General features: G+C 53.0%; 2 protein-coding genes and 1 non-coding gene across 5 annotated transcripts; all 3 read right to left on the bottom strand.

The window, feature by feature from the left end:
* Window positions 1-2,029: 2,029 nt before the first annotated feature.
* GTPBP6 (GTP binding protein 6) lies at window positions 2,030-11,955 on the bottom strand. Its single transcript, XM_077146050.1, has 10 exons — window positions 11,574-11,955; window positions 9,890-10,027; window positions 8,983-9,053; window positions 8,649-8,779; window positions 7,642-7,712; window positions 6,669-6,827; window positions 4,638-4,846; window positions 3,551-3,699; window positions 2,931-3,083; window positions 2,030-2,283 (listed from the first exon to the last, which is right to left on the bottom strand). The coding sequence occupies exons 1-10, from the start codon at window positions 11,953-11,955 to the stop codon at window positions 2,160-2,162; spliced, it is 1,587 nt and encodes a 528-aa protein (XP_077002165.1). The 3' UTR covers window positions 2,030-2,159.
* Window positions 11,956-44,367: 32,412 nt separating this feature from the next.
* Window positions 44,368-44,483, bottom strand: LOC143672406 (U5 spliceosomal RNA). Its single transcript, XR_013169855.1, has one exon. It is a non-coding gene; the product is annotated as a U5 spliceosomal RNA (small nuclear RNA).
* A 6,582-nt stretch (window positions 44,484-51,065) lies between these two features.
* On the bottom strand, window positions 51,066-107,511 carry LOC143671336 (serine/threonine-protein phosphatase 2A regulatory subunit B'' subunit beta-like). 3 transcript variants are annotated; one of them, XM_077146459.1, is made up of 13 exons: window positions 107,197-107,511; window positions 87,217-87,402; window positions 72,316-72,419; window positions 71,977-72,079; window positions 71,404-71,478; window positions 61,572-61,658; window positions 60,836-60,992; window positions 56,980-57,028; window positions 56,530-56,619; window positions 55,925-56,100; window positions 54,789-54,907; window positions 54,567-54,673; window positions 51,066-51,571 (listed from the first exon to the last, which is right to left on the bottom strand). In XM_077146459.1, the coding sequence occupies exons 1-13, from the start codon at window positions 107,509-107,511 to the stop codon at window positions 51,439-51,441; spliced, it is 1,701 nt and encodes a 566-aa protein (XP_077002574.1). In that variant the 3' UTR covers window positions 51,066-51,438. The 3 variants fall into 3 exon arrangements, with proteins under 3 accessions (XP_077002574.1, XP_077002575.1, XP_077002576.1); XM_077146460.1 differs by lacking the exon at window positions 107,197-107,511 and adding an exon at window positions 97,412-97,559; XM_077146461.1 differs by lacking the exon at window positions 107,197-107,511 and adding an exon at window positions 97,412-97,523 and having other exon boundaries at window positions 87,217-87,331.
* Window positions 107,512-141,922: the final 34,411 nt, after the last annotated feature.

Genomic DNA, 141,922 nt, shown 5'->3' with positions numbered 1-141,922 from the left:
GCATCTGCCCAGCTCACGCCCCCTTGCTCTGAGTATGCCCCCCCACCCCCCCTCATGATGCGGGGTTCCTCTGCGCGGGTTCTGATCCTGGAGCGGGGGGGTAAAGAAGCTGGTCTGTGGGGAAAGAGGGGGTACTAGGCCCCCCATGGGACCACCCCCTCGCAGGGACTGGACCCCCTCCTCGGTGACGCCCCCACCCCAAGTAAGCTCCCCAGTGTGGCCCTGGCCCTGTGGCCAAGCAGGCTGTGCCTGGGGGTGTCCTCTCCCTGCTCCTCCAGGCCGCTGGGAGCCGGGAGGGGATGCTGGGCAGTGGGAGGGGTGACCTGAGGGGGGCCCGGAAGCCTGAGAGTCCTGCCCCAGGGCCAGGAGGAAAAGGGAGGCCAGGCAGGCCCCAGGGGCGGGCTGGGCACATGCAGGAGGGGGACTGGGATGAGGCGCAGCTTCTGGAGCCGGGGGCCCCGCAGCCCCTCCTCTGCACCCCTCTCCTCTCCTCCCCGGATCCTTAGGGCTGGGTTGTGACCAGGGGCAGCACCCAGAGGTCCCAGACCCCAGGCACCCCCCCATATCCTTGTCCTCCCCCATCCTATCATATCCTTCCCACTGCCCCCCCCCCCCAGCCCGTTCTCCTCCCCATAAAGTGTGGGCATCAGAGACTGCTGCACCCGAAGGCATAGGCAAGGGGCCTTCCCTCGGGGCCACTCAGAGGGTAGAGGTAGGGGCAGCTCAGTCCAGGCCAGAGGCAGCTTTGCAAAGACTCGGCTGGGTCCGAGGAAACCGCCCAGTCAGCCTGTGGGCAACAGTGTGGGCAACCACCCTCCCAGGGCATGGCAGGAGCCTCAAGACCCCAGGTATGAGTCATCGTCTGCTGCAACAAAGCACCACACACTGGACCGCTTCAGCCGGTACCCCGTCCTCTCGCAGTTCAGGGATGAAGGGTGATGGGTCAAGGTGTGGGTGGGGGAGCCGAGCCAGGCTGGGGCCCAGGGGCACGCATCCCCTCCCTCTCCCAGCTGCTCCACGTCCCCAACCCCCAGCTTGCAGCCTCATCCTCGGCTCCTGCCTCTGCTTGGCCTCCCTCTTACAGGACCTGTCATGAAACTGTCCCCCAGGCCAGCCAGCTCATCGTCCACCTCAGGGGCCTTCCCTCGCAGCTGCAAAGGGCCTGGGCCGGGGTGGGTAAGATGCCCTGGGGACCAGGACCCACACGGCCGCCTTTCCTGGGACAGGACCTCCGTGGAGCTTCCCAAGGGATGGTAAAATCAAGGTTTCAGACCTCGTGCACGGTTGGGAGGGGGCCGCCCAGGGAAGGGGCCTGAGCTAGGAGGTCTCTCTGCACGCGGGGCCTTGTGTGTGCCACCTCGAGGACAGCATTCACCTTCTCAGGCCTTCCAGAAAGTTCCCACTGCATTCTAATGTGCGGTAGAGACGGACCTTGGTTTCTTCCGAATTATCCCTGAAGGCTGAAACTCTGGGGCCACTCAAAAACGGTTATTGAAGGGTAAATACTAACCTAAAAAATCCAGATATTCTATTAAAATTCTTCCTTGTGCCAAATGGGAAGGGGCCCTACCCCCCCACATACACCTCTTCAGTACTTCCCCAGAAAGCCTGAGCTGGCCCGAGCACTCCCTGTCTTCGGAGACGCGTGGAAATCTCTGCAGAAGCTGAATCCAGCACCTTCGCACCCAGGTCGCCCCGAGAACGTGAACCCACGAGGAGGGTCTCCCGTGCCCCTGTTCACCCAGAAACCAGGGCTTAAGGGCTGATTCTAATGACTGGATCATATTCCTTTTTGCTTTCTGGGGTCTTGCATTCGTCCCGCGTCTAGGTCCGGGGGTCTGTCCCCGCTTTAATTCTGTCCGGGGCTACCCGGGAGAAAAGCCCCCGCGGGACCCACTGCCCGCTGGACCAATGGAGGGCCAGGAGCTCGCCGAGCTGGAAACTGGTTTACTGGTCACGCCTGTGGTCCACCCCACGGCCGTTTCTGTCCCCAGGAGCGCCGAGGGCTTCAGGACACAGTGCTGCGCAGGGCTCGCGGCCGAGGGGCGGGGGACGCAGGGCGGGATCGCCCACTGCCTGCGGCCAGGAGGACACAGGGCGGCCGGACGTGGGGCGGGGCAAGGCCAGCTTCCCGCAAAGGCCACGGTCTGCGGCCACCATCACTCGGGAAAGAGCTTCCTGAACTTGCCGTAGGCGGAGCTGCTCATGATGACCTTCACGCGGGCCGTGCCGTCTTCGGGGACCACGGCCACGTCCTGCACTGCGGCCTCGCGGTACAGCCACCTGGGGAAAGGTGCACAGGACACGTCGGGGGCGGAGGCTGCGGACATCGGCGGGGGAGAGGCGGATGTGGGGGGCGGGGACTGCGGACGTCGGCGGGGGAGGTGCGGACGTGGGGGAGAGAGGTGAGGACATGGGGGGACGAGTGGACGTCGGAGGCGGGGACTGCAGACGTCAGGGGAGGAGGGGCGGACGTTGGGGGGACGGGTGAGGGCATCGAGGGGACAGGTGAGGACGTCGGGGGGAGGAGGTACTGACATCACGGTGGGGGATAGGTGTGGACGGCAGGAGGGAGGTGCGGACGCCTGGGGGGAAGGTGCGAACGTGGGGGGGGTTGGGAGATGCAGACGTCAGGGGCGGGGATGCGGACGTCGGAGGTGGGTATGGATCTCACGGCCGCGAACTGGCTGCAGAGGCCTTCAAGAAATAGCCCGGAACATCTGCCCACCCTAAGCTCCTACCCAGGGCATAGTGCTTGCTGCTGCCCACCCACTCAGAAGGCCTATCAGGGGGGCCACCCACCATCGGCACCGTGGACCCTGCTTCACCCCCCACCCCTGCCCCATGGAGCCGCCCATCACCCCCCCCCCCCCTGCAGACCCCCACCCCTGCAGACCAGCCATGGAGCCCTGGGCCCATCCCCGACTCACCTCAGCTGGGATCCCGCCAGCCTGATTCTGAGGGTGAGAACCTGCCTTCCCGTGGCTCTCAGGACGGCAGCCTCCAGCTCTGCCTTGAGCTGCTCCAGCCCCTGCCCGAGAAGGGCAGAGACGGCCAGGGCCTTGGGTTCTGGGGGGCTGTAGCTGTGTGGGGACAGCACCAAGACCCCGTGCTCAGCCAGAATATCACCCCGGGGTGGTGAGGTGCCACCTACCGCAGGTGTAGGAGGACGTCTGCCCTCCCACCCGACGGCCTCTGACCTCCCACCACTGGGCCTGCCCTGCCTCAGACGAGGGCCCTGCCCTACCTAGGCACCCAGGGAGCAAGAAAGGCTGGAAAGCATTCGCGTGATACCCCCATGTGGGCAGTGAGGCCAGAGAAGTTTCCACCGAGGGGAGTGAGGTGAGCTCCACCTGGCAGCATTCAGCCAGGTAGGAGCAGAAGTGCTAGAGCAGTGCAGGCAGCTGTGAGGGGTGCAATCTCCAGAGGTGGGGAGATTGGACAGAGAACTTTCCGTTAAGGGGAGAGACAGAGGTGCACTCCACCTGGTTCACGCCGCCAGGTAAATTCGGGATCCCAGGCAGGGGTCAGGTGTGGGGACCCCACTCACCCTGGCACTAAGTCCACCTTGTTGTGAACCTCTACAATGGAGTCCAGCAGGGCGGCGGGCAGCTGCAGGCTGCGCAGAGTGGACAGAACACTGGCCTTCTGGAGCTCAGTCTCAGGGTGGCTGACGTCCCTCACGTGCACAATCAGGTCCTGCAGGACACGAGTGAGATGGGCAGGCCTGGGCTCTGACAACCAAAGGGAAGGTGAGATGCCTTGGGGAGGAGGTGGGACATCGGAACCTCGCGGCAGGACTGGGAGAACGTAAAATGGTGCAGCTGCTGGTTCCTCAGAAAGTGACAGTGTGTTCACGGATAAGAAAACTCAATATTGTTAGGACTCGGTACTAGCCAAGGCAACCTACAGAATCAATTCCCATCAACTCCAGGAGCTTTTTCTGCAGAAATGGAAAAGCTGACTCTCCAATTCACATGATGCCCTGAAGAGCCAAAACTATTTTGCAAAGGAAGAACAAAGCTGGGGGACTCACATGTCCCATTTCAAAACTTACTACAAAACCAGAGTAATCAAAATAGTCCGGTACCAGATAGGGAAGGCAGTCAGGCTGAGTTCACACATAGACCTTCACATCTACAGTTATCTGATTTTCTATAAAAAAAAAAGCAAGATGGTGGTTCCTTAAAGAGTGAAACAACCCAGGGCCTGGGGGACCGACTGCCCTCAGTACAGGGCCTCCTACTGGGTGGTGGGAAGCTTCTGGAACCAGACAGTGATGGCTGCGTAACGTAGTGAACGTACCAAAAACCCCTGAATTGTTCACTTTAAAATGGTTACTTGTAGTTATGTGAATTTCACCCCAAGAGGAAACAGATGTGCCATGTGGTTAGCTACAGGCTGCACCTGACCCAGAAAAAAAGCCAACACGAGAGTTTTCATCTAATGTCTGCTCCCAAACTCATGGTGAGCCGAGGCCCACACCCGGGCTTCAGGGGGTGCAGGGACCCCTCCGGGGGCCAATGAGGAAGCCCTGTCTGTGCTTTAACCTGCTGGGAGCCTCAGGGACAGGGCAGCAGCAGGGGAGGGCCTCCGGGTGTGCTCTGGACGGGCCTGCGGCCTCTTCAGGCACTTACGGAGCACGCCACGTCCTCTAGGGTGGCGGAGAAGGACCCGATCAGGCTGTGCGGCAGCTGGGAGAGGAAGCCGATGGTGTCCACGTACAGGACCGGCATGCGGGAGGGCAGCAAGCCCCCGTGCGCAGTCACGTCCAGAGTGGCAAACAGCTGGTCCCGCGGCTGAAGGGCGGCCTCTCCGGTCAGTGCCTTGATCAGAGTGGTTTTGCCTGGAAAGGGGGTCACAGGAGAACAGGTGGCCTTCACGGGTCACTCACGTTTCCTGGGTTGTGCCCGTGTCCCCACATCCAGCCTGACGCCTTGGGAACCCCAAGGGGGGCCACTCTGACAAGGGGCGGGCTGGGTGAGGTGCTTTTTTAACATTTCTGTTCTCACAGGGACCCCCGGGCTCAGCTGTCATCTACTTTAAGTGGATTTTTACATGCTAAGCACACAGTTTTCTCCCTATTCTGAGTTTGGAAAACATAGAAAGAGATGTACCCAGTTGTGGTGGTTTGGGGTCTATAAACCCAGGGAAACATGCTCTTAAATCTAACCCACTCCTCACACTGGGCCCACTGGGGGTGAGGCTGTTGTCAGAGGACCTTTAGGTGGGACTCCTGCAGTGACGGTGGGGCCAGCCTGAGGACTGCCTTAGTCCTATGACCGCAGGCCTCAAAGTGGGACAGAATTCACACCCAGAGAGGGAGCAGCAGAGGCTGAGGGTCAGCAGGCCGGGAGGGATGGGGAGATGGCATGTGCACTGCCAGGGGGACAGGAGAGGGACAGGAGAGACCCACGGCCTGGAGGGGCAGGGGAGACGGCATGTGCAGTGCAGGGAAGGACAGGAGAGGGACAGGAAAGACCCAGGAGCCTGGAGGGGCAGGGGATATGGCATGTGCAGTGCCAGGAGGGAAAAGAGAGACCCTGGGACCTGGGAGCACCAAGGAGACGGCGTGTGCAGTGCCAGGGGGAACATGAGGGACCCAGGGACCTGGAAGGGCTGAGGAGATGGCATGTGCAGTGCCAGGGGGGACATGAGGGACCCAGGGACCTGGAAGGGCTGAGGAGATGGCATGTGCAGTGCCAGGGGGGACATGAGGGACCCAGGGACTGGGAGGACCAAGGAGACGGCATATGCAGTGCCAGGAGGGACAGGAGAGACCCAGGGACCTGGGAGGGCCGAGGAGACAGCATGTGCAGTGCCAGGAGGGAAAGGAGAGACCCAGTGACCTGGACGGGCCTGGCAGACGGCGTGTGCAGTGCAGGGAAGGACAGGAGAGGGACAGGAAAGACCCAGGAGCCTGGAGGGGCAGGGGATATGGCATGTGTAGTGCCAGGAAGGAAAGGAGAATCTTTCCCTGGGACCTGGGAGGGCTAAGGGGGGACATGAGGGACCCAGGGACCTGGAACGGCCGAGGAGACGGCGTGTGCAGTGCCAGGAGGGACAGGAGAGACCCAGGGACCTGGAGGGGCCGCGCAGATGGCGTGTGCAGTGCCAGGGGGGACAGGAGAGACCCAGGGTCAAGCCTGAATCCAGTCTTCGGGAAAACTGAGGCCTTAATGGCGCCTTAATTTGGACCCTTTCCTGCCCTCAAATCGTGAGCTAATAAATCCTGACTGTTTAACCCAACCCATGTCACGGAATTTCCCTGAGCAGCGCAGGAAACTGAAGTGCCAGGCCGATGCCAGCTGTTCAACTAAGAAGCATTGCAGCCTGAGAGCCGCTGGTTCCACCCCGAGACGTTGGAGGGTTCACCCAGCTCCCTCCTGACCCGCTGGCCCTCGACAAGCAGCAGTGCCTGCAGGGACCCGGGTCTGGACATAGTGTGTGAAGGCCACGTTTCCCCGGAGGGATGGCGCCTCACCAGGCCGTGTGCCCCACCTCGTTTCCGCGGCGGGATGGCACCTCACCAGGCTGTGTACCCCACCTCGTTTCTGTGGAGGGATGGCGCCTCACCAGGCCGTGTACCCCACCTCATTTCCGCGGAGGGATGGCACCTCACCAGGCCGTGTACCCCACCTCGTTTCCCCGGAGGGATGGCGCCTCACCACAGTTCGTGTACCCCACCACGGAGATCACCGGAAACTCTCGCCTCCTGCGCTGCCTCCTGAGGAGGTGTCGCTTCTTCTTCAGTTTCTCCAGCGCCTTCTTAATCTTCATTTCCTTCTCTCTTAAGAGGCGCTGTTGCAGTTGCATGAAAGATTCTCCTACGACACCCAGGACGCACAGCTGTGAACAGCCGGGCGGCCGGGCTGTAAGAGGGCCACTCCGCAGCTGGGGGCAGCAGCTTCCCGAGAGCCCGGGTTCAACCCTCCCGACCCAGGGAGGGCGTCCTGCCCCAAGGTGCTGGCCTTGCCACTGTGTCCCTGCGAGGGCAGCCGAGCCCTTCAGGGGTGGGGGGAGCAGGACTGAGGATGGCCACAGTGTCTCGTAGCCTCACTCCAAACCCCTGCCTGCCACCTTCTGTGAGAAAACTCTTTGTGGGTGTGACCAGGCTGTAGCCCCAGCATGGGGCGGTCCAGGACCATCGGGGGCCATGGCCCAGCACAGGTATCCCCATAACAGAGATGTCCTTAGAGGGGAGACATCCCCCCACCTTGAGTGTCCTTAGAGAGATGACCCCCCACCTCGGGTGTCCTTAGAGGGGAGATGCCCCCCCACCTCGGGTATCCCTATAAAAGGGAGGGGAGAAGACAGAGGGGCCTGTGCAGCCCAGCAGATGCCGAGTGGTCTACGAGGCAGAGCACGCAGGGGTCCCCGGGAGCTGGAAGAGGCAGGACGTCCCCTGTTGGCCTGAGGCCCCGATTCAGGCCCCCAGATGCGAGAAGGAAGACGCCTGTGTTTTCCACATTGCGTGGTTTCGGGGCTCGCCACAGCCGCCTGGGATTCTCACTCCTGTGTTAACGCACCCACCCAGGCCCAGGTGCTGCTCTGGGTCTGTGCATGTTGTGGGGGGCTGCCGTCAGAACCCCTCTGGGTATGCCAGGGACAGCCTGCGATGCACGGCAGGGCCCCACCTACCTGAGCCCATGATATAGCGCGAGCCCCCTCCTCCACGGTGTAGGTGAGGGGCCCCGGGTCTCAGGTTCGACCTGTGGACACAGTAGGCTGGTGAGCTGCAGACACGCATCCAGCAAGACCAAGGCATGGGCAGAGAGATCAGCGTGCAGGAGGGGCTGGCCATGGCGTGGCAGCCGGGCAGGCTGAGCAGGCCTTACGACCTCACACTCCTGGGGGGCTCCTTAGGGGCAGTAGGAGTAGCCCCTGCAAGGGGACATCCCTAAGGAGGCAAGTCCCCAGGACCTGGGCTCGCGGCCCACGTGGCAGACTGGACACTGCCAGGCAACACCGCAGGCTTCTAGGGCAGACACGGCTTAGATTCCCTTAAGCAGTCAGGGCGGGCAGAGACCAGAACACAGAAGGGGCGGCCTCAGTGTGAGAGGGCAGGAGGCCAGCCAGACCACTGGGAAGGGATCCCACGAGACCATCCGGGAGGGGATCCCACGAGACCATGTGAGAGGGGATCCCACGAGACCATGTGAGAGGGGATCCCATGAGACCACCCGGGAGGGGATCCCACAAGACCACCGGGAAGGGATCCCACGAGACTACCCAGGAGGGGATCCCACAAGACCACCCGGGAGGGGATCCCATAAGACCCCCCGGGAGGGGATCCCACAAGACCACTCGGGAAGGGATCCCATAAGACCACCCGGGAGGGATCCCACGAGACCACATGGGAGGGGATCCCATGAGACCACCCAGGAGGGGATAGAATGAGACCACCGGGAAGGGATCCCACGAGACCACCCGGGAGGGGAACCCATGACACCACGTGGGAGGGGATCCCACGACACCACGTGGGAAGGGATCCCACCAGACCACATGGGAGAGGATCCCACAAGACCACCGGGAAGGGATCCCACAAGACCATGTGGGAGGAGATCCTACGAGACACCCAGGGGGGGATCCCACAAGACACCCGGGAGGGGATCCCATGAGACCATCCGGGGATCCAATGAGACTACCTGAGCAGGGGGATTTCAGCCAGCGCGAGCTGCAGTCTGGCCTCTCTGGTTCGGGCATTGCAGCGGAAAATGTGAAGGACGATTGTGAACCGGTCAAAAACCTCCACACCCCAGGCAGCTTCCAGTTCTTTCTAGAAGAGAAAGGAAAGGCAGGAGGACCCTCAGTGGATCTCCAGCCCGTCACCAGGGGCCCTGCTGAAGGGAACAGATGCTCAGACTCACTGTCCACCCCAGCCTGCTCGTCCCTGGGTGGGAAGCTCCGACCTGAGCCATTCGACACAACGTCATGTGGCGTCTGGAGTCAAAACGACAGCACAGACCCTGTGCTCCTTACCTTTGTCAGTGGGGCCATTCTCTCCACGTTCAGAAAGATGGATGTGACTTCTGGTGATCCTCTGATTCTCTCTAATGCAAAGAGAAGCCACAGCAGGGATTTACAGTTTCTCCTCCATCTGCCATGGAAACGTCCCAGCACTGACGCGGGCACTATGAACTTCCGCTGGTGTGTTCACATGATACCCGCTGCAGGTCACTGGGCCCAGGGATGGGGGTCAGAGGAAGGGGACAGGTTCCAGCGTGGGTGTGAGTGACACAACCCCACTGTGTGAAGGACCGGCTCGCGAGTCAGCTAAGACAACCACCACCCCAGCCAGATACCTGGAAAGGGGCCTCCGGGGACCCATTCTCAGTGGCGGGTGGACGGGGAGGGGGGCACAGTTGGGTGTCAGAACCGGGAGATGGCAGAAGATCCCACCCAGGGCGGTTCCGAGAGCAGGCTGAGGCAGGGCAGCCCAGGGCTGAGTAAAGGAGCCCTGCCATCCACTTAGGGCCACTTCTGTGCTCTCCCTGTCCTGGGCATTGCCGTGTCCAAGGCCCACATGTTCCCCACGGAGAAAACGCACATCAGCTGAGCCTCACTGGGCCCAAACTGTGGCCAGCGCCTGGGTTCAGGGACCCGACCACGTGCATCACCTCCGGAGTCGGTCACGGGAACATGGGGAGACCGGCCTGTGCTGATGGTGTCCAAAGGGGCCCCAGGGACAGGGGCTCAGGACCCCTGTGGTGCTGCACATGGCCCAGGGAGGCCTGGACTTCTGTGCTGGGCTCTCCTCAGGGGACGTCCACTTCTCGACTGCTGACAGCTCTCACGTGCTGGGGCGAGTGGCTGACCCTGACCCTGAGCCCCCAGCCCAACCCCCATCTCTGCATCCTTTCTCTGGAGGCAGGCAAGGACAGCTCACCTGTCAGATGCTCAAAGTTGCCCTTGCCAAAGACAAGCCTGCTGTCGGGCGTCCTGGTGGGCAGCACAACAGTGTCCACCACGCTCCAGCCATCCAGCGTGTGCACCAGTGCCTTCGCCTCGGCCACCTGCCACTCGGCTGTGGGGAGAGGCCACCGTGAGGCACCGCCCACCCTCCATGGCCCCCCCCCTCTGCATCTGCACCCTACATTTCGGATTGTCTCCCAGCGTGCAGGAGGCTGTTGCTTAGGAGGGCACAGGCCAGTGTGGGGGTGGGAGCAACCCGAGTCCACTGGGCCCCCAGCTGTGCCCTGTGGGGGTTTAGAGCCCTGAGGGCATTCCCAGTCATCACCCACACATGCAGCTGCTCCACTCATCCCCCCACTGCAGGAGTGTCCTGCTCCCCGTGGGGACCCCCATTCTCTGGGCAGTGGCGGGGAGGGGGTTGCTAAAGGAAGGAGGATCTCTTCCTCGCCACCCTATGTGCTGAGACCTGAAGACCCCAGGCTGAGGATAGGGGACCCAGTCCCGAAGGCCAGGTACAGTGGGGCTGCACTGTGAATGCACTGAAACGGTAATCTGTGGACACACAAAGCAGACTGGTGGCTGCCAGGTGCTGGGGCAAGGAGGTGGGGAATGACAGCTCACGGGGGCTTTAGTTTTGGGGAGAGGGAAATGTTTTGGACCTAGGCAGAGGTGACGGGCACACACTCGGCCAAGTCAATAAACGCCGTTGAACTGCACACTTTCAGTGGGTGAATTACACCTCAATAACACAGCTACCCAACCCCACAGGAGGAAAACAAGACACATCAGGTCACTCCTGTGCTGGGACCCTCTTCCTGGTTCCCTGGCCCCTGCCCTCTCTGGAGCCCCTGGTACCGCTACACCTGCGCCAGCTCTCCGGACACCTGCGCCAGCTCTCCGGACGGGCGGCAGCTCGGCCCTCCAGCTTCCCAGGGTTTGCTGCCTGGGGGTCGGGGACGAGGGTCCGCCCTGTTCCCTCCATTTCCTCACTCCGGAAGGGGGTCTGGGTGGAACTGCCCAGGGAGGACCTGGTGCGAGGGGTGGCGCCCCGAGGGCTTCTCCTGGCAGCCGAGGCCGCGTACCTTCTGCCCCGACGTGCAGCCCCTGCGCAGACTCCGAGGCCCCTACTTGGGAGCTCCCGGCCATTGGGGAAGGCGCCGCAGCCGAGGACAATGAGATGCTTCCCTCCACCCTGCAGACTGGCGGCTCGCACCCGGTTTAGGGCCGCAGGGAGAGGGCGCATCCCACACCCCGAGGCCCGGCCAGGGAGCGCCCACTGCCCCCCCGGCTCGCGGGCGAACTCAACGCTTGGAAACACTCCAGTGAAAGGAAATCTGGTCAGCCTCAGGGGTTCGCGAGGAAGGGTTGAACCTCTCGAGTACCTCGCCCTCACTGACTTGTCCTTCCCACGTCCCCCGCAGGGGCTTTCCTCCATCCGCTCCACCTGCTTCCACCCACCCTCAACAGGTGAGGACGGCGATCAGCGCCCCGCCCCTTCCAGTCGGCCCCGCCCCGAAGACCCTTCTCGGCCCCGCCCCCAGGACATTCTAGTGCCTGTAATCGGCGTCCCGGTCCCCAGAGACTTCCGGCCCCACCCCCTAGCACGCCCCTCCCCTTCGACAGGCCCCGCCCCTCTGCGCAGGCCCCGCCCCCGTCACCTCGGGTCAGCTGTGGGCTCCTCGCGCCCCCCTTGACCTCTGGGTGGACCACGCACACGCGTTGGGAGCCCCCGGGCAGCAAAGGCTCCCTCGGCAGCAGCTCCTCCTCCTCGTCCTCCTCTTCTTCCTCGTTCTCTTCGTCCGCATCGCTTTGCTCCTCCTCCGCCTCCTCCACTCCCGCTCGGGTCCTGAGACTCTCCACACGAGGGCTCCGCGCCCCGCCCTCCGACCCCTTCTGGCCCGGGCCCCTGGGACCGAGGGCGGAGAGCGCGCGCGCGAGGCAGGGCGGAGGCGGCGGCGGCCGGGATCCCGGCGCGGGGCGGCCGCGGGGTACACGAGGAGGCCGGAGCCCCGGGCGGACGGCGGCCCGGAGGGCCCACATCGCCTCTGCGCGCCCAACGCAATGGGGTGGGGCCTCGGCGCTCGGCGAGGCCTAAGACGGCGCCGGCTCCCATGGGTCGCCCGGTGTCACGTGGGCGCCGCTTGCCGCCGTCTGATTGGCCGGCGCGATGGGGGCGAGTCCTGCCGTGGCTGCTCTAAGCCGCGAGCCTGCAGCCGCGTTGTGTCTGGGCGGGTTCGGGGCTCCACCCGGGTCTTTGGGTGCAAATCGGTCCTAGGGTCTGATCTCGTCTAGGGGGTCCTTTTTTTTTTTTTTTTTTTTTTATTAATTAAAAAAAGAATTAACAAAACAATTAGAAATCATTCCAATCTACATGTACAATCAGTAATTCTTAATAACATCACATAGTTGCATATTCATCATTTCTTAGTACATTTGCATCGATTTAGAAAAAGAAATAAAAAGACAACAGAATAAGAATTAAAACAATAATAGAAAGAAAAAAAAACAAAAAAAACAAAAACAAAAAACCTATACCTCACATGCAGCTTCATTCAGTGTTTTAACATAATTGCATTACAATTGGGTAGTATTGTGCTGTCCATTTCTGAGTTTTTATATCCAGTCCCGTTGTACAGTCTGTATCCCTTCATCTCCAATTATCCCTTCTCTTTTTTTTTTTTTTTAATTAACGGAAAAAAAGAAATTAACCCAACATTTAGAGATCATACCATTCTACACATGCAATCATTAATTCTTAACATCATCACATAGATGCATGATCATCATTTCTTAGTACATTTGCATTGGTTTAGAAGAACTAGCAACATAACCGAAAAAGATATAGAATGTTAATATAGAGAAAAAAATAAAAGTAATAATAGTAAAATCAAAACAAAACAAAACAAAACAAAACCAAAACCTATAGCTCAGATGCAGCTTCATTCAGTGTTTTAACATGATTACTTTACAATTAGGTATTATTGTGCTGTCCATTTTTGAGTTTTTGTATCTAGTCCTGTTGCACAGTCTGTATCCCTTCAGCTTCAATTACCCATTGTCTTACCCTGTTTCTAACTCCTGCTGAACTCTGTTACCAATGACATATTTCAAGTTTATTCTCGAATGTCCGTTCACATCAGTGGGACCATACAGTATTTGTCCTTTAGTTTTTGGCTGGATTCACTCAGCATAATATTCTCTAGGTCCATCCATGTTATTACATGGTTCATAAGTTTATTTTGTCTTAAAGCTGCATAATATTCCATCGTATGTATATACCACAGTTTGTTTAGCCACTCTTCTGTTGATGGAGATTTCGGCTGTTTCCATCTCTTTGCAATTGTAAATAATGCTGCTATAAACATTGGTGTGCAAATGTCCGTTTGTGTCTTTGCCCTTAAATCCTTTGAATAGATACCTAGCAATGGTATTGCTGGGTCGTATGGCAATTCTATATTCAGCTTTTTGAGGAACCGCCAAACTGCCTTCCACAGTGGTTGCACCCTTTGACATTCCCACCAACAGTGGATAAGTGTGCCTCTTTCTCCGCATCCTCTCCAGCACTTGTCATTTTCTGTTTTGTTGATAATGGCCATTCTGGTGGGTGTGAGATGATATCTCATTGTGGTTTTGATTTGCATTTCTCTAATGGCCAGGGACATTGAGCATCTCTTCATGTGCCTCTTGGCCATCCGTATTTCCTCTTCTGAGAGGTGTCTGTTCGAGTCTTTTTCCCATTTTGTAATTGGGTTGGCTGTCTTTTTGTTGTTGAGATGAACAATCTCTTTATAAATTCTGGATACTAGACCTTTATCTGATATATCATTTCCAAATATTGTCTCCCATTGTGTAGGCTGTCTTTCTACTTTCTTGATGAAGTTCTTTGATGCACAAAAGTGTTTAATTTTGAGGAGTTCCCATTTATTTATTTCCTTCTTCAGTGCTCTTGCTTTAGGTTTAAGGTCCATAAAACCGCCTCCAGTTGTAAGATCCATAAGATATCTCCCAACATTTTCCTCTAACTGTTTTATGGTCTTAGACCTAATGTTTAGATCTTTGATCCATTTTGAGTTAACTTTTGTATAGGGTGTGAGAGATGGGTCTTCTTTCATTCTTTTGCATATGGATATCCAGTTCTCTAGGCACCATTTATTAAAGAGACTGCTCTGTCCCAGGTGAGTTGGCTTGACTGCCTTATCAAAGATCAAATGTCCATAGATGAGAGGGTCTATATCTGAGCACTCTATTCGATTCCATTGGTCGATATATCTATCTTTATGCCAATACCATGCTGTTTTGACCACTGTGGCTTCATAATATGCCTTAAAGTCAGGCAGCGCGAGACCTCCAGCTTCGTTTTTTTTTCCTCAAGATGTTTTTAGCAATTTGGGGCACCCTGCCCTTCCAGATAAATTTGCTTATTGGTTTTTCTATTTCTGAAAAATAAGTTGTTGGGATTTTGATTGGTATTGCATTGAATCTGCAAATCAATTTAGGTAGGATTGACATCTTAACTATATTTAGTCTTCCAATCCATGAACACGGTATGCCCTTCCATCTATTTAGGTCTTCTGTGATTTCTTTTAGCAGTTTTTTGTAGTTTTCTTTATATAGGTTTTTTGTCTCTTTAGTTAAATTTATTCCTAGGTATTTTATTCTTTTAGTTGCAATTGTAAATGGGATTCGTTTCTTGATTTCCCCCTCAGCTTGTTCATTACTAGTGTATAGAAATGCTACAGATTTTTGAATGTTGATCTTGTAACCTGCTACTTTGCTGTACTCATTTATTAGCTCTAGTAGTTTTGTTGTGGATTTTTCCAGGTTTTCGACGTATACTATCATATCGTCTGCAAACAGTGACAGTTTTACTTCTTCCTTTCCAATTTTGATGGCTTGTATTTCTTTTTCTTGTCTAATTGCTCTGGCTAGAACCTCCAACACAATGTTGAATAATAGTGGTGATAGTGGACATCCTTGTTTTGTTCCTGATCTTAGGGGGAAAGTTTTCAATTTTTCCCCATTGAGGATGATATTAGCTGTGGGTTTTTCATATATTCCCTCTATCATTTTAAGGAAGTTCCCTTGTATTCCTATCTTTTGAAGTGTTTTCAACAGGAAAGGATGTTGAATCTTGTCGAATGCCTTCTCTGCATCAATTGAGATGATCATGTGATTTTTCTGCTTTGATTTGTTGATATGGTGTATTACATTAATTGATTTTCTTATGTTGAACCATCCTTGCATACCTGGGATGAATCCTACTTGGTCATGATGTATAATTCTTTTAATGTGTTGTTGGATACGATTTGCTAGAATTTTATTGAGGATTTTTGCATCTGTATTCATTAGAGAGATTGGTCTGTAGTTTTCTTTTTTTGTAATATCTTTGCCTGGTTTTGGTATGAGGGTGATGTTGGCTTCATAGAATGAATTAGGTAGTTTTCCCTCCACTTCGATTTTTTTGAAGAGTTTGAAGAGAATTGGTACTAATTCTTTCTGGAACGTTTGATAGAATTCACATGTGAAGCCATCTGGTCCTGGACTTTTCTTTTTAGGAAGCTTTTGAATGACTAATTCAATTTCTTTACTTGTGATTGGTTTGTTGAGGTCATCTATGTCTTCTTGAGTCAAAGTTGGTTGTTCATGTCTTTCCAGGAACCCGTCCATTTCCTCTAAATTGTTGTATTTATTAGCGTAAAGTTGTTCATAGTATCCTGTTATTACCTCCTTTATTTCTGTGAGGTCAGTAGTTATGTCTCCTCTTCCATTTCTGATCTTATTTATTTGCATCCTCTCTCTTCTTCTTTTTGTCAATCTTGCTAAGGGCCCATCAATCTTATTGATTTTCTCATAGAACCAACTTCTGGCCTTATTGATTTTCTCTATTGTTTTCATGTTTTCAATTTCATTTATTTGTGCTCTAATCTTTGTTATTTCTTTCCTTTTGCTTGCTTTGGGGTTAGCTTGCTGTTCTTTCTCCAGTTCTTCCAAATGGATAGTTAATTCCTGAATTTTTGCCTTTTCTTCTTTTCTGATAAAGGCATTTAGGGCAATAAATTTCCCTCTTAGCACTGCCTTTGCTGCGTCCCATAAGTTTTGATATGTTGTGTTTTCATTTTCATTCGCCTCGAGGTATTTGCTAATTTCTCTAGCAATTTCTTCTTTGACCCAGTCGTTGTTTAGGAGTGTGTTGTTGAGCCTCCACGTATTTGTGAATTTTCTGGCACTCTGCCTATTATTGATTTCCAACATCATTCCTTTATGGTCCGAGAAAGTGTTGTGTAAGATTTCAATCTTTTTAAATTTGTTAAGACTTGCTTTGTGACCCAGCATATGGTCTATCTTTGAGAATGATCCATGAGCACTTGAGAAAAAGGTGTATCCTGCTGTTGTGGGATGTAATGTCCTATAAATGTCTATTAAGTCTAGTTCATTTATAGTAATATTCAGATTCTCTATTTCTTTGTTGATCCTCTGTCTAGATGTTCTGTCCATTGATGAGAGTGGTGAGTTGAAGTCTCCAACTATTATGGTATATGAGTCTATTTCCCTTTTCAGTGTTTGCAGTATATTCCTCACGTATTTTGGGGCATTCTGATTCGGTGCGTAAATATTTATGATTGTTATGTCTTCTTGTTTAATTGTTCCTTTTATTAGTATATAGTGTCCTTCTTTGTCTCTTTTAACTGTTTTACATTTGAAGTCTAATTTGTTTGATATTAGTATAGCCACTCCTGCTCTTTTCTGGTTGTTATTTGCATGAAATATCTTTTCCCAACCTTTCACTTTCAACCTATGTTTATCTTTGGGTCTAAGATGTGTTTCCTGTAGACAGCATATCGAAGGATCCTGTTTTTTAATCCATTCTGCCAATCTATGTCTTTTGATTGGGGAATTCAGTCCATTGACATTTAGTGTTATTACTGTTTGGATAATATTTTCCTCTAACATTTTGCCTTTTGTATTATATATATCATATCTGATTTTCCTTCTTTCTACACTCTTTTCCATATCTCTCTCTTCTGTCTTTTTGTATCTGACTCTAGTGCTCCCTTTAGTATTTCTTGCAGAGCTGGTCTCTTGGTCACAAATTCTTTCAGTGACTTTTTGTCTGAGAATGTTTTAATTTCTCCCTCATTTTTGAAGGATAATTTTGCTGGATATAGGAGTCTTGGTTGGCAGTTTTTCTCTTTTAGTATTTTAAATATATCATCCCACTGTCTTCTAGCTTCCATGGTTTCTGCTGAGAAATCTACACAAAGTCTTATTGGGTTTCCCTTGTATGTAATGGATTGTTTTTCTCTTGCTGCTTTCAAGATCTTCTCTTTCTCTTTGACCTCTGACATTCTAACTAGTAAGTGTCTTGGAGAACGCCTATTTGGGTCTAATCTCTTTGGGGTGCGCTGCACTACTTGGATCTGTAATTTTAGGTCTTTCATAAGAGTTGGGAAATTTTCAGTGATAATTTCTTCCATTAGTTTTTCTCCTCCTTTTCCCTTCTCTTCTCCTTCTGGGACACCCACAACACGTATATTTGTGCGGTTCATATTGTCCTTGAGTTCCCTGATACCCTGTTCAAATTTTTCCATTCTTTTCCCTATAGTTTCTGTTTCTTTTTGGAATTCAGATGTTCCATCCTCCAAATCACTAATTCTATCTTCTGTCTCTTTAAATCTATCATTGTAGCTATCCATTATTTTTTCTATGTTTGCTACTTTATCCTTCACTTCCATAAGTTCTGCGATTTGTTTTTTCAGTTTTTCTATTTCTTCTTTATGTTCAGCCCATGTCCTCTTCATGTCCTCCCTCAATTTATCGATTTCATTTTTGAAGAGGTTTTCCATTTCTGTTCGTATATTCAGCATTAGTTGTCTCAGCTCTTGTGTCTCATTTGAGCTATTGGTTTGTTCCTTTGACTGAGCCATATTCTCAATCTTTTGAGCGTGGACAGTTATCTTCTGCTGCTGGCGTCTGGGCATTTATTCAGATTTCTCTTGGTGTTGGACCCAGCAAGGTTGTAATATTTTTCTGTGAAATCTCTGGGTTCTGTTTTTCTTATCCTGCCCAGTAGGTGGCGCTCGTGGCACACGTTTGTCTGCGGGTCCCACCAGTAAAAGGTGCTGTGGGACCTTAAACTTTGGAAAACTCTCGCCGTCCTGGGGGTTCGCTAGCCGAAGCGGCTTGAGCCGGCCCAGGGTCCGAACGCAGGGAGGGTGTCCGAACGCAGGGAGGGTTGCTGGTCGCCGCAGCCAGGGAAAGAGCCCGTCCGAATTTCCTAGTCGGCCCTGGGCAACAAGCGTGGCGGGAGGGCGCCAGCGGCAGCGGCCCGCCCGAGAGAGTGCACGTTCCCCGGGAGTCACGGGGTCACCGTTCTCCGCGGCCTGGGGGTTTCCGATCCAATTCTCTCAGTTGGTCCGGGGGCTGCGCGTGGTGTGGGCGCCAGTCGCCTTGGTTTCAGGGGACCACCTCTCCAATTCTCCCAGCCGGCCCGGGAAGGGGAAAGGGAGTAACTCCGGCCGCTTGCCACCCCGCCCGGTAAGGCCCGCGCGCCTCGGCGATCTCACCCGAGCTGCTTCTCTCAGCCAGCCAGCCGTTCCAGGATGGGGTACGCTGTCTTTTTTTCGTCTAGGGGGTCCTTGATAGCAGCCCTGGGGCTCCGGATCCAGCTTTGGGGTCCTGCTCAGCGCGGGGGTCCCGGCCGCCCCAGCCCTTCCCCTTCCCCTTCCTGCCCCTCCCCACCCCCGGCCGGGGTCCGTGGCCGGGCCTGCGCGCCTCATGCTGACCCCCGCCCGCGCGTCTTCTCAGGCCCCGCGGCAGGAGGCCCGTGGGCTCGGGCTGCCCAAACGGCGGATGCTAAAGGCGCGCGGCGGGCGGGAAGGAAGGGGGGGGCACTGTTGGGGGTCCGACGGAGTCCCTGGCTGGATTTCCCACCGGGATTTGGCTCTGGACGAAGTGACCCTTTAAGTGTCTGCCCTGAGAGCGCACGGTGCGGCCGGGTGCTGGGGCTGGGTGGGGTCAGCTGCCGGGGGTGGTAGGGCCTGGGTGGGGTCAGCCGCGGGGGGTTGGAGGGCCTGAGTGGGGTCAGGCGCTCGGGCTGGGTGGGGTCAGCCGCCGGGGGTTGGAGGGCCTGAGTGGGGTCATGCGCTGGGGCTGGGTAAGGTCAGCTGCCGGGGCTTGCTCCCTGGTCCTGGAGCGCCTCCAGTTCAGGGCAGCCCGAGGTCAGGTGCTGCCTGGTTGGCGGAATGGTTCCTCCCTTTCAATTGCGCACCAGGAACAGGGCCGCTTGAACGGAGCCCTTTCTGAGCGCTCCCCCGCGGGCGCGCGGTTTGGCGTTCGGGTTTCGGGCCGTTGCGCTGACGCGGTGGGTTCAAAGTGAGAACGAGGGAGGGCTCAGGGGCGCTGGGGAGACGTGGCCCTCGCCCACCTGCTGCTTGAGGGAGGGGCTGCAGCTCGGGGGACCCCGGTTCCGGCCCTTGGGGGGGGGGGTCTCTCCTCCCCGGCCGGGGCCGAGCTGACGGGGTTTCTGCCGCCTCGGGGAGAGCGCGGGTTGCGTGGGGTCTGCGCTGACCCTCGTGGGTCTGCTGGGCGCCCCCACCTCGCCGTCTGCTGCTCCGTGGTGGCCGACCCCCTGCGCCCAGCATCGTGTCGGGGCTGGGAGGGCCTGGGTCAGGGAGGTGGGAGGCCACGGATGTGGGAAGGTGTTGCTGCGCTGGGGTGGGCTGCAGGAGCCGCCAGGCACCCCAATAGTGGGGGGGAGCCGGGGAACCCAGTCCTCGTGCAGCGCCCACTGCCTGCCGTTCCTTCACGGGAAGGTGCAGTGGGGGTGGGGGTGGGAGGCCGGCTGACCTCGAGCGGGTGTGTGTGTGGGGGGTCCCAGGTACCTGGGTGCAGCTCCCACCTGCTGCCATTTGCCAGGTGCCTCTAGGTGAACGGACTGCTACTAGAATTGTCATCTGGTGGTGCAGTTGCTTTGGGGGCTAGAAAAGACACTACTGGGTCCTCAGTGGAGCTTATCCTGGGCGGGGCTCTGCACTGCCCCTCCCCCTTGGGTTCCAGAACTGAGCCCTGGGGTCTGTACCCCGGGGGCCTGCCCTCCTAGCAGTGGTGGGTCCTTTGAGGGTGGGGATAGGGGAGGAATGGCTCTCATTTGTTGGGTAATGGTTGTTTTCTGGCCTTGACAGGGATGGAGGCCTCTGGGAGACACAGAATCCTGAAAACTTTAGCAAAGCTCCGAGGGCTTCTTCAGCAGGTTTTCCTTGCAGTCTCACCTGTCATGAGAAAGGGCATCAGCCCTCTGACCCCAGGATGATGGGGAGCCCCAGAAGGAGCCGGGAGAGAAGTGACCCCGGTCCACCTCAGTGCTGGGAAGGGGGGACTCAGGATATGGGGACCGCAGACAGGCTACTTGGCAAGGAGCACTCCAACATGTGGTTTGGTTGTAAAAATGCTTTATTTTCCTGATACTCAAATACCCGTGATTTTTGAGATATGTTGTTGGTTTAATTATTTATTCATATATTTATTTTGGCCAAAACATAAACCAAACTCTTAAGTACCTGCTCCGGCCGCTCATGGGGATGTGCCTCTGAGAATTGGGGCCCTTGGTTTACTCCGTTGATGCCTTCCACCATCTTCTCAGCATTTCCATGGCTCTCCACTGTCTGGCTTTGGTAACTCTGTTTCCTCCCGGAGCAAACTGCAAGTGCCTAATTGTTGTGCCCTCTGCACGACCTAGAGGGCTGACCTTGCCCACGGCGTGCTGTTTCCATGTGGTTTAGAGATCTGCGGCCCCGAATATCACTGAAAAAAATAAAAATCTACTTCTTTGAAAGTATCAAGAGAATTGATAAACCTATAGTACACTCATCAGAAAAAAGAGAAGCAGCACAATTTCCAATTTCATGGTAAGAGAAGGGATACTATTATAGATCCTTGAAATACTGTAAGTATCATAAGAGAATATTATGAACTTAGGTTAATAAATTGAACAACTTCAGTGAAATGGGGAAACACCTTGAAAGACACAGCTACCAAAGCTCACGCAAGAAGAAAGAAGAAATCAATCACCTGGGTTGCCCTATATGTATTAAGGAGATCGAATTTAAAGTTAAGAATCTTCCCTGAAAGAAAACTCCAGAACCAGGTAGCTCAATGAACAATTTCTACCAAAACTTTTGAGAAGAAATTCTACATAAATTCTTCAAAAACCAGAAAAAGTAAAAACACTTTTCAACTCTTGTTATGTGGCCAGCATTATCCTGATGCAAAAGCAGGCAAGAACATTATAAGACAAACTAGAGAGCACTATACCTCGTCACACGGATATGAAAATCATTCAAATATTAGTGACTAAATGTAGAAATATAAAAGAAGGGTAATATTCCACCCTTCTCCTCTCCGCCCCTCCCCGCAGCTCCCTCTCCCACTGCACTGAGGCAGCTGAATTTGGGGTTTTGCCACCTGTCCTGCACATGTGTTGACTCTGCCACCACTGCGTGTGTTTAGTGCCCAGGTTGTCAGGTGTGCACCCACCCTCGTCCCACCCCAGCTGACGAGTTGGTCCCATCTACAAAGGGTTCCCCTGGCCCTTGGGGTCCCTCTCGCCGCCCCCAGGTGTTTCTCCCCCCCCCCCCACAGGCAGCACTGACCACTACGGCACTTGGGTGGGTTTCACGCGGCAGACCTCATGGATGGCTGCTGGGGAAGGGTTCGCTTTTCGTTTGGTCGTGGGGGGCGTGGCAGCGTCTTTCCCTCGCTGTTGCATGCACTGATCAGCGCATCAGCCCCTCGTTCTGGTCATCACCCGGTGGCAGTTCTGTAGGGTCACGGCCCGTCCTTCTCCCCTTCACCCATTGACAGACATTTGAGTGTCTCCAGCTTGTGGCCGTTAGGGAAGCTGGCCTTTGCCGGTCACAGGCTTCAGCCGTGCGGTAGGACCGGAGAGGCTGGGTTACGTGGGAGGTAAAGGTTTAACTTTCCAACCCACTGCCGGGCTGTTGGCCGAGGCGGCTGTGCCGTGTCACTCCTGCGGGCTGCAGGGGGGCCCCAGGTACTGGTCTTCCCCAGCGCCGGGTGTTGGCCGTCCCCTGACTGCGCCGCTCTGGGCGGGACTTGCAGCCCACCAGGGGCCCCTTGGTTTCAGGTGCTGCTGTCTGATGTCAGCTCAATGGTGTGACAATTCAGATCTTCCCTGCCCCTTCCTGGGAGCTGCTGCCTGCTCTTGTGTGGCCCACTGAGTCCCCTGATTAGGGAGGGAGCAGCAGGCGCTGAGGGGGCCTGAAGACTGATCCATCTCTCCTGCTGAGGCGCCGAGGGGGCGTCCCCAGGGCTGGGGCCTGAAGACTAATCCATCTCTCCTGCTGCCACCTGCAGCAGGTTCACGGCCCCTGGCCCCTCGCCTCCCTTTTAGGAAGAGACTTGGGTGAAAGTTGGCACAGAAGGTATTTTCTGGAGCATTAAATACACTAGCAAGAGCGCTGCCAGCGGAGTGTCCCACAGTCAATAGCGGGTTAGGAAGCCCCTCTGTGCTGGCACGCAGCGGATAGCAAAGCCATGCTTTTGTTGAATCTTGAAACTTTATTTTTAAATCATTTGAGGCTTAGAGGAAGTTGACAAACACAGGACACAAGGTGACAGGGGGTCCTGCACCCAGATGGAGGAAATGTCTGTTTCACCGCTAGTGCTGCAGCCACGCATGGCAGGTGCTCTGGCCGGGTTGGGGAGCGGGAGGGTCTGTGTGAGGGCTGTCCTGGGGTCCACGGCCTGGGAGATGCAGGGGGGCGAGTCTCTGTCCAATCCCTGAGCCTCCCTCCTCTGGCATCACTGGGCCTGTCTCAGGTGTGTCCTTGTTTGGGGGATTTGGGGCACCCCTGGCGTAACCTCCAGGTTTGATCTCTGCTTGTTCTCTGAGCCTGCATTCCAGCGAGCCAAGGCAGGTCTGCTGGTGCTGGGCAGGCTGCACACAGAAGGGACAAGGCGTGGGCTGGGTGTCGGGGCCCCTGAGCCATGGGGGGCCGTGGGTGGGGGCAGGGGAAGGAACGGCTGTCCGCTGTGCCGCCTCCCAGATTCCCAGTCAACCATCCCCAGAAGTCCCCTCGCAGGATGCTGACCAGCTGGCCTGAGCCCGAGTGCTGCTGGGAAACTGTTCTGTGTCCCCAAATTCACGATTTCTTTCCTAACCCAATCTGTGGAGCTAGACCTTTGGCTTGTGGTGTGTGCTGGTTTGAGTCTGTGGTGGACCCCAGAAAAGCCATGTCCTTTAATCCTCATTCAGTATTGCTGGGTGGGAGCATTTTGATGGTTTCCATGGACATGTGACCCACGCAATTGTGGGTGGTAACTTTTGATTAGGTGATTTCCATGGAGGTGCGTTTCCACCCATTGAAGGTGGAGTTGGTTACTGGAATTCTTTAAAAGAGGAAACATTTTGGAGAGAGTCCCATTTTGGTAGAGCCACGAAAAAGCCAGCAGACGCCACCATGTTTGCCATGTGCCCTGCAAGCTGAAAGAGAAATGTTGAATGTCATTGGCCTTCTTGAACAAAGGTATCTTTCCCTGGATGTCTTAAATTGGACATTTCTATAGACATTTATATAAATTTTGGTACCAAAATCTGTTCTAGTTTGCGAGCTGCCAGAATGCAATATACCAGAAGCTGAATGGCTTTTAAAAAGGGAATTTGATAGGTTGCTAGTTTATAGTTCTAAGGCTGAGGAAATGTCCCAATGAAAACAAGTCTATAGAAATGTCCAATCAAAGGCATCCAGGGAAAGATACCTTGGTTCAAGAAGGCCAAGGAAGTTCAGGGTTCCTCTCTCAAGTGAGAAGGCACATGGCGAACACAGTCAGGGTTTCTCTCTCAGTTGGAAGGGCACATGGCGAACACGACATCATCTGCTAGCTTTCTCTCCTGGCTTCCTGTTTCATGAAGCTCCCTGGGAGGCATTTTCCTTCTTCATCTCCAAAGGTTGCTGGCTGGTGGACTCTGCTTCTCGTGGCTATGTCATTCTCTGCTTTCTCTGAATCTCCTGTTCTCCAAAATGTTTCTCTTTTATAGGACTTCAGAAACTAATCAAGACCCACCCGAATGGGTGGAGACATGTTGTCACCTTATCCAGCTTAACAACCACTCTCGATTGCATCACATCTCCAGGGAGACGATCTAATTACAGTTTCAAACATACAATACTGAATAGGGATTAGAAGAAATGGCTGCTTTTACAAAATGGAATTAGGATGAAAACATGGCTTTTATAGGGGACACACATCCTTTCAAACCAGCACATTCCACCCTCTGGACCCTAAAAAAGACATGTTTTCCCCATATACAAAATACATTAATTTCATAAAAATATCAGAGAACCTTAAACCATTCCAGTAACATTTCAAATACAAGATTAATACAAAATTAAAATCAGTACTAAGTCTCATCAAGTTTGTTAAAGGCATGAACAGTCCTAAGGTAAAATTTTCTCCATTTGCTCTGGACCTTTGAAAACTCATAACAAATTAGTTGCTGCAAACATACAAAGGAGGACCAGTCATGGGATATATATACCCATTTCCATAGGGAGGAAGAAACACAGGGGTCACTGGACCCACACGGTTTCGAAAACCCTCAGGGCAAAATCCATTAGATTTCAAAATCTGAGAGTTATGTATCCTTGGGGCTTCTGAAATTGGCAGTCACACCCTTTCCAAGGCCCTGTGCAGAGGCCTGCCTCTCTCTGAATGCAGCCTTGGGGAACACTGAGGAGACCACCTTTTTCTCGGCTCCACCCTCTCCAAGCATCGGGGCTGCACCCAGGCTCTCTGCCATCTCTGGGGCACACGCTCAACCCCTCCATGTGGTGGCAACCAGGCTCTCCCCAAACCCCAAGGAATGTGCTTCACCCTTTCTAAGGCCTGAGGCGGCATGACTCCTCCACTGCAATGAGGTGGCAGCCCCATCCTCTGCCTTTGGGGCAAACTCACCCTCTCCAAGGGCTTGGGTGGGTTCGCTCTCCTGGCCCGAGGATTCTTGACTTCAGACCTCAGCCTCCATGGTTCTGCCTCTGAAGTTATTTTTCCTTCAGCCTGTCAGCGGCCCTGTTTATACAGGTCCCACAGCACTCTCGTTGGCTTTCTAGGCAGTAGCCTTGGATCATGCCCATCAGATGTAAGGCGTTTCCACAGATCCTTCCTGGATAACTCCATGTCCGATCCTGACTTTCTCTGGAATGGCTAGCTGGTGCCACATTTGGTTAAGTCCTCACACAAACGGATTGCATTGTTTCCATGGAGATGGACACACCCACCTGTCCATGTGGTCTTTGATTAGGTGGAGATGGGACTCTGCCCTTTCAAGGTGGTCTCGATTAGTTCATTGGGGTCTTTAGTAGAGCTCAGGGAAGGGGAAAGAGCTCAGAACACGCAGACATGTGGAGACACTTGGAATGCCGACAGGGCAGATGCCTGGACATGGATGTTTGGAGATGCAGAGCCCAGCAGACGTGACCATGTGCCTCCCATGAGATGCTGACGAGCCAGAACCCAGAGTTGTGTCCTGGAGGAGCTGAGTGAGCCCCACAGATGCTCACGGAGGAAACCACTGGCATCAGAAGCTGGAAGCAACAGAACCAGGAGCAAGGACCTGCAGCACCAGCCATGTGCTTTCCCGTGGGACAGACACCGGCCTTCCTTGAGTCATGCATCTTTCTCTAGATGCCTTTTGGATACTTTTATGGCCTTAGAACTATAAACTTGTAGACCAATAAATTCCCTTTTTAAAGGCTGCTCCATTTCTGACACATCGTATTCTGCAGCTTGAGCAAACCATAACAGCCTGGAGCGCTGGGTGCACTTGTCCAGCCCTGCTGGACTAGCCCTGGGGTCCTGGCCCATGTCACCCCTTAGGGGTCCCCACTTGGGTAGCACCAGTAGCGGCCATGTGCACAGGTCCTACTGCATGCTGACTGTGGTCAGACACCTCTGGGCCGCCCCTGGGGTGTGATGGGGTCTGCGGGTGGCCGGGGCCTGCCTCTGAAAGGCCCAGGGATTTAGAGGGGTCATCCAGGGACCATGTCTCAGGGGATTCCGCACCATGGTGTTCCTGAGAAGTGTTGGTGACTGAGAGGTGTGGCCAGGTGAGGTGTGTGTGCACATGTGAGTGTATTGCATCTGTGTGCACATGTGGGCATTTCTGCCACCACCTGCAGGGTTGTGTCACAGGTGTGTCAGGGTTTGTGCTGCCAGCACCTCTGACACAGGGACGGAAGACACACAAGAACTCACACGGTGTCTCCTTCCTCGTTGGGGCACGAGGGACCCTGTAGCGCCCTGGAGACCCCCTAGGCTGTCACCGGTCGTCATCCTCTAGACGGGTGCCCCGGGAAGACGGGTGCCCTAGGCCTCTCTCTGCATCTCTGAGGTTTCTGCTGACCCCTGCATGTGGCCATCACGAGGCGGTCAGGGCTGGGAGACTCTTTCCTTTCTGTTTTTTATGTGTCCAAAGATATGGGTTTTGTTTGTCCCCCACCCTGACAGGCCTTTAGGATCCGCCCTCACCTGCTGGTCCCCCGGTGTGTGGGATCCATCCTCACCTACCAGGTGGGCCCAGGGTCAAGGCTCTCGGGTCAGTTTTACGTTTCGTACAGGGCCTCTTCCAAAAATCAAGTGTGGTCCTGGACCCAGAGTGCAGGCCGGGTGTGTGCATTTGGGTGTGCATGCTCAGGTGTATATTCAGTGTGTGCTTGGGTGTGCATTGGGTTTCCATGGTTTGGTGTGCATGCTCAGTTGTGCACGCTCAGGTGCGTATGCTGAGGTGTGCATTCAGGAGTGCGTGCTTGGGTGAGCATGCTCAGGTGTGCATGGTCGGGTGTGCACACTGAGGTGGGCATTCAATGTGTGCTTGGATGCACATCAGGTTTGCATAGTTGGGTGTGCGTGCTCGGGTGTGCATTTGGGTGTGCGTGGTTGGGTGTGCATTCGGGGGTGTGCGTTTGGATGTACCTGGTCGGGTGTGTGCACTTGGGTGTGTATTTGGGTGTGCGTGCTCAGATGTGCCCGGTCGGGTGTGCACGCTCAGGTGGTCATTTGGGTGTACGCATCGGGTGTGCATGGTTGGGTGTGCATTTGGGTGTGCATGCTCAGATGTGCCCGGTTGGGTGTGTGTACTTGAGTGTGCATTCAGGTATGTGCGCTCGGGTGTGCATTTGCGTGTGCACTCAGCCTCTGGCTGCATAGCCCTAGACAGGCCCCAGGTCTCTCCCTCCTGAGGGGCCCCTGAGTGCCACAGCATGCCCTGCACACGGGGTCTGGGGGCTGCCCCGGGACGTACCCAAGGGCTGCCCTGCCTGGCGGGGGCGACCTCCCTCACTGGCATCTGTGTGGCCACGACTTCCCTGATCCCCAGGGCTGACAGTTGCCAAGCAGCAGTTGAGCCACTGCTGACCTAATACTGTCACGGTCCTCGGGTGGGTGACCCGGGATGGGCTCTGGGGTCGTCTCAGGCACAGCCTTCTGCTCCCTGGCCAGTGTCCAGCCAGGTGGATGTGGGGCTGGAGCTGTGGTCCTTGGCGGGGAGAGGGGACTCTGGGTCAGGGGGTCATTGGGCACTGAGACACCCAGGCTCCCGGAGGGCGCCCATCCCCGCCGGGAGACTCCTCGCAGTTAAGCCACCTCTAGCCACGCTGATGCCGTGGGCAGGCACATCCCCGAGGCAGGAGCCCTGCGTCCTGCTGGGCGGAGACGGAGACGCCCCGTCAAGGCGCCCCTCCCTGTGGGCTCCTGGGGGCTGGCCTCGCACCACGGGAGACGGGGCGTGGGGCAGGGTCTCCTGCCCGTGGTAGGTGGTGTGGGATCTGAACCTGGATTCCCCAGAAGTTATTTCCAAAAGTGTGGTGTGCTGTCCCAAAAAGCATGGTGTACTGCCGGGCTCTGATTCCCGAACTATCTCTGGGCCTGCTGAAGGGACCTGAGAAGATGCTGAAAAGAATGGGCCGGTGCTGGTGCTGGAGGCGCCTCCTCCCCTCCTCCTCTGTGCTCCAGGACCCCGTCTCCCTCCTCCCCTCCTCCTCTGTCTCAGGGACCCCGTCTCCCTCCTCCCCTCCTCCTCTGTGCTCTAGGACCCCGTTTCCCTCCTCCCCTCCTCCTCTGTGCTCCAGGACCCGGTCTCCCTCCTCCCCTCCTCCTCTGTGCTCCGGGACCCCATCTCCCTCCTCCCCTCCTCCCCTCCTCCTCTGTGCTCTGGGACCCCGTCTCCCTCCTCCCCTCCTGCTCTGTGCTCCGGGACCCCGTCTCCCTCCTCCCCTCCTCCTCTGTCTCCGGGACCCCATCTCCCTCCTCCCCTCCTCCCGTCCTCCTCTGTGCTCTGGGACCCCGTCTCCCTCCTCCCCTCCTCCCCTCCTCCTCTGTGCTCCGGGACCCCGTCTCCCTCCTCCCCTCCTCCTCTGTGCTCCAGGGCCCCGTCTCCCTCCTCCCCTCCTCCTCTGTGCTCCAGGACCCCGTCTCCCTCCTCCCCTCCTCCTCTGTGCTCTGGGACCCCGTCTCCCTCCTCCCCTCCTCCCCTCCTCCTCTGTGCTCTGGGACCCCGTCTCCCTCCTCCCCTCCTCCTCTCCTCCTCTGTGCTCTGGGACCCCGTCTCCCTCCTCCCCTCCTCCCCTCCTCCTCTGTGCTCCGGGACCCTGTCTCCCTCCTCCTCTGTGCTCTGGGACCCCGTCACCTTCCTCCCCTCCTGCTCTGTGCTCCCTGTGCCTCTGAATCCTGTCCCCTGTTCTCAGCCCCATTGTGGGGAGCATGCAGGAAAGCTATACTCACCCCAGCCCCGAGTTGCCACTGACCCACTGACCACTCGCAAAAGCTTCCTCCTCGACCTGGCCTAACACAGACCCATTCCCCCCTTCCGGCCCGCAGTGAGTCGTGTCTCGGTGGAGCTGCAAGGCGTCTCTGCTCCTCCGTTGTCCCCAGTGATTTAGAGCCCAGTCCCAGATGTCTGTCCCCCATCTCTACAGGCCTCCACTGTGTGTCTATAAGTTACGCAGCATGCAGACGGCTCCACTCTTTATTTTGCATGTGCGCTGTATCTGTTTAAGGTGCCAGAAATGCAACTCCTTTTTAAAAGGGAATTTATTAAAAGCAAGTTTACAGTTCTAACGCCATCACCATGTCCAAACCTCATTCACCATCAGTGAGGGAAGGCCGATGGGGTCAGGGACGCCTCTGTCAGCCGGGAAGGCACGTGGCGTCGGCTGGTCCTTTGGCTTCTGGTGTCACTTTGCTTCCCCAGGGGCGTTTTCTTTCTGCATCTCCCAGCGTCTTTGTGTCAGCACTGAAGCAACTCTGTTGTCTCCCAAATGTTTCTTCTTTTAAAGGACTCCAGTCAACTAATCAAGCCCCACTTTGGATGGGTGGAGTCACGTCTCCAGGGACGTCATCTCACCAAGAGGCCACACCCACAATTGAGGTGGTCAGTCTCCATGCAAACAACCCAGTCAAAGGTTTCCACCCTAAACAACAGGTCTGGCCCAACGAGACTGGGTCAGGATTAAAACATGGGTTTCCTGGGGTGTGTAGTCGTTTCAAACCAGCACATTGCCCGCAGAGTGAGTGGCATCGTTTCTGTGTCCACCGAGGGTGCCCAGCCCCTTCCCAGACTTTTCTTTAATGTTCCAGGGACAGCTGCAGCTTCTCCTGAACCCCGATCAAGAAGAGGTGCTGGCAGAACCGGCCCGCATCAAGTGCCAGGAGGGTCCCCTCCACGGGAGAAAGTGGCTTTCAAAGGGGCGAGGCCAAGTCGGATGGTTTTCAATACTTTATTTGGACACAGGGTAACCCTCTTACTCCTTCCTCATTGTTTTGTTTTTAAATGCAGGAAAATGACTTTTACCCAATTGTCCGGCTGGGGGTGTGGGCCCCGCCTCCCTCCCCCCCACTGACCAGCGTCCGGGGCTGGGTGGGGAATCTGCTCTCCACCCTGAGATGTGGGCCCACCTTTCCTGCCTGGGATCCTGTGGTGGCTTCTCGGGCAGGGTGAGGCCCAGCCTGGGGTCTGCAGGACGTCTATGCTTAGGACGGGCTGGTCGGGGCACGTGAGGAAGTTACCCAGCCACGGGCGGGTCCAGGGACCCGGAAACCTGGGGCTCTAACAGGAACCCAGAGGGTGGTGGGAATTGGTGGGGGGCTGGGGGCAGCTGTGGGGGACAGAGCCAAGGCAGTGGGAGAGGGGACGCCTGGAGGGTGGAGAAGCAGGACCCAGGGGGAGGGTCCCAGCGGGGAGGGTCCCAGGGGGGCCTCTGTAGGCCTTGGTGGGAAACCATTTCTAGGTTCTAGAAATAGGCACTGGTGGACACGTGTGTGAACAGGGACGCACCGGTGGCTGGAGCTCAGCCCTATCTTCTGACCCCTGAGAGTCCACTTCAAGCTGCCCCCTGGCATGTCCCATTCCCCCCTCCCCGGCGTGTCCAGTCCCCTCTGTCCCTCTGAGCCCCGTGAGGCCCTTTGGGGTACCCCTGGGTGTTTCCCTTTGTGAAGCCTGCACTGCCCAGAAGCCCCCTTTCCCGCAAACCCCAGCTGGCTCATGCTGGCAGGCTATGGCCAGTCCTCGGAACAGGCGTCCTGAGGCACGTCAAAGGGACTTCAGTCTCCAAAGTCAAGGGCCGGTTGGACGTGTTGCGAAGGGCAGAGACTCTGCGCCGTTCGTGCCCTCAGGGAGAATCTTCCGACGTGGCCACTGGCGGAGGGCGCGTCCTCTTGCCCGGCAGTGCCCGCTTCTGGCTTCCCGCCCCCGGCTGCCCCTGGGGTGGGGACTGTGGTCTTCCCCGAGCCCCTGTGCCAGCCTCGCGGCCCGGGCACCCTTCTCCCACCTTCTTACCAGTTCAAGTGGGACATGCCGACCCTGCGGCCCGATGGGGCTGGAACCGCCACGAGGACGCATCTGCGAGGCGGGGCGTCCCCTCGGCCTCCTGGCCCCAGCTGTGCTTGGCTGGACTGATCTGCACAGCCCCACAGGGCGGTCCCTGGTGCCCCTGCCCCTCCCCCTGCCCCGCGGGCACCCTCCCCCTCCCCGCCCCACCTGTGCCAGCCGAGCCAGAGCTGGGTCTGTTCACACCTGACGTCAGGCACAGGGCTCATGGCTCCAGGCAGTGTGACGCAGGGCGACCGTCCAGGGGAGCCCTGCAGATGGAGAGGCCGGCTCAGGTACCACAGAAGCTGCGGGACTGGCGTGGGGTGGAGGCAAGGGGGTGGAGACAGTACACGGAGGGGAGGTGATGGGGGGACAGTACATGGAGCTGCTGAACAAAGGAGGGTGGAGAGCGGGTGGAGAGACTTACACTTGGGCCTGCGGACGCCCCATTGTGAGTTGGGGGTGCAGTGTTGGGGGAAGAAGTGGGTTTGCTCAGTGTTCTAGTTTGTTAGCTGCCGGAATGCAACACACCAGAGATCAATTGATTTTTAATAAAAGGGGATTTATTTTGTTAGTTCTTCAGAGGAAAGGCAGCTAACTTTCCAGTGAGGTTCTTTCTTACATGGAAGACACAGGATGATCTCTGCTGGTCTTCTCTCCAGGACTCTGGGTTCCAACAACTTTCCCCGGGGTGATTCCTTTCTGCATCTCCAAAGGCCTGGGCTGAGCTGCGAGTGCTGAGATGAGGTATGCTGAGCTGCTTGGGCTGTGCTACGTTGAGTCTCATTTAAGCACCAGCCAAGTAACTCAAACGTCATTCATTGCAGCAGACACGCCTCCTAGCCGACTGCAGATATAATCAGCGATGGATGAGGTTCACGTACCATTGGCTCATGTCCACAGCAACAGAACTAGGCACCTTCACCTGGCCAAGTTACCATCTGAACCTGACTACCACACTCAGCGTGGGGCGTGGGGCCTCTCCCGGTGGCCTGCAGAGGAGCTTTGAGAAGTTCTAACACAGGCGAGGTGCCGTGAGTGGCTGGGTTGCGTTGCTGACCACTCCCTGCCCTGGCCCTGCTGTCTTGCGGACAGTGGGTGCAGGCGAGAAAGGGCATCCATGGGACTGTCAGGGCGGCGTGGATGGGGGGCCGATGGGTGTGGCCCCCCCAGCCCCAACTCCATGGAAGAAATTGGCAGCTGGCCACGGACATGACCAGGTATATTTCTGAATAGCAGCCTCTTTAGCACGTGGTTGGCTGCTGCGCGATGAGGAAAGTATCTGTGAGCACCCCTCCCCCGGAGACCGTGCTCTCCCCAGACCATGAGCTTTGGCCCGTCGGCTGCTTGTGCACAGCGCACACGCCCAGCACCCCCAGGGCTGCAGCTGCCCTCAGGTTCTGGGTGGTGGAAGTGTCTGCTTGGGCCAGGTCAGGTTCAGCGACGTGTGTGGCTGCCAGGGAGAGAGGACGGGGGTTCTGGGAGCTGATGGAGGCCTGAAAGGGTCTTGGTTCTTTTCTACGTGAATTCCCGACCCCCCCCCCCGCAAAAGGTGTTGGGGTGCCTTACCTGCAGCCGGAGACCCGAGGCCAGTGCGCAGTTCCCCCGCAGAGGGCGGGGAGTAGAACTCCGGGCACTGAGGGGTCGAGCTCGAGAGGGTAGACGGAAGAGCGCGCGCAGGGGACCACTGCGGGTCTAAAGTACTGGACAGCCGAGTCAATTAGGCTAGAAGCAGGGCAGCTTTATTGATGATGATGTTTCTGCAAGGGCTGCTAGTTGCTGAAGACCCCGAGGCAAGGATGGCCTCGGAATATATACATGCACTCAGGGGGCGGGGAATACAGGGCATGGAGGATGGGTTAGGGACCAATCACTCGACAGTAGGTGGGGGGAGAAGAGAGATGATTGCAGTTACCAGGGAGAGACTGATTTTTAAAGGCCTAGAAGAAGCGGATGTAACAAGATGGAGAGGATATCCAAAAATAAAACTACAAGGCCGAAGATGAAAATCTCCCACACTTTTCTTTCGGGGACACGGATGCTTGAGTGATCGCGCCCCCTTTATCCCGGGGTGCACCTCTCTTTTCCGCTGGCCTCTCCATCTCGGAGCTTGTCCTTTAGGACCCATCTGTGCAGGAATGGGGTGCAGCCTCGCCCACAGCCGCCCTGGGGAAAGCACTAGAAGCCTGCAGGTTGGCGGACGAGACCGACTCATGCCTGCCGCCCCAGGCCAATGGGCCGCTGGCTTCCTGCTCCCCACACCTCCTGCCCTGTCCTAACCGCAACCCTCAAGCCAGGAGACCCCCGGCTCTATTCCTGAGCTTCCCCCAAAGTCAGCGTGTAAGGCTCAGAAACGGGCCGCATCTCAAGGTGAGCTTTGTCCCTGCTGGAGAAAAGCAGCCCCTTTGTCAGCAGTTTCGGGACAGGAGTGGAAAGCCCAGGTTTCGTAATGAGATGCCTCTCTTATTTAAACATGGTGGAGCGAAACCCTAAGGACTGTTTCTAATTATTCTCAGCCATCTGAGCTACTTTAAAACTGTTTTGTCCCCCAGAGAAGCCACGTTCTTTTCCTAATCCAGTCTCGCGGGGGTAGGTCTCTTCTTCAGGGTGGAAACTTGGATTGGATGGTTTCCATGGAGATCGACCCGCCCAGTCATGGGTGTGGCCTTCGCAGCAGACGGAGATGTGACCCCCACCCATTCCAGTTGGGTCTTGTTTAGTTTACTGGGATCCTTTTAAAGGGGAGACACAGCTGCTACATAACTGATGTAAATGCAGACGTGGAGGTGCTTGGAGGGCAATGGAGAAAGCAGATGCTTAGATATCGAAATTTGAAGATGCAGAGCCCAGCAGACATCAGAATAACTTTTTCTCAGGTGACAGACATCGACCCTTCTTAAGTTAAGATATCTTTCTCTGGATGCCTTACTTTGGACATTTTTAAGCCTAAGAACTAGAAGCTTGTAACTTAAATCACCTTTATAAAAGTCATTCCATTTCGGCTATATTGCATGCTTGCAGCATCCGCAAACTCAAACACCATCTTTCTGCCTTTTAGGAACTTCTGATCACATTTTCAATTCTTGATTCTACTGCTTGGCTTTTGTGCCATTATCAAAAAGTTGGCAGTGTGGCCTCAGTTTCTCTAAGCCCAACTCCGCAAGTGAAATCATTGCCCTCCCCGCTACATGGACATGACATCCAGGGGTGAAAGTCTCCCTGGCGACGTGGGAGATGACTCCCAGGGTGAACCCAGACCTGGCACTGTGGGATCAACAATTCCATCCTGACCAAAAGTGGGAAAAGAAGTGTAAAAAATAAAGTCTCAGTGGCTGAGAGAGTTCAAATAGAGTCAAGAGGCTACTCTGGAAGTTGCTCTTATGCAAGCTTCAGGTAGACCTTGCTACCTATCATAACCTGCCAACCCCCAATCAGGATCATTCCAGCCAATCCTAAAGAACACCTAGGGCAATATATAAGATTCCACAAGTGTTCCAGGCACTAGAGTAACTTTCCAGAAACTTACAACCTCCAGATGGGTCCCTGGTCCAGATAAATCCAGAAACCTAGAGGGCCCAGCCTCTCCAGAACATCAGATAGTTCCATCTCCCTACCGCATATTAGTGACAGACTCTTCCAATATCAAAAATTTAGAATAGCCATAGCCCAAACACCCCTAAAGAGAGGGATGGAAAGACCAAAGGTGATGGTGGAGTTATACAGAGAGGGTAGGATTTAACAAATGACTATGAATGCTGAATCATTAAATCGATATCTCTTTTAGTCGCCAGTATTTTAGAGCAGCTAGAAGTAAAAACCTAAAATTGTGAGATTAAAACCCACGTCAAGCTCTGAAATTTGTTCTACAACGAGTTGTGGTGCTGTGCTTTGAAATTTATAGCTGTTTTGTGTACATGTTATTTTTTATAAAAAAGGAAGAAAGTCGATTGTGATAAAAAAATATTTAAACCCTCTAGCCTCCTATATTTTGGAGCAGCTAGAAGAAAAAATATGACAGGATCGTATGGTAACCCATGACACACTCTGGGATCTGTCCTGTAACCACTTATTGAAGAATGCTTTGAAAACTATAACTTTTTTATTTCTTTGTTTTGTATATGTGTTATACTATACAGTAAAAAAGTATAAAAAAAAAAAAAAGTTGGCAGTTTCCAGAAGAGCTGAGCCAACAACCTGACTATATTTTATTTAGCTGTGGGAGGTGTTTAAGTTCAAGTCCAAAATCAGGTTTGGGTTACCTGTGGAGTTTTGAAAATTGGCGTTTGGTCTTATTGCTGTAAGACGACTAATTCAGTTTGTGGTGCAGCATGCTGTGTTAGAGGGAAAACCACGGAATAGGCCATGTTTCGTTGTGAAACATCTTAGGTTACGGAAAGGAGAAATGGCATCTGTTTCCCGTGATGATAGGATCAGAGGATCTGGACTTCTAAGGATCGCTGAGGTCTTGGGAAAGTTCCTGCCTTTCACTTTGAAGGGAAAGAAAAGAGGCTAGTTTCAGAAAGAAAGAAAAAGCAACCGATCTTCCTGGGGACCCTCCGGGGTGTGGTTTGTATGCCTGTCTGAGGAGGGGACTGGGGCGGGGCTAGGGTCAGGGACCTGTGGACTGTCCTGGCCTCCCAGCTATGGCTGTGGGTGGGCATGCCAGCGGGGTCTGGGGTGAAGGGGGTGTGGGGGTCTCTGTCTCTGTCTCTCCCTCCAGGGTGGCCGTGGCGTTGCCTGGCACAAGTGTGTCTGCAGGGCGGGTAGAAATGCTCTTTAAGCCCTTGGTCTTTTTTTAAATGGGGCGTCTTGTCTTGCTGAGGTGTAAGAATTCTTCCTGTATTCTGGTTATTTAGCCTTTATCCCACATGTGATTTGGAATGGTTTCTCCCATTTGGTAGACTGTCTCTTCACTTTCTTCATAATTACTTTTGCACAAAAGCTTCACATTTTCCTGGTGTCTGGTTTCTCTGTCTTTTCCACCCTTGCTTCTGGCGCCACCTGGGGAGCCCATTGCCTGATGCCAGGTGGGGACCCCCCTTCCCCCGATGCTTCTAAGACTTCCTGGCCTCAGCGCCTACGTTTCAGGGGATCCCAGGGGGTCGTTCCTAAACGTGCTGTCCGAAGCCCTGAGCAGCCCCTCTGGGCGGGCCCTGGGACATTTCCCGCGGCGCTGAGGGTCTGCGTGGCCCCTCGGCCACCAGGACGCGGACGTGCGCGCGCAAAGCGAGGCCGCCGCAGGTGCTCTGGAGAGGGTGTGGCCGCGCGGCTGGGCCTTTCTTCTAAGTGCTGGGGGGGCCGGTGGCCTCCTCCCCACCGCATCGCCGGGGCTGGGTGGGACGGGCACCCCGCACGGAGGAGGGGGAGGCCGGGACGCCCCTTGGTGCAGAAGGGTCCCCCCAGCTGTCAGGCGCGCCGAGGCTGAGAGCCCCTGCCTGGGCCGCAGCGGGACAGAGGGTCTCGGGCAGGGCCGAGGACCCACCCACGGAGGCCCAGAGATGCGACCCCCGGTGGTGCTGTGCTGTCTGCGGAGGCTCTGGCGCGTGGAGTCGGTTCCTGCACCCGGGGGTTGGGGGTGGCGCGCGGCAAGCCGGGGCGGGGCGTCCTCGGCGCTGGGGAGACAGGGCAGGTGCGGTGGCAGAAACTCGAGGTGAGTGGTTTCTGCTTCACACCACCAGCGGAACAAAAGGGCTCACTCTCAGTTTCGTAGATTTGCCCCCGTTGGGGACGGAGTTTCGGTGAGGCAGGACGTACAGCTGGAGGCAGCCGCGGAGCGCATCAGGGCACGTAACCTTTTTCCCAAGCGCTGGAGGTTTTTGTGGTTTTGTGTGTCAGAGAACACGAGCGGGGACCGTGTGTGGTGCAGGTTGTAAAGAGCGGTGAAAGCGCGCGATGGATCCAGGCAAGTCGCACCTGCTGTGGTGGGTGACACCCGGTAACCTGGGTGCCCGGGTTTGCCCCGGCGACGTGCTTGGGGTGTGGGGGCCGCGCCCAGGGCCTCCTGCTCACGGCACCTCGGGCAGGAGCGCCGGGCTGGGTGGTCGTGGCCGTCCCGGGTGGGTTTTGGTTGGGATCCTGGATCTGGGTGCGTCTGCCGCAGGATAAGCTCACGCACTGCGCGGGAGGGCGCGTGGAGTCTGCGGGCCGGCGGGAACCATCTGGAAGCGAGAGGGTGTCTGGTTCGGCCCCTTTCCGCGGGGAGAAGCCTGCGCGGCGGGTGCGGTCGGGACCGAGAGATGCGCGACCGCTCACTGGGCGGGATGGCGCTACAATGACTGGCTTTCCGGGCAGTGGGGTGCGCAGCGGTGAGCCTGCGTCCTGGAGGGGTCGCGCCGCAGCTGAGGCCGCGTGGAGGCGGGACCCCGCGGACCTGCCCGGGGAACCCGGAGCTGATCCCAGGGTGCAGGGGATGGCGTGCGGGACAGGCTGGGGGGACGTCGGCGTCACCCGCTGGGACCCAGGCTGCACCCACATAGGCAGCGGCAGAGTTGGGGGGACCCAGACAGCAGAGACCCGGTCCTGAGGCAGAGTGGGGGAGGCGGGGTCCTGAGAGCCCAAGTTCCTCTCCTCGGCGCAGCCCCTGAGAGCTCAGTGTGGGCCGAGGGCCGCAGGGGGCATTCGCTGCGGAAAGGGGGATTGAGGAGGGGTTTCCGCTCGGGCTGGATGTGTTGGGGGGATCCCGTCGGGCCGGGGTGCCTCTGGGGGTGAGGTTGTGGAGGACGGGGAGACGGCGAGGCGGTGGAGAGAGCCCCCAAGGCATGGCGAGGCGTCCGGTGTGCTGCCTTCGCTGCTGTGTGCACCCACGCTGCTGGTGCGCGCGTCTCCCAGCACGTCTCCCAGGGCTGAGCTGAGCTGGATGCTGGGCGCGTGCCTTCTGGGGCTGGCCGGCCCTGCCTGGACCCCCTGGGTGATTCCTTCACCCAGCTGGGCAACTACCGGCATGGGCGCCACGTGGGGTGGTGAGGGGAGGGTCTCTGGGTCCTGGGAGTCCCCAGGGAACAGCAGCGCCTGCCCTGGGCACTGTGACCAGCCGTTCCTGTGCCCAGCCTCTGCTGGCCACGTCTCCGCCTGACCGCCAACGCTGGGTGCCGCGTGGGAGGAGGAAGGTCCTCCAGGGATGGTGACCCCCGTGCCCCCATGCTCGAGGAGGGCCCCATGTCAGGTGTTGCTGCTGGAGACGGGGCTGGGCTGTGATGAGGTCCCTGGCCCCATTGTCTTACCCCGACCCACCCGAGATCACCCGCCCCCACCCCAAGCCCTGCTGGAGGGACACCGCACTGCCACCACCCGCCCCACCCGCAGGGACTGGCCACCTTCTGAGAGCAAGTGGGGGCCAGTGGGGTGCAGGGGACTCAGGAGGGGCCACAGCTGACCCACACTCGGTGTTGGTCCCTTCAGGGGAGCTGGGGTCATGGTGAGGGTCTGGTCCCTCACCATGGCTGGGGTCTCCCAGCGCCACAGGGCCAGGGTGAGGCAGTAACACGGTCACCATGATGGGGGGATTCGGGCAGGGGCAGGACCCACCTGTGGTCAGGGATTCTGTCCGCGTTCCTCATCCTGCTGGGTACGCCCTGGGTGGACCTTCCTGCTCTGGATCCCCTGCCTGTCTAGTGCAGGGTCCCCCTAGATGCAGAGCATGCAGAGAGGACCCCCCTCTGCCCTGGGTACTGGGGACCTGGGGGCTGGGCTTGGGGCCATGGTGACAGGATGGCCAGCTCTCCTTCCAGCGGCGCGAGGGGAGCCTCCCATCCAGGTGGGGGTGTGGGGGTTCAGGACAGGTGAGACTACGGCCACAGGTTGGGGTGTGGGCACAGGGGAGAGGTGGGACCATGGGACAGGTGGGCCCAGGGGTCAGGGAATGGGACGCAGGAGTCCTTGGGGGTTGGGCTGTGTCATGGGCAGGTTCATTTGTCCACCTGGCCAGGTGGGGGTGCCCAGTTGTCTGTTCAGGCAAGTGCTGGCCATCTCTGTTGCTATGAGGACATTTCATAGAATTAAATCAGCCATTGCTGATTTCGTCTGTCACCAGCCAAGGGAAGTGTCTTCTGCAATGAGTGATGCTTAATCTAATCACTGGAAAGCTTTTAAGGAGGATTCAGAAGAGACGGTCACTCTTCCTGCTTTAGCCAGCCTCTCCTGAGAGTTCATCGACAGCCTTCCTTGGAGCTGCCAGCTCGCGGCCTGCTGTCCAGGCCTTGGACTCTGCGTCTCCGTGGCTACATGAGACACTTTTATAGATTTTATATTTACAGACATCTCCTACTGATTCTGTTTCTCTAGAGAACCTGAGCTCAGAAGGCAGAGGTTTGCCTTGTGACTTGGGCTGTCCTGTGGGAAGGCTGCAGGGTCAAGGGGTCCTCACGACCTCGGGGGGGGGGGGACCATGTAGTTGTGGGGACCTCGTGTTGAGGGTCCCCCATGAGGTTGGTTTCTCAGGGTATCCATGTGTCCGGCTGGCACCCACTGCGCCCTCCAGGCCACCTACTTTGTGCCCTCCTGGGAGACCACTGCAGCCCCAGACCAGCTGCCCACCCAGGGATGTCCAGTGGAGTTGGGGACAGGTCAGTGCTCAGGTTGCTTTTGTCTGGAGTCAAGGAGGGAACAGTTGCCTGTGCAGGAGGGAGGGTAGGTGGTGTAGAAGGCCCTGCCCTGGCCTCGGCCCACCCAGGGCTTCCCGGGCCCAGCAAACCTGGAGGATGGGGAGAAGCTAGGGGGGGTCCCCACATGCGGCCTGGGGACCCCTGAGGGGTGACTTTCCCGTGTGTGGGTTTCTTCCCTGCACCCTAACCCTGCACCTCACACCCTTAACCTGCACCCTGGTCCAGCCTGAGCCTTACCCGTGTGCCCGTCTGTCCGAGGAGCTGAGGCTCCTGGAGCTGATGAGGCCCAGCCACAGGCACCAGCCACCCCAGGGCCCTGCTCAGCAGAAGGTGGGTGCAACACCCCAACTGTGCCACCATGGGGAGGGCCACGGGAGGAGCCAGACGGTCACAGGCAGTGACGGGGGGGACTGGCTGGAACCCCCTGCCGTGGATGGACCCCTCTCCCTTTGGCTGGGGTACCCCCTGTGGCTGAGACACGCCCCCATGGATAGATCCCTCTCTTTGGCTGGGGTCCCCCATGCCTGAGCCCCACACAGTTGGGGTCCCAGGTGACTGGATGGTGCTTTCTGAAAGTCGCAGGCTCGTGGTCACGGGAGGCGCTTCTGGAACATTGTCCGAGTATCCGTAGTCACACACTAGGGTAAAGGGGCTTGTGCTCAGCCCTTATAGTACAAACCCCAGCGTGGGCTGCACCTGGCAAAGGCGAAACCATCCTCGGGCTTCCTGAGTGCACAGCACGAGGTGGCCTGACGTCTCCGTGGTGCCCGCCGGGTCCCCAGGCCTGGTGAGTTGCGTGAATCCTGCCCGCAGGTGAGGTCAGGGTGGCTCCTTCTGCTCCGGCCTCGCGGTTTCTTCTGTTTGAAGGATTTTCTATTTTTAACCTCTAGAGGGTGGCTCCTCTGTGTCTCTACCTCAAGACACCCGAGTTGGGGGGGTCGGCCTTGTGCCCCCCCAGGTCTGTGTGGGGTCAGCCCTGTGTCTCCCCTGGTGTGTGTAGGGGTGTCCCTGTGCCCCCCCAGGTCTGTAGGGGGGTTCTGCTCTGTGCATCCCGTTGTTGGCCCACTGTGTCCAGGGCCTGTGCGTGGAGACACAGGGCAGGTGGAGGGGTGCTGGGGGTCTTAGGGTGCAGGAACCTGCTCCCCGGACCACCCCCACGCCTTCAGCCTGCCCGGCCACCTGCTCATCCTCAGCCCCCTGGGCCTGGGCGGAGCCTGTGCTTGGGCTTCTCTCTGTCCTTCCGACCACGTCCTGCAGACATGGAGGGGAGGGAAAGGCAGAGTGGGGGCAGCCTGGGGGGCACCGTCCACAGCTCACAGAGCACGAGTGGGGCTGCGTCCTGAACTGCACCCCCATCTCCAGGTCTCAGGGGCCCCCACGGAGGAAGGCACTGGCCGGGTCCTGGATGCCAACATTCCCGAGGTGCAGGAGGCTGGGCAGACGACAGACGGGCGGACTCGTGGCTGAGTTATCGGGGCTCTCTTGTTCTGTCATGAACAGGCCTTTTGGGATCCCTTGGGGTGTCTTCTCGTGTACTGTGAGACGACATTAGCCCTTGGCCAGACACTCATCTGTTGATGGGCACACGGGCTGCTCCCACCGCTGGTCCTTCATGGGTGCTGGCGGGCACTTCTCTCTCACGTCCTGCTTTCACGTCTTCTGACCTGCCGGGTCCTGTGGGAATCCTATCATCGACTTTCTGAGGACACCATCGTCCACAGCAGCTGCGCCATGTTCCAGTTCCACCAGCACAGCCCTGTGGTTCTCACTCGTCCCTCTCCTTGCCAACACTTGTTGTTCTCAGTTGCCCTTAGCCACCCTCGTGGGTGTAGAGAGGCATCTCCTCACGGGTTTAGCCCCTCATTCTCCAGCGGGTAATGAACTTGAGCATCTTTCCCAACCCTTTGCCCATCTGAATATCCTCTTTGGAGAAATGTCTCTTCAGATTCTGAGCCCATTTGTTTTTTAATTGGGTCATTTGTCTTTTTGTTGAGTGGAAGGATTTCTTTACACATTCTGAATATTAAACTGATCTGTAGTTTCCAAATATTCTCTCCCATTCTGTAAGTTGGATTTCAGTTTCTTGATAATGTCCTTTGCACAAGTGTTTTAATTTTGACAAAGACCGATTTATCTAGTTTTTCTTTCATTGCCTATGCTTTTGGTGTAAAATCTAAAAATCCATCGCTTACTCCAAGGTCCTGGAGATATATCCGTGTGTTTTCTTCTTAGAGTCTTATAGTGCTCCCTCTTACGTTTAGACCACAGACACATTTTGAGTTGGTTCTTGCATATGGTGAGAGGTAGGCAGTCACAATCATTCTCTTACATGCGGATTTCCAGTTGTCCCAGCCTGTTCTGTGGGAGAAACTATTCCCCCCCATTGTTGAAGGCTGCAGACGCGTAACTCAGGAAGCTCAGCTCCACCCCATCGGTTGGTGTCTAACCCTAGGCTGACACCACACCGCTTGAACTGTAGGAAGACTGGACCTCAGGACGGGAACCTGGCAGTTTTGTTCTTTTTCAAGATTGTTTTCGCTATTCCCCTTACGAACTTGAGAATCGGCTTTCACACATCCACAAAAATGGTTCTTGGAGTTTTGATAGGGACTGCGTCAAATCTGTAGGTCCCTTTACGCAGAATTGACATCTTAGGAACGTCAAGTCTTCCGACCCGTGCACGCAGGTTCTCTCCTTACTCAGCTCTTCCTCAATTTCTTTCCTCAGTGTTTTGCAGTTTTCAGTGTACAAGTCTTTCACCTCCTTGGTTAAATGTAATCCTGGGTATTTTATTCTTTTAGATGCTGTTATAAATGGAATTGTTTTCTTGCTCTCCTTTCCTGACAGTTCATGGGTGTACAGGAATCATCAGACTTCTGCGCATTTGTCTTGTATCCGGCGACTTTGCTGAGTTGACTTATTAGTTGTAGCAGCTTTCTTGTAGATTCTTTCGAATTTTCTATATAGGATCGTGCCATCTGCATATACAGATATTTTAAAATTTCTTTCTTTCCAACGTGGATGCCTTTTATTTCCTTTTCTTGCCTTACTGCTCCAGCCAGAATTCCAGCATGATGCTGAATGATTCTTGTCCTGTTCCTGAACTTGGGGGAAAACCTCTCAGTCTCTCACTATTGAGGTTGAGGTTAGCTGTGGGTTTATCAGAAATACCCTTGACCACGTTGAGAACGCTCTCTTCCATCCCTAGTTTTCTGAGTGTTTTTATCACAAAAGGGTGTTGGGTTTTTCAAATGCCTTTCCTGCATAACTGAGATGATCAGGTGTGCTTTTTCCATCATTCTAGTCACCTGGTGTATCCCGTCGGTCGAGTCCCTTATGTTGGACTGTCCTTGTGATCCTGGGATAAGTCCCATTTGGTCAAGGTGGAGGATCCTTTTCATGGGCTTTTGGATTCCGTCTGCCAGTGTGTAACTGAGGATTTTGCATCTGTATCGAACGGAATAGTGGCCTGTAATTTTCTCTTCTTGGCATTGACTGTATCTGACTTAGGTGTTAGGGTAACACTGGCCTCATAGAATGAGTTCAGAAGTAATCTGTCTTCTACCTTTTGAAGCGTTCGAGGGAGGATGGATGTAAATCTTCTTTAAGTGTTTGGCAGAAGGCAACAGTGAAACATGTGGTCCCGGACTTGTCTTTGTTGGGAGATTTTTGACGACTGATTCAGTCCCTTTCCTTGTTAAAAAGGTCTATTGAGATTTTCTATTTGTTCTTATGTTGGATTAGATAATTTTTATGTTTCTAAGAGTTGGTTCACTTCCTTTAGGTTTGCTAACTTGTTGGCATACCCTTGTACATAGTATCCTCCTGCAACCCTGTTCATTTCTGTAGGGTCACTAGTGATGCCCACACTTTCATTTCTAAATTTCTTATTTGTGTTCTCTCTTTTTGTCATTCTAGCTCAAGATTTGTTGATGTCATTGATATATATATATATTAAAAAGCTTCTCATTTTGAATCCCTCTATTGTTTTTCATTTATCTTCTTACTAACTTTGGGTTTCATTTGCTATTCTTGTTCTATTTCTTCAGAGGTGGAGTTAGGTTATTGATTTATAATCTCTTTTTAAAAATATATAGAGTTTGCTCTTTGAACATGCCCCCCAACTTAATGGATTCATGCATTTTTATTGAACACTCTTTTACAAGCAAAAATAGAATTGGTATGTGCTATACTTGTGCTTTTATTTTTTTCTCTATTTCTTAGATATTTTGAAAATCATGGTCAAAACTTGATGGACTTCTTGAATTTCTGAACATGTAATGGGTATTTATGTTACAAGTAACATATGTAAAAATGCAAATTTGTTTCACATGTTTTGTGACACCAGTTTCTGATGCAACATTTCTGCAGATGTATTTTATGAAAATGAATAAATGCAATGATAAGTTAAAAAAAAACATGATATACCAACTGGGGCAAAATCTCATAGCTGAGATAAAATTGTACATTATTGTTGAGATGGAATAAAAAGTTAAATGTCAGATGGGATAGTTATTTATAATTGATACAATTGTGTGTCTAAGAAATTCAAGATAAACTGAACATTTTTTAGAACTCTTAATTCAGTAAGATTGTTAGAAACAAAATAAACAGTATAGGAAAATGATAGTTTTCCTACATACTTGAAATAACTAATAATAAACTATAAATTTTTAAATAAAAAAATGCATAGTTATAACTAATAATTTCCCTCTGAGCACTGCCTTGGCTGCATTCTGTAAGTTTTGGTATGTTATGTTTTCATTTTCATTCATCTCAAGGTACGTCCTAATTTCCTTTGTGATGTTTTCTTTGACCCATTGATGGTTTAATAGTGTGTTGCTTAATTTCCACACATTTGTAAAGTTTCCAGTTTTCCTTCTGGAATTGATTTCTAGCTTTATTTCATTATAATTTGGGAAGATACTTTGTATGATTTCAATCTGTTTAAATTTTTCGAACAGTTTTATTAGCTCTAGAAAAGCAGGGCCTTGAAAAATTGGGTATAAACTCAGAATTGTTTCTCTCCACAGAAATCTTTAGTGAAAAGCAAAAGATTTATGTGATTTGAAGAGAAACCAGAGTATCGATCTATTTAACTTTATTAAATTTAGCCCTTTGTTGTCATTTGTTGCAAGTACTTTGCCTAGATTGCTTTTTGGGGGTTGGCAGTGGTTTCCATTCATTCACTCATTCATTCATTTGTTCATATTAGAGAGTTGTGCATTTACAGTACAATCATGCATAAAATACAGAATCCCTATTTACCACCCCACTGTTAATACCTTGCCTTGATGTGCATCACCTGTTAAAATTGGTGAAAGAACATTTTTAGCCTTGTACTACCAACTATAGTCCGTACTTTAACTTAGGGTTTACTGTGCCCTGTAGTTCTTTGGATTTTTATGCTGTGATCATAGATATAATCTAACATTTGCCCTTTCAGTCACATTCAAATATATATTTCAGTGCTGTTATATTTGTCATGTTGTGCTACCATCACCGCTATCCATTACCAAAACATCTCCTAAATAGAAACCCTGTACATTTTAAGTCTTCCCAGTCCTTTCCTCACCCCAATCCCGGGTAACCTATATTCCAAATTCTTACACTGAGTTTGCTTGTTCTAATTACTTCCTATCAGCGAGACCATTCAGTATGTGTCCCTTTTGAGTCTGGCTTATTTCAGTCAACATGATGTGTTCCATCTTCAGCCATGTTTTTTGCATGCTTTCTTTTTTATAGCTGAATATTCTTCTATCGTGTACATCTATACACACCATGTTTTGTTTATTCATTCATAGGTGGAGGGACACTCGGTTCCTTACATCTTTCGGCAACAGTGAATAATGCCACTGTGAACATCGGTGTGCAAATATAGGAGTCCCTGCTTTTGATTACTTTGAGCATATATCTAGAAGTGGGATTGCCAGGCCATATGGTAATTCTATAACTAGGTTTCTGAGGAACTGCCCAACTGTTTTCCTCAGCAGCTGCACCATTTTCCATTCCCATAAACAATAAGTGAGTGTTCCTATTTCTTCACCTCCTCTCCAACACTTGTAGTTTTCTTTTTTAATAGCAACCATGTTAGTGGATTTGAAGCAGTGTCTCATTGTGGGTTTGTTTTGCATTTCCCTAATGGCTAATGATATTGAGCATCTTTTCATGTGCTATTTGGCCATTGGTGTATCTTCTTTGGAGAAATGTCTATTCAAGTCTTTTGCCCATTTCGTTTGAACTGGATTGTTTGTCTTTTTGTTGTTGAGTTGGAGGATTTCTTTATATATTCCCCATATTAATCCTTTATTGAATATGTGGTTTCTAAATATTTTTTTTCCCATTATGGAGTTTCTTGTTTTACTTTCAGGATAAAGTCCTTTGAGACACAGAGATTTTTAATTTTGATGAGGTCCCATTTGATTGTTTACTTTTGTGGCTTGTGCTTTGGGTGTAAAGTCTAAAAAACTATTTCCTAAAGTAAGTCCTGAAGGCGCTTCCTTATATTTTCTGGCTAAGAGCTTTATAGTCCTGAATTCCAAGTCTTCGATCCATTTTGAGTTGTCTGAGTAAGGCACGAGGTCTTCCTTTATTTTTTTTTTGCAAATGGAGATCTAGTTTTCCCAGCACCATTTGTTGAAGAGACTTCTTTCACAATCGAGTGGTTTTTGCCCCTTGTCAGAAAACCAGTTGGCCATACATGTGAGGGTTGATTTCTGAGCCCTAAGTTCAATTCCATTGGTCGGTCTGTCTGTCCTGGTGCCTGCTCCGTGCCGTTTGGCTTACTGTGGGTTTGTACTAAGTTTCAAGACCAGGAAGTGAGTCCTCCGACTTCATTCTTTTTAAAGATGGCTTTGCTATTTGCAGTCCTTTCCCCTTCCATATGAATTTGATAAGTGGCTTTCCCATTTCTGCCAAGGTGGGTTCTGGAAATCGGTAAATCACGTTGGGTAAAATCGACATCTTAAGAATATTGAGCCTTCCTGTCCATGAACACAGAATGTCCTTCCATTTATGTAGGTCTTTGATTTCTTTGAGCAATGTAACATTCTCTGGGCTGCTTCTGAATTTCAGTTATTTTTGTGCAAGTTCTCCCAAGAGTGCTTGGTTGGGGTGTCCAGACCCTCTCCAGCACCCGTGGCCCAGCATGCGAGGGATTCACAGCAGGGCCGGGTGGGTTAGGGTTAGGGCTGGAACTTGGAGTCGCCATTTGGCAGTGTTGGCAACGGCTCCTGATAGGTCTGTGTTCCATTTAAAGTTTTACTGCAGTTTTGGGGACATTGCCACAGGGACCCTGACCAGGATGGGGCAGCCTGTCTGTCCGGTTCTCCCCTAAGAACCCCAGTCAGGTCTGCCAGGCGCTGCTCCTCTGTGAACTGGTCTCATCCAAGACTCTCTCTCCACATGGAGTCAGGAGAAGGGTCTCAGGATGAAGGGTCTCCTGGGGGCACCACTCGAGCCCCTCTGTCTGCCCTGCGGTTCCCGGGTGGGTTGGCAGGGAGGGACGAGCTGTCTGCTGGGCCGTGCTGGGGTGGATGGAGGCCGGGGCCCAGGGATGTGGGCCCCACGCTCGGCTGCTGGGTCCATCCTGGGCTGGGCTGCCCCTCCCCCCTCATCTCTACTACCCCATCCCCCTTATACCGCCTGCGTTTGGGGTGTCGTTGCCATCACCACCTGTCGTGGGACAGCGTGTCCAGGCTGCTGGCCTCTTACGTTGAGAGTTTAGTCCTCAGTATGACCTCCTCTCTACTAGCTGTTTTATGTTTCATTTGCATTTTGCTTTTGAAAGTTTTCTTCCCCTGTTCTTTTTATTAAAAAAAAAAACCTTACTGAGAAATCTGCACACACACACAGTCCATTTGTGCTGTACAATCAGTGGCTCACAATAGCATCACATAGTTGTGTATTCATCACCATGATCGTTTTTAGAACATTTACATCCCTCCAGAAAAAGAAATGAAAAGAAAAAAAGGAAAAACTATACATCCTATACCCCTCCATCACTGACCACTAGTGTTTCCATCTACCCAATTTATTTTACCCCATTTGCCCCTATTATTTATTTTTATCCATATGTTTTACTCCTCTGTCCATACCACAGATAAAAGGAGCATCAGACACAAGGTTTTCACAACCACGTAGTCACATTGGGAAAGCTACATCATTATACAATCACCTTCAAGAAACAAGGCTACTGGAGCACAGGTCGCCCGTTTCAGGTACCTCCTCCAGCCTCTCCACTACCCCATAAACTAAAAAGGGGATAATCTAGAGAATGTGTAAGAAACACCTCCAGGACAACCTCTCAACTCTGAAATCTCTCAGCCATGGAGACTTTATTTTGTCTCATTTCTCTCTTCCCCCTTTTGGTCAAGAAGGCTTTCTTGACCTCTTGATGCCAGGTCCAGACTTATCCCAGGATATCTGTCCCACGTTGCAGGGAGGACCACGCCCCTGGGAGCCATGTCCCATGTGGTGGGGGGGGGCAGTGAGTTCACCTGCCGAATTGGCTTAGACCGGCCACGTCTACACGGCAGAAGTCTTCCCCTTTCTTATTTTCACAGGTGGTCCTTCAACGTCCTCAGAGTTTCCCGTAGACTCTGCAGCTTGTGGGGCTCTGTGTGGTCAGTCAGGACAGCGGGGCCAGGGAGGGGGCGTGGTGATGCACTCATGACGGTCCAGCCTGTAACGGTGGTCCCGGGGGCTGGGTCTACCCGAGGCTGAGGAGGTGGCGCAGGACGAGGGCGGGAGGCTGTGCGGTGCTTTCTGGGCGCACTGGACACTGCCCTGGGCAGCTCTGCTGGACCGTGCCGCCTCCTTTCAGCCCCTCGGCCGCGGGGCAGATGCTGATAGCAGAGCCAGGCTGTTCCCGCACTGTGGCTGTTTTCTCTGCATCTCTCCACGTTAGAAATAGCCGAGCTGTTGTGCTCTGGCCATGCAGCCTCTTTTGCTGTGCACTCATCAGCACCCCATGGTCTCCACATCCCTCCAAGGGGCCCCCCGGGGGCCTCACGCCCTGCCCCCTGGAAATGGCAGTGTCCTACCACAGACCAGGCGGGTTTCCTGCGGCCACCCCTGAGCTGTGTCTCACCCCCTCCCTCTACCCCTGCGTTTCCTGTTTGCGCTCTCCAGGTCTGCCTGCCTCTTGGCCCGCGGCTGCTGGTTCCGTCTGTTCTCATTTGCGGGCCCCCCTCCCCCATTTTGTACTACCATCTCGTGCTTTCTTTCTGCATCCTGGCCGGTTTTCCATGCTTTCTTCACTCCAGGAATTCGTCCTCTGCAGCTGTTCGCCTGTGCCACGATCCCCATCTCTGTGCCCTGCCCTGGTCCTGCCTGGGCCCTGGCACTGGCCCCCTTGGTGCCCTCCCGAGCCCCTGGTGCCTGCCGAGTCCTGTGCAGACGAGAGCAGGTGGGAAGGGTGCAGCCTTGGGCCCCTACGGCAAGACTGGCCGCCCCCCTGGTGACTCCTGCCCCCTCCGCTTTGGGGACGGTGGCGGCCGGAGTCTGGGTTCTCCTAGGCAGTCATCACCTGTGCAGGCGCCAAGGTGTGGACGGGAGGGTGCAACCCCCACCCCCACCGCGGGTCTATCCCGACCTGAGGCCCCGAGGAAACGTGGTGCCGCGGTCAGGGTAAGCGCCTGCCCCTCTAGTGCGCCCAAGGGCTGGAGGCCCGTCTCTGCCGGCCTCATCCACACAGCTGTGCCTCCCCTGGCAGTTCTACCCGACGCGCGTGACACACGGCTTCCCCCGTGGCCTGTCGAGGTCACCTGGGCCCCTTCTATGTAGCCAGCACCTGGAACACCACCCACTGTGCTCTCACCCTGGACTTAACCTGCCCACGATCAAGGACAGTGCACACCTGAGCTCCAGGTGAAAGGGGATGGCACACCCAGGTGAGGGGTGCTGGTACACACCTGAGCTGCAGGTAGAGGTGCAGGCAGTGCAGGAGGAGGACCCAACCTCAGCGTCCTGCTCAGCAACTCCAAGTTCACCTGCAAGACCCCCCCCTCTTCCACGAGTTGAGCCTGGACTGCTGTGAGTTCTGTGCCCAGCAGCCTCGGGTAAAGAGGGTCCTTCCAGACTCTTCCAGCCCTCGCTTATGGCCCCATCTCCCTGGAGGGACAGCAGCCTGGGCAGGGGGATGGTGAGCTGGGGACGTGGGGGGGGGGGGTGGTACGGGGGGGCAGTCCATGGCTGGGGCAGACCACCCACCATGCAGTGGGGTGTTGGGGCTGTGGGCAGCCACACCTGCATCTCAGGCCCTGCCCTCTTGTCCCGTCCTCCCCTGGAACCCCCTTTTGCTGGCTGAGGGAGGAGCGGAGAAGTGCGGGCACAGGAGGGGCAGATCTGTGGGCCGGGAGCGGGACTTGGGCTTGTGGACACGGGGGCTGGACACTGTCCCCGCCGGCCGCTGCTGAGGTGCCTGGGGGCCAACCGCAGTCTGGGGAGGGGGGACAAGGGCTCAGCGGAGCCTGTGCAGGGCCACAGCCACCACCCGTCACTTGCCTGGCTGTCCCTGGGGCCCCTCATGGAGGCCTCGGGCTGAGGGACGGACAGACATGCCTGGGCCTCCAGTGCTGGTGTGGGTGCAGCCGGGCGTCTGGGGTGACGTTGCCTCGCTCAGCCCCCATGGTGGCAGCTGGCACTCCTGCTGGCTTTTTGTGCAATCCAGACATTTCGTTCTCCGCCGTATTGGGGCGGTATCACCTTTCTGGGATTTGTCACATTACCCAATCTGAGCAGCTTGAAACAACAAAGTCTGTTCTCTCACTGGTCTGGGGGCTTGAGGCCCGACATGGGGTCAGCGTGGCTCGGGTGGAGGGTCCTTCCAGCCCCTTCCGGCCTTCCTTGTGGCTGTGTCACCTGCCCCGTCTCCCTGGTGCCCCTCCGCCCGCTGTTTTCCCCCCATTCCCGTGTAGCTCCTATCGGGGGAGGAGTTGGGGGCTCTTTGGAGGTGATGGCGCTGCCGTCCCAAGCCCAAGGGGGCTGGAGGCCCAGAGGTGGATGCTCTGTGCGCGCATGTCAGGGATCCTGGGCCCGTGTGCCCAGCATTGTTCAGGCATCTGTCCATCTGTGATGTGCGCTTGCCAGGCCATCAGGTGCTGCTGGCATGTCTGATCTGCCGGCTGCACACACAGGCTGCATGGGAGGGGACTTGTGTCCCCGCTCTGCAGGGGGAGCCCCCAGCCCCGTGGGACCCTCACCCCACACATCGAACTGCAGACCCCAGCACATGTCTCTGGGTGTCTGGGTCTTTGTTGGAAGTTTCAAGGGTGGAGGCCGGCAGGACCCCTGTCCAAGCAGCACGAAGCCAGCTTGGAGCGCCTCTCTCCCTCGGGCCGGTGGCTGCAGGTGCCTCGCCCCTCTGCACCACGCTCCTGGACTCGTGGTTCCTCCCCATGAACACTACTCCCCTCCCTGCGCCCCCACCGCCCCCCACAGTCCCCACGCGTCACTGTGCCTGGCGGCTCCTGGGTGGTGGCCAGGTGTGGCCTTGCGTGCCGCCTCCCCATGTCCAGCTGCAAGTGAGCACCTGGAGCCGAGAGGCCCCGTCCCCCGTGGGCTCAGCTCCTGTGTTCACTCGGGGCCGCAGGCCGTCTCCGCGGACAGTAGCTTACCCAGCACCTGCCGGGCCTCTGGCTCCCGCTGGACAAACTCAGGCCTGCAGAAATGCTTCAAGGTCTTTATTCAAAGTACAAACGCAATCCTGGAAAACATGTGTCGGTTCCATCTTTCTGCACCTTTACAGGGAGAGCACCCACAAGCCAAGCCACGAGTGAAGGCGCTGACGCCTCCCGGGCCTGGACACACCACCTGCAGCCGAGGGGACCCCCTTGGACACAGGCTCGGCTGGGGCCCCGGGTAGGGCGGGCAGCTATGCTGCAGGTCCCAGAGCCCCTCCTTGGCCTGCGGCGCCCGGCGGGAGTCCTCGGCGAGCTTGGAGTGCTCTGAGCAGGGAAACACTCACCCTAAAGAACGGCTCAGAGAAGGTTGGAGTTGAATAAATAACAAAAACCTAGCACTCGGCCCAGGCGCACGTGGTCACAGCAGCTGCAGGTCATCCGTGCACTCGTACAGGTCCACAGCGCCCAGGCCCGATGGCGCCTCCAGGAATGGCCGCGGGTCCAGCTGGGGACGCAGCTTTGGGTCCACAGGGCTGAGCTCGGCCTCGAACCTGTGGCGACAGTGACCGCATGAGGGCATGGGTGGGGCTCAGGGCTGGCCCGTGGCCAGGAGCTTCTCGGAGGCAGGGACCTGCATGGGGTGGGACACAGGGAGGCTCCCGGCACAGTCTGGGAAGGCAGAACCGGGCCGAGCTCTGCCGGCCTCTCCTGCCACGGGGAGCCAAGACCAGCCCCGTGGGTGGGAGGAGGGGCCTCCTGGATGCAGCTGGACTTCTTCTCCCCTGCCGAGACCAGCTGCCGCACATGCCCCGTCCTAGGAGGTGCCTCCAACAGGGGCGGGGAACTGGACCCCTGCAGGAACTCCAGACCCCCACTCCTTGGACAATGGGTGCCCTCAGTGGGTAGGGGTGACTGGGGCCCCGCAGGGGGCTGTCCCCGCCTCTGCCCAGTGCTTCGCTGCCAACCCAGGCGTGGACGGAGGGCCAGGATGTGAACCCGCCATCCGCACCACTGGCTCTGCAGCCCGAGCTCCTGTCCAGGAACGGGACTGAGGATGAGGGCACCAAGGGGTGGGGACAGCCGAGCCGGGGCACGGTGGGCTGCGGAGCTGCGCTCAGATGGCCAGTGTCCGCCCACAGCCCCTCAGGAAGGCTTGGGCACTTGGGACGTGCCGTGCAGGATGATACAAGCCACCGGGTTCTGTGGAGAGGAGAGTGACCTGAGAGCCTGTGTCCCTGCAGTCCCTGACCGGGCAGTTAAAGCCCCTAGGGCCCTCCCCGGAAAGTCGACCCACACAGGTGTGGGAGTGCAAACTCGTGCCTTGGCCTAGAGAGAGTGGCAGCGCGCTCCTGGGCCGGTGCACGGGTGGGCCAGGCCCCTCGCCTGTGGGCACATGCTGTGTGGGCACTGACATCACAACACGCCAGCAACCCCTCGAATGCCTGCATCTTGCTGCACACCTACCACATTTCAACAACGCCAGACAACACCCGCCCGCCCAGACAGCGTCACTGGTGCCTCTGCCAAGCATTCAGGAAGGCATCGCGCCTTCTCCGCAAACTACTCCTGACGCATCCTTGAGGCCAGCGCTACCCGTGGCTGAGGTCAGGATGGGGAGGTCATAGAAAAAGAGCTGCACGCCAGCCCCTTGCTGCACACCAGCCCTCGCTGCACGCCGGCCCCTCGCTGCACAGGCAGGGGATTCTTGGAAAAATTCGGCATGTCTGTTGACTCCAGCCCCACGGAGGAACAGCGCACTGTGGCAGAACAGGGTATCCCAGGAACGCTAGGGGCTCACCAAGCTTCACTGCAACAGCGTGGGCCTCGAGAGTGACCGCTCTCGCACATGCTCAGCTGGCCTCCAGAGAGACACCACGCCCCACTCAAATGGACACCGATAAAAATGCAAACTTAAAAACAGAACCTGTAGAAGAAAACCTCTGCGGCTATGAATTATGCAGATTTCTCAAGCTCTGATACCAAAGGGCACAGTCTTTGAAAACAAAGCGATAAACTGCACTGCCTCACAGTGAAGGTCAGTTCCTCTTTGAAAGACAACATCAAAGAAGATGAAAAGACACCCCAAAATGAGAGAAAACAGGAAATCACATGCCCGGTAAAGGGCTTGTATCCTGAAGATATAAAGAACCCTTAAAACTCAGTAACAAGAAAACGCCCCAAAGTGAGCACCCAATACAGAGCCCCATGGAAGATGTGTGGCTGGCAGACAAGCACGTGAGAAGACGAGCACAAGGAGCGGCCTCTGCACGCTTGCTGGAATGGCTGAGATCCAGCCTGACCATCCCAGTCACTGAGACGGGTCCTCGGGGTGGCCGAGGGTTGAAACGGGCAGCTCCGTGGGAAACGGGGGTCACTTCACTTACAGAATTAAGTGCAGGGGCCATGACCCGGCACCCCATGCCCAGGCGTTACCCAGAGAAACGAATGCATGTTCACACAACAAGTGGACATCACTGGCTGAAAAGTGGAAACCCTAAATGTCCAGACAGACGGGTTCAAATGTGTCCACCCCCCAGAGGGACGCGCTGCCGAGAGCCAGGCGGCTGGGCAATGGATTCCACGGACCCTCTGGGGGAGGCAAACCCACAGGACAGGAGCCTTGAGCAGGCAAGTGCCAGGGTGGAGAAGAGTGCCCCCTTGTGCCTGTTTCAAGCCCCTGTGCAGGGAATGTCCAGACTCGCCCAGGCAGGAAGCAGTGGGTGCCGGCTTGGCCCTGCACTGACCTCCCTGGACGTGGCTGGCGAGGGCTGTGACTCGACATAGCACTAACCCCACACCATCCATGAGATGGGCCCCGTGCCATTGGCGCTTGGCTGGGCAGAGCTGGGCATCCAGCACACACTAGCCCTGCTGCCCCTGACCATCAGGCCCCACCCTGCTCTCTCCAGGGTGACTACAAGCGAGAGCTCGAGGCTGGCCGTGGCCTGATGGTGGGGTGAGGTCATGGGGCAGCCCAGATGTCTCTGAGGCTCGGCCCGTCAGAGGCCCTGGCTCAGGAGCCGGACATCTGACTCCCAGCCCCGTGACTGCCATGGGGCTGTTTTCATACCTGCAGGCAAGGAGACCCCGCCCCGGCGAGGACGCCATGTCTCTGAGGTCATGGAGACAGAGCGTGCTGTGAGACCCTCAGGATGGGCAGCTCTCGCCTGCTGCAAGTTCAGCAGTAAAACCTCTACGTGCTCCACCCGCCGTGCAAACCCACTCAGCGTAACCTGCCAGCCGGCCGCAGCTGCCCCTGCCATGGCACTCTCTGGGCTGGGGGGAGGCAGAAGCTCCCAGGGGCACGTGGGCTGCCCCTAGGGCAGGGACCCTCCCAGGAAGTGGCCAGGGAGGGCCTGGTCGAGGGCAGTGTCGCTGTGGCCACGTGCCACAGGTGAAGGCAAGGTGGTGGGGACGGGACACCTGGGCATGCGTGGATCTGAGGAAAGGCGTTCTGCAGGCGGGACGTGGGATACCCGGGCTCTGCGTGGAGCAGCCTCTCACCCTAGTTCCCGGCCCACCCCCGAGGAGGCGCCTCCCCCTCACCCGTCGTCCCAGGGGTCTCCTGCAGCCTCTTCAGCCACGAGGATGTCGTACTCTTCAGCAGCGTACTTCTCCCAGTCCGAGAGCTCGGGCCCGTCGCTGTCGCCCTCCTGGGTAGGAGACAGTGTCAGCCCCGGGGGGCGGGGGCGGACCTGGGGTGGGGCAAGAGGACAAGGGAGGCACGGTGGTTCTGGGGTACGTGGCCCGGGGTGGGGGAACACCCACGTGCAGCAAGGACATCTGCTCTTTCTGCTCATGGTCAAGATACTTTTCAATGTTGAAAAATGTGTCAAAAAACACATTCGCTTGTTTACATTTCTTCAGATCGTGGAGAGTGATTTTCCCTGCAGAAAAACGAACACCTGCTCAGAGACCCCCCAGACCCTTGCCCACACCCAGCCCCGTGTCTCCCACGAAGCCAGTCTGCCGAGGCCCAGCCCGCCACCGCGGGCACGGGGGCTGCCGTGCCAGGACGCCCAGCACCGCCGTGGCCACCTGTGTGCACTACAGGTGGGACATTTAGAACCGCCACAGGTCTGTCACCCTGGAGGAGCCATGCCTGGGTTGGGGGGTCATGGGGGACACAGAGGGACTGGAGGTGGGGGCGTGCAGGCTGCGTGAGCCATGCTTGCTCCATGATGGTCCAGAGACCGACACTGGGACGTGGGGGAGCCCAGACATGGCACCCCTTTCGGACACAGCCTGCCTGGTGCCGCTGGCCTAGACAGAGGCCATAGGGTCACCCCAGGCTGTGACTGAGCATGCTCTGCCGCCTCCCAGGCCCCCCATGCAACTTGCTAGGGACCCTGACAACATGGGGTGGCCTCCCCTCCTCACATGGCTGAGGGCCTGGATGGGGCCACATGGGGGTTTCGGCAAGAATGTGGAGAACAGGCAGGGGCCATGCATGGGCGGGACGAGGACAGGGCTTCAGGGAGGGCATGAGGGTGGGGACAAAACTGCGCCCTCCCGCATCCCACCTGCTCTCAGGCCCCTGCCCCCCAGCCCCGCCCCCCTGCATGCCCCCTGCCCTCAGGCCCCCGCCCCCAGCCCCTCCCCCCTGCCCACCCCCTGCTCTCAGGCCCCTGCCCCCCTGCATGCCCCCTGCCCTCAGGCCCCCGCCCCCCTGCATGACCCCTGCTCTCAGGTCCCCGCCCCTCAGCCCCGCCCCCCTGCCCGCCCCCTGCTCTCAGGCCCTCGCCCCCCTGCATGCCCCTTGCCCTCACCCCAGCCCCCCTGCATGACCCCTGCTCTCAGGTCCCCGCCCCTCAGCCCCACCCCCCTGTATGCCCCCTGCTCTCAGGCCCCCGCCCCCCTGCATGCCCCCTGCTCCTAGGCCCCCACCCCTCCCCGAGACTTACCCTCGCTCTGGGGCTTCACGAGGTCCAGCATTTGGCAGAGGCAGTCCTCGAAGGGCAGCGCCTCGATGGCCATGCTGTCCAGCCGGCGACTCTGCTCCTCGTAGAAGAACTCGAGCTCATACATGGACAGGACCCCGTCCCCATCCAGGTCCATGCAGCGGAACCAGTACTCGATGCTGCAGAGACCCACCGTGAGGGCAGCGGGTGGGGGCGCGGGGCATGGGAGAGACCCCCCCGAGCTCACACCCCACACAACCGTACAGCAGCAGCGCATGCAGGTCAGTGCTGACCTGGGCCATGTCCACCGAGCACATGTGAGCAGGCGCCCACCACACGGGCAGCAGAATGAGGGAACATGCAGCCAAGGGCTGCCTGAGGTCACATGTGAGCACACGGCCTGTGTGCAGATGCACACACACCCGCGCAGACATGAGCAGCACTGGTGTGACTTCTCTGTGGCACTGGAGGACACCCGCGGCCCGGGACTGGACATGTCCGCAGCCTGGACTCGGAGGATGCCCACGGCCTAGGACCTGCCCATGCGCTGGGAATGCCTCGGCCGCCACCCCCAGCCTCAAGTCCTCTCAGATCACTTCAGTGCGTACCTGGTCGGGGTTTTCTTGTCTTCTTCGGAGATCAAAAACCAGACAAAATCTGCATAGCTGAGCTTCCCCTCTTTCTGTACGCGTCTACCTCTGAGGACAGCGGCCAGAAGGAGGGAACACGAGGGGTGTCACAGCACGCCAGGGGACGCTGAAGTGAGTCACGACCTCACTGCGTCTCTCGCACCCTGAGCCCCGAGCTGCACCCTGAGCCCCGAGCTGCACCTGCACGGAGCCCCCGAGCTGCAGACCCCATGGGGCAGGTGCTCCCCGCTGAGAAGAGGTCTGCAGCTGACAGCCCTGGGTTGCTGCCCCTGCCCCGGTCCCCTCAGCTCCCAGGGGGTTAGACACAGATGACCCGCCTCACGTGGAGCGTCTGGGCAGGTCATGGACCACCCTGCGGGCTGATGGCAGAGTCCAGCAGGAACCCCCAGTGCCAGCCTGAGGACTCACCGCGTCACTGCTCCTGAGAAGATCCTGTCGATCATCTTCGTAGAGATGGCTGCCAACAGACAGTCCAGCCATCACTGGTGGTGTCACCATTCTTCTCCCCGGCCCCTACTGCCCCCACCTCCTGGCCCACTCTGCCTCACTCCCCACCTCCTGGGCCCCACACCCCACTTCCTGGCCCACTCTGCCCCACTCCACACCTCCTGGGCCCCATGGGCCCCACTTCCCACCTCCTGGGCCCCATGGGCCCCACTTGGCCTCACGTCCCGTCCTCTAGGCTCTACATCCCTCAGCTGGCCAGGAACCTGGTGCTGTGTTTGGAGCCGAGACCCTGGGGGCTGCATGCTCCCCGGCACTTGGCCCACCCCTCCCAGGCAACTCATGTCCCAAGACCTAGGCCCGCGTTCCTCCTGACCCTGGCGACAGAGAACATGGAGCAAAGAGCTGCCGTGGGGTCCCAGAGACGTGCAGAGAGAACCCATCCACGTCTCCAACCACCAGACCCGCTCAGACTGCCCATGCGATGGAAACCAGCGTGCTTCACAGCCCCAGCCACGGCGGACATAAGCGGTCAGCGAGTCCCACCACGCTGTGCCCGCAGACGCCCTTGCCTCAGCCACACGCTCGCCCAGCGGGGGGCTGACAGCAGGTCCTCCTACCCCAGCAACCAGCGGCAGCCCTGCCCATCCAGGGACATGGCCTGGGACTACGGGCCTGCTGGCTTGGCCACGGCCACCTCTGCTCCCACGGCGTAAGGAGGAGCTGCCAGCCCGTCACAGAGAAAACCCTCTGCAGGTCATCAGAGGAAGGCACCAAGTCACACACAAAGGGGATAGTCCATAGCACCCCCACAGCAAAAGGAGGGACAGACTGCGGTCTGGGACCCCACAGCCCAGGATCCCCCCAGCCCCAGCCTGGCACCTCCCCCAGCCTCAGCCTGGCATCACCCTCTACCCCAGGCTGGCATCACCCTCAAGCCCAGCCTGGCACCTCCCCCAGCCTCAGCCTGGCACCTCTGTCCACCTCAGCCTGGCACCTCCGTCCACCTCAGTCTAGCATCACCCTCCACCCCAGCCTGGCACCTCCGTCTACCTCAGCCTGGCATCACCCTCCATCCCAGCCTGGCATCACCCTCCACCTCAGCCTGGCATCACCCTCCACCCCAGCCTGGCACCTCCATCCACCCCAGCCTGGCTCCCTCCCCCCACATTGTGGAATGTTAAGGCCAAAGTCCAGTTCCTTCCCGCTCACGACAGCCCACCCAGAGCAACTTGAAAACATGAGGGCTGCAGCCCAGCCGCACCCACGAAGGCAACAGAGGAGGGAGTGCTACTGATTTGAAGGCACATTCTGCTCAGCACGGTCCATGCATGGCCATGCCCTGGGCTCTGGATCTCGCTGTGTTTCCACCACCACGGCCAGGGCAGCACGTGGGCTCCACGGCTGTAAGCAGCCGCAAGTCCCACCACTCCCAGGCCTGGCCTCACGGGAGCTCAAGATGCTTGAGGCCGACGGCACTGGACCCTACTGTGGCCGTGACAGGTTCCAAGTCCCAGGCCATCCAAGGGTCCAGGTCTCAGGATTTCCGAGGGTCCAGTCTCAGGATGTCCGAGGGTCCAGTCTCAGGATGTCCGAGGGTCCAGTCTCAGGACGTCCGAGGGTCCAGGTCTCAGGACGTCCGAGGGTCCAGGGCTCAGGACGCCTAAGGCCACTCAAGGTTGCCCAGCATCTGGGGCTGCACAAAGCCATCTGACATCTGTGGCCATCTGTAGCCTGTAGCTGTCTCAGGTTGTCTGCGGTCCAACGACATCTGTGTGTCCGTGGTCCATCCATCATCTGTGATCACCTGTGTCCACCCATGGCCTGTGGTTTAGGTCCGCCCGTCTGAGTCCACCTGTGCGTCTCAGGCCTGTGGTTCAAGCCCGTCCATCTGAGTTCACCTGTGTGTGCACGCTGGCGGCCCAAGGCCGTCTACTGTCCTAGTCCTTCTGAGAGCATCCGCATACATCTGAGTGTGCGAGGCTGCAGGGCTCGAGCCGGGAAGGAGTGTGGAGCAGAGCAGCTGTTGGCTGTGGGCAGGCCCAGCGTCCTGCCCCGCGAGCACATGGGGCCTAACGTGAGGGCTGCGAGGGCGGTGGTGTCAGAACTGGAAACACCCTCGCCAACGCGGCTCTGAAGACAACGTCTAAAGTGGGCCTGAAGGAGATCCGTGCGGGACCCCGCAGGGGTGCACAGCGGCCAGCAGGGCCTGCCCCTCTCGCAGAGACGGGGAGCTGGCCGAGCAGCTACACGTGTCCACTACATACTCCTCGCAGCTGCCCTCATGCTGGGGCCTCCAGCCAGGGGTCTCCGGCAGATGGAAACTCACACCCTCCCTCTAGGGGGCTGCAGGGCAGAACGTCGTGAAGGAAGCACGGTGTGTGCCGCACGCTGTCGGCACTGAGCTGCCAGCAGCCACCTTTAGGCACGGAGGCTCCCTCATCGCGACACGGCTACCTCAGGGCCGTCCCAGCCTCTCCCTTCAACCCAGATGTGAGGCGGAACTGACAAGAAGCCCAGAGCCTCAGAGGCTGGGGACAGACACTGGGACAGGCCCAGGCACCCTGCAGGACAGTGGGGGGTGGGGAGACCCCAGAGAAGGGTCAGGGAGACCCCAGAGAGGGGTCAGGGAAGCCCTAGGGAGACCCCACAGAGGAGGTGGTGGAGACCCCCCGGGGTGGGGCTGTGATGTGGAGCGTCCCCTCTCCTGGGCAGAGGTGTCCACCTTGGGCCAGCACGAGGAGCAGCCTGTCGAGGGAAGCCCAGGGTGGCCAAGGCAGACCTCACCTGAGGGGGCTTGTGCGGAGGGGCCCAGCACGCCGTAGGGACCCACCAGCTAGCTGAGGAGTGGGGAGAAGCAGGAGAACTGGCCAGGAGAGGGACTGCTGCCCGTGGCCCAGCACTGTGGATGCCTACTCCCTCCTGGCAGCCTGTGGAGGGGCCACGTGTCCTGGGGGTCCACGGACAGGCTGGGCCCCAGGGAGGTGGTGACAGTGCCAAGGTCAGCACCTGGTAGGCGGGACAGGCCACGGCCAGCAGAGGGGCTGGGGGTCTCTAGTCCATGGGTCTGCCCTGTGGGGCCTCTGGAGTCTGGGGTCTCTGGTCTATGCAGCCTGTGCTAGTTTGAAAGAATATATGTACCTAGAAAAGCCATGTTTTAACCTAATCTCATTTTGTAAAGGCCACTGTTTCTTCTAGTCCCTATTCAGTACTGCATGATTGAAACTTTAATTAGATCATCTCCCTGGAGATGTGACTCAATCAAGAATGGTTGTTTAGCTGGATTAGGTGGAGATGTGTCTCCACCCATTCCAGGTGGGTCTTGATGACTTTACGGGGAATCCTATAAAAGAGGAAACATTTTAGAGAGAGCTGGAGATTCAGAAAGAGCAGAGAAGGACAGCCACGAGAAAACCACAACAGAGAACACCACAGAACCACGAAGCAGAGTCCACCAGCCACAGACCTTTGGATATGAAGAAAGAAACCGCCTCCCAGGGAGCTGGAGAGGAAGCTAACAGATGGCGCCATGCTCGCCACGCGTCCTTCCAGCTGAGAGAGGAACCCTGACCGTCATCAGCCTTCTTGAACAAAGGTATTTTTCCCCGAGTGCCTTAGATTGGACATTTCTATAGACTTGCTTTAATTGGGACATTTCCACAGCCTAAAAACTGTTAAGTTGCAACTTACTAAATTCCCCTTTTTAAAAGCTGTTCCCTTTGTGGCACATCACATTCCGGGAGCTAGCACACTAGGACAGACGCACGGGGCGCCTGGAGCCTCTGATCCGGGGTCTCTGGGCCCGGCTCTCGGCTCTCACCATGGTCGTTGTGCCGGGCCAGGTCCGTGGCATCTATGAACAGGTCGTGGTCCGTGTCCAGCTCCCAAAACTTGCAGTAGATGACATAGAAGTGCTCGTAGGAGAAGAACTCCGTCAGCTGGTTGATGTCGGCCTCCTCCTCCAGCAGCGCCACGTTCTGCCAGAGGACGCCGTGAACACGGGGCATGTGCACGGGGGGTGCTGCGTGTGCGGGGCTGGGGTCGGGCTGCGCCTGCATCCCAGAAGCCCTTAGGGGTCTGGGCTGGGGTTGGGGCTGCATCTGCACCCCAGAAACCCTCAAGGGTCGGGGTCAGGGTCGGGGCTGCGCCTGCACCCCAGGAACCCTCAGGCGTCTGGGCCAGGATTGGGGCTGCACCCCAGGAACCCTCAGGGGTCTGGGTCAGGATTGGGGCTGTACTGGCACCCCAGGAAACCTCAGGGGTCGGGGTTGGGGCTGCACCTGTACCCCAAGAACCCTCAGGGGTCTGGGCCGGGGTTGGGGCTGCACCTGTACCCCAGGAACCCTCAGGGATCTGGGTTGGGCTGCATCTATTCCTCCCCATCCCCACCCTACCAGCACCCCATTAACTGTCACGCTGGGGTCCCCTGGTTGGCTCCACACTCCCTGCCTGTTTCATTTCAGATCCTGCAAGGGTCGAGGGTCCAGGCAAGGAGCAGGGCCTGGGTGCTACGCTCACGCCTGACAGTTGGGCCGAGCTGCTGGGCCGCCGCATACCTGCAGAAACGAGCTCCGTCTGAGCTCTGTGCACGTGATCCTCCCCGACCATGACCGGTTCACGGTGTAGAATATCCGCTGGATGACCTGCAGCAGGGACACCAGGCAGCTCAGCGAGGACAGTGCAGGAGAGGGGTGCAGAGCCTGCGGGTCAAGGACCTTGGGGCCCCCCCCACGAGCCTGGATGACATAGGACTCTCACCATGAGCCTGGATGACCAGGGACGCCCAGCGTGAGCCCAGATGACCCAGGACACCCCCCCCCGTGAGCCCAGATGACCCAGGACACCCACTGCGAGCCTGATGAACCGGGACCCCCAGTGTGAGCCCAGATGACCCGGGACCCCCACTGCGAGCCTGGATGACCTGGGACCCCCACCGCGAGCCCAGATGACCTGGGACCCCCACCGCGAGCCTGATGACCCGGGACCCCCAGTGTGAGCCCGGATGACCCGGGACCCCCATTGCGAGCCCGGATGACCTGGGACCCCCACCGCGAGCCCAGATGACCTGGGACCCCCACTGCGAGCCCAGATGACCCAGGACCCCCACCGCGAGCCCAGATGACCTGGGACCCCCAGTGTGAGCCCGGATGACCTGGGACCCCCAGTGTGAGCCCAGATGACCTGGGACCCCCAGTGTGAGCCCAGATGACCTGGGACCCCCAGTGTGAGCCCGGATGACCCGGGACCCCCAGCATGAGCCTGAATGACCCAGGACCCCCTGCCCGCAAGACCCCAACCCGCCAGCAGAGGGCGCCTGTGCTGCAGGAACCAACAGAGGAAGGTCACAGCAGAGGGACAGACCAGCAGGGGTGGACGATGGACAGACGGGCCACAGACCAAGGTTCTTCTCGGGGAGACACAAACTGAGGTGTCACAACAGACGGGTCACATCCACGGGCATTTAACACGCACTGAGGACAAGCCTGGGAGGGGCCTGTTCAGGAGGGGTCTGCAGTCCCCCACGGTGGTGGGGATGGCGCAGACAGGGCGGGGGACGCCCCAGGCCCTATGCAGACACCTGGGCAGGAATCCCACAAGGTACAAGGCATCATAACGGGCTCTCTGGGCTATAGCAATAAGGAAGCAGCTCCGGTCTTGCCCTACCCCACCCTGGGACAGTCTGTTCTCCCTGCACAGAGGATGCACGTGCAGTCCAGGGGCCGGTCCACAGGCACGTCCAGTCCAGGAGCCGGTCCTCATGCACGTGCAGTCCAGGGGCCGGTCCTCATGCACGTCCAGTCCAGGGGCCGGTCCCTAGGCACGTCTAGTCCAGGGGCCGGTCCTCATGCACGTGCAGTCCAGGGGCCGGTCCACAGGCACATGCACTCCAGGGGCCGGTCCTCATGCACGTGCAGTCCAGGGGCTGGTCCACAGGAACGTCCAGTCCAGGGGCCGGTCCACAGGCACGTCCACTCCAGGGGCCGGTCCTCATGCACGTGCAGTCCAGGGGCCGGTCCACAGGCACGTGCAGTCCAGGGGCCGGTCCACAGGCACGTCCAGTCCAGGGGCCGGTCCTCATGCACGTGCAGTCCAGGGGCTGGTCCACAGGAACGTCCAGTCCAGGGGCCGGTCCACAGGCACGTCCACTCCAGGGGCCGGTCCTCATGCACGTGCAGTCCAGGGGCCGGTCCACAGGCACGTGCAGTCCAGGGGCCGGTCCACAGGCACGTCCAGTCCAGGGGCCGGTCCTCATGCACGTGCAGTCCAGGGGCCGGTCCACAGGCACGTGCAGTCCAGGGGCCGGTCCTCATGCACGTCCAGTCCAGGGGCCGGTCCTCATGCACGTCCAGTCCAGGGGCTGGTCCATAGGCACGTCCACTCCAGGGGTTGGTCCATAGGAACACTGAGATCAGAGGCTGGTTTAAATCAACCACCCAGCTCCTCTCAGCGATGTGGCATGTCAATGTGTGAGATGCACAGCTTTTCACCAGTCCTGATGACTGAGCTAATGGCAGCCATGGCCAGGCCACTGTCATCTCTTGGATTTCGGTCCCTGCCAATCAAAGGCTCAAGGTACGTGTGCCCTGTGTTTTACAGACATGTGCTGCCCATTGACTTCTGTGACCAGCTGCCTGTGCTCTGCAAACAGGACTGTGCCAGGAACTGCTGGTGCCCAACGTGCTCCAGGAACTCCAGGGCAGGCCAGGACCCAGATGCGACGGGCTCATCAGCGGGGCTCCTCCGCCCACAGCCGGTGCCTCCCCACCGCCGCCCCCGTGGCTGCAGTGCCCAGCTACTCCAGGCCTGCCCTGCCCGGGGTGTGCACGTGGCTGCAGGGTCCTGCGGATGAGGCCACTTCGGGGAGCAGAGGACCTGCTGACCCCTGGTCAGGGCTCCTGTGGACACCGACAGTGAGTGCGCTGGCTCCTGGAGGGAGCAGAGGACTGGCCAGCTGCAGTCAAGGTCCCTGTGGACGTGACGATGTCACTTTGGGGAGCAGAGGACAAGCGTGCCGACTCCTTCAGGGAGCAGACGTGGTGCTGACGGAGCACAGCTGGTAGCGTGCTGTGCTCTGACTCGGGCCATGGTGTCTTTTCCTTTAAAAACACGATCAGCCGCCATCTAGGCCTCCTCTTCGTCTTTCTCCGCCGGTGGCGCGCCCGCCGCCATTTTGCCCTCCTCTTTCCCCTTCTGCTCCGGCGGCGCTCCATCCGCCATCTTATCCTTCCCTTTCTCCTCCTACTCCAGCGGCTCTCCAACCACCACCCTGCCCTCTTCAGCCTTCACCGGCTCCTCCGCCACCATCCTCGACAGCCTTGCCATCCACACCTTTCCTCCTCCAGAACAGCTACTAGGGGAGTAGAAACGATACAGAACAGCTGCCGGAGCCACGACAGAGATCAAAAAGACAGCGTACCCCATCCTGGAACGGCTGACTGGCTGGGAGAACCCGCTCCGGTGAGATCGCCGAGGGGCGCGGGCTTCCCGGGGTGGGGTGGCAAGCAGCCGGAGTCCCTCCCCTCCTCCTTCCCGGGCCAGCTGGCAGAATTGGGCAGGCGGTCCCCTCAAGCCACGGTGGCTGGCGCCCCCACCACACGTGGCCCCCCGGACCAACTGAGAGAATTGGACTGGAAATCCCCAGGCCGCGGAGAACGGTGACGAGGGGTATCCCTTCCAAACACGTGACTCCCCGGTCCGGCTGGGAACAGTGCACTCTCCCGGGCCGCGGCGGCTGGCGCCCTCCCGCCACACTTGGTGCCCCAGGCCGACTAGGAAATTCGGACGGGCGTTCTCCCGGGCTGCGGCGGCCGGCGATCCTCCCCTTGTTCGGACCCCCGGGCCGGCTGGCACTCTTCCAAGCCGCTTCGGCTGGCGAACCTCCCCCACGGCGAGAGTTTTCCAAAGTTAAAGGACCCACAGCACCTTTTACTGGTGGGACCCTCAGACAAACGTGTGCTACGAGCACCACCTACTGGGCGGGATAAGAAAAACAGAACCCAGAGATTTCACAGAAAAATCTTTCAACCTGTTGGGTCCAACACGCAGGGAAATCTGACTAAATGCCCAGACGCCAGCAGAACATAACGGATCACGCTCAGAAAATTGAAAATATGGCCCAGTCAAAGGAACAAACCAATAGTTCAAATGAGATACAGGAGCTGAGACAACTAATGCTGAATATACGAACAGAAATGGAAAACCTCTTCAAAAACGAAATCGATAAATTGAGGGAGGACATGAAGAAGACATGGGCTGAACAAAAAGAAGAAATAGAAAAACTGAAAAAACAAATCCCAGAACTTATGGAAGTGAAGGATAAAGTAGAAAAGATGGAAAAAACAATGGATACCTACAATGATAGATTTAAAGAGACAGAAGATAGAATTAGTGATTTGGAGGATGGAACATCTGAATTCGAAAAAAAACAGAAACTATCGGGAAAAGAATGGAAAAATTTGAACAGGGTATCAGGGAACTCAAGGACAATATGAACCGCACAAATATACGGGTTGTGGGTGTCCCAGAAGGAGAAGAGAAGGGAAAAGGAGGAGAAAAACTAATGGAAGAAATTATCACTGAAAATTTCCCAACTCTTATGAAAGACCTAAAATTACAGATCCAAGTAGTGCAGCGCACCCCAAATATATCAGACCCAAATAGGCGTTCCCCAAGACACTTACTAGTTAGAATGTCAGAGGTCAAAGAGAAAGAGAGGATCTTGAAAGCAGCAAGAGAAAAACAATCCATCACATACAAGGGAAACCCAATAAGACTATGTGTAGATTTCTCAGCAGAAACCATGGAAGCTAGAAGACAGTGGGATGATATATTTAAATTACTAAAAGAGAAAAACTGCCAACCAAGACTCCTATATCCAGCAAAACTGTCCTTCAAAATTGAGGGAGAAATTAAAACATTCTCAGACAAAAAGTCACTGAGTAATTTGTGACCAAGAGACCAGCTCTGCAAGAAATACTAAAGGGAACACTAGAGTCAGATACGAAAAGACAGAAGAGACAGGTATGGAGAAGAGTGTAGAAAGAAGGAAAGTCAGATATGATATATATAATACAAAAGGCAAAATGGTAGAGGAAAATATTATCCAAACAGTAATAACACTAAATGTTAATGGACTGAATTCCCCAATCAAAAGACATAGACTGGCAGAATGGATTAAAAAACAGGATCCTTCTATATGCGGTCTACAGGAAACACATCTTAGACCCAAAGATAAACATAGGTTGAAAGTGAAAGGTTGGGAAAAGATATTTCATGCAAATAACAACCAGAAAAGAGCAGGAGTGGCTATACTAATATCCAACAAATTAGACTTCAAATGTAAAACACTTAAAAGAGACAAAGAAGGACACTATATACTAATAAAAGGAACAATTAAACAAGAAGACATAACAATCATAAATATTTACGCACCGAACCAGAATGTCCCAAAATACATGAGGAATACATGGCAAACACTGAAAAGGGAAATAGACACATATACTATAATAGTTGGAGACTTTAATTCATCACTCTCATCAATGGACAGAACATCTAGACAGAGGATCAATAAAGAAATAGAGAATCTGAATATTACTATAAATGAGCTAGACTTAACAGACATTTATAGGACATTACATCCCACAACAGCAGGATACACCTTTTTCTCAAGTGCTCATGGATCATTCTCAAAGATAGACCATATGCTGGGCCACAAAGCAAGTCTTAACAAATTTAAAAAGATTGAAATCATACACAACACTTTCTCGGATCATAAAGGAATGAAGTTGGAAATGAACAATAGGCGGAGTGCCAGAAATTTCACAAATACGTGGAGGCTCAACAACACACTCTTAAACAACAAGTGGGTCAAAGAAGAAATTGCAAGCGAAATTAGTAAATACCTCGAGGCGAATGAAAATGAAAACACAACATATCAAAACTTACAGGACGCAGCAAAGGCAGTGCTAAGAGGGAAATTTATTGCCCTAAATGCCTTTATCAGAAAAGAAGAAAAGGCAAAAATGCAGGAATTAACTGTCCACTTGGAAGAACTGGAGAAAGAACAGCAAACTAATCCCAAAGCAAGCAAAAGGAAAGAAATAACAAAGATTAGAGCAGAAATAAATGAAATTGAAAACATGAAAACAACAGAGAAAATCAATAAGACCAGAAGTTGGTTCTATGAGAAAATCAATAAGATTGATGGGCCCTTAGCAAGATTGACAAAAAGAAGAAGAGAGAGGATGCAAATATATAAGATCAAAAATGGAAGAGGAAACATAACTACTGACCTCACAGAAATAAAGGAGGTAATAACAGGATACTATGAACAACTTTACGGTAATAAACAACAATTTAGATGAAATGGACGGGTTCCTGGAAAGACATGAACAACCAACTTTGACTCAAGAAGAAATAGATGACCTCAATAAACCAATCACAAGTAAAGAAATTGAATTAGTCATTCAAAAGCTTCCTAAAAAGAAAAGTCCAGGACCAGACGGCTTCACATGTGAATTCTATCAAACATTCCAGAAAGAATTAGTACCAACTCTCCTCAAACGCTTCAAAAAAATCAAAGCGGAGGGAAAACTACCTAATTCATTCTATGAAGCCAACATCACCCTCATACCAAAACCAGGCAAAGATATTACAAAAAAAGAAAACTACAGACCAATCTCTCTAATGAATATAGATGCAAAAATCCTCAACAAAATTCTAGCAAATCGTATCCAACAACACATTAAAAGAATTATACATCATGACCAAGTAGGATTCATCCCAGGTATGCAAGGATGGTTCAACATAAGAAAATCAATTAATGTAATACACCATATCAACAAATCAAAGCAGAAAAATCACATGATCATCTCAATTGATGCAGAGAAGGCATTTGACAAGATTCAACATCCTTTCCTGTTGAAAACACTTCAAAGATAGGAATACAAGGGAACTTTCTTAAAATGATAGAGGGAATATATGAAAAACCCACAGCTAATATCATCCTCAATGGGGAAAAAATGAAAACTTTCCCCTTAAGATCAGGAACAAGACAAGGATGTCCACTATCACCACTATTATTCAACATTGTGTTGGAGGTTCTAGCCAGAGCAATTAGACAAGAAAAAGAAATACAAGGCATCAAAATTGGAAAGGAAGAAGTAAAACTATCACTGTTTGCAGACGATATGATACTATACATCGAAAACCCGGAAAAATCCACAACAAAACTACTAGAGTTAATAAATGAGTACAGCAAAGTAGCAGGTTACAAGATCAACATTCAAAAATCTGTAGCATTTCTATACACTAGTAATGAACAAGCTGAGGGGGAACTCAAGAAACGAATCCCATTTACAATTGCAACTAAAAGAATAAAATACCTAGGAATAAATTTAACTAAAGAGACAAAAAACATATACAAAGAAAACTACAAAAAACTGTTAAAAGAAATCACAGAAGACCTAAATAGATGGAAGGGCATACTGTGTTCATGGATTGGAAGACTAAATATAGTTAAGATGTCAATCCTACCTAAATTGATTTACAGATTCAATGCAATGCCAATCAAAATCCCAACAACTTATTTTTCAGAAATAGAAAAACCAATAAGCAAATTTATCTGGAAGGGCAGGGTGCCCCGAATTGCTAAAAACATCTTGAGGAAAAAAAACGAAGCTGGAGGTCTCGCGCTGCCGGACTTTAAGGCATATTATGAAGCCACAGTGGTCAAAACAGCATGGTATTGGCATAAAGATAGATATATCGACCAATGGAATCGAATAGAGTGCTCAGATATAGACCCTCTCATCTATGGACATTTGATCTTTGATAAGGCAGTCAAGCCAACTCACCTGGGACAGAACAGTCTCTTCAATAAATGGTGCCTAGAGAACTGGATATCCATATGTAAAAGAATGAAAGAAGACCCATATCTCACACCGTATACAAAAGTTAACTCAAAATGGATCAAAGATCTAAACATTAGGTCTAAGACCATAAAACAGTTAGAGGAAAATGTAGGGAGATATCTTATGAAACTTACAATTGGAGGCAGTTTTATGGACCTTAAACCTAAAGCAAGAGCACTGAAGAAAGAAATAAATAAATGGGAGCTCCTCAAAATTAAACACTTTTGTGCATCAAAGAACTTCATCAAGAAAGTAGAAAGACAGCCTACACAATGGGAGACAATATTTGGAAATGACATATCAGATAAAGGTCTAGTATCCAGAATTTATAAAGAGATTGTCCAACTCAACAACAAAAAGACAGCCAACCCAATTACAAAATGGGAAAAAGACTTGAACAGACACCTCTCAGAAGAGGAACTACAAATGGCCAAAAGGCACATGAAGAGATGCTCAATGTCCCTGGCCATTAGAGAAATGCAAATCAAAACCACAATGAGATATCATCTCACACCCACCAGAATGGCCATTATCAACAAAACAGAAAATGACAAGTGCTGGAGAGGATGCGGAGAAAGAGGCACACTTATCCACTGTTGGTGGGAATGTCAAATGGTGCAACCACTGTGGAAGGCAGTTTGGCGGTTCCTCAAAAAGCTGAATATAGAATTGCCATACGACCCAGCAATACCATTGCTGGGTATCTACTCAAAGGACTTAAGGGCAAAGACACAAACGGACATTTGCACACCAATGTTTATAGCAGCGTTATTTACAATTGCAGAGATGGAAACAGCCAAAATGTCCATCAACAGAAGAGTGGCTAAACAAACTGTGGTATATACATATGATGGAATATTATGCAGCTTTAAGACAGGATAAACTTATGAAGCATGTAATAACATGGATGGACCTAGAGAACATTATGCTGAGTGAGTCTAGCCAAAAACTAAAGGACAAATACTGTATGGTCCCACTGATGTGAACTGACATTCGAGAATAAACTTGGAATATGTCATTGGTAACAGAGTCCAGCAGGAGTTAGAAACAGGGTAAGATAATGGGTAATTGGAGCTGAAGGGATACAGACTGTGCAACAGGACTAGATACAAAAACTCAAAAATGGACAGCACAATACTACCTAATTGTAAACTAATCATGTTAAAACACTGAATGAAGCTGCATCTGAGCTATAAATCTTTTTTTCTTTTTACTATTATTATTACTTTCATTTTTTTTCTCTTTATTAACATTCTATATCTTTTTCTGTTGTGTTGGTAGTTCTTCTAAACCGATGCAAATGTACTAAGAAGCGATGATCATGCATCTATGTGAAGATGTTAGGAATTACTGATTGCATATGTAGAATGGTATGATTTCTAAATGTTGGGTTAATTTCTTTTTTTCCGTTAATTAATTAAAAAAAAAAAACACGATCATATCTGGGCAGATTGTGTTCCCCGATGTGACACATGGCCACAGAGAGCTTGTGGGCTGGTATTTTGACTTGAGTCTCAGGATTTTGTAACCTATCTATGAGAGACTGTGACTGTGGCTGAAGTGGGGCCAGAGTCCAGAGGCCATGCGGGAGTGGACACTGCCGTGTGGGGGACAACAGCCCTGGTGATGTCCGCTGAGCTGTGGGTGACCCTTTCACCAGGAGGCTGTGCCTCTGCCCACAGGCCGAGAACCAGACCACCCCTCCCTATGCTACGAGAGCCCTCGGGGTCGCCGTGGAGGAGTTTCAGGAGAGGCCTGAGCACAGCGCCGTTGCCACCAGAGCCCACCGCTCACGCTCTCCATGCAGGAGAGTCTTGGGTTGCCTAGAAGGTCCTTGACCCCAAGGGGCCAGTGTGAAGGATCACATTCTGTGGCCACACGGTGTATCCAGTTTGCTCTGCTTCCTGCAACTGTGTGGGGTCTCGAAGCGCGTCTGGATTTTCTAAGTCTCCTAGCTTGCGTTTCTGGTTCGTGGTCTTTGGCACACCTGCCTGCCATGACACTGAGAACACCCCCTCCCAGGGGCAAGGTGGGCCTGCTCTGATGACGGGGCTGGCCCTGTACCCAGGACGAAATGCCTTGCTTTCCTGGGCAGCCAAGGGAATTCTCTTTCGTTCCGAGCAACCCAGAGCCTGCCCTCTGCTGCGGGGGAATCAGAGAACGCACCTGGACACTCATCTTTCAGAAAACAACCGTATCTGCACCTGCCTTTGAGGTCTGAACTGCAGCGGCTGGCGATCCCGGGGTCTGCTGTGCTCCCTGCCCTATGTCCAGAGACCTTCCCACCTGACCCGCTCTCACAGAAGCCCGTCTTGTGGACGAGACACAAGCTGTGTATGGGTCAGGAGCACACGAACCACGGATTGTCACTTGTACTTACAGTCAGGATCCGAACCCTGGTTTGCCTGTAAGATGAAACCCCTCCCCAGAGTGACGGTAAGTGCTCCCGAGGCCACGGGCTGGGAACGGGACTCACGGTGGTGATGTACCGAGAGTGGAACTCGGGCGCTTCCTTCAGAAAGGACAGTCCTGGGTGCGTGTTCACGACATCCTGGGTAGAGAGGGAGAGAAAGGGCTGGGACCATGCTCCGGTGAGCACCTGTCACATGTTAATGCTGCCAAGGATGCCACATTGACTGCTCTCCACACCATTCAATCGCACTGTGGCATGACAAATGCTCAAAAAGCGAAAGCCAAGTTGAAAAAGCACATGGCAGTGCTAAGGCGACGTGTCATTGGACAAGTCAGTGCACAGGGACCACCGTGCCTGTCTGTCTGCGATCTGAAGGAAGACACGTGGAGCATAAGCACCCTTCCCACGTGTGGCTGGACGGCTCAGCGATGCAGCACCCAGTGATGTGTAACGGCACCACCGCAGCACGGGCCTGGGAGGCGGCCCTGCATATACAGGTGACATTACACCACTCAGTGCTGGGGGCACCGGTGTGGCCTGGAACTCTCCAAGTGTGGGCGCCACTGCAGCCATTTTGTGACGTGAGGCGGCTTCTGCCTGTACCCCTGAGCCCCGACACCCTGGCATGGCACTGACCTGCACAAATGGGACGAAGTCCTCCTGCACCAGGTGGTCACTCCCAGGGCTCACGAGCAGACGGGTGAACCTGGCCGCATCATCATGGCAGCTCTGCAGGACCCTGAAAGGACAAAGTGACCTCACTACGTGCCTGTGAGGCCTCAGGCCAGGCAGGTGTAGCCAGAAGGCAGGCAGCAAGGTGAGAGCGGGCATCCCCAGGGCCCTGCACAGACGGGCTAGGGTCCCCTCCTCTTCCTGCATCGGCAGAGAAGGGCCGAGCCTGCGAATGATACACACTCACCCCAGGGAGCCTGACATCACCCAGACCTGCAGCCCCTGCCTGGGATGGGGACTCACTTCCTCCACATGGCGATGAACTTGTGCACGGAGACGTGGCCAGTGCGCTCTCCCCCTGCGCCGTAAAACAATGGCCCCTTCCAGTAGAGCGGGCAGCCGCAGGCCTGCAACAGAGCACCAGGAAGGACAGGTCAGTCAGCGCAGCCGGGGCTCCCCTGTTCCCCTGTACACACTGCGCTCACAGAGGCGCCTCTCTGGACACTGGGCTCCCCATGCACACTGCGCTCGCAGAGGTGACTCTGTGGACACTGGGCTGCCCCATGCACTTAGCGCTTGCCTGTGTGGACACTGGGCTCCCTGTGCACGCAGCGCTCGTAAAGCTGCCTCTGGGGACACTGGGCTGCTCCATGCACGCAGTGCTCGCCTCTGTGGACACTGACTGAGCTCCCTGTGCACGCAGCGCTCGCCTGTGTGAACACTAGGTTCTCCTGTGCACGCTGTACTCACAGAGGCGCCACTGTGGACATGGACATGCCCGGGGCTCTCCCATGTAAACTGCACTTGCAGATCTGCCTCTGCAGAAAACACAGAGGAGGGCGCCACAGGCAGCAGGGCTCCTGCAGGCTAAGCAGCAGGATGGTGCTAGCTACGTGCACTTGCCCTCACCCTGAAGAGGGCTTGCAGGCAGGGCAGGGATGGGGTGGGCAACTCACAGGCCTCTGCGACCTGCCTACCCACCTGCCAAGGTAGCCACCCAGAATGCAGGGGGCACACTGCAGCATGTGTGTGGACACCATGTCAACAGCAGCTGCCTCCAGCTTTCTGGGGCTCTGTACACCCTGATGGTCAGAAGCCACAGGAACACACAGGGCTATTCTCAACAGCCAGCGCATCACATACACCCAACAGGCTGGCCACTTGTGTCCCCAAGTTTGAGACGACCCGAGGTGGAGGGATCTTGCTGGTCTTCACCGAGGCCCTGCTGGGTCACAGGAGGTCTACACTGAGGAAGTGGGGGTCAAACAGGTCTACACTGAGGCCCTGCTAGGTCACAGACATCTACACTGACGCCCTGCTGGGTCACGGGAGGTCTACACCGAGGCCCTGCTGGGTCTTGGAGGTCTACACCGAGGCCCTGCTGGGTCATGGAGGTCTACACCGAGGCCCTGCTGGGTCTCTACACCGAGGCCCTGCTGGGTCTTGGAGGTCTACACCGAGGCCCTGCTGGGTCTTGGAGGTCTACACCGAGGCCCTGCTGGGTCTTGGTGGTCTACACCGAGGCCCTGCTGGGTCATGGAGGTCTACACCGAGGCCCTGCTGGGTCATAAAGATCCACACGGAGGCCCTGCTGGGTTTTGGAGGTCTACATGGATGCCCTGCTGGGTCTTGAAGGTCTACACTGATGCCCTGCTCGGTCTTGGAAGTCTACACCGATGCCCTGCTGGGTCTTGGAAGTCTACACCGATGCCCTGCTGGGTCATGGAGGTCTACACTGAAGCCCTGCTGGGTCTTGAAAGTCTACACTGAGGCCCTGCTGGGTCATGGAGGTCTACACCAAGGCCCTGCGGATCACGCAGTTTATGCTGCCCCTTTTGAGAACCTGCCAAACGACAGCCACAGCAGGTAATCCTCTTTGCCCTCCCAGCAATACGTGCCTTTTTAAATAACCCTTTAATAATGGCAAAACCATCACTGGCTAATAAGCCACATGAAACAGCTGTGGGCCTCTGCGTGCCAGCCCTGCTCTGGAAGGGGGCCATGCCTGGGGAGCCAGGGCAGACCTGGCACAGAGCTAGGGAACCACAAGGCGCATGGAGGACACAGAGCTCTCTCTGCAGGACGGAGGCACCGCCCGGACTCCACAACTCTGCATTGGCCTGCGAGCGCATGTTGACCACTGCCGTGAGGCCAGCTCATAAGATAACCTCATGGCCAGAGACCAAGAGCAAAGACCAAAAGGAAACAGACTCACAGCTGACGTGACGCTGAAGTAATGAAACAGGAAGATTAAAACCATTATCAAGAAAACACAGGCTTAGGCTCTAAAATAATAAAGTAGGAAAGAGGTGAGAAGAGATTTCTGAAGTGAAAATAGGATTTTAATAAATGAGTTTAGGAGCAGATTAGACATGGAAGGCCATGGATCAATTAACCAAAGCACCAAGGAAAATATGGACAGAAAACCCAGAGGAGAGTGAGAGACACTGGGAATGTGGTAGAGAAGTGACACACCCGTAACTCGCACGCCAAGAAGAAAGCAAAAGGAGACAGAACTGATGGGATGTTTAAAGAAATACCGGCTGCTGGAATGCAATATACCAGAAATAGAATGGCTTTTAAAAAGGGAAATTTAGTAAGTTGCTAGTTTACAGTTCCAAGGCTGAGAAAATGTCCCAATTAAAACAAGTCTATAAAAATGTCCAATCTAAGGCATCCAGGGAAAGATACCTTGTTTCAAGAAGGCCATGAAGTTCAGGGTTTCTCCTTCAAGTAAGAAGGCACATGGCGAACGCAGTCAGGGTTTCTCTCTCAGCTGGAACGGCACATGGCGAACACGGTGTCATCTGCTAGCTTTCTTTCCTGGCTTCCTATTTCATGAACCTCCCTGGGAGGCGTTTTCCTTCTTCATCTCCAAAGGTCGCTGACTCATAGACTCTGCTTCGTGGTGCTGCAGCATTCTCTGCTCTCTCAAAATTTCCCATTCTCCAAAATGTTTCCTCTTTTATAGGACTTCAGTAAGCCAATCAAGACCCGCCCAAATGGGTGGAGACACATCTCCCCTAATCCAGTTTAACAACCATTCTTGATTGGGTTACATCTCCAGGAGGATGATGTAATTATAGATTCAAACATACAGTATTGAATAGGGATTATTCTGCCTTTACAAAATGGGATTTAGATTAAAACACGGCTTTTCTAGGGGACAGACACCCTTTCAAAGTAGCACACTGGCTGAGTGTGTTGAAAGCGCACAAAAGACCTCAAACCACACACTCAGGAAATTCCATGGGCTCCGAGCTATGTAACATATAGAGAAAAGCACACCTGTCCATCCTGCAAACCACCAGGAGCAACTTCTACGAGGAGGGAGAGGTGAAGAGCAAACCTGCAGCCTTCAAAGACCCAGTGGGACTAGCAGCGGCCAGTCTAGCAGACGTAAGGACACAAGGGGCATGAGAGGGCCCCTTCCAAGTCCTGGGAGGGAAAGCCCCCCAGCTAACCGAGAAGTCCACTCCCAGAAAGAAGACCCTTCAAGACAGGAGGGCGAAGGACACGCTTTCAGACGACCCGGAGGTCAGAAATGCTGGCAGCAGGCCGGCACCTCAACAAGTCCTTGACAAAGCTCCCAACGGAAGGAGTGTGATCCCAGCTGGACACGGAATCGAGAAGGGAAGAAGGAGAGGCACCAAAAAGGGAAGCGCTGGGGAAAATCTTAGCAAGTCCCGTCAATAGCGAAAACAAAGCTTTGGTTTGAAACACAGGTGAAGTATGGGGTGCACAGGTGGTTCAGTGGTAGAATGCTCGCCTTCCATGCAGGAGACCCGGGTTTGTTTCCCGGACCATGCACACCCCAAAAAATAAAAAGATAAAAAAAACACACAAAATCACAGGCGAAGTAAAACATACAACAGCAACAGCATAGAAGCAGGTGGGACTGACAGAGCGGAACTTCTGGAAGGTTCTGGACTGTTTAGGAAGTGGGTAAAGGGCTACTTTAGGATGGACTGTGAAAAGTCAAGTCTCTAGAATATCCACATTAAAAAAAAATTAAAGAAAATATAACCAAAAAGTTAAGAGAAGAAAATGAAATAATTACTCCAAGTGAGAATACTAGGCAAGAAATAAAATGACATCCATAGCAAACAAGTGGGAATACGGCAAACTTAAATACAACTATATCAGTTATTGTCTTAAATGAAAGGAATATTCCAATTAAAAGATAGTCAAATGGGATAAACCCACACAAAACATCAAGAGATACACTTCCAATATTAGGACAAAGAAAGAAAAGGAGACAATAGAAAAGGACTCAACATGCAAACCCTAACCCAAAGAAAATTGTGCAGCTATATTAACATCCAACAGAGGAGGCTTTAAAGCAAGAAATAAATTACTAGAGATGAAGAAGAACACATTGTAATGACAGAAGAGTCAATTCACTGGGAAGACAGAAATTTTAACTTTGTATGCAAATAATTAAAAGAGTATGTGCCAAAGCTGACAACACCTTAAAAGGAGAAATAAATCCACAATTACAGCTGGAGATTTTAATGAGTTAAAACAGATAAAAACTCAGTAAATGTGTGGAAACTGTGAAAATGACTAAACAACCTGACCTAACTGATAAATACAGAACTTTGCTGTCCACAAATGGAAAACACACACGTGCTGGAGCATGCACAGACTAGGTCCTGTGACAGATTATAACAACCCACCAAATCTCCGAATGTTTGGAAATTAGGCAACATAATATTAAATAACCCATCAGTGAAAGAATAAATGACAATGGAAATTAGAAAATAAGCTGAATGCAACAATAATGAAAATACCACATATCAAAACCTACAGGACGCAGCTAAAGCTGTAAGTACAGGCAAGTTTATAGCTTGAAATACATGTACTAGAAAAGAGGTTGAAATCAATTAAGTTTCCCATCTCAAAAATATAAGAAAAAAAAGAGAACAAAGAGCAGAAATAAATGATAAAGAAAAGCAAATATTCAACAGAGAAAATCAACAAATGCAAATGTCAATGATTTAAAAACCTTTTTTAAATTGATAAACCTATAAAAAAGCTCCTCAAAAACAAAAGAAAGAAAAGCCAAATTACCAAGGTGAGAAATGAGGATGTTACAAACAACTTTATGCAAAAAATCTGATAACCAATTACTCGATCAAACACATCTAACCAAAACTGACTCAAGAATACAAAACCTGGGGTTGTGAGGGTAGTTTAGCAGTAGAATTCTCGCCTGCCGTGTGGAAACCTGTGTTCAATTCCCGGCCCATGCCCTTCCCTAACAGACCAGCAAACAAACAAAAAACCAAAGAAACCAAAATCCAACAAATGATGCTGCAATAAGGGGACACTCACATGGAAAGAGAATGAAATGTAACCCCAACATACAGCATACAAAACAAAACAAAAAATCTGAACACTACCGTATTTCTTCAAAAACTGAATGCATGATTAAAAACTTTCTCACCAAGAAAATCTGAGCCCCAAAGGCTTCAGCAGTGAATTCTTCCACACGTGAAGGAAGAAATGGTATCAGTCATGTACAGACTCTTCCAGAGGGTCAAGAAGGAAGGACATTTCCCCCCTCTTGCAGATACTGAAGTCTATGCAGGTGACAAGGAAAACGATGAGCCAATCTCTCTCATGAACCTAGATGCAAAAACTCCAAGCAAAACGTCTATCAGCAAACTGGTTTCAGCAATAAATATTTTCAAAAATCACGTTTAAAAACAGCACCTCCCTTCCAGAAAACTAATAGTAGAGGGACTGCCTCACTGTGACCCGAGCTGTCCACAGAAGACCTCCAGCCAGTGTGAGGAAAGGAAAGCACCATCAACTTGGAACAGGGTCCCACCAGGACAGCCAGGCAAAAAGGAGAAGCGGATGCTATGAGATGAGAAAGGACGGTGCACAACGGCCAAGACATGCAAATCACACGCTGTGATATGCAGAAAATCCGAAAGATTTATGTACTCTAGTACCAGTAAGAAAATTTGTCAAGGTTGCTAGATCCAAGTACAATACACAAAAATCAATTACGGATGTCCACTATCACCACTGTTATTCAACATTGTGTAGGAAGTTCTAGCCGAGCAATTAGGCAAGAAAAAGAAATACAAGGCAACAAAATTGGAAAGGAAGAAGTAAACTATCACTGTTTGAGATGATAAGATACTATTTGTCAAAAATCCTGAGAAATCCACAGCAAAACTACTAGAGCTAATAAACGAGTACAGCAAAGTGGCAGGTTACAAGATCACCATTCAAAAATCTGTAGTGTTTCTATACACTGGTAATGAACAATCTGAGGGGGAAATCAAGAAACGAATTCCATTTACAATTGGAACTAAAAGAATAAAATACTTAAGAATTAATTTAACTAAAGAGACAAAAGACCTATACAAACAGAAATATAAGAAACTGTTAAAAGAAATCACAGAAGACCTAAATAGATGGAAGGGCATACCATGTTCATGGATTGGAATACTAAATATAGTTAAGATGTCAATTCTACCTAAACTGATTTACAGATTCAACGCAATACCAATCAAAATCCCAACAACTTACTTTTAAGAAATAGAAAAACCAATAAGCAAATTTATCTGGAAGGGCAGGGTGCCCCAAATTGCTAAAAGTATCTTGAGGAAAAAATACGAAGCTGGAGGTCTCACGCTGCCTGACTTTAAGGCATATTATGAAGCCACAGTGGTCAAAACAGCATGGTACTGGCATAAAGATAGATATATTGACCAATGGAATCAAATAGAGTGTTCAGATATAGACCCTCTCATCTATGGACATTTGATCTTTGATAAGGCAGTCAAGCCAACTCACCTGGGACAAAACAGTCTTCTTCAATAAATGGTGCCTAGAGAACTGGATATCCATATGTAAAAGAATGAAAGAAGACCCATATCTCACACCCTACACAAAAGTTAACTCAAAATGGATCAAAGATCTAAACATTAGGTCTAAGACCATAAAACAGAGGAAAATGTAGGGAGAGATCTTATAAATCTTATAATTGGAGGCGGTTTTACAGACCTTACACCTAAAGCAAGAGCACTGAAGAAAGAAAGAAAGAAATGGGAACTCCTCAAAATTAAACACTTTTGTGCATCAAAGAACTTCATCAAGAAAGTAAAAAGACAGCCTACACAATGGGAGACAATATTGGGAGACGACATATCAGATAAAGGTCTAGTATCCAGAATTTATAAAGAGATTGTTCAACTCAACAACAAAAAGACAGCCAATCCAATTACAAAATGGGAAAAAGACTTGAACAGACACTTCTCAGAAGAGGAACTACAAATGGCCAAAAGGCACATGAAGAGATGCTCAATGTCCCTGGCCATTAGAGAAATGCAAATCAAAACCACAATGAGATATCATCTCACACCCACCAGAATGGCCATTATCAACAAAACAGAAAATGACAAGTGCTGGAGAGGATGTGGAGAAAGAGGCACATTTACACACTGTTGGTGGGAATGTCAAATGGTGCAATCACTGTGGAAGGCAGTTTGGCGGTTCCTCAAAAAAGCTGAATATAGAATTGCCATACGACCCAGCAATACCATTGCTAGGTATCTACTCAGAGAACATAAGGGCAAAGACACAAACGGACATTTGCACACCAATGTTTATAGCAGCATTATTTACAATTGCAAAGAGATGGAAACAGCCAAAATGTCCATCAACAGACGGGTGGCTAAACAAACTGTGGTATATACATATGATGGAATATTATGCAGCTTTAAGACAGAATAAACTTATGAAGTATGTAACAACATGGATGGACCTTGAGAACATTATGCTGAGTGAGACTAGACAAAAACTAAAGGACGAATACTGTATGGTCCCACTGATATGAACTGACATTAGTGAATATAAACTTGGAACATTTCGTTGGTAACAGAGACCATCAGGAGATAGAAATAGGGTAAGATATTGGGTAATTGGAGCTGAAGGGATACAGACTGTGCAACAGGACTGGATACAACAACTCATAAATGGACAGCACAATACTACCTAACTGTAATACAATTATGTTAAAACACTGAATGAAGCTGCATGTGAGAATGTAGAGGGAGGAGGGCTGGGGGCACAAATGAAATCAGAAAGAAAGATAGATGATAAAGATTGAGATGGTATAATCTAGGATGCCTAGAGTGTATAATAATAGTGAAATGTACAATATACAATTTAAAAAATGTTTTTGCATGAGGAAGAACAAAGGAATGTCATTATTGCAGGGTGCTGAAAACAGATGGTAATTAATATTTTAAAATGTCACCTTATGTGTGAGACTAAAGCAAAAAATGTTTATTTGTTACAAAATTTATATTTTGACTAGTGTATTTCCTGATATAACTTATGTAGATAGTTTGATCGAACGCCGTAAGTACTTGGAATCTCAGGTAGGAAATGAGATTTTGTTGGTTTGTCTAGAGTGATGCCCCGATGAATCCCAGAGTGATTTGATCAGTGACTGGAAAAGTATTTGCAAAGCCCCCTTCGGGGAATGGTGAAAACGGGGAGAAATTCAACTTCCCCAAATTGAATTCTTGATATTCTCACAAGCAGTGTGGACAACCAAAGCTATAGGCTGAGCCCCCAGTCTTGGGGTTTGTTCATATGAAACTTAACCCCACAAAAGATAGGTCTAGTCTACTTAAAATTTAGGCCTAAGGGTCACCCCCAAGAGAGCCTCTTTTGTTGCTCAGATGTGGCCTCTCTCTCCAGCCAACACGACGAGCAGTTTCACCACCCTCCCCCTCTCTACATAGGACATGACTCCCAGGGGTGTGGACCTTCCTGGCAATGTGGGACAGAGATCTCGGAATGAGCTGAGACTCAGCATCAAGGGATTGAGAAAAACCCTAGAATGAGCTGAGAATTAACATCAAGGGATTGACAAAACCTTCTTGACCAAAAGGAGGAAGAGGGAAATGAGACAAAGTGTCAATGGCTGAGAGATTCCAAACAGAGTCGAGAGGTTATCCTGGAGGTTATTCTTATGCATTAAGTAGATATCACCTTGTTATTCAAGATGTAATGGAGAGGCTGGAGGGAACTGCCTGAAAATGCAGAGCTGTGTGCCAGTAGCCATGTTTCTTGAGGATGATTGAACAATGATATAGCTGTCACAATGTGACTGTGTGACAGTGAAAACCTTGTGTCTGACGCTCCTTTTATCCACCTTGTCAACAAAGGAGTAGAACATATGGAATAAAAATAAATAATAGGGGGAACAAATGCTAAAATAAATTTAGTTTGAAATGTAGCGATCAATGAAAGCAAGGGATAAGGGGCATAGTAGGTATAACCTTTTTTTTTTTCTTTTTTCTTTCCTGTGTTCGTTTTATTTCTTTTTCTATCGTCTTTTTATTTCTTTTTCTGAATTAATGCAAATGTTCTAAGAAATGATGAATATGCAACTAAGTGACGATATTGTGAATTAGTAATTTTGTATGTTGATGTTTTATTTTGTTTCTTAATTTTTTAATTAATAAATAAAATTTAAAAAAAAATCAAATACGGTTCAATATACCAGTAACAAATAGTACGAAAATGAATATCTTAAAAGCACCATCTATTGAGAGCATTAAAAACCATCAACCTAAAAGTAAATTCAACAAAAATTACATAAGGGCTCTACAAAGAAAACAAGACATTGCTAGGAGAAAGAAAATGAAACCCAAATAAATGGATTTGAAGACTCAACGTTGTTAAAAATGTCAATTATTCCCAAAATGATGTACATTCCATGTTATCCCAATTAACATCCAGTGGGGTCTTTTTGGTGGAAATTGACAAGCTGATTCTAAAACTTACACAAAAAAGCAAAGGCTGTGGATCGGGGTGGGGTGGGGCTGCCAGGAGGCTTAACCCAGTAGGTCTCGGACAGGCTGGTCAGACAGGAGGAGGACAGGGGACAGGAGCACGGGTGGTCAGTGGTACAAGGCTCACCTTCCAGGCGGGAGGCCCGCGCTCAACTGCGGGACTGTGCACCTCGCCCCTTTCCCATGAGGACCGTGAACCTTGCTGGACTTTCTGTGTTGGAAAGGCTCAGGGCGCTGCATTCTCATGGGGGCCTCTGGACACAGCACTGGGTGGACGTCCCCCTGCCCTGCGCCCGTCCTGGTCAGCCCTCTGCCCTCTGTGCTTCTCTCTAGACTCTCCTCCTGCCCTGGGCCTGTCCTGGTCAGCCCCCTACCCTCTGTGCCCATCTAGACATCTAGTTTGCCTTGTGGCAAACTTCCAAGGACGAAACACAGGAGAAGCCCTTCATGTCTTTGGAGTCCACAGAAGACTTTGTAAACAGGGCAGCAAGCACACTAACCCCAAGGAAAGAAGAATGGTTCAGGAACGACTCAGCAGTGAAAGTGAACGCAGTGCCCACACTTAGGGGGGAGAGGGAGATTAAACGTGTAATGAGATGCCAGCAAAACACCCACACGTGTGTAAACTCAAAGCGGCTAAAATGCAAGTGCTGACAAGGCCAGCAACACCCTGGCATTCTGTCCATTGCGGTGGGACGATGGCATGAGGCAGCCACCGAGAAAACAGTGATGCAGCGTCCACTGATGCCTCTCCACGTGTCCACCTGAGGGCGTGCATGCTCCTCTCAGGAGAAAACCCACAAAACGCGAGGGCCTCAGGACAGAGCACTTGTCCACGGCAGGGTGGCCTCACCTGGACCACAAGCACCCGTGTCCTGGCAGCGGGAGGCTGAGCAGACAGACACACAGCAGTGTCAACAGTGAAAAGAACAGCCACGGCAACACGCAAGCACGCTCGCGCTCCGGGACGTGGCCCCGGGCCGGAGAAGACCCCCAGGCCATGCCTTAGAGTTAAGTCACAGCAGGGAACGGAGACTGAGGGGACACTGGGGAGAGGGCAAGGGGTGCCGAGGGAGGGCCCGACACGCTGCACGTGAGCTGAGGCTGGAGACGCGAGCTGTGGGCAGGATCTGGGGTGAGGGCTCTGCTGTCACCACGGGGCACTGCTGGGCAGTGAGGCCGCCTGTGAACAGGCACGGTGTCCACCTGACCCTGGAAAGTTTAGCCTCAGAGAAAGTCCAGACTAGGGTGGCCGGAGTGCCGAGGCTGCTCAGCCCTCCAGGCCAGGTGGTGACCAGGGATGCCATTCCGTTCCGGAGGCCAGAGGAGGACACAGCCCTGGACCAAAGTCCGTCCCAGGAGGAACTTCCTATTCTGCACTGGGAATAGGTGACCCCAAAACACACAGATGCAGCTTTAAAAAGGACAAAATTGTCCTCAAGAGGAAAGCATTTGTCACTCCCCACACATGACTTCCTTGTAAACATGCTGTCTAATTAACAGGCAGCAGTGGTGACACTGCACGGAGTACAGTCAGCTCCTGTGCAGGATGGGTCTCACCCCACAGTTCCCTCCTGGGCCCTTTACAGTCGAGGGGCAGGATGGGCCTCACCCCACAATTCCCTCCTGGGCCCCTTTATGGTGGTGACACTAGAGGGGAACACTAACTAACTATAAGAAAACTACAGGTAATGCTTCTAACGAATACAGACACAGCAATCACTACAAAATTCAGCTCATATATAAAGAATTATTCATCGTGACCAAGTGGGGTTTATCTAGGGACACAATGTCGGCTATTAATACCATCAAAAGCAATAATCACCGATTGTCTCAACAATCCAGAAAATGTATAAAATGCAGCACCCTTGTGGTAAGAACACTTGACAACCGAGGAAGAGGAGGGACTTCCTCAGCCTGAGAGAGGCTGTCTAGGAATCCCCCAGAGCTGACTTCCCCTAACGGTGGGCACTAGAAAGACTGGACGCTGTGCTCCAAGAGTGCGGGGCCAGGACGGCAGCTACCACCTCTACCCGCCGTTATACTGGACGTCCTATTCAGGCAGCCAGGCAAGGAATGGAAACAACAATGTCCAGTTGGAAAGAAAGCATAAAACAACTGTCTGCAGAGGATGTCATCTTGTAGGGAAACAATCCCAATGAGTACGCTAGAGCAATCAGAACTAAGAAAAGAGTTTAAGGCTGAAGGACAGTAGATCCAAATACAACCGTCCATCATATTTCTACACAACTGTAACAAGCCAAACAAAAATAAAATTAACAATTCCATTTACAATAGCATTACAAAGGAAGTTAATATTCAGGAATAAATTTAACTAAAGAAGTGCGAAACTTATATTCTGGAAAGTATAAAAAATCCATGAAAGAAATGAAACAAGATGTAAGTAGATGGAAAGACATTGCATGCCCCGAGATGAGAAAAGTAAACGCTGCTGAGACAAACAATGCCTCCAGGTTGGTCAGGAGACAACAGAAGCCTTCGGACCCGCGGCTGGTCTCCCGTGGAGACTGAGGCGCAGGTGCCAGGAGGCACAGGGAAGCTCAGGGGACCTAGAGAGGAGAGGCAGTCCTGAGAAGGAGAACACTGCTGGAGAACGCACTCCTGATTTCAAGCCTCAGCACAAAGCAGCAGGGACTGCTCCATATGGCTCGACACGCAGGTCAGGGGACACAATTCAGAACCCAGAGATGAGCTCTCACAAGCACAGCAACTGGTTTTCGACCAGGATGCCAAGTCAGTGGGAGAGATGATCTTGAGAAATGGGCTGCAACGACTGGATGTTAACGTGGAAAACAGTGACGCTGGACCCTACCTCACACCACATACAAAAACTAACTCAAAATGGATCATGACTTAAATATAAGGCCCAATACCAGAAAACTAAGAGAAGAAAACATAGGGGAAAATCTTGGATGGGGTAATGCAAGAGCAACAAATAGAAACAAAAAAGATGAACAACTTTTAGAAGAAAACCTTTTGTGGTTCAAAGGACATTATCAAGAACATGAAAAGAGAACCTACAGAATGGAAGACAAGAATTGCAAGTCATATATCTTATAAGGGCTTAATATCTACAATATCTAAACAATTCCTACAATTCAGCAACGGAAAGACAAACCACCGAATTTAAAAATGGGCAAAGGACTTGACTTTCTCCAAAGAACATACAAATAGCCATCAAACCTGTGAAAAGAGGCTCAACACCAGTAGTCTTTAGAGAAATGCAAAGGAAATCCAGGAAGAGATGCCATTTCAGACCCACAGCTACCCACTCCTACAGCAACCAGACAGAGAGCAGCACGTGTTGGAGAGGACACAGAGACGTCGGACCCCCCACACTCAGTGAGAGTGGACACCGGTCCAGCGGCTGCGGAAAGCAGCTTGGCTGCTCCTCCAAGAGTCACATACAAAACTTCACAGCCCAGCCGTGCGGCAGCTTGAAGCTGTGTGCCCCCCAAACGAGGGGGTGCCTCGGATGGGTCTTGTCCTCTTCCTGGAGCCCTTTGCAGGGGGATGAGCACAGACAGGAGAGAGCCACAGGCAGTAGGAAGTGGGAGCAGGGCCGGGAACAGAAGGAGGAAGTTGGCAGACACTGCCAAGGGCCTTGCTGTGCGGCAGGGAGCCCACGACACTGGCAGCCGCGGGAGGGACAGCATTGCCCTCATGTGGGCATTTCACAGCCTCAAAACCATGAGCCAAGAAATTCCCATCACTTCGTGGCATTTGTTAGGAATCGGGGTGCTCCCTAAAAGCAGTCAGGAGTCGGGGTGCTCCCTCTCAAGAGTCAGGAACTAGGGTGCTCCCTAAAGGCAGTTAGGAACTGGGGTGCTCCCTCATGGCCACTGCAAATGTAGCTGTAGGGTTCTACTCAAAGCAAGACAAGTATGAGCAATTGCCTGAGATAAACCAGGAAAATAGGTGCAAAAGCCCTTGTAAAAAAATGAGTCACCGTCACTGAAGGACAAGGCTTGACTACATGGAGAAAGCGCGAGTTCATGCATAAGACAAGGCGATACCATGAAGACACACGAGTCCCCTTAAAATCCTACGGGGACTTGTGCACAGAACCTGCTGCCCTGTCAGGGCTCCAGGGGAAGAGGGCAGGGGACGGAGGGCCTGAGGCATCTCCACAAGCGAAGGGTGTCAGGGGTCCCTGCAGGCCCGCCCCCGGGGTGACCCACCCAGTGACCCTGCAGGCCCACTCCCTGGGCGCTACGTGATGGTCAGGTGCAGTCCCTTGCCACTCTGTGGGCCCTTCCCCAGGGAACGTCAGTACACTAGGGCAGAAAAGACAGGAATGCAAACGGATGTGTTAGTCTACGGCGACCACCGTGGTTGAGCCTGAAAACATAAGGTTCAGAGAGAAGACCAGCAAGCTGCTCACTGCAGCTGGGCTGACCACGTCTCCCAGCGGCCGGGAATAGATGCTGACCCTGCAGGGGCCCTGGCTGGCCAAGTCTGTTACTCCTGGAGAGTTTGGCTACAGCCTACCTTCAAGGATTGCAGGGCACCATTCACATACGGCCCAGAGACCCCACATCTGCCCCGGCCTTGCCCTCACCTGGAGCGCGGCCCCTTCCGCTCTCGTGTCCACGACCAGCCCACTGACCCCGCGTAGCCCTGCACAAAGGCTGAGCCCTTAGGGAATGGCAAAGGCTCTACAAACTTCTCCCTGTCCTCTCTGCTGATCTGCACAGGATCTGACAGGGCCCCAAGGAAAGGGGAGCAGGAGCCAACACCCCACAGGGTGCATCTATGAGCGCAGGGAGCGGGCAGGACGGGGCCATGTGGCCGGCCTCAGAAGAATGGCCGCCCCAGGCATGGGACGTGGCACAGGGTCAGGCATGTGTGCGGACATCTGGATGGCAGGGTCTGCCTGTTGCCCCGCAGATGAGACCCCAGGTGCTGCCGTGTCTTCCAGCGTTTCATGGAAAGCATCCGCAGAAATCCAAATCAGTTTCCAATTTTCAGCAGTGAAAGCGGTGCAAATTGGTCACCAGAGATGACACAGTCCTGGAATCACCCCCAGGACCAGGGAGCCAGCCTGTGCCATCCGTCCGTGCAGGACAGCCGCCTCTGCCACCCCCAGGCATCTGGCACCAGGCACCCGCCTCTGCCACCTGCTCATGCGGTGCACCCGCCTCTGCCACCCGCAAAGCATTTGGCACTGGGCATCCACCTCTGTCACCTGCTCACGTGGAGCATCTATCTCTACCACTTGTTCATGCGGGACACATGCCTCTGCCACCTGCCCGGGTGGGACACTCACCTCTGCCACCTCCCCACGCAGAGCACTCGCCTCTGCCACCTGCCCGTGCAGAGCACCCAGCTCTGCCACCTGCCAGGTACCCACCTTTGCCACCTGGCCCATGTCGTCCATCGTGGCTTTCTCGTGTGGGAAGTGTGAGAAGGCTGCCTCCACCTTGGCGATGACGGCATCGACGTCTACAGCTGCCTTCGGACATCCTCTAGGAAAATAAAAGGTGGGAATGCTTTGGCTTGTGGCGGGCGGCAGAGGGTCTTCTTTCTTTGTCTGGACCTAAGGAACAAAAGAGGTGACATCTCAGTTACAGGGTGATGCGAAACCCTCTCTGAGAGCAGCGAGATGAAGTCACGGCTACCCAATCTAGGCACAGCGACCAGACAGTCCCACGCTACAGCTGGGGCCTGAGCACAGGGCTGCAAGCCTCAAGAAGCAAACCCCGCAGAGGGCGTGTTCATTACAGGCTCCTGAAGACCGACCGTCAGAGAGCAGGACAACCCGCCAGGCCACCCCCATTTTAAGTCTTGACCCCACTGAGCTGCCTCCTGAAGGTCAGTGGGACCAAACGGAGGGATGCAGGCAGGGTGTCCCATTGCGGGTCAACAGACATGCTGCCCTGGCCCAAAGGCGCCCCCTTCAAGCACAGCCCTGCCCCCTGCCCTGTCCTAGAGCACAGACCTGTCCCCTGCCCTGTCCGAGAGCTGACCTGCCCCCTGCCCTGTCTGAGAGCTCAGACCTGCCCCCTGCCCTGTCCTAGAGCTGACCTGTCCCCTGCCTTGTCCTAGAGCACAGACCTGTCCCCTGCCCTGTCCTACAGCACAGACCTGTCCCCTGCCCTGTCCTAGAGCTGACCTGCCCCCTGCCCTGTCCTAGTGCTGACCTGCCCCTGCCCTGTCCTAGAGCTGACCTGCCCCCTGCCCCGTCCTATAGCACAGACCTGTCCCCTACCCTGTCTTAGAGCACAGTCCTGCTCCCTGCCCTGTCATAGAGCTGACCTGCCCCCTGTCCTGTCCTAGAGCTCAGATTCTCCCCCCTGCCCTGTCATAGAGCTGACCTGCCCCCTGCCCTGTTCTAGAGCAGACCTGCCCCCTGCCTTGTCCTAGAGCTGACCTGCCCCCTGCCCTGTCCTAGTGCTGACCTGCCCCCTACCCTCTCCTAGAGCTGACCTGCCCCCTGCCCTGTCTGAGAGCACAGACCTGTCCACTGCCCTGTCCTAGAGCACAGACCTGCCCCCTGCCTTGTCCTAGAGCTGACCTGCCCCCTGCCCTGTCCTAGTGCTGACCTGCCCCCTACCCTCTCCTAGAGCTGACCTGCCCCCTGCCCTGCCTGAGAGCACAGACCTGTCCCCTGCCCTGTCCTGGAGCACAGACCTGCCCCCTTCCCTGTCATAGAGCTGACCTGCCCCCTGCCCTCTCCTAGAACTGACCTGCCCCCTGCCCTGTCCGAGAGCACAGACCTGCCCCCTGCCCTGTCCTAGAGCTGACCTGTCCTAGAGTATAGACCTGCCCCCTGCCCTGCCCTAGAGCTGACCTGCCCCCTGCCCTGTCCGAGAGCACAGACCTGCCCCCTGCCCCCGTCCTAGAGCACAGTCTTGCTCCCTGCCCTGCCCTAGAGCTGACCTGTCCCTACAGCAAAAGCCTGCTCCCAGCAGCAGGAGTCTTGTAAGGAATTGAAATCTTCAAGTCCTAGGAACAAAGTTGTGCCTCAGGGCATGGTTTAGCATCCACTGAGAATCATGAGTTTGAGTTTTCACTGACCAGCTGTGCTAGCCAGAGGCACTGCCCACCGGGGCCCATGTCTCTGGTGTGCTGGGTTCTCCAGCTAGGTCAAGCCTCTGGCGGGGTCTATAGCAATAAAGGGACCCGCTAACATCTGCAGAAGAGCGGGTCCCTGGTAGGGGATGCAATTCAAGGCCTGCCAGGAAACAGCACCTGCAGCACGTCAGGACACGGTACTGGTCAACAGCACCCACGACCACAGCCGCCAGAGCCCACCCCCACGAGCACATCCAGGCAGGGCGGCCCCACCCACGGGCAGAGGCAGGCAGACTTAGGGCTGCCCCAGCACCAGGGAGGTGGTGCCCCACGCAGGCCGGGGCACAGATGCGGCGAAGGGCGTGCATGTGCTCAGATGCCTCTCGGCCGCTGAGCACACCCTCCACGGCTCGCCACGCACACACTGGCAACCTGTGCTCACCACCCGTGGAGGGCTTGTCCACGACGGACCCTCGACAGGGGGCTCAGGGCCCAGAGCGGCCTGCGAGCTCACTGATGCACACTGGGATGTGGGCTGCAGAGGGCCTGGAGGGTCCCCAGCACGGGCCTGCACCCTACTTCGGGATGATGGCAACGGCCTGGGACCGACATTTCACCCGGGCCAGGCTGTGCCACACTGAAGGGTGCATCTCCTCCACCCCGCTGCCCACGGCCTGGTCCTCGGTTTCCAGTTTCTCCACCCGGGGCTGCCCCTCGACCTTAATTCCTTCCTGTGCTTGTTCACTTCCCCAAGTCCTCAGTTTCCTTCTGGTGGTGCAGAGTTAATTGGGCGTAGGTGCCTCGACATCAGGCAGGTTAGGGGGCAAGGTGCTGGGTGGACACAGGGGAGGGGTAGGGTTAGGGACAAGGTGCTGGGTGGACACAGGGGAGGGGGAGGGTTAGGGACAAGGTGCTGGGTGGACACAGGGGAGGGGGAGGGTTAGGGACAAGGTGCTGGGTGGACACAGGGGAGGGGGAGGGTTAGGGACAAGGTGCTGGGTGGAGGTGGTATGAGGTCCGAGCCGTCATGCCATCCAGGGCGACCACACCGGGCCTCAGGGCCAGAGCTGCCCATGCCTGACGGAGACCACTGCCTGCATTTGCAGAGGGGAAGAGAGGCTGGATGACAGTGGGCCCCCAGGAGGAGGTCCGGGAGGAGACGCCCTGGGCCCATCCGGGCCTCGTCCTCGATTGCACACACTGCTCAGAGCTCAGGCCTCGACACACAGGAAACCATGTCACTCTGCATAGTGGGCGCTTTCTTCTACTACCCAGAGTGTCTGCCAGATCAGGTGGGCTAGAGGGGACTCGGGGGACGTCTGGGGGAGGGTCAGACGTCCACGGGGGCTTCACTTCTTGTGAAGGGGTCTCTCAGGCCCTCCGTGTCTCGGGGCTGGCATTCAGCAGCTCCTAGGAGACCTCAAGGATGACAAATCAACGTGCGCCCCAGAGCCCAAGGCCAACGGATACTCCATCCTGGGGTGAATTCCCTGCAGCAGCCAACGCCAGCTCGTCCTCACCATGCAAGGCCTGCCAGGCTGTACCCACTGGCAGGACGGCCTCTCCCCACCTCCACGGCCACCAGCAAACCCAGGTGGGCGACACGCCATGTGACAGGGACCTTGTCCCCACCTCATTTTACCCTGAAGGTACCACAAAGGCAGCTGTGCAGCCTGCCCCCTCCCTGTGCCGAAACAGTACAGCTATGTCCTTGTGCAGGCCCGTACAGAGACCCTGCAACGACGGGAGGTCCTAAGAAGACCCGCCCAGCTGCTTCCTGTCGGCCAAGTCAGGCGACCCGAAGCTGCTGGACTTCAGCACCGCAGGGCGGCACTTCTTCCCCCAGGACACGCTGCGACGTGAGGATGAGAGCCCTGCCCGGGCTGCAGGCCCTGCTGGGAAGGGCCCCCAGCCCCATGTCTCAGTGTCCCTGCAGGTGCCCAGCCCCGTACCTCAGTTTCCCCATGGGCACCCACCGTGTACCTCAGTATCCCCACAGGTGCCCAGCCCTGTGCCTTGGTATCCCCGCGAGTACCCCACTCTGTGCCTTGGTATCCCTGCAGGCGCCCAGCCCTGTGCCTCAGTATCCTCAGAGGCGAGCATACCCCTCACACAAGGCTCAGAAGAGGGTAAGGACGGGCCCTGCCGGTGGGTACCTGGTGAAAGCAGCACTCCCACCTGGAGCTCTACTGGGGGCCTGCTGGGGGTGGAGGCAGGGTGGGCCCCAGCGGCTGTGTGGGTGGGAGTCCACTTGTAAACGGGACCTTGGCCGGCGCTGCTGGCTCACGTGCCCACACAGAGCAGGGATGGCATTAATGAGACATGGCAGAAGGTCTTGTAAGCAGAGACGGGACAGAGAGGAAAACACAGGAGCACCCGAAGCTGGAAACCCACGGAACCCAGAAGAGAAAGGGGAAGGAGCAGAGGCCGTGTGCACTGCCAGGGGCAGAGGAGTCAAGGGACCAGGGCTGCCTGCCAGCCAGGAGACAACAGTCACGGGGGGGACGCCGCCTGGCCCATAAGACCACGCTGCTGAGTCAGCCCTTTGGGTAGGCTGGATTTAACTACTACTTACGACCCTCTCGAGGCAATACCAACAGCAAAGAGGGACTGGAACGGAAGTGCTGGAGGGGTTGTGAATTCAAGGACAAAGACACAGATTAACCTGGGACTTGGAAAAAAGTGTGTGTTGACCCTTCTAGAACAAGCGCCAACTTAATCAAAAGGGGCGCTTGAAACTGATAAACGCAAAGTAAGAAGAATGGTGAAAATAAAAGCAGCAGGAAAGGAGTGGATTAAAGGAAATACAAAATAGGATGGTAAAAATGAGTAAAAACAGATTAAAAAGTCATACACTCAATATTCCTGTTAAAGCACAGAGATCAGATTGGAAAAGGAAAACATTTATGGGGAGATCAACATTTTGAAAAGGAAGTGAAAAGCCGTGCAGGCGAACACAGCAAAGAGCTGAGACGGATGTAAAACCCCCAAGGCGGGCAGGGATGGCCCGTGTGAGCAGGACGGAGCTGCCAGGAGGGCTGGGTCAGCAGGACACAGGCAGGGGTGGCCCGTGTGAGCAGGACAGAGCTGCCAGGAGGGCTGGGACAGGAGGACACAGGGGCAGGGGTGGCCCGTGTGAGCAGGACGGAGCTGCCGGGAGGGCTGGGACAGGACACAAGCTCCTAAATTCAGTGCTGCAGACGGCACCTCCTGGCACCCACACAGACCCAGGCCCGGGGAGGGATGGTGAGCTCTTTCGCAAGAGGAGCCGGTGCCGAGCCCTCAGCAGAGAGAGCCACTGGGGGACGGAGGATGTGGAGGAGTGCAATCTCTCAGACACAAGCAGGTGGCGTCCCGCTCTCAGCTTATACACCACGCACAGGAGGCCGGCAGCCCGGGCAGCACTTTTGAAAGATAGATGGATGCTGAGACCCCAGCGAGGGGAAGCTGACCAGGGTAGGACACGTGGGGTCCAGGAGGGATTCCAGAGCAGGACTGTTCTCCACAAGGACCCAAATGCAGGGCTCTGCTGGTTTCCCAAGGCCCCCAAGCGTGCCACGCAGACGCGGCCCGCACCTCTGGAGCGTCCAGCACCCCAGCCCCACGCCCAGCACGGCTCCGGGACTCTTCCTGAGCGGCTCCAGGGCACTCGAGCTCTTGTATCCCAGGATCAGGGGCTGCGACCCGGCAGGCAGCACAAGGCACGTGCACTCGGCAGTGTGGTGCGCACAGAAGCCACCGCTGGCCGTCCAATGTGCCACGCTTCTGCTGCAGCGTGCACACTGCCGACGGACGACACGTGGCGAGGCAAGCCTCTGTGTGCACCTCCCCGCGTCTGTGCTCTGACCTGGGAGCCGGCAGTGGGTCGTGGGTATGCCTGGCCCTGAGCCAGGGGCTCCACGGCTGAAGGAAAGAGCTAGGATCTGGAAAGAGCCACAGACGCAGCCGGGCCACGGGAAAGGGGCCGCCCACCTCCCAGCAGGGCCCAGGGCCCCAGGTTCTCCAAGGGCACCTACCCGGGGGGAGATTGTTCCTGGGTGGAGGGTGGATGCCCAGCCTGGGTGGGATGGCAGACACACGGACACGGCCTGGGGTAGGAGAGGAGGGCAGACAAATGGACGTGCAACCCAGGACAGGAGGGTGGAGAGAGGGACACAACCTGGGACGGGAGGGTGGAGGGATGGACCCGGGACAGCAGGGCAGAGAGAGATGGATGCGCAGCCCAGGGTGAGTGAGGGGAGATATGGACATAGCCTGGGATGAGAAGAGGGACGGACACACAGCCCAGGGCGGGAGGGTGGAGGGACGGACACACAGCCCAGGATGAGAGGGCACACAAACAGATGTGCAGCCGGAACAGAAGGGCAGATAGGTGGAAGCACAGTCTAGGATGGGAGGGTGCAGGGACGAACACGCAGCCCAGGACGGGAAGTCAGACAGACAGACGCACAGCCTGGGACAGGAGGGCAGGCAGACAGATGCACAGCTTGGGATGGGAGGACAGAGGGACATACACAGCCTGGGACAGGAGGACATTCAGCGGCTGTGCAGCCCGGGATGGAAGAGCAGACAGGATGCCCAGCCTGGGACGGGATTGCTGACACTGGCACAGCCCAGGGCATGAGGGTGGAGGAACAGACACACAGCCTGGGAAAAGAGAGCAGATGGACAGACATACAGCCCAGGATAGGAGAGCAGACAGATGGCTGTGCAGCCTGTGTTGGGAGGACAGACAGATGGACGTGCGTTCTGGGTGGGAAGGCAGACAGACGGATAAACAGCCTGGGGGAAGGGCAGAGAGATGGATGTGCAGCCTGGGTGGGAGGGCAGATGGACACACAGCCTGGGTGGGAGGGCAGACAGCCCCGGCAGGCAGGGACATCCAGGCTGGAGCCGATTGGGGCTGCTATCTGAGCTTGGCGGCTGGCTCTGTATCTGGCTCAGACATCACCAGGGCTGACACCAGTTCTGCAAAGGTGCTGTGGGTGGTACCAACAGGCGGGCGCCAGGCTGAAACCTCTGAGCATGCACACACACACCGGCCCTGACACATGGACTCCACAGCATGTGCACACGAGTGTGCACTCACTGTGTGAACACTGATGGATGAGTGTGCACCCGCACACCGGCTCTGACACGTGGGTTCAACAGTATGTGCAGATGAGTGTGCACCCACTGCATGGGCACTGATAGACAAGCGTGCACCCAGTATATGGGCACTGATGTGTGTGTGCCACCACGTGGGCACTGGTGGACAAGTGTGCACCCACAGCATGGTGCCAACAGAAAAGTATGTGCCCAGCACCCAGGTATCAATAGATGAGTGTGTGCCCACAACACAGGCACTGACAGATGAGCGTGCACTCACCAAGCAGGCTCCCATGAATAAGTGTGCACCTGCCATATGGGAACTAACGGACAAGTGTGCACCCCCCGGGCGAGCACTGATGGACGAGTGCACCCACCACATGAGTGTGCACCCACATGTGAGCACCAGCACGCGTCTCACCAGAGGTGAAGGCAGGTACTGACCACCCAGAGGAGCTGCCAGTGCAGTCAGCCAGCCCAGGGCCCCTCAAAACACAGAGGGCCTGCGACACGCCAGGGCGAGCGTGGGGAGGACGCAGGAAGAACCCACGGGGGCAAGGTCAGAGGGGCGGACAGGGCCATGGTTCCCACGGCAACCAAAGTGACAGCCCAGGTGTTTCCCCAGGGCACAGACAGAGGATGGTAGGCAGGGAAGCCAGGGGTGCAAGAGCAGACACCTGGCCCAGGCACAGAGACCGCTGCCCTCCATGCACTGACACAACCCCACGCACCGAGACCCCCGCCCTGCACGAGCTGACAAAACCCCACGCACCGAGACCCCTGCCCTCCCTTGGAGCCCCCCGCCCCCTGCGCTGCAGCACCTAGAGGACTAGTGGGCATCCCTCCCTCCAGGCGGACGCACGCTGGAATACCCACAGGGCAGGCTGAGGCAGAAGGGAACTGCATTGACAGGGACAGGGAGGGGGCTCGGATGGATGCAAGACAAGGACAAAAGGGAGGCTGCGGAAGTCGAGGAGGGCGACACCTTTGTCAGGGGCTCACTAGGTGTGACAGATGACCACCGTGAATGGAGGTGCAGGACGGGAGAGGAGGTGCTGGCCACAGGACCCAGAAGTGAAGCCCTTCCCCATGGCCCACATGCTGAGACCCCAGCCCTCCCTCAGAGCAGCCACCAGCCACCCAGTGTCTGGTCGGGGGCTTCCTCCATGCCACCCCCACCCTCGTGTGGCCAATGCCCACTCGAGGCCACCCCTAAACAATGGACTGTGAAGACAACCGCTGAGCACCACGCCAACTGCCCACCCTGACAGCTCACTCTGACTGTCCACCCCGCTGCCCGCCTGCCACCCTGGCCGTCCACTCCAACCATCCAACCACTACTCCAGCCGCCCACCCTGGCCATCCACCCTGACTGTCCACCCCAGCCCATTCACCTACCCCGACAGCCCACTCCTACTGCCTTCCCGTCACCCCAGCCGCCCTCCCCACCCACACTGGCCGCCCACCCCAGCCGCCTACCCCGACTGCCCACCCCAGCCATCCACCCCGGCCGCCGTGCCTGCCCAACCCAAGAACACCCACAGCCAACAACATCCGTCCACTCGCAGGAGGCCCAGCAGCGTGGGAACGTGTCTTCTGTAACATGACACAACTTTCTGTTAGAGGAATTCATGAAATTTGTCCCCCAAGACGCGATTTTTGTATAATCAAGTCTCCCTAGGGCAGTGTGTGTTTCCCTGAGTGGCTTCTGCCCCAGCCTGGGAAAGAGGACGCAGGAAAGGGCCCCTGGAGTCCATCAAACACGCCTGCTCCCCACGTAAGAGAATGCCGTGAGACGCGCTCCCGCCACCCCCAAGCAAGTCACTGCGCTTCGGTTTCACTCTCAGGGTCTCAAACGATAGTTCTAAGGACACTTTCCTTAAAGACAGAAGTCAATCTACAACTCTCTCCTTCCGCAGAAAAACTTACCCAATTAAAATAGCAGAGTAGGCCCTTTTTTTATGTTCAAAATACCATGACTCGGTTCAATCAAATTTTCTGACCACTGAATGACGTGAATTCCTCAGACAGAAGAAATGCAAGTTTTCAACATGCCCCATGCCCCGAACCCCGACACAGAAGGGGTGCCTGCCCTCCTGCTGGTCATGCAGCCCTTCTCCTCCCCTCGGGCCTCCCTGCCGGCCATGCAGACCCTCTCTTCCCCACGGGTCTCCCTGCCGGCCTTGCAGCCCCTTCTCCTCCCCACGGGATGACTACATGTATAGGCTCTCTGCAGACACCCTCCTCAAAACATATGCACCTAAATTCCCACACAGTGTCCATCTCAGTGCCTGGGGGAAACACGCAAAACGAAGGGCTGGTACCTCTATAGAGAGGAAGGCTGGCACCCCTTTAGGAAGGAAAGGCTGCACCCCTCTACAGGAAGTAAAGGCTGCACCCCTCTACAGAAAGGAAAGACTGTACCCCTCTATAGGAAGGAAAGGCTGGCACCCCTTTAGGAAGGAAAGGCTGCACCCCTCTACAGGAAGGAAAGACTGTGCCCCTCTACAGGAAGGAAAGACTGGCACCCCTTTAGGAAGGAAAAGCTGCACCCCTCTACAGGAAGGCAAGGCTGTACCCCTCTACAGGAAGGCAAGGCTGCAACCCTCTACAGGAAGGAAAGGCTGTACCCCTCTACAGGAAGGAAAGACTGGCACCCCTTTAGGAAGGAAAGACTGCACCCCCTCTACAGGAAGGAAAGACTGGCACCCCTTTAGGAAGGAAAGGCTGTACCCCTCTACAGAAAGGAAAGACTGGCACCCCTCTACAGGAATGAAAGGCTGCACCCCTCTACAGGAAGGAAAGACTGCACCCCTCTACAGGAAGGAAAGACTGACACCCCTTTAGGAAGGAAAGACTGCACCCCTCTACAGGAAGGAAAGACTGGCACCCCTTTAGGAAGGAAAGGCTGCACCCCTCTACAGGAAGGAAAGGCTGCACCCCTCTACAGGAAGGAAAGGCTGCACCCCTGTACAGGAAGGAAAGACTGCGCCCCTGTACAGGAAGGAAAGACTGGCACCCCTCTACAGGAAGGAAAGGCTGCGCCCCTCTACAGGAAGGAAAGGCTGCGCCCCTCTACAGGAAGGAAAGGCTGCGCCCCTCTACAGGAAGTAAAGGTTGCGCCCCTGTACAGGAAGGAAAGGCTGCGCCCCTCTACAGGAAGGAAAGATTGCGCCCCTCTACAGGAAGGAAAGACTGGCACCCCTCTACAGGAAGGAAAGGCTGCGCCCCTCTACAGGAAGGAAAGGCTGTGCCCCTCTACAGGAAGGCAAGGCTGTGCCCCTTTAGAAGGGGTTAAGATCCCCTTCCCTAAGGCACGTCAGGCAGCTCTGCAGGAGGAGTGCTTAGTTTTGGGGGCAGCGTGGAGCCCCCACGGCTCACCCCGGCCTACAGGTCCACACTTCCCGACACCGCCCGCTCCCGGGAGGCCGCCGGCCGCACACCTGCACTTGCCGGAAGGCCTTCAGTCTCTTCTTGAAGCGCGAGGGGAGGACAAAGTCGCAGCCCCGCGCCAGGAGGGCCAGCTCCTTTCTCAGGTCGGGGTCCTGCCGCAGGGACAGCTCCCGGAGCCTCATGCTCTCGGCTCGCATGGGTGGCCGGGCCGGGGGCCTGGGCGGAGCAGGGGCCGGGTGGCAGCTGCCAGGGCGGGCGGGGGGGCTCCGCAGGCTGCAGCCAGCTGGCCGCGGCGTGGGGACCAGCCTGGGGCTGCATTCCTCAGGCTGGGGCCTCCTCCCAGGAGGCGGGGAGGGGCTGCACAGTGCCCGGCCTGCAGGGAGGCCCTGCCCCAGAGCAGCCCCCACAGCGGCCCGGGCCACTCTGAGCAGTTCCATAGTGACCCCTGCCCCCAGAGCGTCCCCTGTCCCTCAGAGCATCCCCTGTCCCCGAGCGTCCCCTGACCCCCAGAGCGTCGCCTGACCCCCAGAGCGTCCTGTCCCCCCGAGCAGCCCCTGACCCCCTGAATGGCCCATCCCCCAGAGCAGCCCTGCCCCTCAGAGTGTCTCCCCAGAGCAGCCCCTGACCCCCAGAGCGGCCCAGCCCCTCCAAGCAGCTCCATACAGTGACCCCCGCCCCCAGAGCAGCCCCTGCCCCTCGGAGCATCCCCCCAGAGTGTCCCTGCTGAGCAGCTGGCAGAGTGTAGGCCTGGACCACTGCCCAGGTCACTGAGGATGAGCTCTGCAGAACACGTGACGGCATGGAGCCCAAGGGGACCCACTGCTCGTAAACGAGGGGTGCACGTCTTCACCTCCCACGAGGAAGGAGAACAAAGGGTTCCTCCAAGGAAACTGGGTCCATGGGGGCACGACAGGGCAGGAGGCTAGGGAGAGCCGTGAGGCCCCATGCAGGGAGCAGAGCTGCCACCCCAGGAAGGCAGCCAGGTAGGCACCCCCAGTGGCATGCCAAAACCAACTGCTCAGGTCCACTTCACAGAACACACTCAACACACACACACGTCAGCTGCAGCTCTCCAAAGGCCAGGAAAACACACAGGATTTAGCTCTTCTACCATTTTGTATTTGGACAACTAGACTTTGGGGGACATACTTAAAACAAGAAAAGAAGGGCATGGGAGGGTGAAAACAGGCTGCCCTGGGAACATCCAAATAAAGTTTGATGTCTCTGACGCACAGCCTCTGCAGCTGCTGCCCCAAAGGCCCTGTGTGAAGGCTGTGGACAGCTGTGGAAGGTCAGCCCCCACCGGGAGCCACAGCAACGCATAGCAACGCAGCACTCACACATACAGGAGAGCAGAGGGCAAGGCCAGCCCCCAGGCACAGCAAGGACAGCAAACTGACGGACCAGGGACAGGGCTATAAAATGGGCCATCTAAGACCTTTCCCCAGACACGGTCCTGCATGGACAGGAAGCCTGAGCTGCACCTGGGTTCTAGTTGGCTTCTTCTACCACGCTGCCCGCGCCAGGACAAAAAAATATTAAATGAGGAGCCAGCCGAGAAAGCCTCCTTCCCAGGGAGACAGCCTTGGGATGGGATGCAACACGAAGGGATGTGGGGGATAGTTCTGAGCGTGCGGAAGTGTGCAGACAACATGCAGAGAGCAGGCAGAGAACACAGAGAACACAGAGAGAGCAGGCACAGAACATGGAGAGATCACGCAGAGAATACATGGAGAATGGAGAGAGCATAGAGAGAATGGGCAGAGAACATGGAGAGAACACAGAGAAAGTGGGAGAGAGTGCAGTGTACGGGCAGGGAGCGTGCACAGGAGAGAGCGCAGTGGGACGGGCAGTCCTGAGCAGCCCCTGCGAGGCCCATATGATCCACAGACCTGAGTCGTTCAAACTTCACCCCTGCCTGCTACCCTCAGCACAGGATCCCACTGAGCTCAGGACAACTGCCCGCTGCCTGGAACCCACCCCATTCCTAGTCGTCCCCTAAAGAATCAAAGAGCCTTGCAGGCCAGTCACTCATGCTCCTGGCCCCCTTCCCTGGTTCCCAGGCAGGGCAGCAGGGGCAGCCCTCGGCTCCCAGGACACTCTAATTGCTACGACCACCTTCCCGTCCCCACCAGGAGTGCCCAGCAGCCCAGAGCCCTCACACACCAAAGGGGCAAAGATGCCAAGGAAATGATGCCAGGGGAGGGCAAAGCGCCCACCCAAGACCCAGGAACTTCTATCTTTCCTCATCTACCCCTTCTCCTGACCATCAGCTTGTCTCTCTATACCCGACTCTGTCTCCTGACCCTGACCCCATCTCTTTCCTACTCCCTTCCCTTCCCTGACCCCGACTCTCTTCATCCAACTCCCTCCCCTGACCATGCCCAACTCTTCCCCTGACCGTACCCCATCTCTCCTCAGCTCCCACTCCTGACCCTACCTCTCCACCTGACCCTGACCCTGTCTCTCCTCCAACTTGCCCCTCTAACCCCAAGTCCATCTCTCCCGAGGCAAAGAGAATCAGCAGCCTATAAAAAATTTATTAACGATGTCCCAGTGGGTCTATCTGGCCAGTCTGGGGCTACTGTGTACCCCTATGAAAGTCACGTTTTAATCCCGATCCAGTCTTGTGTTCATTTAGGGTGGGCACCTTTGACTGGACTGTGTCCATGGAGACGGGACACAGCGGACCTTTTGGTTAATTACTCCCATGATGCTGTGACACACCGAGTGTGAGTGTGGCCCTCTGATTTGAGGGAGACGTGACCCACCTACTCAGGGTGGGTCCTGTTGAGTTGACTGGAGCCCTTTAAAAAGGGAAACATTTTGGAGAAACCTCGGAGGTAGAAGCTTAGAGAACAGTTGCTTCAGACCCAACATGAGACCCAGAGATCTGGAGATGCAGAAAGAAAACGCCCCTGGGGAAGGTGTTCTGGACCCATCAGCCTTTCTTTTTTTTAAATTTATTTATTAATTTAAAAAAATTTAACAAACGTAATAAAACATTAACATAGATAATCAGTAATTCACAATATCATCATTTAGTTGCATATTCATCATTTCTTAGAACATTTGCATTAATTCAGAAAAAGAAGTAAAAAGACAATAGAAAAAGAGATAAAATGAAAACAGAAAAAAAAAGATTATACATACCATACCCCTTACCCCTAGCTTTCACTGATCACTAGCACTTCAAACTAAGTTTATTTTAACATTTGTTCCCCCTATTATTTATTTTTATTCCATATGTTCTACTTGTCTGTTGACAAGGTAGATAAAAGCAGCATCAGACACAAGGTTTTCACAATCACACAGTCACATTGTGACAGCTGTATCATTATTCAATCATCTTCAAGAAACATGGCTGCTGGAACACAGCTCTACATTTTCAGGCAGTTCCCTCCAGCCTCTCCCTTACATCTTGAAGAACAAGGTGATATCTATTTAATGCATAAGAATAACCTCCAGGATAACCTCTCGACTCTGTTTGGAATCTCTCAGCCCTTGATACTTAGTCTCATTTCTCTCTTTCCCCCTTTTGGTCAAGGTTTTCTCAATCCCTTGATGCTGAGTCTCAGCTCATTCTAGGGTTTCTGTCCCATGATGCCATCGGCCTTTCTTGAGTCAAGGTGTCTTTCTCTGATTGCCTTAGTTTGGACAGTTTTATGGCCTTAGAACTGTAAACTTGTAACTTAATAAACTGAGTTTTTAAAGGCCATTCCATTTCTAATATTTTACACCTCGGGCAGCTTTAGCAAACTAAAACATCGTCCAAGGAAAGCAAGCTTGGTTGGACAACGCAAAGTCAATGAACCCAGCACTGCACTGACAATCATGGGATCAATAAAGACTTGATGAACCCTGCAGGCATTCACGTTAAAAATGCTCAAGAAACCAGGAGCAGAAGGGAACTTCCTCCAACCTGATAAACGACGTCTACAAAAAAAACTTTGTAACTGGTAAAAGTGAGGCTTTCTTCCAAAGACTGGGAACGAGAAGGATGAGTGCTCTCATCACTTCTGAGTGCAGGACTAGAGGTGCTCATTGGTGCAGTTGGGCAAGAAAAAGAAATTAAGGGCAAACAAACGGGAAGAGAAGAAGTAAAACAGTTTTTATCCATAATGACATGGTCTTGTGTGCAGAAAATCCGAATGAATCTCTCCATAATTACGAAAGCTAAGAAGAGTGTTTAAAAGCTCATGGGACACGAGAGCAACAGCATCTGCACATGCCAGCAATGCACAATTGTAGGTGAAATTAAGAAATGATTCCATTCACAACAGCATCAAAAGAGTAAAATACTCAGGAATCAGCCAAACAAAAGAACTGCAGGGGCCAAACACCAAACCACAAACTGCTGAGAAAAACAGAAGGAGACGGAGACAGCTGCAGAGATTCTCGTGTCCACAGACCAGAAACCTCAATTCTTCAGGAGGTTCTGGGGACCAACGGGCCGCCCATGAAACCTCAGCAGAGTCCTCGTATCAACACCAGTGAGGTGTGTTCTGGTTTGCCAGCTGCTGGAATGCAATACACCAGAAACAGAATGGCTTTTTAAAAGGGGAATGTAATAAATAGCTAGTTTACAGTTCTAAGGCCGAGAAACTGTCCCAATGAAAACAAATCTATAGAAATGTCCAATCAAAGGCATCCAGGGAAAGATACCTTGGTTCGAGAAGGCCACTGAAGTTCAAGGTTTCTCTCTCAAGTGGAAGGGCACATGGCGAACACAGAGTTTCTCTCTCATCTGGAAGGGCACATGGTGAACACAGCGTCATCTGCTATCTTCCTCTCCTGGCGTCCTGTTTCATGAAGCTCCCCAGGAGGCGTGTTCCTTCTTTATCTCCAAAGGTCATGGCTGGTGGACGATTTCTTGCAGCTGTGTCATTCTGCTCTGCTCTCTCTTGAATCTTTCTTTCTCCAAAATGTTTCCTCTTTCATAGGACTCCAGAAACTAATCAAGACCCACCCAAATGGGTGGAGACACGCCTCCAGCTAATCCGGCTTAACAACCACTCTTGATCGAATCACATCTCCCTGGAGATGATCTAATTACAATTTCAAACATTCAGTACCGAATAGGGATTAGAAGAAATGGGTGCCTTTACAAAATGGGATTAGGATTAAAACACGGCTTTTCTACGGCACCTACATCATTTCAAACTAGCACAAGGCGATTCTAAAGTTTACCCAGAAATGCAAAAGACGTGGCAAACTCAACAACTTGAAAAAGAACACAAAGGGAAGACTGATTTCACACCTACTTCTAAGCTACTGCGGTGAGACGGAGTGGTACTGGGGTCCAGTCAGACATGGAGACCGGGGGAGAGGAGCAGGGACTCCAAGACCAAGACTCCAGAGCACACACACAATTAACTGAGAAAAGCCAACTGTTACACCAAATCTATATGTCTCCTAGAAGAAACATCAAAGAATATTCTTTTTTAATTAATTTAAAAATTTTTTTAAAATACCAAAAAAACACCAAACGCAAACATTCATAACTTCTGATCATTCCGCTCTACATATATAATCAGTAATTCACAGTATCATCGCATAGTTGCATATTCATCATCATGATCATTTCTTGGAACATTTGCACCTGAAGAATATTCTTTTGATCTTGGGCTTGGCAAAGGTTTTTACATGACAGACTACACTTTCAAGATAGAAAGAAAAAAAAAAAAGACATGATAAACATGATTTGCTAACCAGATTTTTGCTAAAGCTGTAGGAATGCAATATACCAGAAATGGAATGGCTTTTGAAAAGGAAATTTATTGTTACAGGTTTACAGCTCTAAGGCCATAAAAATGTCCAAACTAAGACATCCAGAGAAAGATACCTTGACTCAAGGAAGGCCGATGTCTGTCTCACAGGAAAGCACGTGGCTGGTGCTGCAGGTCCTTGCTCCTGGTTCTGTTGCTTCCAGCTTCTGATGCCAGTGGTTTCCTCCGTGAGCATCTGTGGGGCTCACTCAGCTCCTCCAGGACACAACTCTGGGTTCTGGCTCATCATCATCTCATGGGGAGATACATGGTGACATCTCCAAACGTCTGTGTGTAAGCGTCTACTTTCTAGGTTGGCACTCCAAGCATCTCCAAACATCGGTGTGTCTAGGAGCTCTGAAGCAACAGTTTTCGAACAGCCTGCATCTGAGGTTTCTTTCAAAGACTCCAGACCAACCACGAATGGGTGGAGTCACGTCTCCAGCTAATCGAAAGGCAACCACCAAAATTGGGTGTGCACATCTCCAAGGAACAATCCAATCAAAGTTTCTACCCTAACTGGCCCCACAAGACTGATACGAATTAAAGGCTTTTCTGGGGTATGTAAGAGTTTCAAACCGGCACAATGCATGTGAAGACAAATGCACTCAATACAAACACAGATACTCTTTAGAATAAAATCTCTTACTCAATGAGCAAATATATGCTCTTTTAGGACATTACACATGTAAAGGAGTGGGACTTATTTTCTATGAGAAAATGCTTTTCTGATCACCTACACTTAAAAGCATAACTAGTAACACAGGAAATCCAATAAATAAGAAAATGATCCAAAATTTGGGCTAAGGACACCAAGGGTCCTGACAGTGTTGTATCTTTAAAGCCATAACTGACCCCCAACTCTGTTAGGTTAAAGTACCTACGAGTGAAGGTCCACAGGGGCTGACCCTGAGGTCTACACATGGGACCTGTGAAAGCCCACGAGAGAAGACTCACTGCACACAGGCTCCATAGCCCTGGTCTGAGGACCTCTGGGCAAGTGGTTCTTGGCTGTGTGCTCTCAGGACATTCAGCGCCCCTGGCCTCACCGTGCTCGGTGCATGCATGTGGCTCCCTCCGGCCTAGCTGTGACCAATGAAAATGGCTCCAGAAGCTGCCAAGTGTCCCCTGGGGGAAACCCCTCCACACACCCAACCGAGTGGGAATCACTAGAGTGGTTAATACGCTCATTTTCACTTCCACAATAGCGAGCCTCAGCATGACACGGCCTGAACTTTTATCTAAGCCTTTGAAAATAGAAAGACCCTACAACTGGAGTAGCTTATGTAAGACTAGTAAGTTACGATAAAAACCTAATATTTCAGAAAGTGTGAACCTTCAAAAGACACTGCACTTTTTTTTCCCCTCGCTGAAGCCAGTATTTCAGCTTAATCAGAGCTGAGGCCAAGCAAGCTCCTACGTGGGGAGCCACAGTGCTGCTCTCCGCCTCTTCACACTCTCTGGGGAGCCGCCGAGCCAAGGAAAAAGGACAGTCCAGGTGCTCCCTTCCTAAGAGCATCAGACACCACTGCACTGAGTCGACAGTGCGCTGGTCTGCTGCAGTGGACACCCACCCCACCTGCACGTCCCCCAGCCCTCCCATCTCTCGGGCCAGAAACAAGACCCTGGTGGAGAAGGACGAGGTCCTGGACCATGGCAGGCCCTTCAGCTGGTCCTGCCCTCTGTGAACTGGTGCCCCTGGCCAGGGCCTCACGCTCCTCTCGCTGAGTGAGTGACTGTCCTACTGTCTGGCCTCGGCATGGAGACCCCGGCACAGCGGCCTGGGGTACCAGCCAGAAAAGCCCATGTCCAGCCCAGGCCCGTGGAACCTGGAACCCTGGGTGGGGCTGAGCCACATTTTCACCTCTGATTCTGGTGACTGAGTCTGAGAGCCCAGGCCGGGCCTCAGGGTGGCCGTGGGGTGGGAGTGTTCCCGAACTGATTACAGCAATACACAGGTGCAGGGCTGCTATGGCGTCTCTCCTACAGAGCCTTTCAAAGATGCTTCTGCAAAGAGTTTACAAACCCACAACCTCGGGACCCAAACTCTGAGACCTTTCCACAGTAAAGCCTTGAATTACTGACAAAAACCATTCCCTATGTGTAAACCAATAAAAACAAAATTACTACTGAAGCAGTCATATTAGAAAATGGTGATGGGGGTAGGGTGGGAGGTGTCATCTATTGTTTTTCTCTAGTAAGCGGTCACTAAAATTCCCTTAAAGAACATGCCATCTGGCCCTGGAAGAGACGGCACCTCTGAAAGTGCACAGATCGGACGACTTTTGAATCTGACCTGCCCTCTTGCAGCACCTACCAACCAGGTCTTTGCTCACAATTTTCTTCTGAAATGAGAGAACCAGATTCCACCTCCCTTCCAAGGCCTGACGACACCCAGACAAACCTACGGCCTGGACACAGGGAAGCCTGCCCAGGGGGTCGCAATGCAGAGGGTGGGTCCCCACGCTCCTGCTCCCCACCCTTGCTTGTGAAGGGTAAACACAAATCGATAAGAAGTTAACTTTCCCTGGTGCAAAGTGTGAAAAACACTCTTCTCCACCTCTGCATTCAGCACGTCCCTGAGAAAACCTGAAGTCCTTTCTCTGCCCTTTGAGGTGTATGCAAACCTTCTTAGGAGGTGGTGAAGCCCCCTGCCAGCTTTACAAGGAGGAATGCTGTCTCAAGGCCCAGTCTCTGAAATGGAAACACCAAGGGGGCGCAGAGCCTGGTTCCAAGTTGCAACCTGAACCCAGTCCTAAAGATCTGGCAAATCTACCTTTCCTTCACACAAAGACAATTAGCTAACACATACGGCACCACTCAGGGCAGCGGGATGGTGGGGGTTCCCCAGGCCTGGGCACCCTAAATCAGAGCTCCCCAAGACTGACAAGTGAGAACCTCTCATGGCAGGACAATGGTGGAAGGGCACTCCATGTTCCGGGCCCCCTTAATCAGAGCTACCCAAGAGTGAGGAGTGAGGACATCGCAAGATGACAGGATGGTGGGTGGGTGGGGGTTCCAGGTCCCCTGAAACCAGGGCGCCCCAAGAGTGAGGAGTGAGGACCTCACAGGACAGCGGATGGTGGGGGGAACGACTCCAGGTTCTAGGCCCCCTTAAACCAGGGCTCCCTACAAGTGGGCAATGAGGCCCTCTCAGGGTAGCGGGACAGTGTGCGTATGGGGTGTCTCAAGGTCAGCCTTCTGCGGACAAGCCCCTTCCAGGATGCCCCAGGAAAGGAAGCCCCTACACACAGCTGCAGGCGGAGGAGAGGACTTTCCCTCCTGACTGTGAGGTCCCAGGCAGGAAAGCTCACTTGGACTCAAGCCAATCCCCATTATCTCAAGAAACTTCACCAGCACAGGCATCCATGAAAGAAAAGGGAACACACGTTTTTGGATGGTGATCAACAGTTGTAAATATTTTACTTCTACTTGCACAAGGATCCTGCACAGAACCAACCACGAAAAACACTCCGTTCCAGGTACTGACCCTGTAGTCTGCACAGTGACCTGTATGCACGTCCACAGCAGGTTTACACACCACAAACAGACTGCACAGCCCTAAGGTCCCTGGAGCTGGAATCGACAGGAAACTGCAGTCACCACAGACCATGGCACCGACCCCAGGAGAACCACCACTGACCAGCAGCCATGGGACTGGATCTCAAACCATCTCCTAAGCGGAAGAACTGTGAGCCCAGCTCCGCGAAACCCCGAAAACAAAGTACAGAAAGCAGACTAGGATTCTGTGGGTACCACAGCGCCCGACGGTCAGTTTTGCAACACTTGGGCCCCGGGGGGGGCGGGGGGAGTGGACCCCACGCCTGGGCATCCGCAGCGCCCGACGGTCAGTTTTGCACCACTCGGGCCCCGGGGGGGAGTGGACCCCACGCCTGGGCATCCGCAGCGCCCGACGGTCAGTTTTGCACCACTCGGGCCCCGGGGGCCGGGCGCGGCCCCCACGCCTCTCCCCGCCCGGCCTTCCCGCGGCAGCGTCGGCCCCACGCGCACGCGCGCAGGTACGGCCGGAGTTACCTGTGGCGGCGCTAGGAGGGGCAGAGACTTACTCCTCGGGTCCCCGCGGGCCTGCGCGCTCCTCGGGCGTGGGTCCCGCCGCGGGGGCTGGGCGCGGCGCTCAGGGGCAGCGCGGGGGCGGCCGGCTTCCGCGGGGCGTGGGGCGCGTGGAGCGCGGCGGCGGCGGCGGCGGGCGGGGCGGGCGTGGGCCCGGCGTCCCCGCCTCCCAGGGGCGGCCCGGCAGGCGCGCGGACGCGGCGCAGGCAGTCGCGGAGCATGGCCTGCGTGCTGGACTCGCTGAGCCAGCACAGGAACAGCTCGTCCACCTTCATCTTCAGGACCGGCTGCAGCACCTTGCCGGGCGGCATGGCCGGACCTGCGCCTCTCGCCCCGGGCCGGCGGCCGCACAGGGAGGCGAGGGCCGAGGGGCGGGGGCCGAGGGCCGGCGGCCGCACAGCGGGGAGGCGAGGGCCGAGGGGCGGGGGCCGAGGGTTCGGCGGCCGCACAGCGGGAAGGCGGCCTGACAGGGAGGCCCGCGCCGGCCCCGGCAGCTTCAAAACGGGCGCGCAGGCCGCGCTCCCACCGCCGTCGCTCCGTAGTGCGTCATCACGCCGCCTGCGTCATCGCGGCGACACGCACGGCCCCGCCCCCCGACGCCGCGGGGCCGCTCGCACCGGGCCGGAGTCTCGGCCGGGGTAGTTGGTGGTGGCCGGGGGTCCGGACGAGGGGACGGGGAACGCGGTGGGGGGGATGGGCCGGTTCCCTCCAGCCCTCTGCAGGCCTTGCCGCCCCTTGGCTCCCCGGACCCCGCTGGCGAGGCGGCCTTAGGACCGCGTAGGTGTGAGCATGCGCGATGCGTGCCCGCCGGGAGCGGGCGGGAGGCTGGCCGGCTGAGCATGCGCGATGCTTGCCCCCGAGGGCGGGGACGCGCGCTGGGACTAGCGCGCGCGGGGCCTGGCGCTGCAGAGGCCCCTCGAGTGGGGCAGCCTGAGCCTGTGCAAAGCCGGGCGTGCGCTGGGGTACAGAGGTTGTGCACAGATGGTTGGGGGGGAGTGAGCTCGGTGCCTCTGCGGTGCATTGCCTGCGAACGGAGCTCGCTGTTGAGAACGCATTCTGGAGACCCCTGAAATAGTCGTGGGAGGCACGCTGACGGTTACAGTAAACAATTGGAGAAGATTAGGGGAGTTTCTCTGAGCAGCTTATGCGACGGGATCAGGCAGCATCCAAACCGCACGTGCTGGGGTGGGGAGAGGGCTCCTCAAAGCCCCCCCCGGACAGGGAATCTTACATCTTACCTTGGGAATGAACTGCTTTTCTAATGGACATAAATAAATCTAATTCAAGAGCGGCTAAGTTGAATACTTAAATCGCCTTTGTCCTAGAATTAGCTTATATTAGAGTATACTTTTCTTTATTCGCTCTGCAGCCTAATCAGAATAAAGCTGACTGACCTTCAGGGAGCATTGGACACTGCCCGTCATCCCCTGCACGGGTGCACCCTCTGTGCGCTGTGCGTCGTTTTTATTTTGAGAGTTTTTTTCTTATGCATCGCTAGATGAACGTAACTTTATGAGAAAACTTCTTACTGTCCTCCCTCCTTACAAGGAGCCTTTACAAAGGCTCTTGAGACCTAAGTTTTCCTGCCTTGGGGCTTGTAGTTATCAGTCACTGAAGAACTGTTAAAAGTGCTGCTTTTATTTTATGTGAAGGTGATTAAAGCCAGGTTTGTGTTTTACATTGGGGAAAACATCCGCACATACCTGGTCCTGAGAGCCGGGGGCAGCTATTTTTACTAACTGGGCAGCCCTTGTTTGGGTGCACAATGCAGGGATTCTGGACGGAAGCTTGAATACGGGTGTCCACACCCGTTTGAGTTTATCAGTACAGCAATCTTTTCACGGAACAAGCCCGCTTTTCACGCCGGGCTGTGGAATAAGCTGTAAGTCACTGTTAAATTCGTCAGTGTGGTTTTCTGGGAAAAGGCCTTTTTGAGTGCGGGCACAAGACCGCTTTATATGCCTGGGGATATTCCCGAGGCTAAGGCAGCGCTTGTGGGGCTGCCCGCTGGCCAGAAATAAACCCGGAGGGAAACAGAGTGTCCCTTCAGCCTGTGCTGGCCGCCTCGAAGGCCACGGACCTCCGTGGACAGAGCTGATCTGTGGGGCCCAGGGGTGGGCCAGCCACACCCAGACAGCAGTGGAATTCTGCCCTCCGCCTTCGTCCTGGCTGAGGCCAGGCAGGTGGGAAGCTCTGCCATGCCGTCCGCACCCGAGCTGTCCCGGAGAAGGAAGGATGGGGGCGGGCCAGCCAGAGGGGAAGAGATGGCAGCCGGAGAGGAAGAGCCCAGAGCACCCTGCGTGGGGGAGTGGGCCCAGGGACAAAGGGCTGGGTTTGTTTCCCTGTGTCCTCGCGTGTGCAGGCGGGAGAGGAGGCGACCTCTCTGTCTTCAGTGCACTTGAGCCCAGAGGCCTGCCGGGGCCAGCCTGTACCTGCAGGGCAGCCCCGCCCGGAGCAGGTTAGAAGTGCAGTCTCCACCTGGCCAGCTGAATCCAAACCCACCTCCTAAGAAGAGCCCAGGTAGTCCCAGGGCATACCTGACTTCTCACACCTGAGAAGGTGGAGAGTCGGGTCCCACCTCACTGTTTTTGTTTGTGCAGCTTGAGATCAGAGAGTGATGGGAGTCATTGTTGTCATGCCACGTTCAGCCAAGCTGAGGTTTTCTTCGGTTAATCCCTGTTTCTCCCATTAGAGCAGAGACTCCTGCGTAGCCACAGATGTGCATATGTTTAATTTCAAGTGATTTTTCTCTCAAAATAGCCACTTGGAGCTGTTAGAAAAGGCCATGCTCTTTTTTTTAAAATTATTATTTATTTATTTGTTTTTTAAATAAAAAAACACCAAATTCAAACATTCCTATTTTGATCATTCTGTTCTACGTGTATAATCAGTAATTCACAATATCATCATATAGTTGCATATTCATCATCATGATCATTTCTTAGAACATTTGCATCAATTCAGAAAAAGAAATAAAAAGACGAGAAAAATAAATAAAAAGAAAACAAAAAAAGTCGTACATGCCGTATCCCTTACCCCTCCCTTTCATTGATCACTAGCATTTCAAACTAAATTTATTTTAACACTTGTTCCCCCATTATTTATTTTTATTCCATATGTTCTTACTCGTCTGTTGACAAGGTAGATAAAAGGAGCATCAGACACAAGGTTTTCACAATCACACAGTCACATTGTGAAAGCTATATCATTATACAATCATCATCAAGAAACACGGCTACTGAAACACAGCTCTACATTTTCAGGCAGTTCCCTCCAGCCTCTCCATTACATCGTGAACAACAAGGTGATATCTACTTAATGCGTAAGAATAACCTCCAGGATAACCTCTCGACCCTGTTTGGAATCTCTCAGCCATTGACACTTTGTCTCATTTCCCTCTTCCCCCTTTTGGTCGAGAAGGTTCTCTCAATCCCTTGATGTTAATTCTCAGCTCATTCTAGGGTTTTTCTCAATCCCTTGATGCTGAGTCTCAGCTCACTCCAGGATTTCTGTCCCACGTTAAGGCCATGCTCTTTGAATCCCATCCTGTGGGTGCAGACCTGTTGCAGGTGGGACCTTCTGATTAGGTTGTTTCAGTCGAGGCATGATGCCGCCCCTCCCCCTTCAAGATGGCTCTTAATCCCCACACTGGAGTCCTTGAGAAGATAAAGGACACATGGAAACAGCCCAGAGAGCTCGGAGATGCTAAGAGATGAGATTAAGAGACCCTCATGGAGCAGAGCACCTGAGAAGCTGAGTGAGACCACGCAGCAGCTCAGAGGAGCTCCTGAAGTCAGGAGCTGGAGGCAACCTGGGAGCAAAGGGGCAGCAGATGCTGGGCAAGTACCCTCCTGGGTGACCGGAGCCCGGTGCCCGTGGTCTGCCTAAAAAGAAGGTGACCTCCTGTGGATACTTTGGGACATCTTCAAGGCCTCAGAACTGTAAATTTGTAAACTCATAAATCCCCATTGAAAAAGCCAACCCATTTTGGTATATTGCATTCCGACAGCTTCAGCAAACCAAACATCGGGTTTTATGGTTATTGCTTCCATTCTGTGGTTTTACTACAACCAGAACAAACAAAACAAACAAAATCCATCAAAAGATTCCTATTAAGCAGTTTTAGCAAGATGCCATGTTGACCTACAAATTTTTAAAAAATAATTTATATTGTGGGCAACCATTTTGAAGAGCTTTAAAAGAATAAGGTTGTTGAACAAAAGACGAAACTAATTCATAGCAACTGCAACCATAGCAATTCTAAGAAAAGTCTCAATTGCTAAAAACAATGGGGAGTGTTCAAACTTGCCCTTATACTTTCGTTAACAAGGAAAGGGTTTTTACAAAAATAATGTTATTTTTTCTCAAACTTTTTCAGATGTTCACTTTATTTCCTTGATTCTTTTTTTTTTAAAGACATATTTTTGTTATTTTTTAATACATGGGCAGACACCAGGAATCAAAACCGGGCCTCTGTCATGGCAGGCGAGAGCTCTGCCACTGAGCCACTGTGGCCCACCCTTTCCTTGGGTGATTCTTTATCACCGATTTAACTCTGATTTCAGGCCCCGAGAGAGCCCTGTGTAGCCCTTTTGGTCCTTTCCTAAAGAAGTGTGGGGCCTTTTTACTTCCCGAGTCTGCTTTTAGGGTTTGTGTGCAGCTGCAGTACTTGGTACTCGATGCGATTCCTTGCTATCAGCTTGCCTGCCTCTCCTGGTCTTCTCTCTTAGTTTATTTACAGACTGAATGAGGCATAGTTAAACTCATTAGAACTGGGTCATAGGAGTGTGTACAACATGCCAGTGACGTGCACAATAAACACAGCCCATCGCCTCAAAGACGGACTGCGGGAGTGGAAGAGGGCGATGAGATGACTGTATGATGCAAATGGACTTGCACAAAACAGCGTGGATGTGGTAGAAAAATCAGTGCAGGGAGAAGTTGCCGATGAAGGGAGGGAAGGGGAGCTCCATAGAGGCACTGTCTATCTACACTGGGTTTTTTGGGGAGATTCGTACTGGAAAGTGATACGTATGCAATGGGAAGGTAAGAAATGCAACTGGAAAGGTCCTTTGGCATTTGACGTGAAGGGGTGTACCCAGCGGTGACGACGTCTGGGAACTCAATAAGAGTTAGAGTTAGGGAAAAGCCCCTAGATGTGCACCTGGAAACATTTAATTTCGAGTTATCTCAATCTCACCGCAATTTCTAAAATGCAAAAAACAAAAGAAAAGAGAGAGGAAACCAGATAATCGAAGCATTTAAGTAGAGAAAAAACCGTGTTTTCTAGTCTGCTAGCTGCCAGAATGCAATATACCAGAAATGGAACGGCTTTTTAAAACGGGAATTTAATCAGTTGCTAGTTGACAACTGTGAGGCCATGAGAATGTCCAAATTAAGTCTATAAAAATGTCCAAATTAAGGCACTCACGGGAGGTTACCTTCACTTAAGAAAGGCCGAAGACATTCAGGTTTTCTCTCTCAACTGGAAAGGCACATGGGGAACATGGCGACATCTGCTAGCTTTCTCCCCAGGCTTCTTGCTTCATGAAGCTCCCCTGGGGCGTTTCCTTCTTCATCTCCAAAGCTCTCTGGCTACCTGGGCTCTGTGGCTGTTGTGGCCCTCTCCAAAACGTTTCCTCTTTTAAAGGATTCCAATAAAGTGATCAAGACCCACCTTCAATGGATAGAGACATGTCTCTGTGGAAAACGCCTAATCCAAAATTACTACCCACAATTGGGTGGGTCGCATCTCCATGGAAACGATCAAAAAGCTCGCAGCCAGGGAAGAAAACTGCCAAGGGCCGGGAGGTGCCACAAGGGAATCAGGAATGGTTAGGGAGGGGAAGGGGTGGAGGAGGGGAGAGGAGAGGTTGGGGTTGGGGGTGGCGCTTGGGGCACACATACTCCTGGGCAGACTGAATCACGAGTCCAGCAAACTTGTTCTCAGCCTGCTGTGCCCTCTGTGTGAATGGAGCCATCAGAACGCGCTACGGCGGCACCGCTGGGGGGGGTTCCAAAGAGAAGAAACTGGAAGCCAGTGTCAGAGAGAGGACAGAGCCAGAAGTTGGCAGATCCAGGAGGACAAATACACGGGCAGAGAGACAGGGAGAGACGGAGGAGAGGGAGCAAGCACACGTGGGTCCTGTGACCAGGGGTAGATGCAGACAAGGTAGCCTGAGATTGGGACAAGCTGGCAGCAGAACTCCCGATTTCGGGGAGGACGCCTGTCCTGCCGAAACCATGATTTGGGACCTTGGACACCACCGTGAGCTCATCCATGCTCAAGCCTGGCCACTAAGACTTGCTGTCCTCTCACTAACTTCCCGCAGGCGTCAGGCTTTCCGTCTGGGTCCCTGCGTGTCCCCTGCCTCCTCAGATGCCTGTTGGGTTCTTGAGGTTTCCTGCAGAGCTCATTCCTGGTGCCCACGTGCCTCACGCTTCACGTGTCCCTTCATGCTGGATCTCTAGGACCATCTGCTGATGCAGATCTGATGAAGGAACCTGTTTTCCTGAAGCAGGAACTAAGGCCTTTGAGGAAAGTCAACAGTGGGTGAACAGGGTTTCCTGGTTTGAGTCTGTGGTGGACCCCAGAAAAGCCATGTCCTTTAATCCTCATTCAGTATTGCTGGGTGGGAGCTTTTTGATCGTTTCCGTGGAGATGCAACCCATCCAATTGTGGGTAGTAATTTTGGATTAGATGTTTTCCACAGAAACATGTCTCTACCCATTGAAGGTGGGTCTTGATCACTTTATTGGAATCCTTTAAAAGAGGAAACGTTTTGGAGAGGGCCACAAGAGCCACAGAGCCCAGGCAGCCAGAGAGCTTTGGAGATGAAGAAGGAAAACATCCCTGGGGGAGCTTCATGAAGCAAGAAGCCTGGGGAGAAAACTAGCAGACGTAGCCATGTTCCCCATGTGCCTTTCCAGCTGAGAGAGAAACCCTGAATGTCATCGGCCTTTCTTTAGTGAAGGTAACCTCCTGTGGGTGCCTTGATTTGGACATTTTTATAGACTTGTTTTAATTTGGACATTCTCATCGCCTCACAGTTGTCAACTAGCAACTGATTAAATTCCCATTTTAAAAAGCCGTTCCATTTCTGGTACCTTGTGTCCCGGCAGCTAGCAGACTAGAACACAGGGTTTGGGTGGAGGTGGACGTAGCAGCAGACAATCACCACGGCCCAGCCCCGCGTCACCCTTACAGAGTGAAAACTGTTCCTGTAGAGAGGGCTGCTTTCCTGCTGTCCTCACACTCAGGTGCTCTCGGGGTAACAAGCTACATCTTGGGAAGCACATGAAGTTAAGGATCCTCAGATGAGATGACCCTGCAAAATACAAGTGGATCCTAAATCCAAGACAAGTGTCCTTTTGGGAGACACCTGGAGGAGACAGAGAAGGAGCTCATGAGGAGACGGAGCCAAGCCTGGAATGGTTCAGCCACAAGCCAAGGGATGCCGGGCCTCAGGAGCTGGAGGAAGCGGGGAGGAGCCCTGGAGCCCTGGAGGGAGCACGGCCCTGCCCACCCCTGGGAGGAGACAGGAGGAACCTTGGAGCCTCAAAGGGAGCACAACCCTGCCCACCCCTGGAGGACGCAGGAGGAGCCCTGGAGCCTGGGAGGGAGCACAGCCCTGCCCACACCTGGAGGAGGCAGGGAGGAGACCCTGGAGCCTGGGAGGGAGCACGGCCCTGCCCACCCCTGGAGGAGACAGGAGGAGCCCTGGAGCTTCAGAGGGAGCACGGCCCTGCCCACCCCTGGAGGAGGCAGGGAGGAGACTTGGAGCCTCAAAGGGAGCACGACCCTGCCCACACCTGGAGGAGGCAGGGAGGAGCCCTGGAGCCCTGGAGGGAGCACGGCCCTGCCCACCCCTGGAGGAGGCAGGAGGAGCCCTGGAGCCTGGGAGGGAGCACGGCCCTGTCCACCCCTGGATAAGGCAGGGAGGAGCCCCTAGAGCCCTGGAGGGGGCACGGCCCTGCTCACCCCTGGAGGTTGGACTTCTGGCCTCCAGAATGTAGACAGAATACATTCCTGGTGTTTCAAACCCCTCAGGTGGAGGGACTTTTTACTCATGCTCCTGATGCTTTTTTTTTTTTAAAACATTTTTTATTGTTAAATATAACATGTGCACAAATAAAGGGAAGAAAAAGCAATGATTTTCAAAATGCACTTCAACAAGTAGTTACAGAACAGACTCCAGAGTTTGGTTTGGCTTACCATTCCACTGTTTCAGGTTTTCCTTCTAGCTGCTCTGCGATGCTGGAGACTAAAAGAAATATCAATATGATTCAGCATTCATACTTGTTTGTTAAATCCAACCTTCTCTGGGTAACTCCACCATCACCTTTGATCTTTCTTCCATTCTTTAGGGATATTTGGACTATGCTCATTTTAACTTTTTCATGTTAAAAGGGGCTGTCCAGGATATTGGATGCAGGGTGGAACTAGCTGATGTTCTGGAGAGGCTGGGCCCTCTGCATTTCAGGACTTATCTGGACCAGGGACCCATCTGGAAGTTGCATGTTCAGGAAAGTTACCCTAGTGCCTGGGAGCTTTGTAGAATCCAGATGCTTTCTGAAATGGGGGCTCCCCCAGATGGTGTGAAGCCCAGGAATCTGTCTGGCGAGTGGACATGGTGCTCCAAGGCTGTTTTGAGAAGCTGCACCCATCAGGCACATTCTGTAAATTCTGTTTATTTTCAAAGCTGGGCATCAGTACAACGGAGATGACTCCTTGTCCCAAAGAAAAAAAGAATGTCTAGAACCTGAGCCCTGAAGGAGGACTGAGTTTAAATCTTATAAAAGTAGCTTGGGCCTGCCGTCTTCGAAGACGATGCCTCCAGTGCAGAGCTCCGACCGAATGAGCGGATATTGGTGCTGCGAGGAGCTGGGGAGGACGGCAGGCGGCGCTGGTTGGGGCGGGACGGACAGAGCACTCCTCCAAGAGCCCCGAGGAGGGATGAAAGGGGAGCTGTGTCCAGGGTTCCCTGGGCCTGAGAGGCATGTCACCAGCTCCCCTTCAGGAGGCACAGCCTGGCCCACGTTTTACTGACCCTATGGCCAAGGCTGCTGGGGCCGTCGGCACGTAGCTTCAACCCGTGACAGATACCCCTTTGTCCCGTGGCTGCTGCTTGTTTGCAGCAATAAAAGGTAGGGTGAAAAATGCACCTTTTCCATTTTCATCTCTAATTGAATTCTCTCCTGACCCCCTTTTCCCCCCGTGGCTCTGTCTCACATTTTGATGATAAGGAAAAGAATTTTGTATTTGGGTAATACAATTTTCTGACTTGCCTTCAGCGACCTTCAACTCAATTTTCTCTCCCTGGAGACAGTGTATATTATGGACTAGAATCAAATTCCTTATTCATAGGGAAAAAGTTCCAATTTAATCTGAATATTCAGCATTTTACATGGTCGGGGTGATGGATGGCATATGGAGGTGTCCCTGGTTCAGTAATCAAATGGTGTGATTCAGGCTTGCGTTAAAAAAAAGTAATGAAGTCTAGGCAGTGTCTTCCTAAGGCGAGGAAATCCACATTACATCATGGAGAATAAGGGGTTCTTGTTACCTTACCCAGAGCATCTCCCTTGCAAAAAGTACAGCCAAAAATTAAGAATTAATGTGAGGGGGCGCATGTAAAATGCGATAGAGGCTGAGGACCAAGGGGATGCTGCTTGGCGCCATTTATGGGAACAGTTACAGCACGCAAAGAAGTGTGTGTCCCCAGAGCAAACACGGAGAAGCTGGTGAATCCAATGAGATCGTAAAGTGTGGCCTAAGAAGGATTTAGGAAAGAGAAAGGACTCATTCTTTGGAAAACCATTGAAAATTAGAAACACAGCATCATAAGTAAACTGCCACAATCCATGGTGAGCTGGAGAGCCAGACTTCTGGTCTACCCAGGCAGCCCTCGGTGCCACTGAGCGAGAAACTGGGCCAGGTTACAAATTAGTGGCTGAAAACGAGAAGATTTCCAGCCGGGAATTAGCAGAACAGCTTATAGGACCTGTGCTCTACTTTAATGTTCTGAGAGACATTCGGGAGAAAATATTTTAAAAGCACATACGACCTTACAGCACATGTGGGAAAATGTTAAAGGTGGTGCATCTGGGTATCTGAGGAGTAGGGTATGGTGAGGTTTTCTGCATGGGTTTTCTAGTAGTTTTACAACGGTCTTGTAAGTTTGAAATTATTTCAAAATAAAAAGGTTTGTTTGTTTTTATTTTTAAAGGTATGAGCCAAAAAATCACAAACCAGGAGCCTCTTCTTTCTTTGGTCCATGCTGTAACTCAACCGGCCTTCATTGCTATTGATAGTAATAAGCATCATCCATGTAGCTAATTAAACCGCCCATTCATGAGCTCACCGCGAATGCCTTTTCCACTGCAGTAGTCTGTTTGGATGGTGGATGTTGGGGCATGTTTCCTCCAATAAAGGAAAGCGTTCCCAGAGCACGGGACACATGCTGGGAAGTCACTCGAGTCACCGTGGCATGGCTTTCTAGGGTGCATCTGCAGATGGAAGGTCTGCCTCTCGGGGTTCAGCCACGCACATGGGGTTTCCTGGCAGTACCGGGGATCCACGTGGGCCTTGCTCGGTCGAAGGGCCGAGGCGGACGCAGGAAGTGCCATGGCAGGGAGGGTTATGTCCCAGGAGCAGCTTTAACAAGCTCCTTTCTACTTTGTACGATCAAACCTGACAATAGTGGGAACAATAGTTCCCTTCTTTGTAGTTATGTCACAGCTTTTATTTTTGAGGTGAAGGTCACACAATGTAGACACGAGCATTTTAAAAGGCCCAATTTGTTGTCCTACGTGTTTATTCTGTGCCATCATCCCTCGCATCCATCTGGGGTGCGTTTTCTCTGCACTGGAAGCCTTCCTCACCGCATACGAATTGGACCATGTGCCCCTTCCCCAGCACCACGCCTGCGGCACCCAGACCTCTGGTTTTGTCTCGGGGGGTGTCGGGGAGGGAAGCTTGTCCCCTGTGGAGGCACGTTCGGTCCAGCCCTGTGCTGGGAGCCCTGGAAGCTGCTCCTAGCACAGGTGCCCGCGCTGAAGGGTGGCCTTGGCCCGAGGCAGAGTCCTTCGCAGTGAAGGGCACTGGGCGTGGAAGGAGACCCAGGGGAGCCTGGGCAGCTGGAGGCCAGGCCACCCTGGGCATCGCAGTGTGACCGGAAAGCCCAAGAGTCTTGCAGCAGCCGGGGACACCCCCTCCAGCCTGTGACGCCGTGAGCTCCCAAGTCCTTCTGTTCCCCCAACCCGCCGTGTGCTGTCACTTTCAGCAGCTAGGAAAGGACAGCGCTGGGCGAACCTGTTCCGGGTTTTCACTCACGGGAAGTGGTCTGTGGCCGTGGTGCTGCTTCCACCGAGCAGAACGTTTTTGAGGTTTATCCGTCCATCCTCTGGGGTCCAACTGCAGCTGTGCCTTTTACCCCCGGAGCTTGCCTCGGGGACCCCACTGTCTCCACCTGAGAGAGGACAAACCGCCCGGCGGGGGCCCTGCGCGCCCGACTCTCCATCGCCCCCAGGCAGCCTCTTTTAGCCTCGATTTCCCCATGTGTGCTTTATCCCGGATATGTGCTGTATTCCAGACATGCGCTGAAGGGACACGGGCGCGTTCTCAGAGCAGGTCGGGGTCCCTTTAGAGGCAGCTGTCTAGGTGGGTGAGCTGGGATTGGCGCTTCCCCCGCCGGGCTCCTGGGCCCCTCCACGGCTCTGCATCCAAGTGCCATGGCCTCCGAGACGCTGCAACCACGTCAGCCCCCGCCCCTGCCCGGCGGGTAGGCAGCCCCAGCGGGGTGGGGACCGGATGCCGTCCCGCATGGGCTCCGTGGCTTCCCCACGTGGTGATGTGGACACGCGGTCACTGGAGCTGGTGGCCAGCGCCTGGCCAGACTCCGGGGTGGAGGTCCTCTGCAGAGGCGATGGCTCGGTTCTCAGACGAGGTCCTCCTGGATTTTGGGCCAGCCTGGTCCTCAGGGATGTGTTGTCATACGGAGAGGGACACTGAGGGGACGCCAAGCCGGGCAGAGCACAGGAGAGGGGCGCACCCAGGGCGGGACGCGAGGGAGTCGGCCACAGCCACGGAAGGGCGGCCCCGGACCCGGAGGGACAGCTTGGACAGGGGATGTCGGGTCTGCAGGGCTGGGCGGGGACAGCCAGGCAGCTCAGGGACAGCTCAGCGGCTCGGGGATTGCTGTGGCCGTGGGAAGCCCACGCAATGCCTGTCGCTGGACCATGGAAGTGTCCGCAGTGTCCGGGGCCTGTGAACCGCTCTGGTCCCCGTTCCCCGCCCTCCCCCTGGACGGCCAGAGACCCCCAGTGAGCCACCCCGCCTGGGGGCAGGCACAGCAAGAGCAGCCCTCGGAATAATGGGGAACCCTCTACACATCTGCTGTAGGACCCCCAATAATGGAAAATCAAAAGCAATTTAAACGGCCAGCAGTAGAAAATGCTGAGAACTAATGGGTACTTACTCAAAAATTATGCAGCATCAGAAACGATAAGAATGAGGAAAATGTAGCACACAGAAAGGACGTTTGTATTATAAACAAAAATAGCTGAATAACAAAAGAAAAACCAAACCCCACAAACTTAGGCTATATAAAAATAGCCTGTGAAAAAGACTCAAAACTAATATGCAAAAATAAAAATAGTTTTTGTGTTGGTGGGGTAGTGTTAATACATGATTTTAAAAAAAGTTTCTGTGTTGCAAATTTTAAATAGTGCTCTCAGCAAAATTTAAATAAAAATTAATAAAATTATTTAATTACTATTAAAATTGTTTTGGAAAAGAACATCAGTCTGGAAAATACAAAACCTATTCTTGGGAAGGTCTGGCTGTAGAAAAGAGTTTATGAATTTTTCTTTAAGGAGAAAAGCACGTTTTCTGCTTAATTCTTTACTTTTAATAAAACCATAGATAGAGGACTTAGCAATGACATACTTACTCTCCGAACTTAAATGAAGCAGAAACTGCTACCACCTCAGATGTGATGCTTTCTTCTTTTGCAGTCAGCACAATTTTAAGTAAGTTGGCAAAGGGGACTGGGTACCGAGGAGAGAAGAACCTTTTTTTTTCTGCTTGAGACATACATTTGACTCCAGCATAGCAGGTGAGATGCAAACTTTCCTTAATGGCACGTAGCTATATTTTTGATGGCCATGGGGAGTGATTTAAATTACTGTATTATAAATAAAAGTCATAATTTTTTCTGTCTGAAAAAGTAAAAAAAAAAAATACTGATTGGAGAAGACTTGGGAAATATAGAAAAAGTATAAAGAAAATCAAAATTGTCAGTATTTCTCCCATCCAGAGATGAACACAATTACCAGAGACATTTTTAAAATTGCAGATATATAATCCCAGCAGTGGTTCTGGACATTGACCAGTTGCTCTGTACAGCAGTCGTGCTTCCACTGGGCATGTGTGTGTGTTTGCGTGCATGCCAGCGTGCATGTATGTGCATGCATGTGTGCATGCGTGTGAATTCTGCAGGTGTGTGCATGTGTGAGTGTGAGACGAGCCGCAGTAAACGCTGCTGAGAGCACTGCACTCCCTGCTGCACTTGAGAGTAGTTCGGTGGTCCCGGGTCATCCTGGGGAGGGGTCCCAGGCAGAGAACCCAAGCCGGGTGAGGGTCCCAGAGCAGCAGTGTCCCACAGGACCCAGGTGGGGGTGAGAGCTGAGCAGCTCCGGGAGGAGCGTGCTGAGGGGAGGTTAGAGACGGGCGAGGGGCCAGTCCGGGGTCCCCGTCGTAGGGAAGCAGCTGGGGGAGGTCTGAGGCCGGGCAGTACCACCCTGTGATGGCTGCTGTGCAGAGGGGCCTATGGCTGGGGGTGCAGACGGGTTAGGGTTCCCCGAGCCAGCCGCGGGTTCGGGAGGCAGTGCCTGGGCTTACGTGACGTCGGGGGTGGATGGATCCGCACCGGGCTCTGATGGGAATGTCCGGGAGTGTCTGAAATAGGGCTGCAGCCACGGAGAATCGTGCATCACCCCCAAATTCCTCCTCCATTTATATATTGATTTTTATTTACAAACACTCGGTACCCGCCAAGCAAAACCTCCCCCTGCCCTGCTGGCTTGCATCTCCTTTTTTTTCGCATGGGCAGGCATCAGGAATCGAACCCGGGTCTCCGGCATGGCAGGTGAGAACTCTACCTGCTGAGCCACTGTGTCCCGCCCTTGCATCTCCTTTTGGTGTTGAAGAATTGCACGGTCTCCGATTTCCCTGCTTGCTGGAGGACGTCCATCGTGGGGACGGCACCTTCTGTCTGTCGGTCCCGAAAGACGGAGCAAACACCTGAGCCCGGGGTCCCTCTGCGGTGCGCGGGCATGAGCGCGTGATGTGGGTGCCACAGTGTCCACCTTTCCTCACCTGCTCGGGAAATGATTACCAGAAGAGCAGTGGGTGCAGTGCCTTTCCACCATCCCCCCTGCCCTCCCCCAAAAGACGTGTCTACAACGTGAGCCCTGGAACAGGTGAGATGACCTTAAGTGGAAAACGGGAAATGGCAAGGAGTAACCTTTCCTCTGCTGGTGTCCCGAGCAGATGCAGGGGTTAGGGTGATGCAGTCAGAAGCAAGGGGTCCCCAGGGCCCCCCCAGGAGCTGGAGGAGGCCAGAAGGAGCCCCCATGGAGCCCCCCAAAGGAGCCAACCCGCCGACACCCCGCTTTCAGGTTTGGGTTACCAGAATCATGAGAGGACATGCTTCCGTTGTTTGAACCACCCAGGAGGTGGCCAGGTGAGTGCCTCAGGGTCATCCTGCGGTGGAGCGCCCTGGGGAGCCGAGGCTGGGTGTCAGCTGGACCCTCCCTGCCGGCCATGGTGGGATGTTGGTACAGATCGATGAGGTGTGAGCGCCTGCACTCTGTTCCTCCTGCCCCCCGTGAGCACTTGGGGAGCCCTGACTCAGCCAGAAGACCCCCTGTCATCCTTATTCTCGGAGGAAGCCAACGTGGCCAACAGCAGCCAGTTCCAGAAAACCACAAGCTCGCGTGGCCTCTGCTGTCTGGCTCCAGGACCTAAAGTGTGTCTAACTGTTGATCCTCAGGCTGGACCCGTGCTGACCAGGCACGACAGAGGTGTGCGCTTTTCCTTGCATGGCTGGGTTGAGACAGAAGGGGAACCACTGTGGGTGCAGAGCTGAAGGGGTAACTGCAGGTCTACTGTACCCGTGGCTGTGACCTTACTTGGAAATGGTGTTAAGATGGCATTAGGAGATGAAGTCACATGAAAGCAGGGACAGCCTTCTAGCCATCCCATGGGCGTGCCCTTAGAAGAGGAGAGGGGAGATGCAGAAGGAACCAGAGAGGGAAGACACAGCCAGGAGAGGACGGGGCAGAGGTAGAAGGGATGTGCCTAAAGTCAGGACCACGCCAGGGCTGGAGGGGCAGGGACGAGGCTACAGAGGGAGCCCCGCCCTGCCCACACCTTGATTTCCAATGTCTGGCCCCAATAGAACTGTGGGGGAATACATTCCCAATGTTTTAAGCCACCCAGTTTGTGGTACTTTGTTATGGCATCCCTGGGAAACGAACACACATGTTCCACTTCTTAACATACCCGTGTAGTGCCGTTGAGGCAATGCTCTCATTCCCAGAGCCTTGGTAAAGTCTGTCACCGTCCGAACATGACCACTCTCTCAGCAGGAGGAAAGGGCGTCCCCAGCACCCCCCGCGCTTCCTGCATTTATGGTGCTGCAAGCGTTCCAGACCCAGTTTGCTCCCATAGTTTAAGAACTTTTCTGTTGAGTTGCCATTTCCTAATGACACCGAGCGTGGCAGAGTCAAAAGTGGGTTACCCAAAGTGGGTTATTAACTCCGGATTCCTTTCTGACCCATTTTAAACCAGAATTGATCTGATTGCCCGAACCAATTTAATTCTTTCCTCTGCAGATGTATGAAGGTACTTGACACTGGGTCCTCGAGTTGCAAATCACATATTGAGCATGATTTTCCTTCCAGACTCAGGGATGAAGGAGGGATGATAGATAGATAGATAGATTGATTGATAGGTAGATAGATGGATAGATGTAGATAAAGGTGGATGGATGATAAATAGATTGAAACATGGATAGACGGCAGATGATCAATGATAGATACAGATAGGTAGTAAAGAGACGAAAGATTGATGGATGGGATATACACAGATGATCGCTAAGTGGTACACAGGTGGGTAGACGAACGGATGGACGGTAGCTGATGGACCGATAGACAAGATAGCAGGAGGTAGGTAGGTAGATGGTGGGTCTGTTGCATAGAGAGCTGAAAGTACTTGAGAGGACAGGCAAGGTGCTCCCGGTCCAGCTGACGCTGCGCGCGTGGGCGGGGCCCCGGGGTTCAGTTCGCGAACGCGTGTGGACCCGGTGGTGTCAGCACAACAGGGAGGCAGGGGCTGGCGGGGCAGCGCGCGTGGCCTCGGGTCCGCCTGGGGCGGTGTTGCTGCAACCCCGGCTTGGGGAGGCGGGGCTGGGAGGTGGCTAGCGCCGTGGGGTGCGCACAGAACCCGCGTCCTGACAGTGGGGATCAGGAGCTCCATGGCCCCGTCTCCAGGTCTGCGGAAGGGGCGTCTTGGGCACGGGCCCCTGGAGCATGGGCTGGAGAAGCGCGGGCCCTGCGCTGACCCCATGGCTCGGGGCATGGGGGGACGTCCACTGGGAGAAAATACAGCCCCCTCCCCCCCGAGGCAGCATCAGGCACCCCATACTCGCCCTGGCTGGATGAATTATATGCACCCCTCTTTATATGTTATTATTTTAAATTTTGAAATAATTTCAAACTTTTTTACAGTTGCAAAAATAATGCAAACCCCATACAGAGAGTTTCAGCATAACACGCACTCCAACCCCCACTGCTATCCAGATCCACCAATTTTAACATTTACCATCTTTGCCATATTTTCTTTCATTCGCCCTATCTGTATCTGTCTCTTGTCTGTCTGTCTGCCCATCCATCATCTATTTTCTGAACATCTGAGAGTGGGTCGCACACATCACACCGTACCCCTTGAACACACAATACCTCCATGTACATTTCCTGTGAACAAGGACATTCACTTATGCAATCAGATGCAGTGCAGTTAGCCAGTGGAAGAAATTTACCATATTTACATAGCTTACATTCTGTGCACCATTTTTATTCTTATGCCCCAATAATGCCCTTTTGTCCCTTTTCTCCTCCATTTGTAGATCCCATTCAGTATTGCGTTGGATGAGCTCGGGTTCTCTAGAGAAACAGAATCAGCAGGAGATATCCGTAGATATAAAATTCATAAAAGTATGACAAGTGCTGGAGAGGATGCGGAGAAAGAGGCACACTTATCCACTGTTGGTGGGAATGTCAAATGGTGCAACCACTGTGGAAGGCAGTTTGGCAGTTCCTCAAAAAGCTGAATATAGAATTGCCATACGACCCAGCAATACCATTGCTGGGTATCTACTCAAAGGACTTAAGGGCAAAGACACAAACGGACATTTGCACACCAATGTTTATAGCAGCGTTATTTACAATTGCAAAGAGATGGAAACAGCTAAAATGTCCATCAACAGAAGAGTGGCTAAACAAACTGTGGTATATACGTACGATGGAATATTATGCAGCTTTAAGACAAGATAAACTTATGAGGCATGTAATAACATGGATGGACCTAGAGAATACAAAAACTCAAAAATGGACAGCACAATAATACCTAATTGTAAAGTAATCATGTTAAAACACTGAATGAAGCTGCATCTGAGCTATAGGGTTTTTTTGTTGTTGTTTTTTACTATCATTACTACTTTTCTTTCTTTTCTCTATATTAACATTTTATATCTTTTTTTGTTGTGTTGCTAGTTCCTCTAAAACGATGCAAATGTACTAAGAAACGATGATCATGCATCTATGTGATGATGTTAAGAATTACTGAGTGCATATGTAGAACGGTATGATTTCTAAATGTTGTGTTAATTTCTTTTTTTATTTTTATTATTTTTTCTTTTTTTCTTTCTTTCCATTAATAATAAAAAAAAAATTTATAAAAGTGTCTCACGTAGCTGTGGAATGTAATGTCCAAGGTCTGTAGGGCCGGCCACAAGCTGGCAGCGCCAATGAAGGTCCTCAACGAACTCTCAGGAGAAGATGGCTGGACAACTTTGGGAATGGAAGAGTCCAAAATCCATAAGGGCAGGCTGGGAAGCTGGTGACTCTGATGAAGAGTCTGGACGAACTCCACAGGAGAGGCTCACCGGCTGAAGCAGGAAGAGTGACCATCTCTTCTGAATCCTCCTAAAAGCCTTCTGGTGATTAGATTAAGCATCACTCATTGCAGAAGACACTCCCCTCGACTGATTACAAATGCAGTCAGCTGTGGATGCAGCTGACATGGTCATGATTTAAGTCCATGAAATGTCCTCATCGCAACAGACAAGCCAGTACTTGCCTGACCAGACAACCGGGCACCACTGCCTGGCCAGGTGAACACAGGAATTGCATTAAGGTGCTGCTATCTCTTTCCTTTATGTGTCTTTTTTCTAATTGTGGAAACACATGCAGCATCTCTTTTCCCATCCCAAACCCTCCTGAGTGAACCATTCAGGGAACTAACTACTCCACCCTCCTCATTCTTCTTTCTAGAACTTTCCCATCACTCCAAACACAATCCGACACAAATTTTCCCTTAACTCCCTGATGTCCTGCCCCCAGCCCTGATACTCTGTACTCTCTGCTTTCAGTGCCCATGAACTCATGTATTCTCTGGTATTTTCTTCCTGGTTTCTAGGAGGCTTAAATTTAACATCCTAGCTCTGTAGGCATCTCGTTTGCTTTGACACCAACTTCACTTGAAAAGCTTACATATGCTATGTTCCTTTAATTCCATCCCCTGCCTTCATGTGCTGCTCGTCAGAAATTACATGCTGCGCATCGTGAGTCCAAATCCACTGGTTTATCACTACATTTTGCGCATTCATTGTTTATATCCTGTAAGAAATGCAATGTGGAGTTTCAAACCAGAAATAGCACAGGGCTGGCATTTACATTTGCCCATGTCAGTGCAGAATCTTTAATTCTTCATGGGGCTCCAGCCAGGGTCTCCTGTCCTTTCCTTTTATCCTGCAGCACCCAGTTAGCATCTTTTGAATGCTGGGGAAACAAACTCCTCATCTTTGGTTTACATGGGAAAGACTTAACACCGCTATTCTAGTTGCTAGCTGTGGGAATGTGATATCCCAGAAACAGAACGGGTTTTTAAAAGGGGAATTTATTAAGTTGCATGTTTATGGTTCTGAAGCTGTGAAAAATGTCCAAATTAAAGCAAAGCTATAGAAAATGTCCAATCAAAGGCATCCAGGGAAAAATACGTTGGTTCAAGAAGGCCAATGACATTCAGGGTTTCTCTCTCAGCTGGAAAGGCACATGACGAACATGGCGACATCTGCTAGCTTCCTCTCCAGTCTCCTGTCTCATGAAGCTTCCCCCGGCCGTTTTCCTTCTTCATCTCCAAAGGTGTCTGGCTGCCTGGGCTCTGTGGTTCTCACCATTCTTGTGACCCTGCTCTGTTGCTCTCCTGTCGTTTTCTCCAAAATGCTTCCTCTTTTAAAAGATTCCAGGAAAATAATCAAACCTCACCTGGAATGGTGCAGTCACATCTCCCTCTAATCCAAGGTTAATACCCACAATTAGTCACATCTCCACAGAGATAATCTAATCAACTTTCCGACCTACAATGCTGAACAAGGATTGACAGAAGCGGCTGTCTCCGTGAGATGTACAAGGATTAAAACATGGCTTTTTTAGGGTACATCACCCTTTTAAACCAGCACTATCACCATTACTTTTTAAAAACATTTTTTATTGTGAAAAATAACATATATACAAAAAAGCAATAAATTCCAAAGTGCACCACAATTGTTACTTTTAGTACAGATTTCAGTGCTTGGTATGGGTTACAGTTCCACAATTTCGGGTTTTTCCTTCTGGCTGCTCTAAGATACTGGAGACCAAAAGAAATATCAGTATGATGATTCAGCGATCACACTGATTTGTTAAACTCTAACTTCTTGGTTATAACTCATCCTTCTCCTTTGAGCCTTCTCCCACTATTCAGGGGTATTTGAACTCTCCTTATTCTAACTTTTCATGATGTTCTAGACAGGCCAGCTCTTCTCAGTTTCAGGACTTATCTGGCTTAGGAGCCCTCTGGAACTGTAGGTTTCTGGAAAATAATTTTAGTGCATGAAACCTTTGTAGAGTCTTATATAATGCCCTAGCTGTTCTTTAGGGTTAACAGGAATGGTTTTGGTTGGGGGTTGGCAGGCTGTGATAGGTAGCAATGTCCAGCTGTAGCTTGCATAAAAGTGACCTCCAGAGTAGTCTCTCGACTCTATCTGAACTCTCTCTGCCACTGACACTTTATTTTTATTTTTATTTATTTATTTATTTATTTATATTAATTAATGGAAAAAAAAAGAAATTAACCCAACATTTAGAAATCATACCATTCTACATATGCAATCAGTAATTCTTAACATCATCACATAGATGCATGATCATCGTTTCTTAGTACATACACATCAGTTTAGAAGAACTAGCAATATACCAGACAAAGATATAGAATGTTAATATAGAGAAAAGAAATAAAAGTAATAATAATAGTAAAAAACAAAAAACAAAAAAACAAAAACAAACAAACAAACAAACAAAACCTATAGCTCAGATGCAGCTTCATTCAGTGTTTTAACATGATTACTTTACAATTTCGTATTATTGTGCTGTCCATTTTTGAGTTTTTGTATCTAGTCCTGTTGCACAGTCTGTATCCCTTCAGCTCCAATTACCCATTATCTTACCCTGTTTCTAACTCCTGCTGGTCTCTGTTACCAATGATATATTCCAAGCTGATTCTCGAATGTCGGTTCACATCAGTGGGACCATACAGTATTTGTCCTTTAGTTTTTGGCTAGACTCACTCAGCATAATGTTCTCTAGGTCCATCCATGTTATTACATGCTTCATAAGTTTATCCTGTCTTAAAGCTGCATAATATTCCATCGTATGTATATACCACAGTTTGTTTAGCCATTCTTCTGTTGATGGACATTTTGGCTGTTTCCATCTATTTGCAATTGTAAATAATGCTGCTATAAACATTGGTGTTTCCGTTTGTGTCTTTGCCCTTACCACTGACACTTTATTAATTACACTTCTTTCCCCCCTTTTGCTCAGGATGGAATTGTTGATCCCACGGTGCCAGGTCTGGATTCATCCCTGGGAGTCCTCTCCTATGTTACTAGGGAGACTTTCACCCCTGGATGTCATGTCCCACATAGAGGGGAGGGCAATGATTTCACTTGCAGAGTTGGGCTTAGAGAGGCTGAGGCCACATCTGAGCAACAACAGAGATCCCCCAGAAGTAACTCTTAGGCATAACTGTAAGTAAGCTAAGCTTCTCTGCTACAGACATTAGCTTCACAAAAGCAAGCCTCAAGATCAAGGGCTTGGCCTATTGACTTGGGGGTCCCTAATATTTGAGACAGTATCAGGGGTTTCCTAAGTGGGAAAGTTAAAAGTTCCAGATTTTTTCTTCATTCCTTCAAGGAACTTCACCAATACTGTTTAACTATCTGTGCAAGCTACTCTGGGATGTATCCAGGCATTACATTACAATATACAGGATTAAAGGCCCTCATTCCCATTCTGGGCTCCCTGTGTTTGGGTTGTATAAATGAGTTATCAAGACTGGTTGAGTTAGATCATCTGCTACAGAAAATGTAGGCTCTGGACAAAATAAACCTTTCTTCCTTTGTTCTCACAGAGTGGATGAAATCCTAAAATACAGTCGATATCATCCTTGACCGTGCACCACTGTCATTTTTGAAAGACAGTTTTGCCGGATACAGAACTATTGGCTGGCAAGTTTTGCTGTCAGCACTTTAAATATGTCATCCCACTGCCTTCTTGCTTCCATGGCTTCCTGTGAGAAACTGACATTTCATCTTCTTGAGGCTGCCTTGTTCACCTCATTTTACACTTATCTCTTAGGGCTTTCAGAATTTGGCAGTTTGCCCTCTACATGAAGGGCAAGTTCTGGAATGGGGAGTCCCTTAGGCCACCACCAGAGAAATGGAGTCACATGTGCATGCTCCTAGTGTGTGTTCAGGGCTCCCAGTATGTGCTCAGGGCTCCCAGTGTGTGCTCAGGGCTCCCAACGTGTGCACAGGGCTCCCAGGATGTGCATAGGGCTCCCAGCGTGTGCACAGGGCTCCCAGTGTGTGCTCAGGGCTCCCAGCATGTGCACAGGGCTCCCAGGGTGTGCATAGGGCTCCCAGCGTGTGCACAGGGCTCCCAGTGTGTGCACAGGGTTCCTCGCATGTGTACAGAGTTCCTAGTGTGTGTACAGGGCTCTCAGTATGCACATGGGTCTCTCAGCATGTGCTCAGGGCTCCTAGCATGTTCTTAGGACTCCCAGCATGCACATGGGGGCTCCCAGTATGCACACAGGGCTCCCAGTATGTGCACAGGATTCCCAACATGTGCTCAGGGCTCCCAGCGTGTGCACAGGACTCCTTGACACCGAGCGTGTGCATAGGGCTCCCAGTATGTGCTCAGGGTTCCTAGTGTGTGCACACAGGGCTCCTTAGCTCCCCAGGAGCAGGACCAGGCTTCACACTGGGGGTACCAGCTCTGGGATGAACTGCTGAGGGGTTGGGGAGGCATGATGGGATCCCCCACTTTCAAGTGCGTTTTTCTGGATTCAGTGCTTGCCCTGCTACTGCAGTCCCTGGAGCTTTGAGAAAGTGTTTCTGCCAGTGCCTGCTGATTGTAGAGAGTTCTGTGGGTGGACAGCCCTGAAGCGTCTCCCCACACCACCTTGCTCAGGGCGGCCTCCGTACCCACCTCTTTTATTGGCAATGACATTTTTCTACCGACCGTTGCAATCCTCCCCTCTTAGACAGAGATGACCGCATGAGCAAGCGGGCAAATGGTGCCCACAGGCCTTAGGTGCACCCGCCTGTCCACTCCCCACCAGGTCCTGCACTGGTCTCTGGACACAGGAGGGAGATGGGGACCCTTCTTGCCTGGGTGATCACGGGCATGGAAAGAGGTGGGTACGGTGCAACGTGCTAAGTGCCACAAGGCAGGCACACAGCAAACGCTGCTGATCAGAGCTCGGAGTCTGGCCAGGAGTTCAGGCATGAAACGGATATAGTGGTGGAATATCACAGCGAGAAGAAAGTGCCATTGGAGCTCAGGGGAGGGGCACCTGACCGACACCTGGAGCCAAGAGGACACCTGATCTGAGTCTTAAGCTCATGAATGAAAAACGGTGGTGAAGACATTGGCATGTAAGGACAGGGCGAGAAGACTGCTAAAACACATAGAAAACAGAGCCTGTGACCTGAACCAGCGAGTGTCAAGGTGGGGGCCGGGAGCCCCAGTTCTGTCTTTAATCATGGGGTCTGCAAGGGTAAGGAATGCGCTGCAGCCCTGAGTCTGCCTTGGGCTTGGGTGGCTTACTTTTCTCCTCTGTGCTGTCTCAACCTCTGTAAAAAAGGAAGGAGGTTGACCAGATGATCCCCTGCTCCTCTAACATCTGATGGATCCGAGTGGAAGTTTATTTCTGGATACAGAACAAGTGGACTGCATTTCAACACTCTAAAAATATCCCTTGCAAAGTGTGCGGGCAGCATGTTTGGACATACCTCTGTCTTGCCATCCAATATCCGGCTGGCTGGGAGGCTCTATTTTTGGAGGGCAGCTGGGGGAAGGATGAAGTGGTGTGGTTTTGCTATGATGGTCGGGAGGACTAAGGGATTCCTGGACTTGCTAGCCTATTTTGGTCTTCCTCCATTCAGGGTAAGAAAGGATCCATAAAGCTCCTGACTCTGGCGGGGGGGTGGGGTAGGAAATAATTACAGTGTAAAGTGCCTTTCTGCAATAGCAATTCTTTTTCTCACGGCAGAAGATTAGATTTCTCTCTCCGGGATGCAAAGAGGTCATGACATTTCCCTACTGTCCCTTGAGATGGCCAGCTCCCAAACTTTTTCTGGCATGCTAACTTCTTGGGAGTATGATTTTTGGCGCTCAAAATAAATCTTGTGGTGCCCAATCCAATGTCGGCAGTTGAATTTCCCCTTCTCACCAGGCACACGTGTGTCTAGTCACTGGCACACCCGTTCATCTCCCGTGCTGATAAGGCAAAGCTGCTTTGGTGGCCAGCAGCTCCCGGCTGGGTCTCGTCACTCACCATGGCCCTCTCAGCAGCTCTGTTGTGCCCCACCAGAATTCCGGAAATGCCCGTGAACTTCTGTTCTCACCTAGCCCCCAAAGAAGACCTAATTTAAGCAAAAGCAAATTGATGGCTTGCAGGGTATAACACAGTGCAGTGGAAAAGGATTCTTTTCCTTTCCTTTTTTCAGCTCTTACATGGGTGTGTTTTTTTTTAATGTGGAATCCCTGGGATAACAATCCACCACTGGTCTTTCAGTCATTCCCTCCTAGAAGCAGCCTGCTGGGTTCTCAGAGAGACTGGCTTGCTTAACTGAAGCATGTTGTATCAGTGAACGTTCTCGAAAGAAACAGCCAACGGGAGAGTATATACATATATATATCCTATAGATATAAACACACAGTATAGATGTGCTATACACAGAGGTTGCATATATTTATGTTTAAGAATTGGCTCATGATATCACATGGGCTAGCAAGTCAGAAATCTGTAGGGCAGGCCAGGAGGTTGAAGACTCAGGCACAAAATTCAGGCACAATTTCTTCTTCCCTGGAGACTCAGCTTTGGCTCTTACTTTCTTTAACTAACCACCCGCCTTACTGAGGATCATCTCCTTTACTCAAAGGAACTAGTTGTAGATGTTAATCACGTCAACAACACACTTCCACAAAAACCTAGCCTAGTGCTTGACCAAACAACTGGGTACGATTGCCTGGCCAAATCGACCATCTGACATGTGCAATGAGAAATTATTCCTTATTTTAAAGGCATGAAATGATCCCTTATATTTTGCATGGTGAGTGTTTCAACACTCTTGTGGAGCAGATATTATGTGCTGAGTTTTGGGAGGCAGAGAGCAAAGAGATGTACCTTCAAGGAGTTCCGCCTGTGGGAAATAGACACAGAGATGGATAATAATGCTAGAGGAATTACCTGCTGATGGATAATGATGCTAGAGGAATTACCTGCTGTTACAGTGACATGGATAAAGTACTGGAACCCAAGGAGGGATGTTCAGCCCCACCTGGGGCTGGGGAGAAGGGAGTTGGGGAGAGGGCATTCCAGATAGAGGAGACAGCCCATGCACAGGCGTGGAAGTAGGAAGGGGAGGCTAAGTGAGGTTGATGTTTCACAGGGAAGGCAGCACCCAGAGCCAAAGTGCTCAAGAGAGCCTTGTTCTGTGAAATACTGGAGCAAGCAAAATTATACATTTCCAGTGATGGCCTGAAGATTGGAAATGCCACAGGGAATTCAGCGGCCCCCTGGAAAATCCTTCGGTAATGTGAACCCCTTTCCTGGGGACAAAGTGGGCTCTTGGTGGTTTATTTATGCCGGACATTTGATTTTCATTTATCTGACAGCCTTTTGAGCTCTCTTACTGCTCACTAAGGGGTAGGAAAGACAGAAGAGAAATGGTCATCTTTCAATCATTTAATGTCACCAGCTCTGTTTTAAAGCCATGCTTCTGAGAGTTTTAAAGAGATTTAAATAACATGAAAAAGTACAAATATTTACCCACATAGTTACCATTTCTAACAGTCTTTGTTTCTTTCTGTAGATCTTTACTTCTCCCTGGTATCCTTAAGTCTCAAGTACTGTTTAAAAGTTTTCTTTTTGGTATGGATGTGCATTGATGAATTCCATCAGCTGTGGTATGCCTAAAAGTCTATAGTTTGCCTCTATTTTTGAAAGATCTTTTCTCTGGATGTATGGAATTCTAGGTTGAGAGCTTTTGTTTTTCTGTCAATAATTAAAAAGTGTTGTTCCACTGTCTGCTCGTTTGCATTGTACCAGATGGGAAATCTGCTGTCATCTTTAGTTTTATATACAACATGTCCTTTTTTTTTACTGTCTCCTTTTAAGGTTTTGAGCAGTTCAATTCTGATGTGTCTTCATGTAGTTCTCTTTGTGTTTCCTCTGCTTGAGCTAAATTGAGATGCTTAGATCTGTGGGTTTACAGTTTTCATCAAAATTGGAAAATTTTCAGAAATTATTTTTTCTATCCCTCTCAGCCTTTTATTCTCTCCCTTATCTCTCTCCTATCCTGCTGTACTCATCTTGAAAATTCTTTTTAAATCTATGTCTCACTTTAGATAGTTCACATTACAGTAAGTTTATCTTTACTACTAATCTCTTCTTTTGCAATTTCTGATTGCCTATTAATCTTATGTGGTATGTTTTCACCCCAACATTGTAAGTTTTCATCTCTAGAAGTTTTATTTGGGTACTTTTAATATTTTCATTATCTCTACTTAACTTTTTGAACCTACAGAATAGAGCTATAATAATTGTTTTAATGTCTTCCTCTGTTAATTCTAATGTCTGTGACAACTGGGTTCATTTTCAAGTGATTGATTTTTATCTTCATTGTGGGTCATGAAAGTCTAGTAAGTTTTGATTGGATGCCAGACATTACACATTTTGCCTTGTTGGGTACTGGATACTTTGTATGGCTATAAACACTCTTGAGATTTGTTCTGGGGTGCAGTCAAATTACTTGAAATAGTTTCATCGTTTAGGTCTTGCTTTTAAGATGTTAGATAGAAACATAACAGTGTTCCTTCGGTGGATAATTATTCTCTACTCCAACTGTTCCCCCAAATGCCCTGTCAGTGATAAGGTTTTCCAAGTCTGGTTTAGGGAACAGTCGGTATTTTCAGCTCTGCGTCAGTTTTGGCAAGTGCTCAGGTGTTTTCTTCCATGGCCTTGGATCGTTTCTTCACCTGCATCCACTGGTCATTCCTCAGCTCATCATGCAAAAGGAACCCCCTGAAGATATCTGGGTTCTCTCTCTGTGTACCTCTCTCCTCTCTGGTACTCTGTTCTGCAAAATCCCTCTGCCTTGGTCTCTCAGACACTCTAGCACCATCTCCTCAACTCAGGGGTCCACAGCATGCTGCTAGGTGAGTTAGAGAAATGGCAGAACTCACCCCACCTCTTTCCTTTGTCTCGGGAGACACTGTCCATCATTGCCTTCAAGTGCCTTGAAGACTGTGGCTTCCTGTATTATGTTTTGGTTGCTTTAGGTGGGAGAGTAAATCTGGCCTCTGATAGGCCATTTTGCTTGGAAGCAGAACTCCTGGTGAGAGTTTCGATGGAGAAGGAAGTAGGAGCTATGACATGACGTAAGGCATTAGCTGATTCTCAGAATTGAGTTCCCCTCATTGTCAGTAGAACGTAAGCCCCCTGAGGACAGGACTTATTCTTTTCACTCACTGCTGAGATCCCGCCTCTTAGAATGGTTCCCGGCACAGGGTTGATTTCTCATCTCTTTTGCTCAATCAATGAATAAGTAGATGAGACAGTGGATGGAGTGACAACAAATGAAGTGGGTGTGGAATTTCTCCTGGATTTAGGAGGGTTTGGCCCCCTCCCCTTCCCAAGCACTGTGGAAGAAGTGCAAATATCTAAACAGCCACTGGTGTCAGATAACACGAGTTTTTCTAAGGTGAAAGTTAATATTCCCTAGTGCCAACCTTGCTATTGTTTAGACATTAACATAGAAAAGAGGTAAACTGAGGGTGGGGGAGGCGGGGAGAAGAAGTTAATTTATAGATTAAAATGTGTTTCTTCACAATCTCCTCACGTGGGGATATTGCCGAATGCTCCTAAGCATTACATAGCTATCAGCATTCTGGAACATTCCATGAGAGCTGTGCTAGAAATGCACTCCCTGTCTCTTTGTGGGGATGAAAGGAGGTTGGGGGAATGACTGCCCTTCTCGGTGGTCCTTCCTGGTGGATAGTATGCATCTAGGAAAACATCACTACAGTATTTCACCCCCCCCCACTCTCTCCCTCCCCATCCCCTGTTTTTTTTTTTTTTTTTTTTTTTTTTTTTTTTTTTTTTTAAGGAAAGACAGAGAGAAGGAAGGAAGGATAGAAGGAAGGAAGGAAGGAAGAAAGGGAAACATTTTTAAACATTTTCTTGTTTTTTATTGTATTCTGTTTCTCCGTTTTTGTTACATGGGCTGGGGCCGGGAATCGAACCGAGGTCCTTCGGCATAGCAGGCAAGCACTTTGCCCGCTGAGCCACCGCGGCCCGCCCCCCATCCCCTGTTTTAAGAATAAACTATCTGGGAAGAAAATTGTGCATGTGTGTCTGTGGGTGAGTGTGAGTGTGTGTTTATGTGTATCTGTATGAGTGTGTGCATGTGGCATATGTGCAGGTCTGCATGTGAATCTGAGTGGACACACATGAGTGTGTCTGTGTGTAAATATGAGTGTGTGAGTATAAGAAAGTCCGTGTATGAGTGTGCAATTACATGTGTGTGTATGAGCACAAACATCTGTGACTGTGTGTGAGTTACTGTGTATGAGTGTGAGTGTATGTCTCTGTGTGCTAGGGAATATGAGTGTGTCTGTGTGCAAGTGAATATGAATGCATCTGCGAATTCATGAGTGTGTGATTATGTGTATTTATAGGAATGTGTGCATGTGATAAACGTGTTTCTATGTGTGTCTGGGTGTGTGAGTGAGTATGAGTGTAAGACTGTGTGTGTGAGTGTAAGACTGTGCATGTGAGGGTTACTGTGTATATTAGTGTGTGTGAGTGCAAATGAGTGTAAGTATATCTGTATGAGTGAAGACGACTGTGTACCTGTGTGTGAGTGAATATGAATGTGAGTGTGTCTGTGCATGCGAATGTGTGCATTGAGTGTGTGTCAGAGTGTGAGTTGCCTGTGCATATTAGTGTGTATGTGTGGGTGTGTCTGTGAGTGTGTATATGTTTGTGTATGTACATGTTGATGTGTCTGTGTGTCTGCCTGTGTCTGTGCATGTTGTAGGTGAATATGAGCGGTGTATATGTGTGGGTATACGCATGTGAGTGTGTCTCTGTGTGTGTGTGTCTCTGTGACTATGTCTGTGTATGAGTGTGTGTATGTATCTGCGCACATGAGTATGTCTGTGTGTGTGTCAGTGTGTCTGTGAGTGAGATGTCTGTGCATATGTGTGTGTGTCTGTGAGTGTGTGTGCATGTGAGTGTGTCTGTGTGCATGCAAGTGTGTGCATATGAGAGTGTCTGTGTGTGTCAGTATGTCTGAGATATCTGTGCATGAGTGTGCATGTGAGTGTGTCTGAGGGTGAGGTGTCTGTGCATGTGAGTGTGTCTGTGCTTGTGAGTCCAGGCAAGGCCACAGACCCGTGAACAGATGCTCTCCCTGTGAAGCCTCCCAAGCTCCCACTTGCCCGTCTCCCCCAGATGTGGGACAGAGAAACAAGAGACACAGCAGCTCTTCCTAAATCAGAGTCATGGGCACTGACGACTGCACCAGCGTGAAGAAACCCCCAGTGAACAACTGGCCCTCTGGGTGGCCTGCCCAGGCGCGATCAGTCCTGGATGCCTCTTGTTAAAGCTGTTTGCCCCTTTCCCGCGGGGCGGCGCTGGAGGGGCCGAACTCCCAGGCATGCGCCTTCCTCCAGAAATGACCACCTGTGCCCGGTTCCCGGGTCCAGCCTCGCCTTCCCCTAGTCTTCCCCCGTTTGCTCAAGGAAAGTGCATTCCTTGACGGGGAGAGTTAGACCATCGCTGCCCCTATGTCTGCTGGCTCTAGGACAAGGCCACCGAAACACAGGCGCTGCCAGGACGCCGGCGGGTCCCCTGCCGGAAAATGACCCTTGGCTCCTTGCAGCTGTTTCATTTAGTTTTCAAAACAAAGTAGAATTATTCAATAAAAAGAAGAATTTTGAAATCAAGTCCTAGGACAGGATGGGTAAACATTGTTATTGATTGCACTTTGTAAAAGCTTTCTCAATAAAGCCAGTGCCCTTGTGTCCCCTCCTGGGTTTCTATTAGGTAATTTAATACCTCTTAGCTCTTACTTTATATTGTGTTTCTTTTTTTATTACTTTTTATTACAGTACATCTTTGTAGCCACAAATTGAATGGCATAATTTTCTTTTCCCGAAACAAAAAATGCACTTTTTGTTCAAGAAAGTAGTAATTCTAGACAGAACTTACTCGGTTAATGGGAAAAACTTCTACAGACCATCCTTACCCGACATTTCCCTGCACCTTTTGATCTAAAACTCGGTGGCAGAGCTGGTGCAGTCCATTTTAAAAGGAGCAAAAAAGTTCTTTGTGGGGATCAGCCGGACCTCACATTTGCTTTGCTTTGTATTTTACATAAAAGAGTGAATTCCCTTCTCGACGTTTTAATTTCCTTCACGGGCGCCCGCGGGGCCGGACGTGGGGCCGGGGCGCGCCCCCTCGGGGCCTCTCCCCTCCCGCGTCCGGCGTGCCTCAAACCAGTCCGGGGGACAGTCTCCCGGCTCCCGGCGCCCCTACCCCGACGGCGGCGGCACCGTGGGCAGGGCAGCGGCTCGGCCGGGTCTGGGGGCAGCCGGGCCCCGCACAGGGGTCTCCCCGTACCCCGCCCTCTGCCCCACGCCTCTGCCCTGGTGCCTGGAAGTGTCCTGGGTGCAAGGCCTGTCCCTGCGCATCCTGCGTCCGGGGAGCGGGGCCCGAGGTCTGTCAGGGAGCCCCTTCCACGACAGATTTTTTCGACGCCCCTGGTCCTTGCGCCCGTTCTGGCCAGAGAGCGCTGCCCGCAAGCGGCTCGGATGACGTGGCCCTCCTCGGAACGCACGGCCCGTGCCGCTGCTGCTCCGGGTGGAACGGGGCTCTCGAGGATCACAGCCCGCAGGGTACCAGGGTCACGGACACCCGAGGCTCCGTGCGGGCAAGGTTCTATCTCCCAGGTCCCGCGCGCGGAGGCTCTTGTTTTTATCGAGGTGACCTTCTCGTCGAGCGGAAGGAGCCATTTTAAGGTTGTTACGGAGCAAACGCGCTCTTTGCCGGAGGCGCACAGAAGTCAGTGCCTCGAGATCCGAATTTCAAGAAAAGAAAAGGTTTTTTTCCCAATCCCCAAGCAAGGAGCCAGGGGAATGAAAAGGAAGCTCAAAATCTGTGTCCTCTCTCTAAAGAGCTTAGGGTTTTTATGGGATTTAAAGGGGGAGGGTTGGAGACACTGACGTTATGTAAATCGGAATATATTGATCTTTTCTGGTTGTAGCTAATGTAGGGGCGCCTGCAAGCGCCACAGAAGTGCTTGAAAACTGACAAGCCAGCTGGGTGGCGGCAGGGCTCTGCTCTACCGCGTTGTAAATCTCTTGGTTAACATAAAATTACAAGCTAAAATAACAAGTGAAGGAATGGAAATAAGCTAAATAAATGAGCTCTGTGTGAGGGGAACGTAAGATAACAAGCTAAAATAACAACTACAAGTAAGAGCAATAAGCTAAAATAACAGCTACAAGTACAAGCAAGGACTAAAGCTAAAATAAGAATTACAATAGCAGGTAAAACAGCTCAGGGGCGCTCAGCACCGTCCCCATGTCCAGCTTGTCCATCCAATGCCACTGCCCCCAAAGAGATTCCCGGCCTCCCCAGCCCCTGGCAAACACCCACCCTCTTTCCGTCTCGTGGCCTGGCCTACGGGGAGTATTTCCCTTAAGTGGAGTCACACGGTGCTTGTCATCCTGTGTCTGAGCCGTCTTCGTGGCGTGGGGGGAAACATCCTGTTGACCCGTTGGTTTACCAAAGGGTGCTGGGGCTGCTCCCCCCTCTTGGCTACTGTGATGGCTGCGACTGTGCACATGCGTGGGCAAATTGTCTGAACACGTGTTTTTGATTCTCCCAGGTGTGTGCTAACATCCGTGCCAGATGCCAAGCCGGTTTCTCCAGGCTCTTGGAGGACCCCATCCTGGGATGGCCTCAGCCCTCTGCACCTGGCCTCTGAAGCAGTATCTGGAGAGCCCGAGGTGGGTTCAGGACTTGCAGCTCTGGGGAATTCTGCAGCCTCCAGCCCCAGGGAACTGCCTTGACTCTGGACGCCATAGGGGAAGGACGGGCAGGGGCTCTTATGCTTCCAGGGCTCTGGGAAAGAGCCATGGGCCTGAATTTTATGTCAGGAGATCTGCTGACCACACTTGGCCACAGGGCACTTAGTCAAAGACGCAGCAGTCAAATGCAAGAAGTGCAAAAGGAACATATGCTGATTGTGTTCTAATATCTGGAACTGAGACTCTTGAGCTGCTGCAACAAATGAGGAGAAACCAGGAGGCTTAAAGTGACAGGGATGTTTTCTCCCATGGCTCTGGAGGACACAGGTCCAAAGCCCACCTGTGGCCTGGCCTAGCTCCCTTGGAGGCCCCAGGTGCTCCCTGGCTTGTGGCTGCGTCCTCCAGAGCTCTGCTCCATTTTCTGCTCCATCCTCTCCCCGTATGTCTGTCTCAAATCTCCATCTCCAGCCTCTTAGGAGGGCACTTGTCATGGGATTTACAGTCCATCCTAAATCCGGGATGACCTCATCTCAACACACCTACCTTCTCTACATATAAGACCCTGTTTCAAATAAGTTCCAGTTCACAGGTTCAGAGGTGGACAAGTCTTTTGACACCTGAGTCATGATATTAAAAGCAGTTAATTTTAGGATAAAAAATATAGTGATTCTTGTGTGTGATGGAGACATTGCTTCCTGCAGGAAGCTTTTCCTGGGTTCCACTGGGTTCCCTATCAAGAGAATGAGTGTCTTTTTCATCTTCAGCTCCAGGCAATAAAGAACTCTTTATATTCAACAGCCCTGTGAACAGTTTGGGAAAATTGTCACTAAATTCTGAGAAAGAGGAGACTTCTACTAGAGTGGAGAGAAGACCAGTAAAATCTTCCTGAACGAGAAGACATAGGACAAATCTTTCAGTTGTTCCTTCCATTCCAGAAGGTTCTTTCCTTGGCATGTGGGGATAGAGAAGTAAGAAAAAGGCCATAAGAGTTGAAATTGCTGTGATCTTATTTTGTCCTTATGGTGACAATGGATTCATCACCCAATAGTTGAAAAAAAGAGAAGAGGACACACCTTCAGGAATAGCTGAGACTCTAATGGCATCTTTGAGGCTGCCCAGACCTCCTGGGCTGGACTGGCCTTGCCCAATGCCTGTCAGTGGCAATGTTTGGATTCTACGAACTGTAAACTTGCAGGATGGCTACCCCGATATCAGGGCCGTGTGGTATGGGTGGAAAACTAGACAAACAGGTCAATGGGACAGAACTGAAGCCACACTAGGTACAGTTACATGGACTTTGACAAGGGATGCAGGCAGCCCCTTTGGGGAGAAAAGTCTTCTCAACAAATGGACAGCCGGCCAATCACATGCAAAACAATGGATATAGATACAAGCTTCGCACTTTTCCTAAAACTGGTCATAGACCTAAATGCAAAATGCAAAACTAGTAAACTTGTAGAAAATAACTTGGGAGAAAATCTAGGTGACCTTGGGTTGGCAATGACTTTTCAGTTCTATTTTATTAATTATTGTTACTATTATTTTGAATACCTGGTATTTTAGGTTTGGGTTTGGGTTTGGTAACAAAATGCTTTTATGTGGAAAATTAATTAGATGGCATGCTGGTTTGAAGGTGTTATGTATCCCGGAAAAGCCATGTTTTAATCCCGATTCCATCTCATGGAGATAGCTGTTTGTTTTAATCCTGATTTAATAATGTGAATTGGAATCTTTGATTAGGTTATCTCCATGGAGGTGTGGCATGCCCAATTGTGGGTGTTAACTGTTGATTAGATGGGGATGTGACTCCACCCATTTCTGGTGGGGCTTGATTAGTTTACTGGACTCCTTTAAAAGTGGAAATATTTTGGAAAGAGTCAAAATGACAGAAATGACAGAGCCGACAGAAACCTCAGAGCAAAGCTGGCACAGCTTCCAACATTTGGAGACCAGAGATATGGATGTTTGGAGATGCTTGGAGCCCAGCAGACATCGCCATGAAATATTAGGCAAGCCAGAACCTGGAGAGAGCTCAGGGAAAAGCCAGCCCTGGAGAAGCAAAGAGAGGAACCCCATAGGAACAGAGGCTGGGAGCAACGGAGCCCAGGAGCAAGGGACCAGCAGATGCCAGCCACGTGACTACCCAGCTGACAGAGGGGCTCCTGACACATCAGCCTTTTAAGGTATCCTTCCCTGGATGCCTTAGTTTGGACATTTTATAGGTTTAGAACTGTAAACTTTTTTTAAAATTGAATTCCCTTTTTAGAAGCTGTTCTGGTTCTGGATAATGCATTCTGGCAGCTTGCAGACTAACACAGATGATGAGATGATGTCGTAAGAAGTAAAGTGGAAACAATATCAAAATGACTGTGCAGGAAATGATGACATGTTATATACCACAAAATGCATGACATAGCTAGGGTTCTCTAGAGAAACAGAATCAGCAGGAGATGTCTGTAGATATAAAATTTATAAAAGTGTCTCATGAAACCATGGGGATGTAAGAGTCCAAGGTCTGGAGGGCAGGCCGTGAGCTGGCAGCTCCAATGAAGGTCTTCAGTGAACTCTCAGGAGAGGCTGGTGGGGCAACTGTGGGGATGTAAGAGTCCAGGGTCTGGAGGGCAGGCCACAAGCTGGCAGCTCCAAGGAAGGTCCTGAACGAGCTCTCAGGAGAGGCTGGCTGCCTGAAGCAGGAAGAGTGACCATCTCTTCTGAATCTTCCTTAAA

The sequence above is a fragment of the Tamandua tetradactyla genome, chromosome X, assembly GCF_023851605.1.
Source record: "Tamandua tetradactyla isolate mTamTet1 chromosome X, mTamTet1.pri, whole genome shotgun sequence".
Lineage (NCBI taxonomy): Eukaryota > Metazoa > Chordata > Mammalia > Pilosa > Myrmecophagidae > Tamandua > Tamandua tetradactyla.
This window is presented reverse-complemented; position numbering and strand designations above follow the sequence as displayed.

Coding starts and splice junctions, on each gene's coding strand:
- GTPBP6 (XM_077146050.1), bottom strand. CDS start 11,955: ATGTGGGCCCTCCGGGCCGCCGTCCGCCCGGGGCTCCGGCCTCCTCGT. Junction 8,780..8,982: donor GAATGGCCCCACTGACAAAG/GTAAGGAGCACA, acceptor TTTCTCTTCTAG/AAAGAACTGGAAGCTGCCTG. Junction 6,828..7,641: donor GCGCTATATCATGGGCTCAG/GTAGGTGGGGCC, acceptor TGGGTGTCGTAG/GAGAATCTTTCATGCAACTG.
- LOC143671336 (XM_077146459.1), bottom strand. CDS start 107,511: ATGCCGCCCGGCAAGGTGCTGCAGCCGGTCCTGAAGATGAAGGTGGAC. Junction 72,420..87,216: donor ACATGGGCCAGGTGGCAAAG/GTGGGTACCTGG, acceptor GCTCTGTTGCAG/GCCTGCGGCTGCCCGCTCTA. Junction 60,993..61,571: donor GACGGAGCTCGTTTCTGCAG/GTATGCGGCGGC, acceptor GTCCTCTGGCAG/AACGTGGCGCTGCTGGAGGA.